General features: G+C 41.6%; 2 protein-coding genes and 1 long non-coding RNA gene across 8 annotated transcripts; 2 read left to right on the top strand and 1 right to left on the bottom strand.

The window, feature by feature from the left end:
- Window positions 1–28,662: 28,662 nt before the first annotated feature.
- Window positions 28,663–43,199, top strand: LOC110502764 (cytochrome c oxidase assembly protein COX11, mitochondrial). 5 transcript variants are annotated; one of them, XM_021581035.2, is made up of 5 exons: window positions 28,663–28,774; window positions 39,881–40,277; window positions 40,651–40,806; window positions 41,208–41,333; window positions 42,696–43,199. In XM_021581035.2, exons 2-5 carry the CDS (start codon window positions 39,945–39,947, stop codon window positions 42,894–42,896), a joined length of 816 nt encoding a protein of 271 aa, XP_021436710.2. In that variant the 5' UTR covers window positions 28,663–28,774; window positions 39,881–39,944; the 3' UTR covers window positions 42,897–43,199. The 5 variants fall into 5 exon arrangements, with proteins under 5 accessions (XP_021436710.2, XP_021436706.2, XP_021436708.2 ...); XM_021581031.2 differs by lacking the exon at window positions 28,663–28,774 and adding an exon at window positions 33,871–34,023; XM_021581033.2 differs by lacking the exon at window positions 28,663–28,774 and adding an exon at window positions 33,943–34,112.
- A 931-nt stretch (window positions 43,200–44,130) lies between these two features.
- Window positions 44,131–50,182, bottom strand: LOC110502763. Of its 2 annotated transcripts, XR_005039191.1 has the most exons (4): window positions 50,054–50,170; window positions 45,302–45,503; window positions 44,971–45,087; window positions 44,131–44,773 (listed from the first exon to the last, which is right to left on the bottom strand). It is a non-coding gene; the product is annotated as an uncharacterized LOC110502763 (long non-coding RNA). The 2 variants fall into 2 exon arrangements; XR_002470370.2 differs by lacking the exon at window positions 44,131–44,773 and having other exon boundaries at window positions 44,823–45,087; window positions 50,054–50,182.
- A 3,531-nt stretch (window positions 50,183–53,713) lies between these two features.
- On the top strand, window positions 53,714–107,882 carry rab40b (RAB40B, member RAS oncogene family). Its single transcript, XM_021581030.2, has 6 exons — window positions 53,714–54,643; window positions 90,110–90,170; window positions 93,875–93,935; window positions 104,985–105,062; window positions 105,614–105,836; window positions 105,993–107,882. The coding sequence occupies exons 1-6, from the start codon at window positions 54,502–54,504 to the stop codon at window positions 106,298–106,300; spliced, it is 873 nt and encodes a 290-aa protein (XP_021436705.1). The 5' UTR covers window positions 53,714–54,501; the 3' UTR covers window positions 106,301–107,882.
- The last annotated feature ends 3,923 nt before the right edge of the window (window positions 107,883–111,805 follow it).

Genomic DNA, 111,805 nt, shown 5'->3' with positions numbered 1-111,805 from the left:
GCAGTTGCCGTACCAGGCGGTGATACAGCCCGCCAGGATGCTCTCGATTGTGCATCTGTAGAAGTTTGTGAGTGCTTTTGGTGACAAGCCGAATTTCTTCAGCCTCCTGAGGTTGAAGAGGCGCTGCTGCGCCTTCTTCACAATGCTGTCTGTGTGAGTGGACCAATTCAGTTTGTCTGTGATGTGTATGCCGAGGAACTTAAAACTTGCTACCCTCTCCACTCCACTACTGTTCCATCGATGTGGATAGGGGGGTGTTCCCTCTGCTGTTTCCTGAAGTCCACAATCATCTCCTTAGTTTTGTTGACGTTGAGTGTGAGGTTATTTTCCTGACACCACACTCCGAGGGCCCTCACCTCCTCCCTGTAGGCCGTCTCGTCATTGTTGGTAATCAAGCCTACCACTGTTGTGTCGTCCGCAAACTTGATGATTGAGTTGGAGGCGTGCGTGGCCACGCAGTCGTGGGTGAACAGGGAGTACAGGAGAGGGCTCAGAACGCACCCTTGTGGGGCCCCAGTGTTGAGGATCAGCGGGGAGGAGATGTTGTTGCCTACCCTCACCACCTGGGGGCGGCCCGTCAGGAAGTCCAGTACCCAGTTGCACAGGGCGGGGTCGAGATCCAGGGTCTCGAGCTTGAGGACGAGCTTGGAGGGTACTATGGTGTTGAATGCCGAGCTGTAGTCAATGAACAGCATTCTCACATAGGTATTCCTCTTGTCCAGATGGGTTAGGGCAGTGTGCAGTGTGGTTGAGATTGCATCGTCTGTGGACCTATTTGGGCGGTAAGCAAATTGGAGTGGGTCTAGGGTGTCAGGTAGGGTGGAGGTGATATGGTCCTTGACTAGTCTCTCAAAGCACTTCATGATGACGGAAGTGAGTGTTACGGGGCGGTAGTCGTTTAGCTCAGTTACCTTAGCTTTCTTGGGAACAGGAACAATGGTGGCCCTCTTGAAGCATGTGGGAACAGCAGACTGGTATAGGGATTGATTGAATATGTCCGTAAACACACCGGCCAGCTGGTCTGCGCATGCTCTGAGGGCGCGGCTGGGGATGCCGTCTGGGCCTGCAGCCTTGCGAGGGTTAACACGTTTAAATGTCTTACTCACCTCGGCTGCAGTGAAGGAGAGACCGCATGTTTTTGTTGCAGGCCGTGTCAGTGGCACTGTATTGTCCTCAAAGCGGGCAAAAAAGTTATTTAGTCTGCCTGGGAGCAAGACATCCTGGTCCGTGACTGGGCTGGATTTCTTCCTGTAGTCTGTGATTGACTGTAGACCCTGCCACATGCATCTTGTGTCTGAGCCGTTGAATTGAGATTCTACTTTGTCTCTGTACTGACGCTTAGCTTGTTTGGTAGCCTTGCGGAGGGAATAGCTGCACTGTTTGTATTCGGTCATGTTACCAGACACCTTGCCCTGATTAAAAGCAGTGGTTCGCGCTTTCAGTTTCACGCTAATGCTGCCATCAATCCACGGTTTCTGGTTAGGGAATGTTTTAATCGTTGCTACGGGAACGACATCTTCAACTCACGTTCTAATGAACTCGCACACCGAATCAGCATATTCGTCAATGTTGTTATCTGACGCAATACGAAACATATCCCAGTCCACGTGATGGAAGCAGTCTTGGAGTGTGGAGTCAGCTTGGTCGGACCAGCGTTGGACAGACCTCAGCGTGGGAGCCTCTTGTTTTAGTTTCTGTCTGTAGGCAGGGATCAACAAAATGGAGTCGTGGTCAGCTTTTCCGAAAGGGGGGCGGGGCAGGGCCTTATATGCGTCGCGGAAGTTAGAGTAACAATGATCCAAGGTCTTTCCACCCCTGGTGGACTTTAGCATGCTGTAAAATGATGGCGCATTGTGAGAATATTGCTGTATTTCGAAAGGTACTGTAATTCCACCCCACAGAACACAGTACTGTACCATATTTTTAGAACATATTCTGAGGCGTGCCTTGTAAGAGGCAATATTTGTTGCACATGTGAGTGAAAATGCAGTACCAATTTTACTCCTATGTGTATACTTCTTTAAAAGTATAATACCTTTTACCTTCAATCTGACGGTATTGTACTGTATGTCATTACACAGTACATGCTGAAGTGACCGTATTTATATTACACACTGTTGTGCTATACAGGGCTCATGTGGAAAAGACACCTCCCTGTCAAAAAAGTTTAAAAAAAATGTCAGTAGGTGTACTATAATGTGAAATACAGCCACCAAGCTGCATGTAAGTTACTGTAAAAATAGTAGGGCATAGACTCCACACTTGAGGTCTCTCAGGTTCATCTCAGAGCAAAAAGGTCCAGTGATTATCATAGCGTTACTCCTTCACACAGTGACACAGCACAAATCAGACAAGGCTGTGTGTTGCATTTTTCTTTTCTGTGCTTTGAGGTCAGGATTGGAACTTTTAAGAAGAGTTTGAAATGATTGGTTAAATGCTCCAAAGTATAAATAATTTCAACCAAGACCAAGAACGGCAAAACTTTTGATGAGAAAAAAAAAATATATATATATATTAAATGTATTAAATGAAGTCAGCCTTGGTTACCTGCTTTCATCGTCCCTGGCAACCATCAGAGACATGTGATTGGAGGCTGATGCTGACCGAAGGATATCAACCGCCCTATAGGACCACAGGAGAGAGGAGAGCAGTTTAAACACAACACCCAGGTTCAGGAAAATATGCGTCTCAAATGGCACCCTATTCCCTTTATAGTGTACTGCTTTTGACCAGGGCCTATAGGGAATAGGATGCCATTTGCCATTTGGAACACACATATAGTGCATTCGGAAAGTAGCATTGAAGGCCCTCAAGAACACAGTGGCCTCCATGATTATTAAATGGAAGAAGTTTGGAAGCAGCAGACTTCCTAGAGCTGACCGCCTGGCCAAACTGAGAAATCGGGGGAGAAGGGCCTTGGTCAGGGAGGTGACCAAGAACCCAATGGTCACTCTGACAGAATTCCAGAGTTCCTCTTTGGAGATGGGAGAACCTTTCAGAAGGACAACCATCTCTGCAGCACTCCACCATTCAGGCCTTTCTGGTAAAGTGGCCAGACGGAAGCCACTCCTCAGTAAAAGGCACATGGCAGCCTGCTTGGAGTTTGCCAAAAGGCACCTAAAGGACTCAGACGATGAAAAACAAGATTCTCTGGTCTGATGAAATCAAGATTGAACTCTTAGGCCTGAATGCCAAGTGTCACATCTGGAGGAAACTTGGCACCATCCCTACGGTGAAGCATGGTGGTGGCAGCATCATGCTGTGGGGATGTTTTTCAGCGGCAGGGTTTTTTTCAGCGGTTTTTCAGACTATTCAGGATTGAGGGAAAGCTGAACGGAGCAAAGTACAGAGAGATCATTGATGACCTCAGACTGGGGTGAAGGTTCACCTTCCAACAGGACAACGACCCTAAGCACACAGCTAAGACAACACAGGAGTGGTTTCGGGACAAGTCTCTGAATGTCCTTGAGTGGCCCAGCCAGAGCCCAGACTTGAACCCTATCAAACATCTCTGGAAAGACCTGCAAATAGCTGTGCAGTGACACTCCCCATCCAACCTGACAGAACTTGAGAGGATCTGCAGAGAATGGAGAAACTCCCCAAATACAGGTGTGCCAAGCATGTAGTGTCATACCCAGGAAGACTCGAGGCTGTAATCGCTACCAAAGGTGTTTCAACAAATTTAAGGGTCTGAATACTTATGTAAACATTTTTTTTTAGACATTTGCAAAAATCTTGAAGAACCTGTTTTTGCTTTGCCATTATAGGGTATTGTGTGTAGATTGATGAGGGGAGTAAAAACGATTTAAACCATTTTAGAATAAGGCTGTAACGTAACAAAATGTGGAAAAAGTCAAGGGGTCTGAATACTTTCCCAATGCACTGTAAATACAGTAGACATACACATCATAGCCCTCTATGTACAAAATCCAGTTGTTTTTTTATGCAACGTGTGGCATTCAAGTAGATTTTTTTCCGTGCTTCTATGTCTGCATTGCTTGCTGTTTGGGGTTTCTGTATAGCACTTTGACATCTGCTGATATAAAAAGGGCTTCATATATTAATTTGATTTGATTGATTGAAAACATGTTTGAAAGACAAAAGTCAATGAAACATGCTTTAGAGACTAATAAGTTAAGGATCAGTAAGAATAAACAAGAAATCTAGTATAGCGTCATTCACATCTTAGGTTCAGAGTCTACCATTGTGCACTACTGACCTACCTCTCATTGGTTACTCGTCCTCCTAAACTCATATTATTGACTTCCAAAACGAGGTCGCCCGTTCTAAGCCGTCCTGGAGTAGAGAGAGAGAGAGCATTTTGCCATCATCAGCAACAGAGGATGTTTATCAACTAGGGCTGTCAAACGACATAAAACAGAATATTGAGTTAATCACCCGGTTGCATCACCGCTTGGTATGGCAACTGCTCTGCATCTGACCATCAGGCGCTACAGAGGGAAGTGTGTAAGGCCCAGTACGTCACCGGGTTCTATATAGGACCTATATACTAGGCGGTGTCAGAGGAAGGCCCCAAAAAATGTCAAAAGCTCCAGTCACCCAAGTCATAGACTGTTCTCTCTGCTACCGCACGGCAAGCGGTACCGTAGCGGCAAGTCTTGGAGCAAAAGGCTCCTTAACAGCTTCTACCCCCAAGCCATAAGACTGCTGAACAATTAATCAAATGGCCACCTAGACTATTTACATTGACCCACCCGTCTCGCCCTGACCTTAGTATTCTTTGTTTTCTTTATTCTTTTGGTTAGGTCAGGGTGTGACGAGGGTGATATACAGTGGGGCAAAAAAGTATTTAGTCAGCCACCAATTGTGCATGTTCTCCCACTTAAAAAGATGAGAGAGGCCTGTAATTTTCATCATAAGTACACTTCAACTATGACAAAATGAGAAAAAAAATCCATAAAATCACATTGTAGGATTTTTAATGAATTAATTTGCAAATGATGGTGGAAAATAAGTATTTGGTCAATAACAAAAGTTTCTCAATACTTTGTTATATACCCTTTGTTGGCAATGACAGAGGTCAAACGAAGTCTTCACAAGGTTTTCACACACTGTTGCTGGTATTTTGGCCCATTCCTGCAGATCTCCTCCTCTTTACAGCCAAAGCAAGACAAGCATTTGTGTAAGTTTATCGATAGCATAGCATTATGCCTAGCTAGCAGCAGGCAGCTTGGTCACGAAAAGCAGAAAAGCAATCAAATTAAATTGTTTACCTTTGATGAGCTTTGGATGTTTTTACTCACGAGACTCCCAGTTAGACAGCAAATGTTCATTTTGTCCCATAAAGATTATTTTTATAGCCGAAATACCTCCGTTTGTACTTCACGTTTGGTTGAGAAATCCACCGGAAACTACGCCGAAAAATATTCCAAATTAGATCCATAATATCGACAGAAACATGGCAAACGTTTTTTATAATCAATCCTCAAGGTGTTTTTCAAATATCTATTCGATAATATATCAACCGGGACAGGTGGCTTCTTAGTAGGAAAGAGAGAAACAATGGTCGCATTTGTCTATTATGCACAAATCACTCTGAGAGCCTTCAGCTGACCACTGACGCAATGTTGTCGTTCAGGCTCATTTTTCAAAATAAAAGCCTGAAACTATGTATTGTGACACTAGACACATTAGTGAAGCCATAGAAAAAGGAATCTGGTTGATATCCCATTCACTGCTCAATAGGGACGCATAGGAACACAGAGCGTTCTAAATAAGAGTCCCTTCCTGATTGGATTTTTCTCAGGCTTTTGCCTGCAATATCAGTTCTGTTATACTCACAGACAATATTTTTACAGTTTTGGAAACTTTAGAGTGTTTTCTATTCTAAGCTGTCAATTATATGCATATTCTAGCATCTTGTCCTGACAAAATAGCCCGTTTACTTTGGGAACGTTATTTTTCCAAAAATTATTATAGTGCCCCCTAGTTTCAACAGGTTTTTAAGAGCATGTAATTAAGCATTGCACGGTAAGGTCTACTACACCTGCGCTATTCGGCAGGTGTAATATAATACAACTATTAAATATGGCCTAAGCTAGGTTACTTATTCATGTTCCTCAACATGAACTAGTTACAAGCTGCTACTAAAAGAATTTGGATAATTTGCTTAAAGTAATTGTCCAGGGAAAATCACACTTTTAAAACTCATACCCAAATAATGCTGTCGACTCATCCTATACTCGTTTTTGTGGCCAAAGCATACATTGGAGAAAAAACTCCACCTCAAACTTGTATCTCGAACAGACTGTTTCATGATGTCATCTTCCTGAGGAAGCCACACCATTCCAACACAGAAAAGCAGATTTTTAACATACAAAATTGGAAGGAAAAGTATATCACTCTTATTTTTTATTTCCTTTGGTATTTCATAGAAATGTGGAAACACTGGATAGTTACTTTAAATGTTTTGACCTGAGAACTACAACAAAAGCAGTAGCTAAATGGAATGGATGTCCTGTTCTGATCAAATAATTGTGGGAAATTAGAGTTAAATCAAGAAGCATTCAGCCATGGCATTGTAAACATTCTCGTTTGGTTAGCTAGCTAGCTAACATTAGCATAACTAGTTAGCTACTTCTGTGCAAATTACGTTTTTGCTGTTATTCAAAGAAATGCCTGAGAATGTGTTGATGATTGAACTTTCTGTAAGTTTTCCTTCGAAATTGTTGCTCAAATGCTGCACGCATAGTGGCAGCTCTCCAGGAGCTGTTATCTGCTAAGACTAAGAGCACACAGCACAGCCAAGGAGGGCAGTGTTCTGGTCTAGAAGCACGGTTTAGACAGCTCCTACAGTTTTGCTTTGGTACTGCAGTTTAACTGACACCCGGCCCAGAAAGACAATTTCCATAGACGGCCACATAGAGAAGTCAGAAGTCAGAAAATTCCTAATAAGACACTTTAGACATCACTTTTTTGCACAAAACATCCATTGAATTATTCAAATAATTGTCGCTGAGGTCAATTTTTTTTCCATCACTCACAGCCGAAGATATTAAAATGTTATATTCATCCAATGTCTGCCATTTTTTGGGATGATGTTGCTGCTCGCGCTGCTCGCTGTGCGCACTGAGTGCTAAATTAAAATGTTTGTCTGTATAAACTGGATGCAACCTGGATATAGATGGTCCATACCTTGGACCCAGTTAATATTACACCTCAATGAGCACAGCAGAGTGTGTGTGTGTGTGCTGCGCTTAAAAGGGTCCATGAGTAAACAGACTTGGGTGAAGAAATGGAGATGCCATTAACAGCTTCAAAAAAATTACAGCATTAAAAATGTCAAAAGTTAACTGTAATTAATGCTTTAACTTTGACAGCCCTATTATCAATATAGTAGTAAATGATACAAAACAAAAAAACAACAACAACCAGACATTAACGTACCATCCTGAGCAGCCAGACCTCCCGGTAACACCCGCTTGATGAAGATCCCAAACTCTTCCCGTGTTTGATCTCTGTAGCCACCTATGATTTTCAACCCTGGATGAGAAACAAGGGACAGAAGTAAGGGTAACACTTTATACTACAGGTCAGAAGTTTTAGAACAACTACTCATTCAATGGTTTTTCTTTATTGTTACTATTTCCTACATTGTAGAATAATAGTGAAGACCTCAAAACTATGAAATAACACATATGGAACAATGTAGAAACCAAAAAGTGTTAAACAAATCAAAATATGTTTTATATTTGAGATTCTTCAAATAGGCACCTTTCCCTTGATGACAGCTTTGCACACTCTTGGCATTCTCTCAACCAGCTTCATGAGGTAGTCATCAGGAATGCATTTTAATGAACAGGTGTGCCTTAAAATAAAAGTTAATTTGTGGAATTTCTTAATGCGTTTGAGCCAATCAGTTGTGTTGTGACAAGTTAGGGGTGGTATACAGAAGATAGTCCTATTTGGTAAAAGACCATGTCCCTATTATGGCAAGAACAGCTCAAATAAGCAAAGAGAAACGACAGTCCATCATCACTTTAAGACATGAAGGTCAGTCAATAAGGAACATTTTAAGAACTTTGAAAGTTTCTTCAAGTGCAGTGGCAAAAACCATCAAGTGCTATGTTGAAACTGGCTGTCATGAGGACCGCCCCAGGAATGGAAGACCCAGAGTTACCTCTGCTGCAGAGGATACGTTCATTAGAGTAACCAGCCCCCGGAATTGCAGCACAAATAACAGACACATCTCAACATCAACTGTTCAGGGGAGACTGTGTGAATCAGGCCTTCATGGAATTGCTGCAAAGAAACCACTACTAAAGGACACCAATAATAAGAAGAGACTTGCTTGGGCCAAGAAACACAAGCAAGGGACATTACACCGGTGGAAATTTGTTCTTTGGTCCAAATTTGAGATTTCTGGTTCCAACCTCCGTGTCTTTGTGAGACGCGGTGTGGGTGAACGGATGATCAACCGCATGTGTATTTCCACCATAAAGCATGAAGGAGAAGGTGTTATGGTGTGTGCGTGCTTTTCTGGTGACACTGTCTGTGATTTATTTAGAATTCAAGGCCCACATTAAACAGCATGGCTACCACAGCATTCTGCAGCGATACGCCATCCCATCTGGTTTGGGCTTAGTGGGACTCTTTGTTTTTCAACAGGACAATGACCCAACACACCTCCAGGCTGTGTAAGGGCTATTTTACCAAGAAGGAGAGTGATTGAGTGCTGCATCCAACCTAGCCTCCACAATCCCCCGACTTCAACCCAATTGACATGGTTTGGGATGAGTCATACCGCAGAGTGAAGGAAAAGCAGCCAACAAGTGCTCAACATACAGTGCCTTGCGAAAGTATTCGGCCCCCTTGAACTTTGCGACCTTTTGCCACATTTCAGGCTTCAAACATAAAGATATAAAACTGTATTCTTTTGTGAAGAATCAACAACAAGTGGGACACAATCATGAAGTGGAACGACATTTATTGGATATTTCAAACTTTTTTAACAAATCAAAAACTGAAAAATTGGGCGTGCAAAATTATTCAGCCCCTTTACTTTCAGTGCAGCAAACTCTCTCCAGAAGTTCAGTGAGGATCTCTGAATGATCCAATGTTGACCTAAATGACTAATGATGATAAATACAATCCACCTGTGTGTAATCAAGTCTCCGTATAAATGCACCTGCACTGTGATAGTCTCAGAGGTCCGTTAAAAGCGCAGAGAGCATCATGAAGAACAAGGAACACACCAGGCAGGTCCGAGATATTGTTGTGAAGAAGTTTAAAGCCGGATTTGGATACAAAAAGATTTCCCAAGCTTTAAACATCCCAAGGAGCACTGTGCAAGCGATAATATTGAAATGGAAGGAGTATCAGACCACTGCAAATCTACCAAGACCTGTCCGTCCCTCTAAACTTTCAGCTCATACAAGGAGAAGACTGATCAGAGATGCAGCCAAGAGGCCCATGATCACTCTGGATGAACTGCAGAGATCTACAGCTGAGGTGGGAGACTCTGTCCATAGGACAACAATCAGTCGTATATTGCACAAATCTGGCCTTTATGGAAGAGTGGCAAGAAGAAAGACATTTCTTAAAGATATCCATAAAAAGTGTTGTTTAAAGTTTGCCACAAGCCACCTGGGAGACACACCAAACATGTGGAAGAAGGTGCTCTGGTCAGATGAAACCAAAATTGAACTTTTTGGCAACAATACAAAACGTTATGTTTGGCGTAAAAGTAACACAGCTGAACACACCATCCCCACTGTCAAACATGGTGGTGGCAGCATCATGGTTTGGGCCTGCTTTTCTTCAGCAGGGACAGGGAAGATGGTTAAAATTGATGGGAAGATGGATGGAGCCAAATACAGGACCATTGTGGAAGAAAACCTGATGGAGTCTGCAAAAGACCTGAGACTGGGACGGAGATTTGTCTTCCAACAAGACAATGATCCAAAACATAAAGCAAAATCTACAATGGAATGGTTAAAAAATAAACATATCCAGGTGTTAGAATGGCCAAGTCAAAGTCCAGACCTGAATCCAATCGAGAATCTGTGGAAAGAACTTAAAACTGCTGTTCACAAATGCTCTCCATCCAACCTCACTGAGCTCGAGCTGTTTTGCAAGGAGGAATGGGAAAACATTTCAGTCTCTCGATGTGCAAAACTGATAGAGACATACCCCAAGCGACTTACAGCTGTAATCGCAGCAAAAGGTGGCGCTACAAAGTATTAACTTAAGGGGGCTGAATAATTTTGCATGCCCAATTTTTCAGTTTTTGATTTGTTAAAAAAGTTTGAAATATCCAATAAATGTCCTTCCACTTCATGATTGTGTCCCACTTGTTGTTGATTCTTCACAAAAAAATACAGTTTTATATCTTTATGTTTGAAGCCTGAAATGTGGCAAAAGGTCGCAAAGTTCAAGGGGGCCGAATACTTTCGCAAGGCACTGTATGTGTGAACTCCTTCAAGACTGTTGGAAAAGCATTCCATGTGAAGCTGGTTGAGAGAATGCCAAGAGTGTGCAAAGCTGTCATCAAGCCAAAGAGTAGCTATTTGAAGAATCTCAAATCTCAAATATATCTTTATTCATTTAACACTTTTTTGGTTACTACATGATTCCATATGTGTTATTTCATAGTTTTGATGTCTTCACTATTATTCTACAATGTAGAAAATAGTAACAATAAAGAAAACCCCTTGAATGAGTAGTTGTTCTAAAACTTTTGACTGGTAGTGTATATGAACCACCAGTAGATAAAATCTATGGGGTCTTCTATCTAACTAGCAGATAGTACATTTAGGGCAATTTCGAGGTACAATATCGGAGCTACCATTATTTAGAAAGTTGCGGTGTGTTAGCTAGTTTTTGCGAGGGGGAAATGCCACTCTTAAACTTGCTATAATAAACTAGGCTAGGGCCAAGAGTTTTTCCTTCACAACCTGACCAGGGAAACCTCTGGGCCCCAGTTATAGCCTGATAAAACATTATACATGTATACACTCACTGTAGCTACATGTATTCATAATGCACATCTTATACGAGGTGAAGTTCTATACTGACCCAGTCCTTTCTTGCAGTCACAGAACTCCAATCTCTCGATGGCCCGGTTGATGCCGTGAGGTCCCATGATAGTCCTGGAACACACAAACACCTCCTCTGTCACGTCGTCCCAATGTTTACCATTTGAAAAATAAATATTAAGCCCTTCCCTTCCTCGTCGACTGAGAAAGAAGAATACTTATGACAGATAGAAGGAGAGAATGGAAGAGTTAAGGGAAGAGATAAAGCAAGAGAGAAAAAGTGGCGACCTCTCACAGTCACAGAGTTCGTTGAATGAGCTTTCGTCTTCGGTCTCGAGATGTAATTGAATCATAGTCCAAAGAATTTCGTTAGAATAGGTTCCGAGAGCAACACCAATTAGTTCCATAACCAGCTGTGGATTGGCTTTAGAGACAAGCTGGGATGAGATGTGTCAGGAGCTGCCGCAAGATTGTGCAGAGAGAGTGTGTGTAGGAAGTGTGCGGTCTGCGGAGCCACCAAAGTGTCTGGCGAGTGTGTGTGGGCGTCCAGAGTGGCTGCAAGTGTGTGTGGTGAGTTTAAGGTGAGAGTATGTGAGGCGGGTGTGCGTTGGGAGTGTATGTGGGGTCAGAAGCAGCAGCCAGACACAGACTGACAGGGTTTTAGCATCAGGGGAAAACAAAAACACACTGTCTCATCTCTTCATAGGGAATTTGACTGGCAGAATCACATCAGCTCAGGCTGTCCAGACCAATCTCCCTATGAGCCATTCTCGGCATTAAAATGCACCATATGACAGTAATAACCAAGGACTTAGCCCAATCTGAAAAGAAGATTTGTTGTTGAGAATTAATGCCATTATGCTGGTAAATTGTACAAGGTCAGAAGTTTTTCCAGGACAGCTCATGTGATCAGGGAAAAGTTTTCCTCGCCCTAATTATTTCATATAGTAAGGTACGGCTTTTTTCTGAATCCGTCAACAGGAAAAATTCCTGGCCTTATACTGTAAACAGTATGCAAGCTGTGTCACCAATAGGAGTAAATAGGTTACAGCAGCAAAGAGCTTCTAGATCTTTTAAATTATGAAAAAGTAATTACAGTCTAAACGGGTGCATTAGGTATTGGAAAACGCTGCTGCCAATCTGCAGACCTGGGAGGACAGGACAGGGCAGGCGAGGTAATCCTCTGGACAGACACACACAGGAAAAAGGCTTTGGGCTCAAACTAGGGCAATGGATGACTACAGTCAATACAATTGTTTCAAACGTAGTGTACACACAGACGTTGACATCAGGTGCACTTTAGGTGCTAAATGAACAGTGAAAATATGTATTTTCCAGACATCAAAAATATATATTTTCTGGATGTTGAAAATAAGCATTTTCTGGACTTTGAAATCAGGTGCATTTTAGGTGCTTAATGAAAAGTGAAAATACATACTTTACAGACGTCAAAAATACGTATTTTACAGATGTTGAAAATACATAATTTACAGACGTTGAAAATACGATTTTTCGGTCATTGATTCTATGGCCAAATTTCAACTGCACATACAGAGCATTTGGAAAGTATACAGAGCCCTTGACTTCTTACACATTTTGTTACGTTACCAACTTATTCAAAAATTGATTAAGTAAAAAAAATGTCCTCATCAATCTACACACAATAGCCCATAATGACAGGTTTTTAGAATAAAAACAAGAAAACATTATTTACGTAATTATTCAAACCGTTTGCTATGAGACTCGAAATTGAGCTCTAGCGCATCCTGTTTCCATTGATCATCCTTGCGATGTTTCTACAACTTTATTGGAGTCCACATGTGGTAAATTCAATTGATTGGACATGATTTGGAAAGGCACACACCTGTCTAAAGAAGGCCAGTTTTATTGCTTCTTTAATCAGAACAACAGTTTTCAGCGGTGCTAACATAATTGCATAATTTCTAATGATCAATTAGCCTTTTAAAATGATAAACTTGGATTACATAACACAACGTGCCATTGGAACACAGGAAAGATGGTTGCTGATAATGGGCCTCTGTACGCCTATGTAGATATCCCATTAAAAATCTGATATTTCCAGCTACAATAGTCATTTACAACATCAACAATGTCTAAACTGTATTTCTGATCAATATGATGTTATTTTAATGGACAAAAAGTTAGCTTTTCTTTCAGAAACAAGGACATTTCTAAGTGACCCCAAACTTTTGAATGGTAGTGTAAGTAGGAAAAATGTATGTACAGCAGTAGTTACATAGGATGAGCTATGTCAAGAATACAGCATGTATTGGGAATGGCGCCGGAGGAGATGGCTGCCGTTTTACGGGCTCCTAACCAATTGTGCTATTTTGTGTGGTTGTTTAATTTGGTTTATTTTGTACATAATTTTGTACATAATGTTTCTGCCACCGTCTCTTATGACCGAAAAGAGCTTCTGGATATCAGAACAGCTGTCAGCTGGTGTGACATGGGTGATGTATGTGTTTAGGGGTTTTGTATGTTTATGGGGCTGTTTCTTTTCTAGGTGTTTATGTAAGTCTATGGTTGCCTAGATTGGTTCTCAATTAGAGGCAGGTGCTTGTCGTTGTCTCTGATTGGGAACCATATTTAGGCAGCCATGTTCTTTGGGTATTTGGTGGGTGATTGTTTCCTATGTCAGTGTTTGTAACACACGGGACTGTTTCGTTGCCAGTTCATGTTGTTGTTTTGTATTTGTTTTCATATGAAATACCATGGACACTTACCACGCCGCATAGTGGTCCGATCCTTGTTTCACCTCTTCAGAGGAAGAGGAGGAAATCTGCCGTGACAACAGCGATTACTCACCTCGAACTGGACAACGATTTGTTATTTAACGAGTCAGACACAAAGCATTTACTCCAGATACCAGACCAGGCCCAAATCCCTGTCATTCGCATGAAGAAAAGATGACGAATACAGGGGACGCAGGTCCGGGTGCCTTGTTAGAATTCGTTGGCGAGTGGGTAACCCGCCTCCACCATCCATCCTATTGGCCAACGTGCAATCATTGGAGAATAAACTGGATGAGCTCCATTCAAGACTATTAAAAACTGTAATATATTATGTTTCAAGAGTATGAATGACGACATGGATAATATACAGTTGCCGGCAGGACAGAACAGCTGACTCCGGTAAGACAAGGGATGTCGGTCTGTGTCTATTTGTCAATAACAGCTGGTGTGCGAAATCAAATATTAAGGAAGTCTCAAGGTTTTGCTCGCCTGAGGTAGAGTATCTCATCATAAGCTGTAAGCCACACTATTTACCAAGAGAGTTTTCATCTATATTTTTTGTAGCTGTCTATATACCAGCACACACCGATGCTGGCACTAAGACCGCACTCAACGAGTTGTATAAAGCCATAAGCAAACAAGAAAATGCTCATCCAGAGGTGGCGCTCCTAGTGGCCGGGGAAGTTAATGCTGGGAAACTTAAATCCGTTTTAACCAAAAAAAATGGTGTATATTTTTTAAAACAATTTATTTATTTTTTCTCCACAATTTCATGATATCCATTTTTTTTCTTTATCTGAAGTACTTTGAAAGGCTGATCATGGCTCACATCAACACCATCATTCTGGAAACCCTAGACCCACTCCAATTTGCATACCGCCCCAACAGATCCACAATTTGCACACAGCCCTTTCCCACCTGGACAAAAGAAACACCTATGTGAGAATGCTGTTGATTGACTACAGCTCAGCATTCAACACCATAGTGCCCACAAAGCTCATCACTAAGCTAAGGACCCTGGGACTAAACACCTCCTTCTGCAACTGAAACCTGGACTTCCGGACGGGCCGCCCCCAGGTGGTACGGGTAGGGAACAACACATCTGCCACGATGATCATCAACACGGGGGCACTGCAGGGGTGGGTGCTTAGTCCCCTCTGGTACTCCCTATTCACTCATGACTGTGTGAGCAAGCATGACTCCAACATCATCATTAAGTTTGCTGATGACATGACGATGGTAGGCCTGATCACCGACAACGACGAGACAGCCTATAGGGAGAAGGTCAGAGACCTGGCAGTGTGATGCCAGGACAATAACCTCTCCCTCAACGTGAGCAAGACAAAGGAGATGATTGTGGACAGGAAAAGGAGGGCCAAACATGTCCCCATTCACATCGATGGGGCTGTAGTGGAGTGGGTTGAGAGTTTCAAGTTCTTTGTTTTCCACATCACCAACAAACTATCATGGTTCAAACACACCCAGAAAGTCAGGAAGAGGGCATGACAACGCCTTTTCCCCCTCGGGAGACTGAAAAGATTTGGCATGCTTCCCCAGATTCTCAAAATGTTCTACAGCCGCACCATTGAGAGCATCCTGACCAGTTGCATCACCGCTTGGTATGGCAACTGCTCGACATCCTACCTTAAGGCACTACAGAGGGTAGTGCATACAGCCCAGTACATTACTGGGGCCAAGCTTCCTGCCATCCAGGACCTTTTATACTAGGCGGTGTCAGAGGAAGGCCCAAAAAATTGTCAAAGACTCCAGTCACCCAAGTTAGACTGTTCTCTCTGCTACCGCACAGCAAGCTAAAACCGGAGCGCCAAGTCTAAGTCGAAAAGGCTCCTTAACAGCTTCTACCCCAAGCCATAAGACTGCTGAACACTTAATCAAATATTTGGCATGGGTCCTCAGATCCTCAAAAAGTTAATCAAATGGCTACCCGGACTATTTGCATTTTTTTACTTGGAGCTCTGCTACTCACTGTTTATTATGCTGTATATCCATAGTCACTTTACTAGCCTGTTCCACCGCACATTGATTCGGTACCGGTACCCCCTGTATATAGCCTTGTAATTGTTATTTTATTGTTGCTCTTTTATTTTTTACTTTAGTTTATTTACTCAATAATGAACTATTATTTTTCTTAAAACTGCATTGTTGGTTAAGGGCTTGTAAGTAAGCATTTCGAGTAAGGTCTACTCCACCTGTTGTATGTGACAACATTTGATTTGATGTACGTATAAAGTGAGTGTCTAAGGTGCAGGGCAGGGTACCGGGCAGAAGCTGGTGGCTATTTAACAGTCTGATAGCCTGTTTTTCATTCTCTCGGTCCCAGCTTTGATGCACCTGTACTGTCTCCACCTGCTAGATGGTAGCAGGGTGAACAGGCTGTGGCTGAGGTCCTTGATTCTGTAGTTGTACTGGTGGGCAGGCAGTGTGACCCCAGTAATGTGTTGGGCTGAGCGCACCACCCTCTAGAGAGCCCTGTGGTTGTGGGCGGTACAGTTGCCGTACCAGTGATATACCGTCACAAAATGCTCTCAGTGGTGGATCTGTAGAAATTCATGTTGAGGACAAGACACATTTCTTCACCACAGTGTCAGTATAGAGGGACCATTTCAGGTTCTCAGTAAAGTGCATACCAAGGAACATGCCACTCTCAACTCTACACTGGTGTGATTTTTCTGCTGTCTCCCTAGAGTCCATCATCAGTTCCTTTATTTTATTGACTACAATAACGTTCTCAATAATGGTTACAGATGTTCTCCTTGCTATGAAAGTGATATGTTGTTGTTTATCTACCTTAGTGGAATGCACTGATTGTAAGTAAGTTACTCTGGATAAGAGCGTCTGCTGAATGACAAAATGATAAATATAAAAACAAACAGATGCAAAGCATGCTGGGTATTATTCTATTGAGCTCCTCCCCTAAACACATATCCAAATGGACCAAAATCAAAATCTGAAAAGAATCATAGACATTTAGGCTGTTTCACAAGTTGGAACATCACGGTACAGTATGGCATGGTACAGGACAGTAGAGTTTTATTCAGTAGAGTACAGTACAGTAGAGTGTAATTGAGTAGAGTATAGTACAGTTTAGTTCAGTAGAGCAGAGTACATTAGAGTAAAGTAGGGTACAGTACACTATACTTTACTGTACTCTACTGTATTGTACTGTACTCTACTTTTCTTTACTGTACTGTGTACTGAACTGTAATATGCTGTGCTCTACTGTACTGTATTGTGCTGTACTGTGCTGTTCAAACTTGTGAAACATAGATGTCTATGATTGGTTCAAATTTGATCCGGTCCGGACCATATCTGAACCAATTATAGACGTCTGTGTTTGTCTACGTCTATGTTTGTCTGTGGACGTTGAAATCAAGTCCAGACCGGACCAAATCTGAACCAAACGTATATATTTGCCGATCTTTCACTCATTTGTGCTTTACTTGGATGACAAGAAACCACCTTTTTCCGTATGTCTACGGCCTATGTTGGCCCTGCTCAGGACTCTGTATTGAACTGACCCTGTAAGTAGCAGTGGAAAAGGGTTCGACATTCCAGATTTAGGAAGAGCTGACCTGGTTTTCTTCTTCCTTTCCTCTTCTTTCAATTCCTATTGATTCCCTTCCCCTCCTCTCATTTCATCTCATCAATACCACCTCCTTTTCCTGTCTTTTATTTTCCTCTCCTGTCTTCTCTCCTCTCTCCTTTTATCCTCTTCTCTCCACCCCTACACATCTATCCTTTCCTCTCCTGTCATTTCTGTGATCTCCTCCAGCCCCCGCCCCCTTTCCCCTCCCATCTTGTCCTCTCCTCCCTCTTCTGCTCTTCCCCTTCCCCTTCACAACAAAAGCCCACATTTCTAAATTTAGCCCAGGAGATTACACTGACCAATAGACATTGACCAAGACGGACAGTTACTGTCTTCAAAGTCTCATAGCAAGATATCTAAACAGCTATTGTTCATGAAACCTACAAAAGACTATTATAAAAATACCCTATAGCCTACATTACCACATAGAACCCTTTATCAATAAACAGCGAGTGAGTCATTTATAGTGCGTTATTGGCGGAGTAGCGACGAAACAGCTCTGTTCTTCCTCCTGCTGCAACAGTAATATGGTAATACGGGATAGGCCAGCACCGGTCACAGGGCTCTAGCTGCTATAGGCTACTGGTTTGGGCAACTGGTGGCCCTCCCCCTTTTGTAGGCCCGCGGACAAATTTCCAACCAAAATAATAATAATAATATATATAAAGTACCAATAAAAAGTTTGGACACACCTACTCATTCCAGGGTTTTTCTTTATTTTTACTATTTTCTACAATGTAGAATAATAGTGAACACATCAAAACTATGAAATAACACATATGGAATCATGTAGTAACCAAAAAAGTGTTAAACAAATGAAAATATATTTTATATTTGAGATTCTTCAAAGTAGCCACCCTTTGCCTTGATGGCAGCTTTGCATACTCTTGCCATACTCTCAACCAGCTTCACGAGGTAGTCACCTGGAATGCATTACAATTAACAGGTGTGCCTTGTTAAAAGTTTATTTATTTCCTTCTTAATGCATTTGAGCCAATCAGTTGTGTTGTGACAAGGTAGGGTTGGTATACAGAAGATAACCCTATTTGGTAAAAGACCAAGTCCATATTATGGCAAGAACAGCACAAATAAGCTAAGAGAAACGACAGTCCATCATTACTTTAACTCTTTTGGGATAGGGGGCAGTATTTTCACTTTTGGATGAATAGTGTGCCCAGAGTGAACTGCCTCCTACTCTGTCCCAGATGCCTCCTACTCTGTCCCTAATATATGCATAGTATCAATAGTATTGGATAGAAAACACTCTGAAGTTTCTAGAACTGTTTGAATGATGTCTGTGAGTATAACATAACTCATATGGCAGGCGAAAACCTGAGAAAAATCCAACCAGGAAGTGGGACATCTGAGGTTTGTAGTTTTTCAAAGCTTGGCCTACCGAATACACAGTGGGATATGGATAAAGTTGCACTTCCTACGGCTTCCACTAGATGTCAACCGTCTTTAGAAACTTGAATGAGCATCCTACTATAAAGGAGGGGCTCATGAGACCTGTTTGAGTCAGTGGTCTGGCATAGTGCCTTGGTCTCATGACGCGCGCTCCCGACAGAGTTACCTCTCGTTCCAGTGCTTTTCTTCAGACATAGGAATTCTCCGGTTGGAACATTATTGATGTTTTATGTTAAAAACATCCTAAAGATTAATGCCATACATCGTTTGACATGTTTCTAAAGGACTGTAATGGAACTTTTTGAGTTTTTGTCTGGACGAAGTGCCTGCGCCTCATGAAGATGGATTACTGGGCTGAACACGCTAACAACAAGTGGCTATTTGGACATCAATGAAGGACTTTATGGAACAAAATCAGTCATTTATTGTCGAACTGGGATTCCTGGGAGTGCCTTCTGATGAAGATCATCAAAAGGTAAGTGAATATTTATGGTGTATTTCTAACTTCTGTTGAATCCAAAATGGCGGATATTTCTCTGGCTGGATTGGGCTCTGAGCGCCGTTCTCAGATTATGCTTTTTCCGTAAAGTTTTTTTGAAATCTGACACAGTGGTTGCATTAAGGAGAAGTCTATCTTTAATTATGTGAATAACAGTTGTATCTTTTATCAATGTTTATTATGAGTATTTCTGCAAAATCACTGGATGTTTTGGAATCAAAACATTACTGCACGTAACGCGCCAATGTAAACTGCGATTTTTGGATATAAATATGCAGATTATCGAACAAAACATACATGTATTGTGTAACATGATGTCCTATGAGTGTCATCTGATGAAGATCATCAAAGGTTAGTGATTCATTTTATCTATATTTCTGCTTTTTGTGACTCCTATCTTTGGCTGGAAAAATGGCTGTGTGTTTTTTTTTTACTTGGCTAGGACCTAACATATGTTGTGCTTTCGCTGTATTTTTTAAATCGGACACGATGTGTCGATTAACAATATGTTTATCTTTCATTTGCTGTATTGGACTTGTTAATGTGTGAAAGTTACATATTTCAAAAAAATATTTTTGAATTTCGCACGCTGCCTTTTCAGCAGAATGTTGTCGAGGGGATCCGGCGGAACGCCTGCCCTAGAAAGGTTTTAAGACACCATCAAGCGCTATGATGAAACTGGCTCTCATGAGGAGCGCCACAGGAAAGGAAAAGCCAGAGATACCTCTGCTGCAGAGGATAAGTTCATTAGAGTTACCAGCGTCAGAAATCGCCAAATTAACTGCACCTCAGATTGCACCTCACAGTTCAAGTAACAGACATATCTCAACATCAACTGTTTAGAGGAGACTGCGTGAATCAGAACTTCATGGTTGAATTGCTGCAAAGAAACTACTACTGAAGGACAGGAAAAAGAAGAAGAGACTTGCTTGGGACAAGAAACACGAGCAATGGACATTAAACCAGTGGAAATCTGTCCTTTGGTCTGATGAGTCCAAATTTGAGCTTTTTGGTTCCAACCTCCATCTTTGTGAGACGCAGAGTAGGTGAATGGATGATCTCTGCATTTGTGGTTCCCACTGTGGAGCATGGACGAGGAGGTGTGATGGTGTGGAGGTGCTTTGCTGGTGACACTGTCAGGGATTTATTTAGAATTCAAGGCACACTTAACCAGCATGGCTACCACAGAATTCTGCAGCGATACGCCATCCCATCTAGTTTGGGCTTAGTAGGACTATAATTTGTTTTTCCAACAGGACAATGACCCAACACCTCTAGGCTGTGTAAGGGCTATTTGACCAAGAAGGAGAGTGATGGAGTGCTGCATCAGATGACCTGGCCTCCACAATCACCCGACCTCAACCCATTTGCGATGGTTTGGGATGAGTTGGACCGCAGAGTGAAGGAAAAGCAGCCAACAAGTGCTCAGCATATGTGGGAAGTCCTTCAAGACTGTTGGAAAAGCATTCCAGGTGAAGCTGGTTGATAGAATGCCAAGAGTGTGCAAAGCTGTCATCAAGGCAAAGAGTGGCTACTTTGAAGAATCTCAAATATAAAATATATTTTGATTTGTTTAACACTTTTTTTTTATACTAAATTATTTCATATTTGTTATTTCATAGTTTTGATGTCTTCATTATTATTCTACAATGTAGAAAACAGTACAAATCAAGAAAAACCCTGGAATGAGTAGGTGTGTCCAAACTTTAGACTGGTACTGTATATTATCTTATTAGGACATTAATTCTCTGGACGCAGTGCTAGTGACGATGGATTCAGTGGATTAAACCACAATGGCCTAGTAGTATTGTGCCGTGGTGATCAACTCAGCTAAACAGAGATCAGGCAGACCAGACGTTTACCTTCTTCTTGGTGGTGAGGATGTGTCTCAGGGCAGTCCTCAACTTGCAGCTTCATTAAGTAGTACCCGCAAAACACCAGTCTCAATGTCAACAGTGAAGAGGTGACTCCAGGATGCTGGCCTTCTAGGCAGAGTTCCTCTGTCCAGTGTCTGTGTTCTTTTGCCCATCTTAAACTTTTATTTCTATTGGCCAGTCTGAGATATGGCTTTTTCTTTGCAACTCTGTCTAGAAGGCCAGCATCCCAGAGTCGCCTCTTCACTGTTGATGTTGAGACTGGTGTTTTGCTGGTACTATTTAATGAAGCTGCCAGTTGAGGACTTGTCAGTTTCTCAAACTAGACACTCTAATGTACTTGTCCTCTTGCTCAGTTGTGCACCTGGGCCTCTCACTCCTCTTTCTATTCTGGTTAGAGCCAGTTTGCGCTGTTCTGTGAAGGGTGTACAACACAGCCCTGTACGAGATCTTCAGTTTATTGGCAATTTCTCGCATGGAATAGCCTTCATTTCTCAGAACAAGAATAGACTAACAAGTTTCAGAAGAAAGGTCTTTGTTTCTGGCCATTTTGAGCCTGTAATCAAACCCACAAATGCTAATGCTCCAGATACTTAACTAGTCTAAAGAAGGCCAGTGTTATTGCTTCTTTAATCAGAAAAAGAGTTTTCAGCTGTGCTAACGTAATTGCAAAAGGGCTTTCTAATGATCAATTAGACTTTTAAAATTATAAAATTGGATTACCTAACACAGTGTGCCATTGGAAAACAGGAGTGATAATTGCTGATAATGGGCCTCTGTATGCCTATGTAGATATTCCAAATTCTGCCGTTTCCAGCTACAATAGTCATTTACAACATTAACAATGTCTTCATTATATTTCTGATCAATTTGATGTTATTTTAATGGACAAAAAATAGCTTTTCTTTCAAAAACAATGACATTTCTAAGTGACCCCAAACTGTTAGTGTAAATATAAACTCAGCAAAAAAAGAAACATACCCTTTTCAGGTCTTTCAAAGATAATTCGTAAAAATCATTGTAAAGGGTTTATACACTGTTTCCCATGCTTGTTCAATGAACCATACGGGCTTGTAGGCCTGTTGTAAGGCAGGTCCTGACCAGACATCACCGGCAACAATGTCGCCTATGCGCCTATGACCCTCCAGCATGACAATGCCACCAGCCATACCCATACTGCTCGTTCTGTGGGTGACTTCCTGCAAGACAGGCATGTCAGTGTTCGGCCATTGAGCACGTCTGGAACCTGTTGGATCGTAGGATGAGGGCTAGGGCCATTCCCCCCAGAAATGTCCAGAAACTTGCAGGTGCCTTGGAGGAAGAGTGGGGTAACATCTCACAGCAAGAACTGGCAAATTTGGTGCAGTCCATGAGGAGGAGGTACACTGCAGTACTTAATGCAGCTGGTGGCCACACCAGATACTGACTGTTACTTTGATTTTGACCCCCCTTTGTTCAGTTTATGTCTCAGTTGTTGAATCTTGTTATGTTCATTCAAATATTTACACATGTTAAGTTTGCTGAAAATAAACACAGTTGATATGAGAGGACGTTTCTTTTTTTGCAGAGTTTATATATATATATATATGAATAATAAAATGCTTTCAGTGTTAAATGACTAAAACCAGATATAAAGTATGTAGAAAAAAGATAATGGAGCTATGTATTTTTATAAATAATATAATCTTTGAGAACTAACAACCAGTTGAAAAAATTAAAAAGATTGAAAAATTCCAAAAATGTCATGGTATATTTTAGATTTTGTTATACATTTTAAGTCACTCAGATAGCAAAAGAACAAGGCAAAAGCCATGGCAAAATATGTGGAATTGCAGAAAACTAGCTTTAAACTGTAAAATGTTCTCTCCGCCCCATGACAAAATGTGCAGAATTGCAGGAAATTAGCTTTATAACAGAAAAATGTTGTCTATGCAATTTCTCAAGCAATAATTTTGCTAGGGCTGTCTGGGAGTGGTCTGAGTGGGGAGGAGAAAACTGAAAACTAGCTGTTATTGGCAGAGAGGTTTTCAACTCTTTCTTATTGGTTAATTAGCTAATTTGCCACTGGTGATGTCACCAGGAAGGCCAAAACTCCCTCCCACCAAAACAGGCTGAAATTGCAGGTGGTCTTTTCAAACCGTTTTTAAGCTGAAAGGGCATTATGATCATTTTCACAATTTCACAGTATTATTCCAACCTCATAGTGTAGAAATGTATATCTATAAAAAACTGGGAAATCACGTTTTTGACTGCACTGGGACTTTAAAAGAGTGAGGAAGAGGATGATTAATTAAGCAACAGAGGATGAAAATGAGAAAGATGGACATACCAATAAAGTAGAGATAGCCCATCGAATCGTTCTGCCTCCTTAGGCAGCAGTGGCATCGCAGGGAAAGAGAAACTGAATCACTTTCTCTCACAGACAAACACACACACACGGACAGAGGGCGATAAACTGACACCCACACAGACACACACACACACAAATATTACAGAGCCATGGAAGATGACAGCAGTCAGTTGTTTGGAGGGAGATGAGATGAGGCACTAGCAGTTCAAACAGGGTCGGTGCTGTGTAACTGCAGAGAGAGAAAGAGACAGATTGAAATCCGCCTAGACAGAGAGAGAACACGCCTGCCTACCTTTACCACTAATCCCTCCTGATACCCGTCCATCACTGGCTGCCTCCCCTCACCTCTCCTTCCACTGTCACTGGGCGTCAGGGGCGTCAGCGTTACACACACAATCTAAGAAACACACACACACAGCCACACACAACACACCCACATACTCACCTGAGCTGTACCTCTGTCCAATAAGCTATCATGGAGAGACAGATGGACTGAAAGGAGGGAGAACAGAAAAACAAATAGGTAAAACTACGCAACCATGCAATTAGGGAAAGAGAGATGGAATAAAAATGTATGAAAAACAGAAAGGAAAAGAAAGACAACAATGTTAAGTTGAGGTCCCTGTGGAGAGAGAGCCTAATGGGTAATACTAAACTACTCTAATTCCATGCGTCTCTGTCTACTACAGCTAGTCATTTACTAGGATTGACATCATAAAAAAATCCCCTTCAAAATCTGTCTATTTAAGCCTATGGTTTAAACTCGAGATGTATCTGGTGTTTTGTATGGGATGCGTCTCAATCCACCACATTTCGGCCTTCTGCATTGGTGGTGGAAAGTGGCAGAGCTACAGGGCTGTTTGTCAGACCAGCAGACATCACGAAAATAGGTCTTCTCACAAAAACATCTGTTTGGGATGAGACTCTCATAGACATGATGGTGTTCTCAGTTTTGCTCTACGACCACCACAAGCGTCACAGGACTCTCTGAAGGTAACCCAGTACCAGTTTAACTGATGGAAGTATGGAAGTAGTTTTGTGCCAACAAAAAAAGGGGTTAAAAATGTGTCCAAAAAAAATATATTTCCTGAGCTTTGTTATATCTCCTATATAGGACAGAACTTATTCCTCATTATTTATTTTTTGATTGTCTTTTTTGCCATTTATGAATGTGTTATTCAATGTATTTCTATGGGCTATAGTAGAAAAGGCCAAATTCAATATTGTATCCCATTTTTTTTTTATTTTTTTCTACTTACTGGCGTCCTAACATTCCATATCAAATAACTAAATGATCCATGGTACGACCATCTTAAAACAATTCCATAAGTTATCTTAGCAGAACCCCCCCCCCAATCAGATAAGTAGATACTACAAAGCCAAAAGAGTTTTGTCATGTTATTTTGTTAGTAGATGATCAAAAATGAAGATAGACAGTTATCTAAGTGCACCGGGCCATGCAAAACGAAGTTCACTTGGATTTAGGCTAGATCAACAATGTTTTGCAGAAATTAATGATCAAATACCCATCGGATTAATGTCATTGTTTAGTTCAAAGTATGGCTTTATTTTGCTGAACCTCCTGATCTTTATTGGCCAATACAACTTGCAGGATATCATGGTAACCAATGTTTGTGTCAGACATTATACCTGTATTTACTGTTACTGCTGCTTGTAATGTTAGTACTCAGGTTAGCATGTGGCGAGCTAAAGCTACCATCGGCCAACAACAGAGTTTTAGCCAGTTTGGTTATAGACGTTCAATGTCTACTATGATGGTAAAGGTTTATCTTGATTTTGTGTAACAGTATGAGAATATGTTGAACTGCTAATAAGTGATGTTTCAAGGCTGCTAGTGGGTAGCTAGTAGGGGTTAAGCCCAAATCACAGTCAGACGCCGTCAAAATGTGCATGCGAGACTAGAGAGCGTCAATTCGCATATGGCAATTTAATTGTCTCGAGAATCCATAATAAACAGTTGTATTTGCTATGTAGCCCTTGTGAATTATTGATTGTTGTTGTTACTTTTGACTCACCATATATGTCCTACAGGAGCCACTGTACCTGCCTATTAGACTGTTATGTTAGCTCACGAACGTGAGAACAGTAGTAGCTAATATACCCGAGCAGTTTATAAATAATTTAGCTAGTCTCGTTCATTCTACATAACAGTATTCTTTCGTGAAATTCGAGTTCCTTCGAGTTTCCCAGCCATAGCCTGCCAAGGCTACATGCCTGTGATTGAAATCAACACAGGTAGGCATAATGTTATTGTTTTCAAATATGTATTGGCACTGGCAGTATTATTATTATCAAAACTAAATAGACACTATAACTTAGACACTGTACATCACAGGATATGGTCAGATGATAAGTTGACTTTATTCAGAGTGTGAAAATATTTATTCAAAAACAATGAGGACTCGGTATGATGTGGTTCTTTACCGTCTTATGTGGACAGTGGCTTCACTCTTGTCGTATATTCACTCATGTGATCTTCTCTTGTCACTTTTCCGAACGATTTTCCAACATTACTTCAGTCAAATTCTGATCAAATAAAATAAAATATCCCAAAATATAAATGTACATTTTTACCTGTCGTATTGGGACTTTTAGTTGGAAGGTTGAAACCAAACATAATGTTTATTAACAGCAACCTAATTCTGCAATCTTCTTTTAAACAGTGATTAAACATAGGCAGTGTCAACCCGGTCTCAGAGCATTTTGTATTATTCTGTACGTAAATCCGTCATACTCAATTTAGTATGACATGTTACATTTCGTATGGTATGTATTCATTTGTGTATGTCCATTATCCATTTGTATATGTGACAAATTGCAATTCGTATAATATGTTACAAATTATGTGGCTAACGTTAGCTAGGCTAGAAGTTAGGGTTAAGAGTTAAGGTTAGGAGTTAGGCAAGGGTTAGCTAATATGCTAAGTAGTTGCAATGGAGCTAAAAAGTAGTAAGTAGTCAGCAAATTAGCTAAAATGCTAAAGTTGTCCATGATGAGATTTAAACACAAAACCTTTGAGTTGCTATACATTTGCGTTATACACCAACCCGACCAAAAGTAAAAACCCAACCCGACCAAAAGTAATGGTGATGGACTGCGCTATTAGTATGCATAGGAGGCCTACAATATTGAAGTGCTATTCTGAACAGTTTTAAATCAATGTACAGGTAACTGCCAAAATAATGAATACACCTGAGTAAATGAAGTGTTTGCTTCCACACAGGTGTGGTTCCTGAGTTAATTAGGAAATGAACTTCCAATCATGCTTAGGGTCATGTATAAAAATGCTGGGCAGGCCATTATTTTGGCTACCATGGCTATGCTCCCATCCAAAGGGCACGAGTGGTCACAATGTAAACCTTATGCCATGGCCATCACAGTCACCAGATCTCAACCCAAATGAACACACATGGGAGATTTTGGAGCAGCACCTGAGACAGCATTTTCCACGACCATCAACAAAACACCAAATTATGGAATTTCTTATAAAGAATGGTGTTGCATCCCTCCAATAGAGTTCCAGACTCTTGTAGACTATGCCATGGTGCATTGAAGCTGATGTGGCTCATGGTGGTCCAACGTCCTATTAAGACGCTTTATGTTGATGTTTCCTTTATTTTGGCAGTTACCTGTAGCTATACTGTTTGTCATTGTTAAAGTGTGTAAAATCTATGTAGCCTAACAATGGTTCTTAGGATAGGCCTAAGGCAGGGTCAAGACCTAACCTTGGCACTTCCGGTCACGGATGTCACAAGAATTAGGTTGTGTTGCATGCATCAACCAATGGTTGCGTACCACATCATCGACTGCGCCGTCGGGCACCAGATTGCTATGACATACGATTTGGTAATGTTGCGTTTGTGACAAGTTGGAAGGTGGTATTTACCACATACGACTGTGAAGCATCCACTTGAACGCCCCTCTAACTCGTAATTACTGATGGGAAACTCGTCTATCATCCTTGCGCGCCAACCTCTCCCACATGCTGAACTCTGATGTAACGTACTAAGGAAATGGCCTCTAAAAGCATTTTCAGCAGTTAAATGTAACAAAACATTCTTTATAAAAAACGATGTATTAATATGGTTTTTGAACACGTATTTGTTTACTAGCATGATAGCTGTAATTTTAGTTTATGGTTGCAGCAGCTTGTTGAAAATAAAGGAGAGACGCACACTAGGAGCTCAGATGCAAAAATGTAATATCCAACGTTTCGACAGGCAAGCTGTCTTCATCAGGGTATAATCACAAACACCGAAGGGTGACTCGTTGATATAGTGTCAAAAGACACACAGGTGTCTGTAATCATGGCCAAGTGTGGCCTAATATCATTAGTTAATTCTCAAATATTAAAATGGCCTACAAAGAACAGCATACAAAAAACAGATGGATAGCATACGATCATAGATTCATTTTACACAAGCTTACAATTACAATGGCAAAAGTCACAATAATCACAAGAATGGATTCAGATCAAAGTTTACGTTGAGACCGAAGGGAGCAAGGGTTTTTAAATTAAAGATCCAGGCAGCCTCTCGTCATAAACCCATACAAGATTACTTTGAATATAGCCAAAGGGAGCGTGATAAGATCATTGTTTCGGAGTCCCTTTTTTGACATGCCGGAAGGTAATTCTGACCTCGAAATAACTGTTACATTTATCTAAGCGCCAGATGAGAACGCATCTACACATAGTCACTCTTAGTGATTATGTGCGTCAAGGCACTATTCCACGGGGACTCGTGGCAAAAATAACGATAATTGGGACAGCCCGCAGATGATTTATGTGAGCGCTGGTGTGCCATCCTGAACAAATGCTCTATTGATTTAATTACATTAATTGTTGACCAGTTGAAAAATGATTTTATTGAAATGGTTAACACGATTAAAGACAAGCGCACAGCTCTACAAATAGCTGTTAATGATGATGGCATATTCAATGAACTGATAAACTAACCAAGCACTCCGAGACAAGTGGTCTACAGAAATAAAGGAACATAAAATCAATTCAACCAAGACAAAAAAGACAAGGCCGAGGATAAAGTAAACTTCTGGAGAAACCCTGACAAAGGAGGTTCCTCCTCTCCATGGCAGACGCAGGAGGAATGACGCTTACTTCGATCCACCCCCGTCTGACCAACACTCTACAACCAGCGCCTCATCGGCTTCCAGTGGCAGTTTTTTATTCAACGAGAGACTGGGCCGACCGAAGGGCGGAGGTGGCCGCAGGCACGCTCATCGACGAGATGCCGCACCCGACGGGGTAAGAAGAAACGACTTTCAGAGGCATAGGGGACCATTCACACGGTCCCAGAACACACAGGACTGAGTGTCTTTAATGTATCAAGCAAGATATTGAGCCTTGCCCATGTCTCCTTGCTTCGTAAAGGACACCAGCAGTATGATCTCTATCATTGAATCTCTTGATCCTCTCCCTGAGAATACCTTGTTAGTTACTTTTGATGTTGAGTCGTTATACACAAATATATTCCACACGAGGGTGGTATTGAAGCTATGGAACATTTTCTTCTGCAACGTGACCCTAATTAACTACCTTCCAGTGCCTGCATTATAACATTGGCTGAAATAGTACTCACACACAACTACTATGTTTCTAAATGGTTTATTTATTCAGACGAAGGGTACTGCTATGGGATCCCCCATGGCTCATAACTATGCTAATTTGTATGTGGGTCACATGGAGAAAGTCTATTTTCAATCCTCTCAAATGTTTTCTTGCCTAACATCATTATTTGGAATCGTTATATTGATATTTTTTTTCTATGGAGGGGTGGTGCAAAACAGCTCCAGGCATTTTATGCTTTTCTTAACTCCTGTTCTGATCATTTGAGATTTACTATGCAAACTGATTTAATGTGTATCAGATTTCTTGATCTTGTGTGAAAAATAATGTTCTATACACTGATCTTTACAGGAAACCTACTGATCGTAACTGTTTGTTGAGAGCTGACAGTTGACACCCACTTCCCTTGAAAAATAGTTTGCCCTACAGCCAATTCTGTCTAATCAAAAGAATTTGCAAAAATCATTCAGGTTTCGACAGAAATATGGCTGAGACGCAAAGAAGATTCAAGGAGAGGGGGTACAAAAATGATCAGATTAATATTGCCATTGAAAACAAAACGAGACATGACCTTTTTCAAGGTCAGTCTCTCAAAAAGACACATTCTTGTGTTCTAACTACCAGCTATTCAAAGTGCTCTGAAAAAATTAAGGGAATTGTTCACAAACATTGGCACATTCTAAAATCCGATGATAATCTCTAATGTGTTTTCGGACCTTCCCTTGGTCGTATTTTCATGGGGCAGAGATCAATTGATACACTCGGATTTACCACCCCAATATATTCCTGAACGGATTTACCTTTTTTTGTATGCTGTTCTTTATATGCCATTTTAATATTTGAGAATTAACCAATGATATTAGGCCACACTTGGCCATGATTACATACACCTGTGTGTCTTGACACTATATAAACGAGTCATACCGCAGTGTTTGTGATTATACCCTGATGAAGACAGCTTGCCTGTCGAAACGTTGGATATTACATTTTTGCATCTGAGCTCCTAGTGTGCGGCTCTCCTTTATTTTCCTCATCTAAATAGGTGTGCGTTTCTTTTTCTTCTAGATTGCAGCAGCTTGTTTGCCATGAGCCAATCTGCGTTTCTCAACGTGCATCCAACTGGTATTTACCGCTTCACACACTGATAATTACTACCTTCCCACATGGTTATCAATGCAGCATTAGCTGATACGTAAAATACCTATCCAGGCGTTGTAAGATCTGGCATGCATCAGCAACGTCTGATCAGGGGAACACGACCACCTGGCTGGCTTTCGCTAAATCCACAGCCAGCTGTGAATACTTACAGATTAACACCTGCGCCATCATTTTGGAGGAAACAGGTGGCGGTCATAGCCTTAATATATAGACAACTCTAGTGCCCAAAAGCCTGTTTTAGCATGGGCAGTGCTATTGAGGACTTTCACAATTTTGAAGTAGTCAACTGGTTGGGACTTCCTTTGAGTTAAGGCATGATCACATAATTCCATCCAGGTCATCAGGAGGAATCAGGCAATGAATTATACTTGTGAGGAAACATTCTATAACTGTAGGTGGCAGTACATTTTCAACCTTGGCTTTATACCTGTTCAAACAACACACTCCAGGTGGCAGTATGCACCCTTTCAGTCTGCTTACCAACTCATAGAAGTAGTAGAAGAATAAACTGTACTACTTCAAAATTAAGATGGCCTCAATGGCGCTGCCCATGTGCTCACAGAGGGCATAATGGGACAGATACAAAGAAGAGTCCTTGGAGGTTAGTGCTATCCAGGGTCCGTGTGATGTCCCTACCTTAATCCTTACCATAACCATTTTAAATGTCAACTTCAATGGGTAGGGAAGTCCTAAGGATCCCAGGTTGCAAGGACCTTGACTATCTCTATGGTGGTGGCGCAGTCTCCTTCATACATGCACCTAATCAGAGCACACAAGCAATTATTTCAAATGGAACAATATGCTCACAGTACAAAATCACATTATTACCCACTATTTTCTGCAATTCATGGAGCCACCACCATGTTACAGTTTAATAGCTGATTAATTATATCAAAGATCATGTATATACTGACAAGACACATGTCGCTCCGCACTAACAATGGGAGTAGTCCACAAAGCTCACGGCGGACTGTCTAGCTCCTGCCTATTCTTTCTTTCTTTCTTTGGATTGATAAATACATCTAATTTTTCACATCCTTTTTTGAATATTCGATGAGGGTTATTGACGTCAACTGCCTGTATTTAATGGAGAGAGATGTGGTGGTGTAAAGTACTACTTAATCACCCTGTCGTCTCAGATTTTGAAATGACGCTTTACAGCCAAAGCAATCTTTTTTTGGTATCTGTACTTTACTATTTATATTTTTGACAACTTTTACTTCACTACATTCCTAAAGAAAATAATGTACTTTTTACTTCATACATTTTCACTGACACCCAAAAGTACTCGTTACATTTTGAATGCTTAGCAGGACAGGAAAATTGTCCAATTCACGCACTTATCAAGACAACACATGGTCATCCCTTCTGCCTCTGATCTGGCGGACTAACTAAACACAAATGCATCTTTTGTAAATTATGTCTGAGTGTTGGAGTTTTCCTCTGGCTATTCATTTTAAAAACAAGAAAAATGGTGCCAACTGCTTTGCAGAAGAAGGAATTTGAAATTATTCATACTTTTACTTTTGATACTTCTTTAATTTATTTTCGGCAACAGACATATACAGCAAAATGTGGACCCAGAGGATATCACTTGAAAGTATTAATTAAAACCATTATTTCCAAAGTGATCCTCTGGGGAAAAACAATAACACATAATGATTAAAAGACCATACAAAATTACACAACCATACATTCATTTATATTGACATCCTAAAAAGTGACACTATGCACTGCACTTATCCCTAACCTTAAAAATCAAACATATTAATTTCACAATAAAACAATTTATTAATTGCACATCATTCCGATCCTTCAAATACGCCTGACCAGCAGTAGGGGGCACAAGGAGCATTGGAGTGGTTTCCCTGACAACAACCTTATCCAAATGGCAAACTTAAGTATATTATAACGACCCTGAGTTTATAAGACACTGCCGCACGAGCATGCTTTTGCGGCACAGTCGATAGCACGCTGGACCTCGGGCTAGAAGGTTGAGGGTTCGAGACCTGCTCCCTGCTGTTTCATTACAATATCTAGAACCAAATACTTTAAAACTTTTACTCAAGTAGTATTTTACTGGGTAACTTTTACTTGTAACTTTCTATTGAGATATCTATACTTTTACTCTAGTATGACAATTGGGTACTTTTTTCACCACTGGAGAGATGCTACTAGCGTCATCCCATGAATATGCATAGCCATCTCGAGATCAATATAAACTCCAATATAAAGTGTTTTTTCCCCCAAAAGTTGCCCGGGATGTCACGTCAACTACTTAAATCAGTACAACATAAGCATTACAAAACGTATATTCAATCAAATAAACCTCACGTAGCAAATAAGCCATTAATTTTTTTAAATGACGAAATTCGGTCGACACATTGACCCGCATAGAAAAAAATCCTTGCTTGGTGGGCGAAACAACTAAAAAACGCCACCTGCTGAAATGAGTCCGAATTTCAGACGAATTGGGCTTCTCTCTTCAGCTCTCATTGCATTCAAGTCAACAGTCAACTTCCCACAGGTTTTCTCTGAATACATTTTCTGCAAGCAAAGGCTATATACAGACTTAGCATTTCAGGGCTATTCCAATAATTATAATTCTGAATGTGTGTTAACAAGTTGTGAATGCGGGTTTAAGTAGCCTACTACAGTAGCTGGCGAAGGAGAAATACAGACCATCTAATGTAGCTTTTGGTACTATTTCCTGTGTTGAATGCATTTCCTCTATGTATAATCATATTTGGAATTTGGATGTACTAATTTTCTAAGTGATTGTGTGTTAAATAGCTAATTATTGTCAAGAAAGGTTGAGGGAAGAGGAATGGCTGTCGGTGTGGTCATGAGGTGGGAGTAAGATGGAGGACATGGATAAAAAGGAGACAAGTGGAACATGTTTTGAGTGAATATGGAGTGGTGGATCACACAGATCTTTTGGAAGAGCTACAGAAGGAACTTGAACATGACGAGAGTGAGGGTGAATTAACTGCGGTGGCAGCTTCGGTGAAGACCGCTGAGTTTGAGCCTCATCTTGATGATGACAAAGATATTCCTGGCCCAGTGGGAGTGGGATTTTTTTACCTTATGGATCTGATTCCTAGATGTGAGGTACCCATGGTGATGGCAATCAGAGGTGTCCAATGAGAGAAAGGCAGGTTGAGGTTGCCAGGATCAGAGTAGTCCACAAAGGTGTCCTATGCTGAGGTAGTGAAGAGAGTAGTAGAGGAAGATGGGTCCAGGGTGAGGGCTCTTAAGAGGATCCCTATGAGTAGGCCGAGGCCAATAGAGTGATCGGAATAACCTGTGCTTCGTTAAGGTTGTTTTTGTTTGGTGCTCTTGGCCATGGTTGTCAAGTACTGCAGGAATGACATGTAAATCAGAGAGGATAGATGTGGTGGCAGCTGCAGAGAAGTACTTGGGTGTACAAGATGTTTTGAACAGGATCAGATGGGGCCAAAGTAATGGAATAGTTTTGAGGTTTTAATGGGTGCAGGGTTAGTTGGTCATTTGTATTTGTATTTTTTTCACAAAGTGTAATGAATTCATACTGTACTACAGATTAGTAGGCTGATACACTGCCAATACAGTAGGTGGCGGTAGGCACCTAAAACATTTGAAGAAAAAGAAGAGCTGGCGGAACAATAGCACTGCCCGGAACCTATGATTATGGTCCTCGTATCAAGGGGGAGACGATAAACCGCCGGACCATGCTTTTCTTATGTTTTGTAATGTACAATCCAAGGTTGTGTGGGAGCTGAATTTACTTGGTGAGTTATTAACACTATCATCTAACGTTACCTATCGTATTGACTTTGGGCAGTATCAACACTAAACGAGACCTTGGCGGCATGAGCAGGTACGATTTATATGTAGTTTGTAGCTACCAAAGCAACTTACCCGTAGCTAGCTACATTAGCCTGCGCATGTTTACTAATGAATAATTGTTTCCTATGGATTTTTTTTTAGAAACGAACAGTAGTTAGCTATAGTAGTTATATGTTATATTGTGTAGCTAAATTAGCGAGATTATAATATTAAGGGGTTTCTCAATGCTCTTTCACATCGGCTGTGTTGAGAATATTCTGGCCAACCATGTCTGTCTTTATTTTCACAGCTCAAGAGGTAACGTTACTCTACTGTTATGTCTTGTTAGCTAGCAGATTGTAACTGCTAATGATGCTCCATTAGCCTTACATGATAAGTACCGTTTGGCGTAGCACTGAATTTTCGACCAACCTTAACTTTGTGATAACTTCGTTCTCGATTCGGTCAAACACGTATCTTCTAACATGTATGTCCCTCTCCAGTTGCAGGTTTTTCGTTTGAATTCAGAAAATGCTCCGTTATTAAATACGTACTATACAGAAATCGCTCCTCCTTTTCCTGGTTGTTAAAATTCGAATAATTCCCATAATTTCAGTTTGTGACAGCAAGCAAGTAGTGTATAGTGTAGGGAATCATTTTACCATCTAAACCACTGTGAAATGTATTTTCCATAACCAAAAATGCAGTGGTGTAAAGTACTAAAGTAAAAAATACTTTAAAGTACTACTTAAGTCGGGGGGGGGGGGGGGGGGGGGGGTGTGTGTGTGTGTGTGTGTGTATATCTGTACTTTATATTACTATTTATATTTTTGACAGCTTTTACTTTACTACATTCCTAAAGAAAATTATGTACGTTTTACTCCATATATTTTCCCTGACACCCACAAGTACTTGTCTAATTAGTCTTTCACTATTGTCTAATTCGCGCATTTATAAAGAGAACATTCCTGGTCATCCCTACTGCCTCTGATCTGGCAGACTCACTAAACACATGCTTCGTTTGTAAATGATGTCTGAGTGTTGAACTGCGCTCCTGGCTACCCGTAAATATATATATAAAAAAACAAGAATCGTGTCGTCTAGTTTGCTTAATGTAACACATTTTAAATGATTTATACTTTTGATACTTAAGTACATTTTAAACCAAATACTTTTAGACTTTTACACAAGTAGTATTTTACTAGGTTACTTTTACTTTAGTTATTTTCTTTTTCAAGGTATCTTTACTTTTACTGCAATTTTTTTTATTTTCAGCTTTTTGAAGCTGGTGTACCAAACTGAAAGTAAAACATGCAAAAACGAAAGTTATGAACGGGAAGTATAGAAGTAATGCACATAGAACATATACCGCTTCTTAGACTTGCTTTCAATATGAGTGACAGATCTATAATGCACATTTGTATGTGAATATGGCTGGGTCCCCCAAAAAGTAACATATTGCAGCTTTTAAAGAAATCAATGTTTTGTTCCATGAACTAATCCAACCTTGTACTCCATCTTGTCTATTTTAACTCTTCCCTCATTAATTGAGACAGTTGTGTCATGGCATTCAGCACTTTGGTGTGGACACACCTGTCTCAGTCATTGGGCTAGTTTTAGTGGTGAATGCAACAGACTGTTGATGACACAGGATGTTGTTAGTACCTTAATTGGGGAGAACGGGCTTGTGGTAATGACTGGAAATACCTCAAACACAGCTATTCCATTTGCTCCATTCCAGCCGTTATAGAGCTATTCTCTCCTCAGCAGCCTCCTGTGGTTGATGAAAGTCTAAGAGTGAAGTCGGGGGAGGTGCATCTGTAACAGCCGAAAGTCGGACACTGATGTGGATTTCCACCCGCAAGGTTCAGTGCAACATGACAGTGTTTATAAAAGTTGTCTCCAACCCCCATATCACACACTCACAAACTGAAAATGTGTGTCTGTTGAACATAAATTGGTGAGAGACCATTATATTACATTCATTTCTACATATCCACTGAATACATGAATTGCGGCAGAGTTGGTTCCTGTTTGTCATGTCTTTGGTCATGTTCGCATCAAAAACACCTTAATGATTGATTGACAATAGAGCCTCCCACAATGCAGGCGATGAATGTTTATCCCCATAATGCAACACACTTTAAAAGGCCGACTTGACAACTGAAAAGCTTGAACGCCCAATGAAAGAAGATATATAAATAGTTTAAATATACATTTATAAATAGGCAAGATGGCAGCATACACATTGTTGGATTACTTCATGGAGCAAAAAAACAAACCATTTATTTTAATAACTGAGCTTTTTCTAAATTCAAACAAACCACCTGCAACTGAACACTGATATTTTAGAAGATATGTTTGGGCGAATCGAGAACGAAGATCGTATCGCCAACTTAAGCCTGTGGAGAATTCTGTGCTACGCAAAACAGTACTTATCCTGTAAGGGCTAATGGAGCATCACATTAGCTAACAGACTGTCTTACTAGCTAGCGAAGGGTTTTGCTTCCTTGCTTTACCAAATATGTTTTATAAATTCTGTTTTTATCTGTATTTTTACCAGTGACAGGTTATTGTAGTGCAGTGAACCGGCATTAGCTACAGTTGAAGTCAGAAGTTTACATACACCTTAGCCAAATACATTTAAACTCAGTTTTTCACAATTCCTGACATTTAATCCTTGTAAAAATTTCCTGTTTTAGGTAATTTAGGGTCACCACTTTATTTTAAGAATGTGAAATGTCAGAATAATAGTAGAGAAATATTTCAGCTTTCATCACATTCACAGTGGGTCAGAGGTTTACATACATACTCAATTAGTATTTGGTAACATTGCCTTTTAAGTTGTTTAACTTGGGTCAAACGTTTCGGTGACTTTTGGCCCATTCCTCCTTACAGAGCTAGTGTAGGTTTGTAGGCCTCCTTGCTCACACGCTTTTTCAGTTGAGGTCAGGGCTTTGTGATGGCCACTCCCATACCTTGACTTTGTTGTCCTTAAGTCTTTTTTTTTGACAACTTTGGAAGTATGCTTGGAGTCATTGTCCATTTGGAAGACCCATTTGTGACCAAGCTTTAATTTCCTGACTGATGTCTTGATGTTGCTTCAAAATATCCACATAATTTTCCTCCCTCATGATGTCATCTATTTTGTGAAGTGCACCAGTCCCTCCTGCAGCAAAGCACCCCCACAACAGGATGCTGCCACCCCCGTGCTTCGCGGTTGGGATGGTGTTCTTCGGCTTGCAAGCTTCCCCTTTTTCCTACAAACATAATGATGGTCGTTATGGCCAAACAGATCTATTTGTGTTTCAACAGACCAGAGGACATTTCTCCATGTGCAGTTGCAAACCGTAGTCTGGCTTTTTTGGAGCAGTGGCTTCCTTGTTGAGCGGCCTATCAGGTTATGACGATATAGGACTCGTTTTACTGTGGATATACAGTGCCTTGCGAAAGTATTCGGCCTCCTTGAACTTTGCGACCTTTTGCCACATTTCAGGCTTCAAACATAAAGATATAAAACTGTATTTTTTTGTGAGGAATCAACAAGTGGGACACAATCATGAAGTGGAACGACATTTATTGGATATTTCAAACTTTTTTAACAAATCAAAAACTGAAAAATTGGGCGTGCAAAATTATTCAGCCCCCTCAAGTTAATACTTTGTAGCGCCACCTTTTTCTGCGATTACAGCTGTAAGTCGCTTGGGGTATGTCTATCAGTTTTGCACATCGAGAGACTGAAATTTTTTCCCATTCCTCCTTGCAAAACAGCTCGAGCTCAGTGAGGTTGGATGGAGAGCATTTGTGAACAGCAGTTTTCAGTTCTTTCCACAGATTCTCGATTGGATTCAGGTCTGGACTTTGACTTGGCCATTCTAACACCTGGATATGTTTATTTTTGAACCATTCCATTGTAGATTTTGCTTTATGTTTTGGATCATTGTCTTGTTGGAAGACAAATCTCCGTCCCAGTCTCAGGTCTTTTGCAGACTCCATCAGGTTTTCTTCCAGAATGGTCCTGTATTTGGCTCCATCCATCTTCCCATCAATTTTAACCATCTTCCCTGTCCCTGCTGAAGAAAAGCAGGCCCAAACCATGATGCTGCCACCACCATGTTTGACAGTGGGGATGGTGTGTTCATCTGTGTTGCTTTTACGCCAAACATAACGTTTTGCATTGTTGCCAAAAAGTTCAATTTTGGTTTCATCTGACCAGAGCACCTTCTTCCACATGTTTGGTGTGTCTCCCAGGTGGCTTGTGGCAAACTTTAAACGACACTTTTTATGGATATCTTTAAGAAATGGCTTTCTTCTTGCCACTCTTCCATAAAGGCCAGATTTGTGCAATATACGACTGATTGTTGTCCTATGGACAGAGTCTCCCACCTCAGCTGTAGATCTCTGCAGTTCATCCAGAGTGATCATGGGCCTCTTGGCTGCATCTCTGATCAGTCTTCTCCTTGTATGAGCTGAAAGTTGAGGGACAGCCAGGTCTTGGTAGATTTGCAGTGGTCTGATACTCCTTCCATTTCAATATTATCGCTTGCACAGTGCTCCTTGGGATGTTTAAAGCTTGGGAAATCTTTTTGTATCCAAATCCGGCTTTAAACTTCTTCACAACAGTATCTCGGACCTGCCTGGTGTGTTCCTTGTTCTTCATGATGCTCTCTGCGCTTTTAACGGACCTCTGAGACTATCACAGTGCAGGTGCATTTATACGGAGACTTGATTACACACAGGTGGATTGTATTTATCATCATTAGTCATTTAGGTCAACATTGGATCATTCAGAGATCCTCACTGAACTTCTGGAGAGAGTTTGCTGCACTGAAAGTAAAGGGGCTGAATAATTTTGCACGCCCAATTTTTCAGTTTTTTATTTGTTAAAAAAGTTTGAAATATCCAATAAATGTCGTTCCACTTCATGATTGTGTCCCACTTGTTGTTGATTCTTCACAAAAAAATACAGTTTTATATCTTTATGTTTGAAGCCTGAAATGTGGCAAAAGGTCGCAAAGTTCAAGGGGGCCGAATACTTTTGCAAGGCACTGTAGATACTTTTGTACCTGTTTCCTCCAGCATCTTCACAAGGTCCATTGCTGTTGTTCTGGGATTGATTTACAATTTTCACACCAAAGCACGTACATTTCTAGGAGACAGAATGTGTCTCCTTCCTGAGCGTTATGATGGCTGCATGGTCCCATGGTGTTTATACTTTCATGCTATTGTTTGTGGAGATTAACGTGGTACCGTCAGGCATTTGGAAATTGCTCCCAAGGATGAACCAGACTTAAAACCAGAGGTTGGTTTCTTTTGACTTTCACATGTCAAGCAGAGGCACTGAGTTTGAAGGTACACCTCCAATTGACTCAAATGATGTCAATTAGCCTATCATAAGCTTCTAAAGCCATTACATAATTTTCTTGAATTGTCCAAGCTGTTTAAAGGCAGTCAACTTAGTGTATGTAAACCTCTGACTCACTGGAATTGTGATACTGTGAAGTTAAATAATCTGTCTATAAACAGTTTTTGGATAAATTACTTGTGTCATGCAAAATGTGATGTCCTAACCGACTTGCCAAAACTATAGTTAACAAGAAATTTGTGGAGTGGTTGAAAAATGTGTTTTAATGACTCCAACCTGAGTGTATGTAAACTTCCGACTTCAACTGTAGCTAGACTTGTTGTTATGCCTTAACACTGCTGAAGTGGTGCTGTCAGTTTAGCCCAATCGATCCCTGAACCTATCAGTTATCAACATGAAAGTTTAGTTAGTTCAGAAACATTCACGTTAACACATTTCAATGTTTTCACACCCAGGTGAACCCAGATAGGAGCAGCATCTGACTCGACTGAAGCTTGAACTTATAAACCCACTGCAGTCATGCTACTCCCCATCCTTGTCCGTGAGTCCCTATGCTGCTCAAAGAACTCTGTCTTACGGACATCCTCAAACATACAGACCTGTATCAGGGGTCTTCAGGGCAAGGGAGCCAGGGGCCTCCACAGCTACGCCCAGTGGTTCCTCTGTAGGAGGCTTCCCTCACGCCTCAACACCCAAATACGGGGGGCCAAGAGTTGGAAGAGCCAGACCAAGCAGCAGGAGGATGAGTGGAGGAAGAGGAACAAGACGGTGCTGACGTATATCGCTGCTGCGGGGGTGGGGATGATCGGCATGTCCTACGCTGCTGTACCCCTCTACAGACTCTACTGCCAGGTAGGAGCAGAATCATATATTTAGAGAGTATGGACATTAAAGTTTCTGCATTATGTATTTACATGACACTGTAATTCAAAATGTCGTCCATGTTAAACTATATGGCTCTGGGACGGGTAGGAGAGCAGAGATGGACCCAGAGAGACATACAATGTTTGATACAGTAGTACTGCCACTTGAAGATTTTTAATGTTTTATTTGTGGAGGTAGATATAGTAGCACATCTCAAATTGCTGGTTTGCTTACAAGTCATTATAGAAGCTTTCATTAAATCTGGAACTAAGTATTACAAGAAGACCTGAAAATAGTGGGTGAAAGATGGATGGATTTATTAGATAGCTGAGTGTCTCATCTGTTGTGTGTCTGTCTCTAGGCGTCCGGTCTGGGTGGGACGGCGGTGGCAGGTCACGATGCAGAGCAGGTGGAGACGATGACGCCGGTGATGGACCGCATCATTAAGATCACCTTCAACGCTGACACACACGCCAGCATGCAGTGGAACTTCCGCCCGCAGCAGTCTGAGATATACGTAAGACATGCTTAATATAGTGCTCACTCGCTCTCCCTCCACACACACCCAGTAAGGAGGATACATTAGAAGACTGACAATTAAACCATTACTTTTAGCAGAAAACAAATCCTTATTGTGTGTTTTAGTTATCTTATTATTATTATGTTTTTTTGAACAGGGACAATGAACAACAAAACATAACTTTCAGTACACTTGAGAAAAGATACGTTGTACCAGATTTAGCCAACAGCTAATATCCATCGGCAGTCCCCAGGCAGGTGAACAAGAAAAACATATGGACATATAGATGCGTTTCCACAATTAAGTCAAGACATTGGTCACAAGTATGTTTGTGTTGTTACAATAGGTATTTTATGTGTGTTACAATATAGGTATTTATTGCGTATGTTGTGTTCCAGGTGGTTCCAGGAGAGACTGCCCTGGCCTTCTACAGAGCCAAGAACCCTACAGACAAACCTGTTATTGGGATCTCCACCTACAACGTTGTGCCCTTTGAGGCTGGACAGTACTTCAACAAGATACAGGTACTGATGAACATGTAGTCCATGTCATTTATTTTATTTAAAAAAATATATATATATATTTCACCTTTATTTAACCAGGTAGGCTAGTTGAGAACAAGTTCTCATTTACAACTGCGACCTGGCCAAGATAAAGCAAAGCAGTTCGACACATACAACAACACAGTTACACATGGGATAAACAAACATACGATCAATAATACAGTAGAAAATATATATACAGTGTGTGCAGATGAGGTAAGATAAGGGAGGTAAGGCAATAAATAGGCCATGGTAGCGAAGTAATTACAATATACCAATTAAACACTGGAGTGAATAGATGTGCAGAAGATGAATGTGCGAGTAACGATACTGGGGTGCAAAGCAGCAAGATAAATAAATACAGTATTGGGATGAGGTAGTTGGATGGGCTATGTACAGGTGCAGTGATCTATGAGCTGCTCTGATAGCTGGTGCTTAAAGCTAGTGAGGGAGATATGAGTCTCCAGCTTCAGTGATTTTTGCAGTTCGTTCCAGTCATTGGCAGAGAACTGGAAGGAAAGGCGGCCAAAAGAGGAATTTGCTTTGGGGGTGACCAGTGCGATATACCTGCTGGAGCGCGTGCTGCTATGGTGACCGGTGAGCTGAGATAAGGCGGGGCTTTACCTAGCAAAGACTTGTAGATGACCTGGAGCCAGTGGGTCTGGCGACGAATATGTAGCGTGGGCCAGCGGACTAGAGCATAAAGGTCGCAGTGGTATAAGGTGCTTTAGTAACAAAATGGATGGCACTGTGATAAACTGCATCCAGTTTGCTGAGTAGAGTATTGTCATCTACAAAATAGCTTCCATCGCCAAAGTCGAGGGTCGGTAGGATAGTCAGTTTTACTAGGTTAAGTTTGGCGGCGTGAGTGAAGGAGGCTTTGTTGCGGAATAGAAAGCCGACTCTAGATTTTATTTTAGATTGGAGATGTTTGATATGAGTCTGGAAGGAGAGTTTACAGTCTAGCCAGACACCTAGGTACTTATAGATGTCCACATATTCTAGGTCGGAACCATCCAGGGTGGTGATGCTAGTCAGGCGTGCGGGTGCAGGCAGCGAACGGTTGAAAAGCATGCATTTGGTTTTACTGGTGTTTAAGAGCAGTTTGAGGCCACGGAAGGAGTGTTGTATGCACCTCTTCATTGATTGTCAGTCTGCAATACTTTTTTGGGTAAGCACTGCAGCTCACATCAGTGTTGAGACAGGTCTCGCTTTAGGTGGTCTTGAACACAACACTGACTCACACACAGCTTCATATACATTATTTAGTTTGTTGTGGGGACTCCTGACCTAAATTGAACCTCTGATATTTACCTCGATATCGAATCTCTTCTCCCCTCCCAGTGTTTCTGTTTTGAGGAGCAGCGGTTGAACCCTAAAGAGGAAGTGGACATGCCCGTGTTCTTTTACATCGACCCTGAGTTTGACGAGGACCCACGTATGGCCCGTGTCGACACCATCACACTCTCATACACCTTCTTCGAGGCCAAGGAGGGACAGAAACTACCCCTCCCCGGATATAGTCCGATTTCCCTACACAGCTGAAGATTGGCCTCATACTATTTATTGTTCTCCTCAGAGATGCTGAGTTAGTCCAATATATACAGGCATTCAATCCATATCGTGGATCTACAGGATGTTACACAAAATGTTAAGGTGTGTGTATTAGACACAGATGATTGCTGTAATAGTCATTCATCCCTGAATCTGATAATGCAAAGATAATATACGAAAATGATAATGTACAGAGAAGGGGTTATGTAAAAATGTTGTCCATGTGATGACACTTATCAAGTGTCTTTAAGACTGTACAGTGTTCTTCAATCAAATAAATTATGATTTGAGCTATGAGGACTAATCAGACTGTTCTACCCCCCCCCCCATTTAAAAACTTCTTGTGACTCTCAAACTCGGATCCGGGAGCGTAATCATAGCCTCAAACTAATTAGCATAATGCCGTGGACATAAATCTTCCTATTCATGAAAATCACAAATTAAATATATTGAGACACAGCTTAGCCTTTTGTTAATCACACTGTCATCTCAGATTTTCAAAATATGCTTTACAGCCAACGCTAGACAAGCATTTGTGTAAGTTTATCATGGCATATTGCTATGCTAGGCTCTGCTAACAGCAGGCAACATTTTCACGAAAATAAGAAAAGCAATGAAATTAAATCATTTACCTTTGAAGAACTTCGGATGTTTTCACTCAGGAGACTCCCAGTTAGATAGCAGATGTTCCTTTTTTCCAAAAATATTATTTTTGTAGGCGAAATAGCTCTGTTTGTTCTTCACGTTTGGCTGAGAAATCGACCGGAAAATGCAGTCACTACAACGCTGAACTTTTTTCCAAATTAGCTCCATAATATCGACAGAAACATGGCAAACGTTGTTAAGAATCAATCCAAGGTGTTTTTCACATATCTATTCGATAAAATATCCACCGGGACAATTGGTTTCTCATAAGAAGCGATTGGAAAAATGGCTACTTGTGTACTTTATGCAAGATTTTCTGCGGGAGCCATCATGTGACCACTTGATCAATGTAGTCCCTTACGGCTATTCTTCAACATAAATGCGTAAAAAGATGTCACAATGCTGTAGACACCTTGGGGAATACGTAGAAAGCGTAAGCTCATTCGTAGCCCAGTCACAGCCATATAAGGAGTCATTGGCATGAAGTGGTTTCAAAAAATGCGGCACTTCCTGATTGGATTTTTATCTGGGTTTCGCCTGTAACATCAGTTCTGTTGCACTCACAGACAATATCTTTGCAGTTTTGGAAACGTCAGAGTGTTTTCTATCCAAAGCTGTCAATTATATGCATAGTCGAGCATCTTTTCGTGACAAAATATCTTGTTTAAAACGGGAACTTTTTTTATCCAAAAATGAAAATACTGCCCCTAGAGTCGCAACAGGATTTATTAAGGGTCAATTTATCCCTCAACCTTGTAAATGCCTTTTGTGTTTGTATTGCTGCAATTTCACCACTAGAGGTTATCACTAATCATTATGGATGCGTATATCTGCCGAATGATACATCAATATGTTTGCCATTTTCCCATTTACCTGCTCATAATCTGACAATTCAAAGACAAATGTGTTGTTCTCTGAGAACTTTCATTTGAGAATTTCCCCACAATCTCTTAAAGTTTTCCTTTTCAATTGCTACCATGTTTGTGCTTATTCTTTCTTTTAGAAACATTTCATTTTGGGCCTGTCGATATAACAATTTACATTTGTAAAGTGCTTTTCATCATACAGGAATAATCTGTGTGTTTTTTAAAAAAGAAAAAAAAAACCTATAGGGTACCAGTCAAGTTTGGACAACTCTTGAATGAGTAGTTTTTTTTCTTACACCAGCTTGATTAAGATCCCAAACTCCTCCTGTGTTCTCTGGCCACCTATGATTTTCAACCCTGGATGAGAAACAAGAGACCGAAGTAAGGGTAACACTTTACACTACCGGTCAAAAATTTTAGAACACCTCATTCAAAGGTTTTTATTTTTACTATTTTCTACATTGTAGAATAATAGAGGACATCAAAACTATGTAATAACACACATGGAATCTTGTAGTGAACACTTTTTTGGTTATCTCAATTTAAAACAGCACCTCCAGCCTCTCACTGATCTCTTCATGTTCCCTGGAGAGATCGACCATCTGCTTCTGAACCTTAGCCCTGGCATCACGCTCAGCCTCAATTTCCTCCTCCAGCTCCTCAATATGGGCCTAGAACAGGGGCAGGAGCAGGGGGGGGATGAATACTACAATAGTCAAAAACACCATCTTTTACAATGTTAAGCAGCATAAGCAAGAAGCATCATCTTTCAAGCAACTGAGCCACCAGGAAAAATGTGTGCTACCTGATGAAATGTTCGTTTTTTTTTTCAGGAAATTATTCAGGTGTGCTTTCCTGTACTTGAGTTTAGATCCCATACTGTACCTGGAGTTCCTAGATCTCTTTCTGGAGCTGAGCTCCCAGAGACTGCTCATCCTCAATATTGCTGTGGCCTTGGTCAGAATGTTGACTTTGTCCTTCTCTCCTTGCCAGTCATCCAGTGTCTGCTTGTGGGACTCTTGGAAGGCTTTCTTCTCCTTGGACAGCTTGGCAGCACTCCTCTGTCAGGTGTCTGGAACAATATACACTGCTCAAAAAAATAAAGGGAACACTTAAACAACACAATGTAACTCCAAGTCAATCACACTTCTGTGAAATCAAACTGTCCACTTAGGAAGCAACACTGACTGACAAATTTCACATGCTGTTGTGCAAATGGAATAGACAACAGGTGGAAATTATAGGCAATTAGCAAGACACCCCCAATAAAGGAGTGGTTCTGCAGGTGGTGACCACAAACCACTTCTCAGTTCCTATGCTTCCTGGCTGATGTTTTGGTCACTTTTGAATGCTGGCGGTGCTTTCACTCTAGTGGTAGCATGAGACGGAGTCTACAACCCACACAAGTGGCTCAGGTAGTGCAGCTCATCCAGGATGGCACATCAATGCGAGCTGTGGCAAGAAGGTTTGCTGTGTCTGTCAGCGTAGTGTCCAGAGCATGGAGGCGCTACCAGGAGACAGGCCAGTACATCAGGAGATGGAGGAGCTGGAGGAGGCCAACAACCCAGCAGCAGGACTGCTACCTCCGCCTTTGTGCAAGGAGGAGCACTGCCAGAGCCCTGCAAAATGACCTCCAGCAGGCCACAAATGTGCATGTGTCTGCTCAAACGGTCAGAAACAGACTCCATGAGGGTGGTATTAGGGCCCGACGTCCACAGGTGGGGGTTGTACTTACAGCCCAACACCGTGCAGGACGTTTGGCATTTGCCAGAGAACACCAAGATTGGCAAATTCACCACTGGCGCCCAGTGCTCTTCACAGATGAAAGCAGGTTCACACTGAGCACATGTGACGAGTCTGGAGATGCCGTGGAGAACGTTCTGCTGCCTGCAACATCCTCCAGCATGACCGGTTTGGCGGTGGGTCAGTCATGGTGTGGGGTGGCATTTATTTTGGTGACTGCACCATGTGCTCGCCAGAGGTAGCCTGACTGCCATTAGGTACCGAGATGAGATCCTCAGACCCCTTGTGAGACCATATGCTGGTGCAGTTGGCCCTGGGTTCCTCCTAATGCAAGACAATGCTAGACCTCATGTGGCTGGAGTGTGTCCTGGAGTGTGTCAGCAGTTCGTGCAAGAGGAAGGCATTGATGCTATGGACTGGCCCGCCCGTTCCTCAGACCTGAATCCAATTGAGCACATCTGGGACATCATGTCTCGCTCCATCTACCAACGCCTCGTTGCACCACAGACTGTCCAGGAGTTGGCGGATGCTTTAGAACAGGTCTGGGAGGAGATCCCTCAGGAGACCATCCGCCACCTCATCAGGAGCATGCCCAGGCGTTGTAGGGAGGACATACAGGCACGTGGAGGCCACACACACTACTGAGCCTCATTTTGACTTGTTTTAAGGAAATTACATCAAAGTTGGATCAGCCTGTAGTGTGGTTTTCCACTTTAATTTTGAGTGTGACTCCAAATCCAGACCTCCATGGGTTGATAAATTTGATTTCCATTGATAATTTGTGTGATTTTGTGGTCAGCACATTCAACTATGTAAAGAAACAAGTATTTAATAAAAATAGTTCAATTATTCAGATCTAGGATGTATTATTTTAGTGTTCCCTTTATTTTTTTGAGCAGTGTACTTTTCAAACACAACCAATTTCCAGAGTTGGCTCTTTGGTACTTTTGTAGATTTGACCCATTTTATACATATAAATTGACAATGTAGATCTTTAACCAAACACAGACCTCCTTTGGGATTGCACATTAGAAAATCACCAGCAGACGGAGTCAAATAAATTGTGGTGGTGCTAATAACATTTATCATAACTTTGATTTACTGGTAGAGTAAATTGTTCCAAACAACAGCTGAATCAAAAAGGGTACTATTGAGATAACATTTGTAATGTTTAATAAATTACTGTGAATTTTTTCATTTCACAATGTTGACACTCCATATTTGAGCACAAACTATAAGAAGTATAATGACAGCAAGAAGTTGTCTGTATCATGTATGGTTTACGGATCATAAAATCTTACATGGGGGTGTGGAAAGGGGTCTAAAATGTCCAATTTCATCAGGATTAAAAATGGTTTGTGATTCAAATGTAAAAAGCATGTCAAACATCCTTCCTCCCAATTAAGTTACTATGTCAGAATTGCCAGAACAATCTGACATACCAAAAATATTTTCGGCCTGTGCTGGCGTGGAATTGCTCAATAATAAGGCGGGCAGATCTGGTTCCACCTTAGAGTATGGTTGTGGATAGCTGGAGGAGACCTGCTGAAAGGATTTGCAAATCACATTTTATTGGCCACATACACATGGTTAGCAGATGTTAATGCGAGTGTAGCGAAATGCTTGTGCATCTAGTTCTGACCGTGCAGTAATATCTAACAAGTAATCTAACAATTTCACAACAACTACCTTATACACACAAGTGTAAAGGAATTAATTAGAATGTGTACATATAAATATATGGCCGAACGGCATAGGCAAGATGCAGTAGATGGTATAGAGTACAGTATATACATATGAGATGAGTAATGTAGGGTATGTAAACAATATATAAAGTGGCATAGTTTAAAGTGACTAGTGATACATTTATTACATCCAATTTTTTTATTATTAAAGTGGCTAGAGATTTTAGTCAGTATGTTGGCAGCAGCCACTCAATATTAGTGATGGCTGTTTAACAGTCTGATGGCCTTGAGATATAAGTTGTTTTTCAGTCTCTCTGTCCCAGTTTTGATGCAGCTGTACTGACCTCGCCTTCTGGATGACAGCGGGGTGAACAGGCAATGGCTTGGGTGGTTGTTGTCCTTGATGATCTTTTTGGCCTTCCTGTGACATCGGGTGGTGTAGGTGTCTGGAGGGCAGGTAGTTTGCCCCCGGTGATGCGTTGTGCAGACCTCACTACCCTCTGGAGAGCCTTACGGTTGTGGGCGGAGCAGTTGCCGTACCAGGTGGTGATACAGCCCGACAGAATGCTCTCGATTGTGCATCTGTAAAAGTTGGTGAGTGTTTTTGGTGACAAGTCAAATTTCTTCAGCCTCCTGAGGTTGAAGAGGCACTGTTGTGCCTTCTTCACCACGCTATCTGTGTGGGTGGCCAATTTCAGTTTGTCCGTGATGTGTACACCGAGGAACTTACATTTTTCAATCTTCTCCACTACTGTCCCGTCGATGTGGATAGGGGGGTGCTCCCTCTGCTGTTTCCTGAAGTCCACGATTATCTCCTTTGTTTTGTTGACGTTGAGTGTGGTTATTTTCCTGACACCACACACTATTTGTGCAACCTCTGACTAACTATTGCATGGGGCATATCTCTAGTCTAGCAATAGATACTGTTGTTTTGGCTGTATGGCATCATTGAATGAGATTGCCAATAGTTAGCTAAGATATCAGTTAGCTAACAATTTACAGTAACAGCAGTTCATTTTTTAAGTCAATACACTATCATTGTTGTGCTTAAAAGGTGACAGACAATGGTTTTCTTTATACAACAGCTAATAACATCATAAAATTATCTGCAATAATATTTTGGTCAGAGTAGATTTTGTATTCTATATATAACACTAAGAGAGGCATAGCCATCTAATTACTAGGCATTGTGAAAATTCCATAATCTGAAAAGGTTCAAAATGATCTGATTTAGTGTCCAATAAAGAACGCATATTTTGGCCAATGGGTAAAATAATATGTTAATTGTGTAGATACTCCTTTAATAAAACAAATGGTCCAAATGGTATGTTTCTATCATCATGCATTCAAACATTATTTGAGTTATTTGCCCTTGTGGGGATGGCCAAGATTAGGGTGACGAAATCAATGGATCACCGTTGGACTCGTCATCTTTCTTCTTGAATCCGGAGGACATACAACAATATAGGGGTAAAATAGTTTTGATAACATAAAATGTGATCAGATGTTTCATCGTTGAGAAATGAGCAGAATGTAAACCAAGTTTCACCTAGTTCCATCTTCTCTCACTACCCGCGACTTGACTTCCTTTCACTACCATATTTTGTGGTGAGAAAACGTTCTAAAGGGATGCTTCAGCTTTATATCCCCTGTTATGTGTCTGAGTTACCCCTTCCAAGCACATTAGGGCTAGTTAACATTCGCTAGCTAGCTAACCAGTACATTTAGCAGAAAGGGTCTAGTTATATGGTAGCATTTAGCTAACCAGGATTACCATAGCTGTATAATTTTAATGTTGTAGTTAGCCACGTTTTGGTTAGTTAGTTTTGCAGCATCAATGGCTGTCTAGCTAGCTAGCAAGCTAACTATTGTTTACTTATTGGAAAACAATAGCTAGATATTTCTGTTAAGTTTATTAGCTAGCCAACTAACTAGCTAACATAATTGTTTACATGTGTATCATCCAATATTTTCTTAACTCAAAATTTAAGCTAGCTAGTTTTGGCTGTTTTGAACTGCAACCTAATCACATTGGGAATTCATTGGCTATAACTAGTATTTTTGCCTAATAATGATGTCATTCTTGCGTTCTACGGTCAGAAAATGACATCTTCACCAAAAAGTAGAAAATACTAAATTAGCATTATTATTAAGTGTACATTTTTTTATAGAGACATTTGCCTGTTACCTAGAAATGGAGAAATCTTACCTTGGCACTGTATAAGCGTTTAACCCCACCTACATGTTAACATTGACATGTCAAGTTGTTTTTTGGTTTACATGCAACAACAAAAAACGAGATTAAAAAAACTTCATTTTCCCCCTATCTTGTTTTTGCATATTAACCAAAAAACAACTTTATATTTCAATTTTCACATGTGGGTGGGGTTAAATGTGGATGCCTGTCATTGGCCAAATGCACAGCCAACACTTCTGGTCCCTCCAAAATAGCAGTTCACCTTTTTAATTCTATTAATCTACTATCTATTAATTAATCTATTATTGCCAAGATCAGGTGATATTTCTCCATTTCTATTTTATATTTAAGCAAACATCTGGAGAAATTAATGCATTTTATTAATCAATCACAGACCAATATTTTGGAGAGATTGGCTACAGATGGGAGTTTGGACCATGTCTGGTTTGTTTAAAGATTGTTAAATGATGGAGCTGAGTAAATTGAAGAATAAGACCGGCTCGACCAACCATTTTAGAATCATTCCGATTGTTTAGGCAGTCACGTCGGAGATAGAACCATTACATTTAAACAGGATTTGAACAATTTATAAAACCATAGAGTTACACCTGGTAGTGAGGGTGTATAAATTCTTAAACAAAAAAAACAAGGGGACTTCTATAATTTTAGCCAGTAGTTTGGAAAATAGCCCTCATGAGCCAAAACTGGACCCCGAAAATGGTGTACAATTGTGTACTACGTCATCCAGTTCGTATGACATGTAACACCCTGCAAAAAAAAATGTAAATCCTGAAATTCTTATGTTACAAATTCGAATTAGTACAATAAGTTACGAATGTGTAAGTGCTTAAGATCCCGTTCAATTTTCTTAAGGGGAAAATGGGGTAAAGATTTGAAGATTAATATACAAGAAATTGAATGGGATTTTTTTTTTTAGAAAGGGCAGAGTCCAAAACACAAATTGTTTAGTATAATATAATGAATAGATCTTACTGGTCTCCCTCTAAAATGCACAAGGCAAAAATGACAACCGACAGCAAATGTTGGAGATGTAAATCAGATGACGCTGGCCTTGTTCATATCGCCATTGTCCTCATGGTGAAATCCCTGAGCCATGTTTGGACTCACCTTGTTGTGCTGTTCTCACTTGAACAGGAAGGTGGCGCGGCGGTCCATCGTGGGCAAATTTTGCCATCAAACTTTGTCATCAGTCTGGCATTCTCTGGATTTATGAACAGTGAAAAAAACAAGGTCAAATGACAACTTTAGTGATCTTTAGGTCGGAGCTCTAGAAAGAGGCCCGAGTTCCCAACTTGGAATTCCGAGTTGGAAGACCGTTAAAAACATATTTTCCCCGTCAGAGCTAGTTTTTTCAGCGTTCCTTGTCTGGAACTCACTGAAGTCTGAGATTTTCCAGTTCCAAGTTTCCAGTTGTTTTGAAAGCGGCAGAAGTCATGCTGGGTTGACAGCATGGCCAATGTTGAATGTTTATCCTTTTAAGCTTGGAAAAGAGACCCTTATACCCAGACTTTTACCGCACATCCACTCCATTGAATAACAGGCTAGTGATTGTTTTGCAATGCTTCAGTTAGCCAAACCACACATTGTTGAATTTGTGATTTCCAACTTGTGTAATGTTTATATCCAATGGCCAATTAGCACCGATACGTTTTATCTATAATTTCTCTTCATTATTAATCGTCAAATGACAAGGATTGAAAAGGATTTGCCAGTAGATTGTTGACTTGATTCATGATGATGACTGCTAGCTAAGATTTTGAAAGTATGATGTCCAATCAAAGCTACTGTAGATATCACGTGATTTGACATAATTTTATCTGTGGCCAATGACCTTGAGCCTTCTTGGATGGGCACTTCTAATGTAACTATGGCAGCACCCAAGGGGCTTGAATTTTTGAGCGCTCCCCGTAGATTTTGCGGTGACGTAGTGTCCCCATGAGTGACAGAACACTGAGCCAATCACGGCGCAACTAGAGAACATTACCAACCCCCTACACTCTGCTGACTGCCCCACCACCACAGAAAACACTGAGTTAGGCTGAAACACCTCTATTTTGGAGCTGCCTTACTCAAGAAAGCAAAAAAGAGACCATGTTTGTATGCAGCTTCATTAAGTCAATTATATACATATTTTTTTACATTGTTTACAAACTGATATGGGACACGTATTAATGCCAAAATAACATGCAAAACAGGGCCCCCCAAAAATGAAGGGTCGCCACAGGACTTACCATAACTTTAATACTTATTGACTCAAGATATTTCAGCTTTAAATGTTGTATTAATGTAGAAAATGTTCTACAAACAAAATTCCACTTTGACATTATGGGGTATTGTGTGTAGATCAGTGACACAAAATCTCAAAGTTATAAATTCAGGCTGTAACACAACAAAATGTGGAAAAAGTAATGGGGTGTGAATACATTCTGAAGGCACTGTATATGAAAAAAACCCGTACACGTATCCATCTGAACTTTGCATCTAGAATGTTGCAAATGTATTATGTGTACTACCGACAATACACCACCCGAGGGCAGTAGATTAAGCGTAATCATTGCTGGTAGACGCACTCAAAAACTGTGGCGCACTAATGAACTCGGGTAGTGGACGATATTATCTGATGTAATATGAGCAAATAAAAAAATTACCACTCAAATAAAAGCGATGAACAGAACATTTAAGAAATTCTGTCAAATTTAAGTCGCATCTTATTTTCTTTAAATTATCTCAATTTCACAATATAAATTCAGTAAAATAGGCTACCAGCAATGTTTTATTATCTTGTACATTATGTCCCATACCATTGATGTTGTAGGCTAATAACGAATTTGTAATTAGGGTACAAAATATGTCCATGTCTGTATTCATTCCTCGAATCCATCCATAGTCTGGTGCCTGGTGTGCAATTACGCAATGGCCACAGTGGAGTTGGAACTGGCGCCAGAAGGCAGCTCCTCTCTTATTGTTACATAACCCATCTGATCAACAGACCCGCGGCATCCATCCACTACACTGTGTAAACAATATTGTACTGCTGCGCAATGCAATGTTTACTCACTGATGAATGTAGGCTACACTGTCTCGTTTGGTATTAGAATACCTCCATTATTGTATGATAGCCTATTTACAGGACAAGAGCAGCCTAATATGTTATGTTCCTATTGAGCAGTAAATCACATGTAAACAGCCCTTCATTAATAATGGTGCAGTTGTATTTTTCTTGAATCATGTACTGTATAGGCTATGTAGCCTATTGTCTCATACTGTTTTTCTTAGGGAAAACGTAATCCATTAAATTAGGTAATACTATTATTGATCAAGTTTTAATCCGGTTTTTCATTATAATTCCCTTGTCAAAATGATTGTAACTGTTTTTCTCTGTTATGTGCTGTTGTTTTGGAGCGTGGCTGACTGCGCCATTGTTGTCTGAATAGAATAGCCTAATGTCCCTAAATCCTCCGAGGTGTTCTGCGCTACGTCAGAAATCAGAAATCGTGCCCAGCCAAAACAACAACAAACACAAACCGAGCCATGCTGGCTGTTGCTAAACCAGCGGCTGCTGCGTACATCTGCAAACACTGACCCGGAATCAGTTCAACCAGCCGTCATCCTATCCCTTCCTACGGGATTAAAATCACGAACACTGACCTCAAATCAGTGATAGGGTGGATTCCAGCTCAAACCGCACAAAACTTGGCTACCAATGGTAACCACACCCCCTATGGAATCAAATGGGTAGGCCTATATGGGGATTTTGACAGACGTTTGCAGCGACTAGCCTACTACCGACTCAAGACTGCCCTAGCAACCCGGTGGATGAGCCAACCATAACCGTGTAAAACTCGAGACTCTGCCGCTACTGGGGACAGGAAACGACAGAGATCAGAGAGAGCTGCGGAACAGTGTGGCTGGCTGGCGGTACAATACAGCGTTATAACAAGTATGGTACTTGGTATGGTACGTATAGTACTTTCAAGGCACGGTAGCGGGAATGGAGGATTTGTGGAATGACGATTTGAACACTGGGACAGGTTCGGCGTGAGCGGCAAGCTTTAATGTTACAGTGGAACACACTGTAGATGTAGGCTAATTTGTATAATTGTTTATGTTACATTGTGTTGTCACTTTCGTTGGCAAAGTTGACATTTGTAGCTTTCATTCAAATTCCTATTTTAGGAGACTTCAAATCTGTGTTTGATGCATTTATTCTAAATGGATATAAATGGATAGAGTTCCCAGATATGAATTATGACTGATAATATAAGGCCATCCACTGGATGAACTGTCAAAGAACACCAGATTCAACTTGACTCGCTTCTTTGCTACTTTAATTCGTGCGTCACACAGCTCAAATCTTGAGTTGGAAGAGAAATAAAAGTGATTGAACAGTCTTGTACAAGTTGTTCCATGATGGAACATAATCATTCTTCACCGCGAGGATGAACCACAGAACCAGCCCCGTCAAGGCTTACGATTTTCTGCTTAAGTTTCTCCTGGTGGGAGACAGCGATGTGGGAAAGGGGGAGATACTGGCGAGCCTCCAGGACGGAGCCAGCGAGTCTCCGTATGGCTACAACATGGGTGAGTGTCCAGTATACAACGGCAGCCAGAAATATAAACAAACAAATGACATATTTTCATTTCAAACATGTATTTATAGAAAATATTGAAGATTACCAGGACTCGATAATATAGAACTTTTTTTCAATGTTTTTATTGCACAACAAACAAGTGGTCACACACAGTACGTTTTATGCACAGCTTGTTCTGGATGGTCCGTGTCATTAGAGCCCCGAAAAGCACTGTGGTCGTCACGCTTTAGCTAGCCAGTGCACATTCTTTAGGTTTAAAGGGTTATATTTAGGATTAGTGGACCAATACCAAGACTGGACATGTCATCTTGGACATCTGAGAGTAAGTGTGCATCCCAATTGGCACCCGATAGTGCACTACTTCAGACCAGTGCCCTATTTAGGGTATATGGTGCCTTTAGGGTACATGGATGATCATCATGAGTGACAGGACATATGGACTTAGATGTCACCCACCTCTTCTCACCTCTTCTCTAGGAAAAAAAATCATAGGTGTTTTATTACTGGGGATATTAACGTAATGGCATGTCTCAGGGTGGACACATTGGCAGTCAGGATCTCTAGTCTCCATCAAGTGTTAACACCCCATCGTTCCCCTTATCCAACTGTCGGTGGAGAAACAAGTTTTTGAGTGTTCAGAAATAATGACCGGCATGGAAGAGGTTAGAGTCTTCAGAGGTGTAAGGATACTTATGCGTTTGATTTTTTTTTTTTTTTGGTGCAGTTCCACATAAAAGGAGTGTAATAAAAGCTTGGGCATATGTACCACAACATATACAAAAGCATGTGGACACCCCTTCAAATTAGTGGATTCGCCTATTTCAGCCACACCCGTTGTTGACAGGTGTATAAAATTGAGCACACAGCCATGCAATCTCCACAGACAAACATTGGCAGTAGAATGGCCCATACTGAAGAGCTCAGAAACGTTCAATGTGGCAACGTTATAGGACGCCACCTTTCCAACAAGTCAGTTTGTCAAATTTCTGCCCTGCTAGAGCTGCCCCGGTCAACTGTAAGTGCTGTTATTTTGAAGTAGAAACGTCTAGGAGCAACAACGGCTCAGCCGCAAAGTGGTAGGCCACACAAGCTCACAGAACGGGACCGCCGAGTGCTGAAGCGCATAGCGCGTAAATTTGTCCTCGATTGCAACATTTACTACAGAGTTCCAAACTGCCTCTGGAAGCAACATCAGCACAATAACTGTTCATCGGGAGTTTCATGAAATAGGTTTCCATTGCCGCGCTACCGCACACAGGCTGGAGCGGTGTAAAGCTCGCCACCATTGGATTTTGGAGCAGTTCTCTGGAGTGATGAATCACTCTTCACCATCTGGCAATCTGACGGACTAATCTAGGTTTGGCGGATGCCAGGAGAACGCTACCTGCCCCAATGCATAGTGCCAACTGTAAAGTTTGGTGGATGAGGAATAGGCCCCGTAATCTTAATGCTACAACATACAATGGCATTCTAGATGATTCTGTGCTTCCAACTGGGGAAAGCCTTTTCCTGTTTTAGCATGACAATGCTCCCGTGCACAAAGCGAGGTCCATACATAAATGGTTTGTCGAGATCGGTGTGAACTTGACTGGCCTGCACAGAGCCTTTACCTCAACCCCATCGAACACCTTTGGGATGAATTGGAACGCTGACTGCGAGCCAGGCCTAATCTGCTAACATCAGTGCCCGACCTCACTAATGCTCTTGTGGCTGATTGAAAGCAAGTCCCCGCAGCAATGTTCCAACATCTAGTGGAAAACCTTCCAAGAAGAGTGGAGGCTGTTTTAGCAACAAAGGGGGGGACCAACTCCATATTAATGCCCATGAATTTGGAATGAGATGTTCGACGAGTAGGTGTCCACATACTTTTGGTCATGTAGCCGTATGTCTCACCACCAGTTGCTTTTCACCACAATGCGTAACTTGAGTATAACACCCTAAAGGTGGTAGGTACAGTGCCTTCAGAAGGTATTCATACCCTTTGACTTATTCCACATTTTGTTGTGTTACAGCCTGAATTCAAAATTGATTAAATCTTTTTTTTAATCTCACAAATCTACACACAAACCCCATAATGACAAATGGAAAACATGTTTTTAGAACTGTTTGCAAATGTATTGAAAATGAAATGCAAAAATATCTCATTTACATTCACACTCCTGAGTCAATGCTTTGTAGAAGCACCTTTGGCAGCGAATACAGCTTTCAGTATGCTGTGTATGTTATCATGTGTGTGTATGCATGTGTCTGTGCCTATGTTTGTGTTACTTCACAGTCCCCACTGTTCCATAAGGTGTATTTTTACCTGCTTTTTAAATCTGATTCTACTGCTTGATTCAGTTGCCTGATGTGGAATAGAGCTCCATGTAGTCATGGCTCTAGTATTGCACACAGAGTTAGGCCATGCAACTTAGTATGTGACTTTGATTTTGTGATTTGTAAAAATATATATATTTTTAAATTTACCTTATTTAGGCTTGCCATATAACAAAGGGGTTGGATACTTATTGACTCCAGACATTTCAAAATTATAAAAATATAATTCCACTTTGACATTATGGGGTAATGTGTGTAGGCCAGTAACAAAAAAACAACCTTTTATACATTTGAAATTCAGGCTGTAACACAAGAAAATGTGGAAAAAGTCTAGGGGTGTGAATACTTTCTGAAGGCACTGTAGATGCGATTTCAGAGGCATGTCCAAGCTTGTTTCTGCAACCTAGAGAAAACTCTCTCCAGCGTTGGTTGAAGACAGCTCAGGCATCAGACAGCTAATCATGCAAAGCCCACACCAATGTGTTCTGATAAGTCAATACCTCAGTTACTGCATCTCCACAACATCCAGCACACAAATTGACAGAAGAATTCGGAGGGGAAAAATAACAGCTGCTGCAGGGCATGAACCAATTATTGTGTTGTGGGCATAAAGACACATTGTTAATACACAATAAAGTACATCTTATCTTATCCAAAACTCTACCATAACCATTAGGGGAAACACAAAACTGAACTTGAATCAACGTCTAGGGGAAACGCCATCCTACTCTGTTAGTTGTTTAAGGGAGAGCTTACCTCAGGGACTGACTGTTATAGTTCCAGGCCTGGGGAGAGCACTACAAAGTGAAGTCCTCTCTGTGTACTCTGGTAACCTCTGTGTGGTCCTTTGGTCTGGTTGATATACAGTGTTCCCATACAACTGGCCTATTAGATATAGTCACACAGGTACGTTTATGAAGTGGCGGCTGTTATGGTAGGCCTATTTGTGGCTTATTTATTAGTGGACATGTATTGTGCACTTTTATTGTAAATAAGAATATAATATGTTTCTGAACACTTCTACATTAATGTTGCTGTTACCAGGATTATGGATAATGACGAATGAATCGTGAATAATGATAAGTGAGAAAGTTGCAAAATGACACACTCATTTATTTACCATTCATTTCTATTGGGCGCATCATAATCCGAAACAACCAAAACAAATGGCAAATGCAGCCAACAAGTTTGTAGTCACAAGTTTGATGTCGTCATGGTGTGTTAGGACCAAATACTAAACTTTACTGCTTTAATACACCTTCAAATGGGGGGACGAGATACATAAAGTAAAATGGTAAAATAGATATGTATGAAAATACCCTCAAATAAAAGGTGACATTCTGTACTATCACCTCATATGAAACATTTGATCTCAAATCTAAAATACTGGAGTATGGAGCCACATTAAAATATGTAGCTTCAGTCACATGTATTCATGGATGCCAAGGGAAGCTAGGCTTCCCCAAAAAGCGGACCAAGAAAAAAACATAACAAGATTATTTATCTTTCGTCTCTGTGTTTCATAATGTGCCTTCTATTCGCAAGAGGCTGAATGTATCTCCCAGGAGAAAGTATCCAGGCAAGTGAAACAGCGCCCCTCTGTCTTTGTATGTGTAGCCCATCTACGTGATGCTGTTTGGTCAAAAAGAGTACGATTTTGCTGCCGCCTGGAGCATTGAATGCAAGGGAAGCCAGCCTCCCTTGATCATTTTTTAAATACAATAACAGCCCATCAGCGTTGAGCTAAACAGAGTGAGTTCAACTGTGAATGGTCCCGTTGCACCAAAAAAAGTGTCAAGAGAAGCCAGTTTGGACTTGCCTTCACACCAATCACATCACATCAATAGCCAAATGTCATTGACAGAAAAATTGTCCTCCAGTGGCTAGCTAGATAGCTAAAATTCGCCCTTTCCTAATTTAGCCATGGACGGAGATAGGGATTTGGACTTGTGGTTTTACTTAATTCTCTGTACTGGCCAATGATTATAACGGCGTTTCTGATCCAACCATAAATTCATAGGATGGAAGTTCAATATGTAGCTAGATGTAGTAGGCTAATGTTAACTAGCTGGCTAATCATTGCCCATGAAAGGAAGTTAGGCTAGAGAGCAAGCATTTTATCCAGGTAGCTTAGGACAACAAAAACTGTGTACTGTATGACGGAGTCATAGACCGTTTTGGCAACATGAAAAAGTGGAGGATAGCGTTGGCGTTTCTCAACAAGTAGGGTGAGTAAACCTGTTTTTCTACTTATTTAGCCTACGTTGACTGGACTAAATGGTTTTTGGAATCTTTTAGTTGTCACTGTATTAGACTAAGCAGAGGTGATTTGATGATGTTGAAGTTGAAATGGTGCTGGAATAGTGGAGTCAACTCCTGTTTTCTTTGCGATGTGCAGTAAATCTCCGGTGTTCTAAATCAATAGTTGTTTGTAGTCCGAAAACTTGCTTGACGATGTTGTAGGTCATGTAACTGTTTGTTACATGCAATATGTTTTGTGGACTTCACCGAACAGAGGTTGCTCTCCGGTTTTGTGATGAAACAAAGGTGTGATTGAATTTATTCTGCCACTGTCTTCTTATTGTCTTGACCTCTAGGCCTATATATCACGGGGGCAAGGCATATGAACGAACAGGTTATAGAGCAAACAATGCAATTATCACAAAATATACAGTAGGTTGTAATATGGCTTTTTCCCTGGCTTGTCTTCCCCAGTGATTTTACCCACGCACCTCTACAGTTTAGCTTCACTGTTCAAATAAATACGTAGGGGAGTGTAGTGCACTATTTTTGACCAGAGCCCTATGGGCTCCGTTTTGACCAGCTCCCTATGGGCCCCGTTTTGACCAGGGCCCTATGTGCCCCGTTTTGACCAGAGCCCTATGGGCCCCGTTTTGACCAGAGCCCTATGGGCCCCGTTTTGACCAGAGCCCTATGGGCCCCGTTTTAACCAGAGCCCTATGGGCCCCGTTTTGACCAGAGCCCTATGGGCCCCGTTTTGACCAGGGCCCTATGTGCCCCGTTTTGACCAGGGCCCTATGGGCCCCGTTTTGACCAGAGCCCTATGGGCCCTATAGTGGCCATTGTCTTGATATCAGGGCCTATTCACTGACTTAAGACAGTCTGGGCCAGTGTCTGTAAATAAATGTTTGGACTTCGGGTTTAGTGTCTCATCCAATGGAATGAGAGTAGGTAAGTGAGTGTTGAAATATGTTGATATGACGACTGCTCAGTGTTCAGTAATAAATGGTGTCATTCTCGTCAACTGTTTGATCCAGCACCGACTCCAGTTAAGGTGTCTGAGTGAGAGAGAGACATTGAAAGAGAGGCAGAGGAATGGGGAGATGGTGAGAGAGAGATGGGAGTCTAGATATTAGGAGAGAGGAGTTCTGTCTCTGCTTAAACTCTGGTACATAGCAACAATTGCTAAAGCAACAATGTAGCTGCCTCTGCTCCCCTGCCTGGATGATGGGTCTTGCACTATGGAAAGACTTGCTGCTCCTCAATGAATACTGGCTTTATTAACAGTTAGCTCAGTCCCTCTCTCTCTGTGTGTGTGTGTGAGAGATTTGTCCGTTTGACAGCCAGATGGATGAAGCGTGATTCACCACTCCAGCCGACGCTTGTGGCATTGCGCATGGTGATCTTAGGCTTGTGTGCAGCGCTCGGCCATGGAAACCCATTTCATGAAGCTCCTACTGCCAATGTTTGTCTATGGAGATTGCATGGATGTGTGCTCGATTCTATACACCTATCAGCAATGGGTGTGGCTGAAATAGCCGAATCCACTCATTTCAAGGGGTGTCAACATACCTTTGTATTTTTATATGGTGGCATGTGAGTCTGACTGGCTGGCTAGTTGCAAGTGGAGAGCAGCACAGCCCAGCAGGGGAGCATTCAGTCTGCTTACTTTCAGAGTCCCCGCCAGTAGCAATGGAATGTTATCGAGCTGACATGAGTCTATTATTGCATGTAGCACAGAACATTGTTATGCAGTGTTTTACAGTGTTTGTATCCCAAAATGGCACTCTATTCCCTATACAGTGCACTCCTTTGGGCTCAGCCCAAACGTAGCGCACTGTGTTGGGAATAAGGTGCCATTTGGAACACAGGCAGTCTTTTTTTCTATGTAGTGTTTTTTCTGCTCTGCAACTGTCAGAAAGTGTAACACCTGGGTTCAAATACAGGTGTATTTGAGTATGTTTTATTTTAAATACTTTTTTCTGTGTATTTGAGTATTTTCAAATTCACAACCCAAAACAAGTAGTTTTATTTGAGTATTTGAATTTAAAAAAATTGTCTTCCTAATTGTATGTCTTCCAAATTGTATTTGAAAGTCTTTTCAAATACATATTTCAAATACTATTTCCAAATACTGTGTTTGAGTATTGTGTTTGAGTATTTTCAAATACTTTCCAAGTGTATTACTATAGTATTTCCAAATACATTTTCAAATGTAGGTTATCTGAATACTTACTTCGGAATGTATGGGAAAATAATTCATTCATTTTAAATAGTATTTGAACCCAGGTCTGGAAAGTTTCACCCTATTAACACGCCTCTGAGAGGGAGTTCCCAACATTCAATGTGAAGTACTTTTGTGATTCAGGGAAAGTGTTATAGGCTATAAATGCAAGACATCATTATAATCATCATCAGTGTTTGTTTATCTAACTGATGTTTGTTTGACTGATTCCTAGAGGGAGCTGTATGAAAGGCAGTCAGACTTGAGTCCCAAATGGCACCCTATTCCTTATGGGTCCTGGTCAAAAGTAGTGCACTATATTGGGGATAGGGTGCTATTTGGGATGCAACCCCGTTTTCCTCAGAGGATCTTAGTTAACTGTTAATTACCTTATTTTCTCTGTTAGTGTTTTTTCCTAATGTTCTAGTTAGAACAATGCCAAGCGTCATCATCTAGAGCAGTGGTTCCCAAACTTTTTATAGTCAAGTACCCCTTCAAACATTCAACCTCCAGCTGCGTACCCTCTCTAGCACCAGGGTCAGCACACTCTCAAATGTAGTTTTTTGCCATATTGTAAGCCTGCCACACACACACACTATACAATACATTTGTTAAACATAAGAATGAGTGTGTGTTTTTGTCACAACCCGGCTCGTGGGAAGTGACAAAGAGCTCTTATAGGACCAGGGCACAAATAATAATATAACAATAATCAATAATTATTTAGCCATCTTACATATAAAACCTTATATGTTCATAAACAAATAGTGAATAACTCACCAGAGGTTTGACTTTTTCTTCCAATTTGAACCTTTATTTACAGTTGAAGTCAGAAGTTTACATACAGAATCCACTCTCACATAGGTAGGTGGTTGCAAAGGGCATCAGTTTCTTAACAGCGCAATATGCCAAGGCAAACAAAGTCTGAGCGCAGCCCTATCCAGAAATGTTCAGATATCAGTAAGTGAACTGGAGGCAGGGCATGAAAGGGATAACGAATCCAGTTGTTTGTGTCATCTGTTTCGGGAAAGTACCTGTGTAATTACGCACCCAGCTCACTCAGGTGCTTCACTATATCACATTTGACATTGTCTGTAAGCTTGAGTTCATTTGCACACAAAAAAATAATACAATGATGGAAAGACCTGTGTGTTGTCCTTGTTAATGCAGACAGAAAAGAGCTCCAACTTCTTAATCATAGCCTCAATTTTGTCCCGCACATTGAATATAGTTGTGGAGAGTCCCTGCAATCCTAGATTCAGATCAAGCAGATAGGCCAGTTGTGTGAGAAACTCGTCATCATGCAAGCTGTCAGTGTAAGGGTTTTCCTGTGGTGAAGTAGAGGCGGACCAAAACGCAGCGTGGTTATATTGATTCATGTTTAATAAAAACGATAAACACAAACACTACAAAAACAATAAACGTGGAAAACCAAAAACAGCCCTATCTGGTGCAAAACACAGAGACAGGAACAATCCCCCACAAACACACAGTGAAACCCAGGCTACCTAAGTATGATTCTCAATCAGAGACAACTAATGACACCTGCCTCTGATTGAGAACCATACTAGGCCGAAACATAGAAGTACCCAAAACCTAGAAAAACAAACATAGACTGCCCACCCAACTCACGCCCTGACCATACTAAATAAATACAAAACAAAGGAAATAAAGGTCAGAACGTGACAGTCAGACAAGTGAAAATTATGGTCAGTAAAGAAAACTTTAAGCTCGTCTCTCAATTTAAAAAAACGTGTCAATACTTTGCCCCTTGATAACCAGCGCACTTCTATATGTTGTAAAAGTGTTACATGGTCACTGCCCAAATCATTGCATAATGCAGAAAATACACGAGAGTTCGGGGCCTTGCTTTAACAAAGTTAAGCATTTTCACTGTAGTGTCCAAAACGTATTTCAAGCTGTCAGGCATTTCCTTGGCAGCAAGAGCCTCTCGATGTTGCAGTGTACCCAAGTGGCGTCGGGAGCAACTGCTTGCATGCGCATTACTACTCCACAATGTCTCCCTGTCATGGCTTTTGCACCATCAGTACAGATACCAACAGATCCATCAGTACAGATACCAACACATCTTGACCACCAAAGTCCATTTGATGTCACAAAGCTGTCCAGTACTTCAAAAATATCCTCTCCTGTTGTCCTGGTTTTCAGTGGTTTACAGAAGAGGATGTCTTCCTTAATTGACCCTCCATAAATGTAACGGACATATACCAGGAGCTGTGCCTGGCCCGCCACGTCTGTTGACTCATCCAGCTGTAACGCATAGAATTCACTGGCTTGTATGCGAAGCAGTAATTGTTTCAAAACATCTCCTGCCATGTCACTGAAGTATTGTGAAACAGTGTTGTTTGATGAAGACATTGTCTGTATAGTTTTTTGGCCTTTTTCCCCAGCATTGTCCCAGACATATCCTCTGCAGCAGGAAGAATTAAGAACCTCCACAATAGAATGGGACTTGACTGTCCAAGCCACCCGGCAACTCACCATATAAGATGCTTCTAGCCCCTTCTTATTAATGATATCTGTTGCTTTTATACATGTCTTACAACTCAAATGTCGGCTTTATTCTTGCTCGAAAAACTCCCATGGCTTATGATTTATTTAATGATTTATTTCAGATTTGATTTCTTTCCATTCCCAGTGGGTCAGAAGTTTACATAGACTCAATTAGTATTTGGTAGCAATGCCTTTAAATTGTTTCACTTGGGTCAAACTTTTCAGGTAGCCTTCAACAAGCTTCCTACAATAAGTTGGGTGAATTTTGGCCCATTCCTCCTGACAGAGCTGGTGTAACTGAGTCCGGTTTGTAGGCCTCCTTGATCGCACTCGCTTTTTCAGTTCTGCCCACAAATTTTCTATGGGATTGAGGTCATGGGCTTCATGATGGCCACTCCAATACCTTGACTTTGTTGTCATTAAACCATTTTGCCACAACTTTGGAAGTATACTTGGGGTCATTATCCATTTTGAAGACCCATTTGCGACCAAGCTTTAACTTTCTGACTGATGTCTTGAGATGTTGCTTCAATATATCCACATAATTTTCCTCTCTTCATGATACCATCTATTTTGTGAAGTGCACCAGTCCCTCCTTCAGCAAAGCACCCCCACAACATGATGCTGCTACCGCCGTGCTTCCCGGTTGGGATGGTGTTCTTCGGCTTGCAAGCCTCCCCCTTTTTCCTCCAAACATAACGATGGTCATTATGGCCAAACAGTTCTATTTTGTTTCATCAGACCAGAGGACATTTCTCCAAAAAGTAAGTTCTTTGTCCCCATGTGCAGTTGCAAACCGTAGTCTGGCTTTTTTATGGCTGTTTTGGAGCAGTGGCTTCTTCCTTGCTGAGTGGCCTTTCAGGTTATGTCGATATAGGACTCGTTTTACTGTGGATATAGATACTTTTGTTTCCTGCAGCATCTTCACAAGGTCCTTTGCTGTTGTTCTGGAATTGATTTGCACTTTTCGCACCAAAGTACGTTCATCTCTAGGAGACAGAACGTGTCTCCTTCCTGAGCGGTATGACGGCTGCGTGGTCCCATAGTGTTTATACTTGCGTACTATTGTTTGTACAGATGAACATACCTTCAGGCGTTTGGAAATTGCTCCCAAGGATGAACCAGACTTGTGGAAGTCTGTGGCTGATTTCTTTTGACTTTCACATGATGTCAAGCAAAGAGGCACTGAGTTTGAAGGTAGGCCTTGAAATACATCCACAGGTACACCTCCAATTGACTCAAATTATGTCAATTAGCCTATCAGAAGCTTCTAAAGCCATTACATACTTTTTGGGAATTTTCCAATCTGTTTAAAGGCACAGTCAACTTAGTGTATGCAAACCTCTGACCCACTGGAATTGTGGTACAGTGAATTATAAGTGAAATAATGACTTGTGTCATGCACAAAGTAGATGTCCTAACCGACTTGCCAAAACTATAGTTTCTTAACAAGAAATTGTGGAATGGTTGAAAAATTAGTTTTAATGACTTCAACCTAAGTGTATGTAAACTTCCGACTTAAACTGTATGTGTGGTAGTATGCATGTGTTCATACTCTGACTGTTATTGCACTCCTTTATAAAACCCCTCATTGAGAATGTGTAATAGAAACCAAAATGTAACTGATTATACAGTGGAAGTAATCTAATTAATGATCTTCTGGATAATACAATTAGGGAGGCATGGTAAGCTCTCTCTGAGGAATTTCATTTTCTATATTTTACCAATTAAGAAATGTTTTCCATAATTATTTTGAGATCTCTACATTGCTACTTTAGGATTGTAAACAAAAAGTTCTGTCTGACTTTTCCTGGGTTGTAGCTTGAATTTTATACATAGAGGACCATATCCACAAGCTGAAGGGTGTGTGGGTATTCTCTTGCTCGACCAGTGATATCTGTTGGATGTTTGTACACTATAATTTATCCTGGTTGCCCTGACATGGTTTGTTCTCTGTGGCCCTGCTGTGTTTTTCTTTAGTATCACAGGACATGATGAATCTGATGTGTGTTTATATAAGAGCCACAGTTTCCTCCACCTCCAGGCTGGTTTGGCTTGTTTTCAGCAACATGAAACAAAGCTGCTTCCCAAATGGCACCCTTTTCCCTTAATAGTGCACTACTTTTGACTGGCCTCTGGACAAAATAGTGCACTGTATAGGGAATAGGGTGCCATTTGGGATGCTGACAGTGTTTCCCCTTCTGTACTCTGGCCAATAATTGCTGTTGATGTTAGGCTACTAAATGTGGAATCAACAGGATCCAAGGCGCATCTCAGTTTTCTGGGTCAGCTCTACTAATAGGAGGAAATAGAAGGAGAGAGTGGAAGCCCGTCTGTGATCAGCCCGTCTCCGTAGCCAGTGATCAGCCCGTCTCCGTGGCCAGAGATCAGCCAGTCTCCTTAGCCAGAGATCAGCCAGTCTCCTTAGCCAGAGATCAGCCAGTCTCCTTAGCCAGAGATCAGCCAGTCTCTGTAGCCAGAGATCAGCCAGTCTCTGTAGCCAGAGATCAGCCAGTCTCCATGGCCAAAGGTCAGCCTGTCTCCGTGGCCAGAGATCAGCCCGTCTTCGTGGCCAGAGATCAGCCAGTCTCCGTGGCCAGAGATCAGCCCGTCTTCGTGGCCAGAGATCCCCTACATACAATCACCTCCAAAATTACTGGCACCCTTGATGAAGATAGAGCCAAAAAGACTGTATTAAATCATTATAAATACTTAACTACAGTATATTGTATGCTCAAAAATGTGTTTATGTATATTTTTTTATACTAATACAATTGCCCAGAGAAAAATGTTGTTTGTAACAAGTAATAAGTGTTAAAATTATTGGTACCCCTGTTTTCAATACTTTGTGCACCCTCCCCTTCCAAGGATAACAGCACATGGCTTTAAAAAAAAAATGTTTTATGAGGTTGGAGAACACATTAAGAGGAATCTTTCCTTCATACAGATTCCAGATCCTTGATATCCTTGGGTCTGTGCTTATGGACTGCCCTCTTCAATTAAAACCACAGGTTTTCAAAGGGGATTCAAGTCGAGAGACTGAGATCAATTAACCAATTCTTAGTGGATTTCCATGTGTGCTTGGGGTTATTGTCTTGCTGGAAGATCCCCTTGCGGCCAAGTTTCAGCCTCATGGCAGAGGCAACCAGGTCGTTGTCTAAAATATCATAGTACTTGGTAAAGTTCATGGTGCTGTTGACCTTAAAGGGAGACTTCGGGTTTTTGGCAGTAAGGCCATTTATAAACTTCTCCAGAGTCAGGTGAACTTGTGGCTACTACCTCTAACTTCCTTCATACTGGACACAGAGACATATTTATGGTATCCACAAATTAATCTCTGGGGATACCAAATCCAAAATGCCAAAATCCCTTTAACAAGAGCCCAAGGCCCAGTGGAAGCAAAACAGACCCATAACATCAAAGATCCACAACCATATTTGACAGTAGGTATGAGGTTATTTTCTGCGTATGCATCCTTCTTTCAAGGCCAAACTCACCACTGGAGTGCGTCGCCAAAGAGCTATATTTTCATCTTATATGACCATACCACCCCGTTCCGGTCCAAGTGCCAATGCCGTTTAGCAAACTCCAGGAGTTTACATGTGTTGGTTGTTCTTAATAAAGACTTTTATGGCAACCATTCCAAATAGCCTCTTGGCATGGAGGTGGCAACTAATTGTAGATTTGGAGACTTGCTGACCTCAAGATGCAACCAAGTTCTGGAATTCTCCAACTGTGGTTGGACTTTTCTTTACATCCCAAATCATCTTCCACACAACATTTGGGAACAAGACACACTTGTATCCTCCACCAGGCAAGTTTACCACTGTTCAGTGATTTTAAACTTCTTAATTGTTGCCTTAATAGTGGTAAGTGGTATATTTGTTTTTCAGTTGTTTTTTTGTTCCCATTGCCTGATTTATGAAATTCAACCACCATTTGTCTCTTTTCATTTGTGAGTTCTTTGCCATGGATGACAAAGGGATTTTACATGCATGTTACCAGGGGTGAAAGTAGATTTAATTTCTTCTGGAACCTTCTATGTGTGCATGCACTTTAATTACAATTTTAATGGACCTAATCATAGAAATACATATAGAATTCCTATTAATTTAATAGGACTTCTTTGGGCTTAATAGTAAAGATTTGTCATTTAAGCCTACCTTTTAATGTGATATAAACACAACCAGTCATGATGTTTTCATCTGATTGTCAAACAATTATTTTTTGCTCATCTCATCTTTTGCTCACCCATCTGTAAATAGCCCACCCAATTTACCTACCTCATCCCCATACTGTTTTTATTTATTTACTTTTCTGCTCTTTTGCGCACCAGTATCTCTACTTGCACATGATCATCTGATAAATTATCACTCCAGTGTTAATCTGCTAAATTGTAATTATTCGCCTACCTCCTCATGCCTTTTGCACACAATGTATATAGACTCTTTTTTTTCTACTGTGTTATTGACTTGTTTATTGTTTACTCCATGTGTAATTCTGTGTTGTTGTCTGTTCACACTACTTTGCTTAATCTTGGCCAGGTCGCAGTTGTAAATGAGAACTTGTTCTCAACTAGCCTACCTGGTTAAATAAAGGTTGGCAATAATGTTGGTCTGTAGTGCACTACTTTTATCCAGGGCCCATGGGGCTTTCGACAAAAGTAGTGAACTATGTAGGGAATAGGGTGCCATTTGCCGGGCAGTCGGGGAGAGATGATGGCTGAGGGTGCGTTAGTAAATTCACTCTGGCTATCTAATCCGATTTCAGAGGACTCATCTGAGTGCCAGAGCAGCAGAATAACTGATGAATTTACAAACACCCAACACCCATGAATATGGCCGGTGTCAGTAAACATTGGCAATAAAAGTGTAATTAAATTGTGCCTGTAGCGCAGTTACAGTCACCAACGCTCTGGATAACATAAAAACAGCCTAACGAGCTCTGCTAGGGCGAGTAAAATGGTCAGATTGAGGTGTTCTCTCTTTTGTCTGGAAGTAGCTAGCAAGCTAGCCTACGTTAACCAGTTAGCTTGGGTGCTTGACTGCCGTTGTGAGGTCAGAACGGTCGGATCAACCCTACTCCTCGGCCAGAGTGTCCAGTGCATGCTCTGAATTTACGAACGCCCAGTGGGTACTCTGAGCGCACTCTGGCACTCCAGATTGAATTTTCAAACGCACCCTGAGTTGGAGCGCTCACAGGTGAATGACCACAGACTCCAGAAGCAGTGGAACAGTTGGAACACAGACAGTGGAGTGACCACAGACATTCTGGAATCCTTCCATAAACTGTTATTCCAGTCCCAAGCCACGGAACAGTTCCAAACCAAAATGAATCACTTGATAATAGTTCAGAACACACACCACACACACACACACACCACACACACACACACACACACAGGGAAAGAGGCACGTATGCACACAGACAGACAGGCATAGGCGTACACACACACACACACACATTTGAATAATTATTTTTGAAGAACAGTGTCTGGAACACAGTTCTCCATTTTGACTTTAATTTGCTCTTTTAACTGAATGTATAGTAAGATGAGGTGTTCATGTTTTAAATGGCCCTCTGTTTTTATTCTTGCTACATCTGTATAGCACTTCTTACAATTGAGTCCATGTTTTCAAAAACAACCACTGAAGGTTCTATTAATGGTCAAAAGAACAGAATGTTTGAAAAGCCAATGAGTCGAAGAGAGTGTATTTGAACTGTATGAGTTTATAAATGTTTGACAAACTGTGTGTGTGTGTGTGTGTGTGTGTGTGTGTGTGTGTGTGTGTGTGTGTGTGTGTGTGTGTAGCAGTTCTGTGGGGGCTGCTGATGCCAGGAGAGGATGACTCATCTTTGTATCTGATCCCACTCAGACAGAGCGAAAGAACGAGAGAGAGAGAAATGAAAGCGAGAGAGAGAGATTGACCTTGGCAAACGTATTAAAAACGCTTGTATGAAGCATCTGATCTAAACACACAGTAGACTTAACCCTAAAAGCACCAACAGGGATCAAAAATGTAATAAAGCCTTTTTTTATCCTTCTGAAATGTTGTAAAAACATTGGAGATTGGAAAGCATGGTGGGAGAGATCTTAGACCTTTCCTCCATACAGAATCTTTCCAGATCCTTGATATCTATCTAGATTGTCATTGAACATTTTAGATTTTGTGGTCAATGAACCATTTCTTTGTGGATTTTGATTAGTGCTTGGGGTTAAAGTCTTGCTGGAAGATCCAATTGCAGCCAAGTGTCAGCCTCCTTGGCAGAGTCAAACAGGGATAGTAATTGCTTAATTAACTCAGGAACCACACCTGTGTGGAAGCACCTACTTTCAATATACTTTTAATCCTTCATTTACTGAAGAGTTCCCTTTATTTTGGTAGTTACCTGTACCTCACAACTACAGTAAAATATGGTGGTGGGTTTTTTATATTATGGGGCTTTGTTAAGGTCAACGGCATCATGACATTCTAGCCAAAAACCTGGTTGCCTCTGCCAGGAGGCTGACACTTAGCCGCAAGTGGATCATCCAGGAAGACATTAACCCCAAGCACTAATCAAAATCCACAAATAAATGATTAAAGGAGAAGTTATTTTTTTACAACCAAATCTCTATTTTTGATATACATTGCATGTTTTAGAAGGGTCCAGATAACTTTTTTGCAATTTCACAAGGTTTTGAGAAACTTACCCCAAACAGAAAATTGCTTCCTCATCCTCGTTGTGTAGTATGGGTTTTAGATGTTGTACACATGAAGTTGTCATTTAGAACTTTATCTGCAATGTTATATTCCCTTTTGCGCAACTCAAGTCTCGAGCGGTTCTGTTTTCCGTGTAGTCTGCTGCTACAAGTAACTGACAAAATAAAGGAAACACCAACATATATAGTGTCTTAATAGGGCGTTGGGCCACCACGAGCTGCCAGAACAGCTTCAATGCATCTTGGCATAGATTCAACAAGTGTCTGGACCTTCCTGTGTGGAAGCAGCCCCTGCTTTGTATCCCTCATTTACTCAAGTGTTTCCTTTATTTTTGCAGTTACCTGTAAAATGGACGGAGAGATATCGCTCAAGTGGCAACAAAATGGAATAAAACCCAGCAGATAAAGTTCGGAATAACATAATTTAATGTCAACAGCATTTAAAGACCTGACTTACAATACGGAGAGCTTTGCTGTTTATAAAAGGGTGTATTTGGGTTTTTGGATCCTTTGTTCATGTTTTTCAGGTCCCCCATACTACACAATGAGGATGAGGAAGTGATTTGCTGTTTGGCTTAAGTTTCTCTAAAACATGTGAAATCACAAAAAAGGCATCTGGACCCTCCTATACTGAACAAAAAAATAAATGTAACATGCAACAATTTTAAAGAGTTACAGTTCATATAAGGAAATCATTCAATATAAATAAATATCTGAGGCCTAATCTATAGATTTATTTGACTGGGAATACAGATCAGCATCTGTTGGTCACAGATACTTTAACAAAAAGGTTGGGGAGTGGATCAGAAAACCACCATTTGCCTCATGCAGCGTGTCACATCTCCTTCGCAAAGATTGATCAGGCTGTTGATTATGGCCTGTGGAATGTTGTCCCACTCGTCTTCAATGGCTGTGCGAAGTTGCTGGATATTGGCGGGAACTGGAACACAGTGTCGATCCAGAGCATCCCAAATATGCTTAATGGGTGGCATGTCTGGTGAGTATGCAGGCCATGGAAGAACTGGGACATTTTCAGCTTCCAGAAATTGTGTACAGATCCTTGCAACATGGGGCCGTGCATTATCATGCTGAAACACGAGGTGATGGCGGCATATAAATGGCACGACAATGGGCCTCAGGATCTTGTCACGGTATCTCTGTGAATTCAAATTGCCATCGATAAAATGTTTTTTGTTCGTAGTTTATGCCTGCCCATTCAATAAGCCCACCGCCACCATAGGACACTATAGGACACACACACAAGTTCCCCAAATCCTTTTCCCATCAAGTCTTTAAAGGTACCAAAGAAGGGTTCTGTAAGTCATGAATGATTCCATATATATCTGAAATTGCGCCCCTATGAAGCTTGTTCAGCTCAGATGCTCTCTATAGCTGTATTTGCAGCCATATGGGGAAATTCAGGTGTGTTAGCTCTGACAAAGTTCCTAGTCTGGAGATGGAGGAAAAAGTGGGATTGGGGGAGATTGAACTGTAGCTGAGCAAAAGAGGCAAATGCATCAAAGGATAATTGGGCTAGTGAGGAGAGGCCTAGTGAGTGCCAGATGGCAAAAGCCCCATCATTCAAATATGGAGGAAATAAAATGTTCTGATTGATTGGGCCTGATAGAGAAAAGCCTCAGAGGCTAAAGGCTAAATGGAACTGATTCCACATTTTAAGAGACTGCTTAACAATTGGGTTGACACACCTTTTTCCTAGGGACACTGGGAGAGACGAGCACAACACAGAAGAAAGTGCAGCAGGTTTACACGATTCAGACTCCCATCTGGACCCAGAGTGGTCTAGGGCCAGTAGGATCAGTCTGCAGCCAGTACAAAAGGGCTCTGAAATTTGCAGCCCAATAGTATGTCTGAAAATTTGATAGAGCTAAACCCCCCAATGCCTTAGGCTTCTGTAAATGTTTTCTACCAATCCGTGGTACCTTGCCATCCCAAACAGTGAATTAATAAAAATATTTTGGAATAAAAATGGATAAACATTGAAATAAATATAAACATTTGGTCAACACATTCCTTTTAATTACATTAATTATTCCAATAAGAGAAAGAGGTAGCAAATTCCAAAAAGTAAAAGCAGCCTTATTTACAGGAAAAGCCCACTCTTGCCTAGATTCAGCTTGTACCCTGAGATTGATCCAAACTTTTTAAAAACAGATAAGGCATGTGTCAATGAGGTATCAGGGTTGGAGATAAACAGAAGGAGGTCGTCAGCATATAGCGAGATTTTCTGCTCTAAGCCCGTCCTGATTATTCCTTGAATGGCATCATTAGAGCTTAGTGCAAAAAGCAAACAAAGCAAACAACAAGGGGGAGAGTGGACAACCCTGTCTGGATCCGCGGTGCAAGGGGAAAAGTTAGAGGACAAGTTGTTAGTCCGTACCGAAGCCATGGGGGAAAAATAAAGACTCTTTATCCACGCAATGAATTTGGGGCCAAAGCCAAATCTATAAAGGTAATCCTACTCAACGCGGTCAAAAGCTTTTTCCGCATCAAGTGAGACCACCACCTCTGGGTCCTCCGACGCTGGGGAGTACAGTATATTCATAAGGCGCCTAATATTGAAAAAAAATGCCTATTTCTCACAAAGCCAGTCTGGTCAGAGTGTATTACTTGGTGCAGCGAGCCTTCCATACGGATGGCTAAAAACTTGGCTAGGATTTTGTAATCACAGTTTAAAAGCGAGATTGGGCGATAGGATCCACATTCCAGGGGGTCTTTGTTTTTCTTTAATAGTAATGACATTTAAGCCTGATGAAGACTAGGCAGTAGCTTTGAGATATTAAGGCACTCTACAAATAATCGAGACAAGAATGGGCAAAGCAGACCAGAAAACGTCCTGTAAAATTTGGTTGGAAAACCGTTCGGACCCGGTTATTTACCACTTTTCATTGCGGACACTGCTGTTACAATCTACTCAGGTGTAAATTCTTCCTCTAGACAGTAATGGCAGTCTGTATCAATTGAAGGCTTATTCAAGCCATTTTGCTGCACTGAAAGTAAAGGGGCTGAAAAATTTTGCACGCCCAATTTTTCAGTTTTTGATTTGTTAAAAAAGTTTGAAATATCCAATAAATGTCATTCCACTTCATGATTGTGTCCCACTTGTTGTTGATTCTTCACAAAAAAATAAAGTTTTATATCTTTATGTTTGAAGCCTGAAATGTGGCAAAAGGACGCAAAGTTCAAGGGGGCCGAATACTTTCGCAAGGCACTGTACTTCTCATCCAATGTGGCTATGGATTCGCTCAGGTCCCGAAGTTGCTGAGAGCAAACTTTGTTTTGGTTAGCTGTATAAGAAATTATTTGGCCACGTAGGTATGCTTTGAGAGACTCCCATATGGTAGAGCAGGACATACCTGGTGTTGAATTAGTTTCTAGGAATAAGGTGGTTTCAGAAGAAATTAAATTGACAAACTCCTTATCTGAGAGTAAAATGGGGTTAAGGCACCACTGATAACACATAGGAGGTCGCTGGGGAAACTCTAGTTCAAGCACTAATGGTGAATGGTCAGAAATAACAATACTCTCGTAAGTACACCGCCGAAAGTTAGGCAGAAGTTTTTTCTCCAAAAATAAGTAATCAATCCAGGAGCATGTTTGATGAACATGAGAATAAAAGGAATACTGTCTATCTGTAGGATGTAGGAAATGCCAGGCCTCAAACATAGCATATTTATGAAGAAAAGATTGAATAAGTAGGGCACATTTAGATGGCCTGTAGTTCTTTGTGAGGACTTGTCAAGAACTGGGGACATTTTACAGTTGAAATCCCCCCCTAAAATCAACAAATGAGAATCTAAATTGGGTATATCAGATAAAAAGGAAGAAATTAAACTTGTGTCATCCCAATTGGGAGCATAAACACTAGCCAAAACAAGAGGGATAGAAAACAGTTTACCGGTTACTATAAGGTATCGTCCCTTAGGATCAGCAATAACCTCAGGATCTACAAAGGGAGTAGATTTATCAACCAAAATGGCAGCATATCTTGATTTACTATGAAGTTAGAGAGGAACACTTGACCAACCGAGTTCCTACGCATCCTAAAATGCTCACCAGTCCTCAAGTGAGTCTCTTGTAGAAATGCAACATTTGCATTCAAACCCTTTAAGTGTGTCAACACCCTCTTACGATTCACAGGGTTGTTAACCCCTTTGATGTTCCACGAAACGTACTTGATCGCATTATTTCGGACACCCTGTGCACTCACGTTATACAACCCTGTCATAAGAGCATAGAGTGCCCAAAAACACAAAATAACTTGTCTCAGAGTAATAATGTACAGTGCAAGTTGTTTGGAAAAAGTACAAAAAAAAACTAAAAAGACAGAATGACAACATTAGAACTGAACAATTCAACCTTCCTCCCCCCCTCCCCCCATCCCAGACAGTACCTCCACGAAATAGAACATGTTCTCTTCGCACAGTATGTCTGTGACAGTGCGGTCTTAAACCTAAACCCACAGTCCCGCTCTTTAAAGTCGCGTTTTGTGTTAGTGGATCAAACAGCAAAAAGAGAGAAAAATAAAAGTGAATCCCTTGTGCAAATGAAATTACAAAAGCACCACTTGTAGATGTATATAATTATATTCCCAGTCTTATACAGGCATTGAGAGAAAAAATCAATAAAATGTATAAAGGCTGTAAGCCAAAAACCTAATTTGAAGTAAGGAAATCGTAGTAAGACAATACATTTTTTTTTTTACAAATTATTGTCTAGTTTGACGCTGAGACAACTTACAACCAAGACCAAAAAACTACGTGTGCGCAACATTGAACGTATGCTGGGCATAAATGACGCTTAAAACTTTTAAAATTGAAGTGAAGACCCCCAAAAACATGTAGCCTCGGAACATTTACTGTTTACTGGGTCGGTGCAAATGGATGCAGTAATCAAATAACCAAAAATATTTTGAGTCACTGAGACACTATGTAAACAAACTGAATAGGTGAACGAGACAGCCTAGAAACAAATGAGTTAATAAAACCTTAAAACCTTAATTTAATTAAATTAAAATGACTGAATGCTTGTAAGGCAAGCACACTAGAAGCACACAAAACATTAGACCACATCAAATAAGCCTGAATGGGTTCGCCAACTCCCCAACTATACAAGACTAGTATGTTATAACTAAACATAATTGTACCACAGGTGGGCTACTTACTATCCACAATTTGCAAGCAACAGTTGCTGATCTATGGACAAGTTCAAGACTTCTTGATGTGACGTTGAATGTGAGCCATAGCCTCATCCGGAGACTCAAATGTGTAGTCTTTACCATCATGAGATAGCCATAAACGGGCCTGGAATCACAGTCCATACTTCACACCTGGTTGGTCCCGTAGTAATCGTTTGGCCTGTCCGAAAGCTGCGCGCTGCCTGAAAACCATGGGCGAGTAGTCCTGGTAGATGGAGAAGCTATGTCCTTGAAAGCTCAGAGTGCTATTTCGGGCTTGTCAGAGAATCTCCATATTCTCATGGAGAGAGTGCACTCGAAGAATTATGTCACTGGGCTTCTCACCATCCCGGGGCTTTGGGCGTAGTGACCGGTGGGCACAGTCAATCAGGGGCTTCTCATCTAAGGCAAGAACATCCTTCAGCAGCCCAGAAACTAAATCTGTGGCGCGAGGCATTTCCGCTGACTCTGGGACCGATACAAGTCTCAGGTTATTGTGGCGAGAGAATCCCTCTAAACTCACACAGCTCTCCTTCACCTTTTTCAAATCCGCAGCCAGGCGTTTCACGTCAGCCTCCAGGGATGTAGTTAAGTCAGAGACATTGGTAGCGGAGGTCTCCAGTGCTGCAATCGTTGTAGTGTGCGACACTGTTGTTGTTTTGAGTGACGTGATTGCTGGCACCGTCTCGTTCCGCAGGATGGTTAGATCTGCTTTTAATGTATCAGAAAACTCCTGTAGTCGGGCCTCAATCGTAGCAACAACCTCCGTTTTCATTTCAACTATCTCAGAGTGTAGTAGTTTCATGGCCTCGAGAATGTTCATTTCAGGGCCGCTAGGCCAAGCCGCACCCCCGGGTAAAGTGTGAGTCCCCGGGCCCTCAGACTCAGGAGAGGGCGGTGATGAGTGGGTCTTGTAGTCCGGGTTCTTTCAAAGTCATGTTTTTGGCCTTAAGTTTCGTCGACATGCTGACATTCGAAAGCAAAATAGTCTTGGTTTTTACAGAAAGGGATCACCAAATTAATATTTGAAAATAAATAAATACGGTTCTGCTGCAAAATTCACATAAACTTTAAGAATACCGCGGGAGCAAACAGAAAACACGTCAGTCGCACATGGCCAACCCCCCAGACCAGAGGCCATTTCACCAAAAAGTACGATCTTTGTCCCCATGTGCAGTTGCAAACCGTAGTCTGGCTTTTTTATGGCGGTTTTGGAGCAGTGGCTTCTTCCTTGCTAAGCGGCCTTTCAGGTTATGTCGATATAGGACTTGTTTATTGTGGATATATAAATACTTTTATACTTGTATCCTCCAGCATCTTCACAAGGCCCTTTGCTGTTGTTCTGGGATTGATTTGCACTTTTCACACCAAAATACGTTCATCTCTAGGAGACAGAACACATCTCCTTCCTGAGCTGTATGACGGCTGTGTGGTCCCATGGTGTTTATACTTGCGTACTATTGTTTGTACAGATGAACGTGGTATCTTCAGGCGTTTGGAAATTGCTCCAAGAATTAACCAGACTTGTGGAGGTCTACAATTGTTTTTCTGAGGTCTTGGCTGATTTCTTTTGATTTTCCCATGATGTCAAGCAAAGAGGCACTGAGTTTGAAGGTAGGCCTTGAAATACATCCACAGATACACCTCCAATTGACTCAAATTATGTCAATTAGCCTATCAGAAGCTTCTAAAGCCATGACATAATTTTCTGGAATTTTCCAAGCTGTTTAAAGGCACAGTCAATTTAGTGTATGTAAACTTCTGACCCACTGGAATTGTGATACAGTGAATTAAAAGTGAAATAATCTGTAAAGAATTGTTGGAAAAATTACTTGTCATGCACAAAGTAGATGTCCTAACCGACTTGCCAAACTATAGTTTGTTAAGAAATTTGTGGAGTGGTTGAAAAATGAGTTTTAATAACTCCAACCTAAGTGTATGTAAGTAACAAATATAAACTATAAAATAAAAGTAACAAATAATTTAACATCAGCAGTAAAATAACAAGCAAGGCTATATACAGGGGGTACCGGTACAGAGTCAATGTGCGGGGACACCGGTTAGTCAAAGTAATTGAGGTAATATGTACATATAGGTAGATTTAAAGTGACTATGCATAGATTATAAACAGAGAGTAGCAGCAGCCTAAAAGAGGGGTCTGGGTGGGAAAGGGCAGTGTGGAGTGCAATAGAAATAGCATCATCTGTGGATCTGTTGGGGCAGTATGCAAATTGGAGTGAGTCTAGGGTTTCTGTGATAATGGTGTTGATGGTGTAGATGTGAGCCATAAGCTTCCGGGTTAGAGTCCCGCTCCTTGAAAGCGGCAGCTCTACCCTCTAGCTCAGTGCGGATGTTGCCTGTAATCCTTGGCTTCTGGTTGGGGTATGTGCGTACAGTCACTGCGGGGACAACATCATCGATGCACTTATTGATGAAGCCAGTGACTGATGTGGTGTACTTCTCAATGCCATCGGAAGAATCCCGGAACATATTCCAGTCTGTGCTAGCAAAGCAGTCCTGTAGCTTAGCATCTGCTTCATTTGACTACTGTTCATTGACTACAGCTCAGCGTTCAACACCATAGTACCCTCAAAGCTCATCACTAAGCTAAGGATCCTGGGACTAAACACCTCACTCTGCAACTGGATCCTGGACTTCCTGACGGGCCGCCCCCAGGTGGTGAGAGTGTGCCACGCTGATCCTCAACACTGGAGTCCCCCAGGGGTGCGTGCTCAGTCCCCTACTGTACTCCCTGTTCACCCACGACTGCATGGCCAGGCACGACTCCAACACCATCATTAAGTTTGCAGACGACACAACAGTGGTAGGCCTGATCACTGACAACGATGAGACAGCCTATAGGGAGGAGGTCAGAGACCTGGCCGGGTGGTACCAGAATAACAACCTATCCCTCAACGTAACCAAGACTAAGAAGATGATTGTGGACTACAGGAAAAGGAGGACCGAGCACGCCCCCATTTTCATCGACAGGTAGCAAAGTGGAGCAGATTGAGAGCTTCAAGTTCCTTGGTGTCCACATCACCAACAAACTAGAATGGTCCAAACACACCAAGACAGTCGTGAAGAGGGCACGACAAAGCCTATTCCCCCTCAGGAAACTAAAAAGATTTGGCATGGGTCCTCAGATCCTCAAAAGGTTCTACAGCTGCAACATCACTGCCTGGTACGGCAATTGCTCGGCCTCTGACCGCAAGGCACTACTGAGGGTAGTGAGTATGGCCCAGTACATCACTGGGACTAAGCTGCCTGCCATCCAGGATCTCTACACCAGTCGGTGTCAGAGGAAGGCCCTAGAAAATTTTCAAAGACCCCAGCCACCCCAGTCATAGACTGTTCTCTCTATTACCGCATGTCAAGCGGTACCGGAGTGCCAAGTCTAGGACAAAAAGCTACTCAACAGTTTACCCCCAAGCCATTAGACTCCTGAACAGGTAATTAAATGGCTACCCGGACTATTTGCATTGTGTTCCCCCCCCCAACCCCTCTTTTATGCTGCTGCTACTCTCTGTTTATCATATGTGCATAGTCACTTTAACTATACATTCATGTACATACTACCTCAATTGCCCCGACCAACCAGTGCCCCCGTGCATTGGCTAACCTTGCTATCTGCATTGTGTCCCGCCACCCACCACCCGCCAACCCCTCTTTTACGCTACTGCTACTCTCTGTTCATGATATATATGCATAGTCACTTTCACCATATCTACATGTACATACTACCTCAATCAGCCAGACTAACCGGTGCCTGTATGTAGCCTCGTTACTGTATATAGCCTCGCTACTGTTATAGCCTCGCTACTGTATATAGTCTCGCTACTGTTATAGCCTCGCTACTGTTATAGCCTCGCTACTGTTATAGCCTCGCTACTGTTATAGCCTTGCTATTGTTATTTTTCACTGTCTTTTTTACTGTTGTTTTTATTTCTTTACTTACCTATTGTTCACCTAATACCTTTTATGCACTGTTGGTTAGAGGCTGTAAGTAAGCATTTCAATGTGAGGTCTACACCTGTTGTATTCGGCGCACGTGATTTCACATGTGAAAGGTTATGTGATCATGTGAAAAGCCGAATTCAATATAATTTCAATGTAAGAATCCTCCAAATTGTGACACTCACCGATTTCAACGCCCCCCTTAGTCACTTTATCCCGGCACAGGGTCTGGCATGCCATCAGTGTCTGTAACAGATGGCAGAGAGGTGAGATGGAGGGATGAAGGTTGGCAGATGGACATAAAGGGAGGAGTGACTTGAAGCATTCAGCCTTACTGTACTAGGCTACTGGATGCAACCCAAATGGAACCATATTCCCTTTATATGGCACTTCTTTTTACCAGGGCCCATGGTCAAAAAGAGTGAACTTTAATAAGGAATAGGGTGTCATTTGGGGCGTACCCACTGTAGATGGTTCAGGGATGTAAAAACTCAGAACCATAACGTCTGCATGAGAGAAAGGGCTGAACTATACCTTCACCAAGTTAATGCAGCTGTTTCTTATTGTCTGGATGAGTAGCCTCATTTGCACTAATGACACCACAATTACCCTTAAACATTATAACCTAGATAAAGCATTTATTTACTGTGAGTGTGTGTGTGTGCGCCAACAGTGAACTGTTGTTATGATGTACATTGAGTTTTTTTAAAACATTAAGAACGCCTGCTCTTTCCATGACAGACTGACCAGGTGAATCCAGGTGAAAGTTATGATCCCTTATTGATGGCCCTTGTTGAATCCACTTCAATCAGTGTAGATCAGGGATATCAAAGTAAATCAGAGCATGGACTATATTGAGCACGGGACAGACATAGACTATTATGTTTAGTTTTTGTACGTGCATACAACTGGCCATTGTTTTATTAGAACAAATATGGCTCTTTATAATGTCCACTAAGGTACATAGGATACTGTTAATCAAAAAGTATTTAATAACTACAAATAACAAAAACGTAGCTAGGTTGTTGTAACATTTCAACTTAAAACATGTTGAAAATGTTTTTTGCGCCGCATGGATCACCGGTGTGGTTGAATGCAGCATTACTTTATGCTGCATTCAAAATGTATTGTGGTTGAGTAGCCAGCCTAGGCTACTGCTCAAATGTTGCTGTAATAGGCATTCATGTTTCTCCTTTGAATTGTGTTTTGTTGCAGGTTTTCGTTTTTGATTATTAATTTTCAAAATCCAAGCCAGACTGCAACATTTTAGTAGCCTAGCTAGGACAGTGGCATGTGTCAGTAGCCTACACTTTCCATCTGATGCGCTGTACGGGACACGAAAGTAGCGCAATTGATGTTGAATTCACCGATGCAAGCGCATCAGACTGTAATTTCATAAAGTAAATGGTTCAACTGTTAACTAATTTATACTCCCTTGTGTGTCATGTTGCCCATTAGTAGTAATTCATACCCGCGTGTGAATCCTTTATCTTATAACATTTTGACAACCAAGATGACATTTTCTGCAGGCTAGGCACCAAAACGTGGCATGGACATTTAGCCAACAACAGTTTTAAACTTTCGGTCTGGTAGAAGATACGATCAGTGCCATTAGTTATGATATGATCCAGCCTTACCGTGGCTGGCTTGTGTGTACAGTGGGGCAAAAAAGTATTTAGTCAGCCACCAATTGTGCAAGTTCTCCCACTTAAAAAGATAAGAGAGGCCTGTAATTTTCATCATAGGTACAAAATTAGAAAAAAAATCCAGAAAATCACATTGTAGGATTTTTAATGAATTTATTTGCAAATTATGGTGGAAAATAAGTATTTGGTCACCTACAAACAAGCAAGATTTCTGGCTCTCATAGACCTGTAACTTCTTCTTTAAGAGGCTCCTCTGTCCTCCACTCGTTAACGGTATTAATGGCACCTGTTTGAACTTGTTATCAGTATAAAAGACACCTGTCCACAACCTCAAACAGTCACACTCCAAACTCCACTATGGCCAAGACCAAAGAGCTGTCAAAGGACACCAGAAACAAAATTGTAGACCTGCACCAGGCTGGGAAGACTGAATCTGCAATAGGTAAGCAGCTTGGTTTGAAGAAATCAACTGTGGGAGCAATTATTAGGAAATGGAAGACATACAAGACCACTGATAATCTCCCTCAATCTGGGGCTCCACGCAAAATCTCACCCCGTGGGGTCAAAATGATCACAAGAACGGTGAGCAAAAATCCCAGAACCACACGGGGGGACCTAGTGAATGACCTGCAGAGAGCTGGGACCAAAGTAACAAAGCCTACCATCAGTAACACACTACGCCGCCAGGGACTCAAATCCTGCAGTGCCAGACGTGTCCCCCTGCTTAAGCCAGTACATGTCCAGGCCCGTCTGAAGTTTGCTAGAGAGCATTTGGATGATCCAGAAGAAGATTGGGAGAATGTCATATGGTCAGATGAAACCAAAATATAACTTTTTGGTAAAAACTCAACTCGTCGTGTTTGGAGGACAAAGAATGCTGAGTTGCATCCAAAGAACACCATACCTACTGTGAAGTATGGGGGTGGAAACATCATGCTTTGGTGCTGTTTTTCTGCAAAGGGACCAGGACGACTGATCCGTGTAAAGGAAAGAATGAATGGGGCCATGTATCGTGAGATTTTAAGTGAAAACCTCCTTCCATCGGCAAGGGCATTGAAGAAGAAATGTGGCTGGGTCTTTCAGCATGACAATGATCCCAAACACACCGCCCAGGCAACGAAGGAGTGGCTTCGTAAGAAGCATTTCAAGGTCCTGGAGTGGCCTAGCCAGTCTCCAGATCTCAACCCCATAGAAAATCTTTGGAGGGAGTTGAAAGTCTGTGTTGCACAGCAACAGCCCCAAAACATCACTGCTCTAGAGGAGATCTGCATGGAGGAATGGGCCAAAATACCAGCAACAGTGTGTGAAAACCTTGTGAAGACTTACAGAAAACGTTTGACCTCTGTCATTGCCAACAAAGGGTATATAACAAAGTATTGAGATAAACTTTTGTTATTGACCAAATACTTATTTTCCACCATAATTTGCAAATAAATTCATAAAAAATCCTACAATGTGATTTCTCAATCTCATTTTGTCTGTCATAGTTGAAGTGTACCTATGATGAAAATTACAGGCCTCTCTCATCTTTTTAAGTGGGAGAACTTGCACAATTGGTGACTGACAAAATATTTTTTTGCCCCACTGTATGTGGGTCTGGGAGGAGGTAGGTGTGTGTGCGTGTGTGTGTGGTGTGTGTGTGGCATTGCGCTGGCATTTGGTGTGCAGCACGTTGGCAGTGCTTGGTGTGACTTCGCGGGCGGTGTTGAAGCGGGCCAAAATGAATTGACAACCCAAATCAGTACGCGGGCCAGATAGAAATGTGTCACGGGCCAGATTCGGTCGCGGGGTCGCCTTTGACACCTGGTGTAGATAAGGGGAGGAGACGGGTTAAATTAGGATTTTTTTGCCTTGAGACAATTTAGACATGGATTGTGTATGTTTGCCGTTCAGAGGTTGAATGGGCAAGACAACATTTTTTAAGTGCCTTTGAACGGGGTGTGGTAGTAGGTTTATGTCAAGACCTGCAATGCTGGGGGGGTTCTATTGATTTTTATACTCAGTGTATATTAACAGATATTAGAAGGATTACCTTAACCTCTTATGTATCATCACCTCTCCACAGTGTACAATGTGTGTGTGTGTGTGTGTGTGTGTGTGTGTGTGTGTGTGTGTGTGTGTGTGCGCGCGCACCTGCATGCATTTATGCACACATACTGTACCCATGTTTTGCGTGAATCTTCCTCAAGGTGTCAGCACAAACTATGTCCAATCCAATACTACAATGTCACGTCCGCATGTAAACAACGTCTCGGAACAAGACCGCTCCAAACCCAACCAGACAGTTGGGCCAGGACAGACATACAGTGTTAAGACCTACCATTCTTGACCCCCCTTAAAGGCAGGAGTAACACCTAGATGGATGCATTAGGGGTGCAGGTCATGAGGAGGGTGTTTGCCAGGGGTGACAGTTGGACTGGGGAACCAACACTTCATGTGGAGGAAAAGCATTAAATGTGATTTGTCAGCTGCCATTGGCATCTGTGAGCGCACATACATAGGCTCGCACGCACACATATGAACATGTTAAAATTGTGCTGCTGTCAGAAACACTTCTCAGTGAACAAAAGTAGAGAATGGCTTTTCTGCCCTGATTACTGTAATTACCAGGACTTGTCTGATCTCACTGGAATTAAAAACACAGTACATTCTGCTGCTTCCAGACGTGGTAAGGCTCCAAGTACATACTGAAGCTTCATCTTAATGCTCACAGATACCCAGTGTGTGTCTGTGCACGCGCGCATGTGTGTCTGTGCATGCGTGCTTGCATCTGTGTGTGCACGCGCGCGTGTGTGTCTGCGTGTGTGTTTGTTTGCGTCTACAGTGCCTTGCGAAAGTATTCGGCCCCCTTGATCTTTGCGACCTTTTGCCACATTTCAGGCTTCAAACATAAAGATATAAAACTTTATTTTTTTGTGAAGGATCAACAACAAGTGGGACACAATCATGAAGTGGAACGACATTTATTGGATATTTCAAACTTTTTTAACAAATCAAAAACTGAAAAATTGGGCGTGCAAAATTATTCAGCCCCTTTACTTTCAGTGCAGCAAACTCTCTCCAGAAGTTCAGTGAGGATCTCTGAATGATCCAATGTTGACCTAAATGACTAATGATGATAAATACAATCCACCTGTGTGTAATCAAGTCTCCGTATAAATACACCTGCACTGTGATAGTCTCAGAGGTCCGTTAAAAGCGCAGAGAGCATCATGAAGAACAAGGAACACACCAGGCAGGTCTGAGATACTGTTGTGAAGAAGTTTAAAGCCGGATTTGGATACAAAAAGATTTCCCAAGCTTTAAACATCCCAAGGAGCACTGTGCAAGCGATAATATTGAAATGGAAGGAGTATCAGACCACTGCAAATCTACCAAGACCTGGCCGTCCCTCTAAACTTTCAGCTCATACAAGGAGAAGACTGATCAGAGATGCAGCCAAGAGGCCCATGATCACTCTGGATGAACTGCAGAGATCTACAGCTGAGGTGGGAGACTCTGTCCATAGGACAACAATCAGTCGTATATTGCACAAATCTGGCCTTTATGGAAGAGTGGCAAGAAGAAAACCATTTCTTAAAGATATCCATAAAAAGTGTCGTTTAAAGTTTGCCACAAGCCACCTGGGAGACACACCAAACATGTGGAAGAAGGTGCTCTGGTCAGATGAAACCAAAATTGAACTTTTTGGCAACAATGCAAGACGTTATGTTTGGCGTAAAAGCAACACAGCTCATCACCCTGAACACACCATCCCCACTGTCAAACATGGTGGTGGCAGCATCATGGTTTGGGCCTGCTTTTCTTCAACAGGGACAGGGAAGATGGTTAAAATTGATGGGAAGATGGATGGAGCCAAATACAGGACCATTCTGGAAGAAAACCTGATGGAGTCTGCAAAAGACCTGAGACTGGGACGGAGATTTGTCTTTCAACAAGACAATGATCCAAAACATAAAGCAAAATCTACAATGGAATGGTTCAAAAATAAACATATAAACACAGACCTGAATCCAATCGAGAATCTGTGGAAAGAACTGAAAACTGCTGTTCACAAATGCTCTCCATCCAACTTCACTGAGCTCGAGCTGTTTTGCAAGGAGGAATGGGAAAAAATGTCAGTCTCTCGATGTGCAAAACTGATAGAGACATACCCCAAGCGACTTACAGCTGTAATCGCAGCAAAAGGTGGCGCTACAAAGTATTAACTTGAGGGGGCTGAATAATTTTGCACGCCCAATTTTTCAGTTTTTGATTTGTTAAAAAAGTTTGAAATATCCAATAAATGTCGTTCCACTTCATGATTGTGTCCCACTTGTTGTTGATTCTTCACAAAAAAATACAGTTTTATATCTTTATGTTTGAAGCCTGAAATGTGGCAAAAGGTCGCAAAGTTCAAGGGGGCCGAATACTTTCGCAAGGCACTGTATGTGTGTGTATCAGGGTTTCTGTTAGGAAAATGTTGCTCCGGACATTTGACCTGCAGCATTTTAATTTACTGGTCATTTGAGAAATATACCGGACCCATATGCATTGGGTGCGCAACCTGATAAGGGCGCCCACCCATGGGGCTCAGAATGACAGAAATCACATTTCGATTATGGTAATTCATGTTAACAGAACATGCAAATTGAGGATGCAACGATGTGCGGTCCTTCTTACGGAATTCTGATGGACACTTTGAAGATGCTAGAATAACTTTCCACACAGACTTTTCCTCAGCCAACAAGACGAGTAACGAACAGCCAAATCACTGGCCTATGTCAATCTACTATCCCCATAGTAGAAAACTTTACCTATTCTGTTGGCTAGCTTGTCGAGAAAGAAATAGCCTATTCCAAACAGACTCTGGGACAGTTGTGGAACGATAGATCCCAAATTCATACAACCAGTAGGCCTAGGCTACATCATTTTTTTAAAGCAATGAGTCTAAAACCACAGTTTAGAACGTTTAGCTTAAAATGTTGATGGATTATTATTTCTTTACATTTAAGTGCAGCAAGGCAGCAGACTATGAGCAAATGTTCGATCCATAATGCAATTATTGGGAAAACACCGTTGTCACACATGCGAGCGGTTTCATGTGACAGAGATTCAAATATTCTTTGGAAATGTTGAAAGAGGGGAGATCTACTATGTGCCTTTGGCTACTGGACAATGAAAGAAAGTTGATATAAAATAATTCCCTCCATGGATATGGTCTGATTTTGGCTAGGCTACTTTGAAGCAAAGTAAGACATGTCTCATAATATGTTGTAAAACGTCCAGGTTCAAACATATGTTACCAAAATGCCTACTGGTGTGACGGGCTGATGAAGCCTGTCTTCCGTTGCCTGTGCGTTTGCTGTTTGAGATGCTGTAGCAGCAGCTCTCGCGCTGTCTGACATATTTAATGCTCACAGGCTCTGTATCTGTATGTTGTAAGCGTGTAATAACTAAGATACATGACGAATATACTGTACACACGCCACTTTAATTACACTAAATGATGAAACCTAACCTATAGACCGATAAGCATGACCAGTCAAATATGTTTACATCAACTGGCATTACCGTCTGTGAGTAGGCTAAGAAGTATGAAATGTATGCACTCACAACTGTAAGTCACTCTGGATAAGAGCGTCTGCTAAATGACTGGCATTTTAATGTAAAATGTGTGCATGCTGCTGCTGTCACTATGTAGCTTCAGTATTTGTGCTGTGCTGTATGAGTCATGCCCTCTGGGTGAGATCCTGTGTGGGATTTCATCATCCAGTACTGTACGACTTAACCCTTACATGGTCATGGTTTTAGCTTGATTTCAATGAACACATGTTATTGTCATCTTCACACACGTCATTCCATGGTGATAAGGTAATGTCTATGGGGTGATGGGTTAATAATGGATCTGGTATGCAGAGAAAACCAGGATTCCTGAGCTTTGACACACATGCACGAACACACGAGCACACACACACACTAGGAATCCTGTGGAGAGAGAATGTGAGAAGAATGTGGGAATTATGTGAATCTTTCTAGGGATAGTTGTTCTTTTCACTGCCTTATAGAGACAGAGAGAGAGAGACAGAGACAGAGACAGAGAGAGAGAAAGGGGTGTAGACAGCTGGAGAGAGGGAGGTAGTGAGTAAGGGGGAGGTAGGGGGTAGAGAGGGGGGGGTAGGTAGATAACGTAGAGAGAAAAGAGGGCATAGAGACAGAGAATGTGAGAATATGTAGATTTCAACAGGATCAGAGAATCAGATTTCCATCCCAGCTTTCTATGATTAGTCTGAGTGACCTGTGCGTGCTTGTGAATGTAATCTGTGCATGTGTTCATCCGTGTATGTGCTGGATAGAAATTACAGTTTGTGTATGTGCTGGATAGAGATTACAGTGTGTAATGTGCTGGATAGAAATTACAGTTTGTGTATGTGCTGGATAGAGATTACAGTTTGTGTATGTGCTGGATAGAGTTTACAGTTTGTGTATGTGCTGAATAGAGATTACAGTGTGTAATGTGCTGGATAGAGATTACAGTGTGTAATGTGCTGGATAGAGATTACAGTGTGTAATGTGCTGGATAGAGATTACAGTGTGTAATGTGCTGGATAGAAATTACAGTTTGTGTATGTGCTGGATAGAGATTACAGTGTGTAATGTGCTGGATAGAAATTACAGTTTGTGTATGTGCTGGATAGAAATGACAGTTTGTGTATGTGCTGGATAGAAATTACAGTTTGTGTATGTGCTGGATAGAGATTACAGTGTGTAATGTGCTGGATAGAGATTACAGTGTGTGTATGTGCTGGATAGAGATTACAGTGTGTAATGAGCTGGATAGAGATTACAGTTTGTGTATGTGCTGGATAGAGATTACAGTTTGTGTATGTGCTGGATAGAGATTACAGTTTGTGTATGTGCTGGATAGAGTTTACAGTTTGTGTATGTGCTGGATAGAAATTACAGTTTGTGTATGTGCTGGATAGAGATTACAGTTTGTGTATGTGCTGGATAGAGATTACAGTGTGTAATGTGCTGGATAGAGATTACAGTGTGTAATGTGCTGGATAGAAATTACAGTTTGTGTATGTGCTGGATAGAGATTACAGTGTGTAATGTGCTGGATAGAGATTACAGTGTGTAATGAGCTGGATAGAGATTACAGTTTGTGTATGTGCTGGATAGAGATTACAGTTTGTGTATGTGCTGGATAGAAATTACAGTTTGTGTATGTGCTGGATAGAGATTACAGTTTGTGTATGTGCTGGATAGAGATTACAGTGTGTAATGTGCTGGATAGAGATTACAGTGTGTAATGTGCTGGATAGAAATTACAGTTTGTGTATGTGCTGGATAGAGATTACAGTGTGTGTATGTGCTGGATAGAAATTACAGTTTGTGTATGTGCTGGATAGAAATGACAGTTTGTGTATGTGCTGGATAGAAATTACAGTTTGTGTATGTGCTGGATAGAGATTACAGTGTGTAATGTGCTGGATAGAGATTACAGTGTGTGTATGTGCTGGATAGAGATTACAGTGTGTAATGAGCTGGATAGAAATTACAGTTTGTGTATGTGCTGGATAGAGATTACAGTGTGTAATGTGCTGGATAGAGATTACAGTGTGTGTATGTGCTGGATAGAGATTACAGTGTGTAATGTGCTGGATAGAAATTACAGTTTGTGTATGTGCTGGATAGAGATTACAGTGTGTAATGTGCTGGATAGAAATTACAGTTTGTGTATGTGCTGGATAGAGATTACAGTGTGTAATGTGCTGGATAGAAATTACAGTTTGTGTATGTGCTGGATAGAGATTACAGTGTGTAATGTGCTGGATAGAGATTACAGTGTGTAATGTGCTGGATAGAGGTTACAGTTTGTGTATGTGCTGGATAGAGATTACAGCATGTGTATGTGCTGGATAGAGTTTACAGTTTGTGTATGTGCTGGATAGAGATTACAGTGTGTGTATGTGCTGGATAGAGATTACAGTTTGTGTATGTGCTAGATAGAGATTACAGTGTGTGTATGTGCTAGATAGAGATTACAGCATGTGTATGTGCTGGATAGAGTTTACAGTTTGTGTATGTGCTGGATAGAGATTACAGTGTGTGTATGTGCTGGATAGAGATTACAGTTTGTGTATGTGCTAGATAGAGATTACAGTTTGTGTATGTGCTGGAGAGAGATTACAGCGTGTGTATGTGCTGAATAGAGATTACAGCATGTGTATGTGCTGGATGGAGATTACAGCGTGTGTATGTGCTGGATAGAGATGACAGTTTGTGTATGTGCTGGACAGAGATTACAGCATTGCCTCAGTGCTTACTTTACACATCTACCCACCTCCCTCTCACATGGTCTACTTCCCAAATGGCACCCTATTCCCTATTTAGTGCACTATTTTTGACCAGGTCCCATATGGCTGCAGACATGTTAATTTACCCAGTTTAATCTCCATCCTGCTTCTTCCACATGTTACCTCCTGAAACATACACAGCCTTATTAATACCCTCTTATTCATCTCTCTCCCCCCTCTCTCGCTCTCTCCCCCTCTCTGTCTGTCATGTAGAATAATCATGACAGCTCAGACATACTGTCAGGGCCTAGATACATCCAGAGTAGGCTAACAGAGATGTTATTAGCATCTGTTTCTCTTGTTTCGTGTTGTTGGCAGGAATCGACTACAAGACGACAACGATACTCCTAGACGGAAGAAGAGTCAAGCTGCAGCTCTGGTGAGTGAAGTCACTGAACACAACACACACTCGCACGCATGCACAAACACACCCACCCGGCCGTTGCCATGCTAAACTAATCCCAATTCCACATCAGGGTTATTGGAACATATTGAAACTGTAAATGGGACTCTATGGCCTCCTAGTTCCTGTCCCAAATGGCACCCTGTTTCCTATGTAGTGCACTACTTTCGACCAGGTCCCATATGGCTCTATATACTGTAGGTGATAAAGTGCAATTTGACTGTATCATGTTGATCAGATTAGGAGAAGAATAGAGTATTGTCAGCGAGAGAGAGAGAGACATTCCTGAGAGTTGTTGTAAGGAGAAGAGCAATGGGGGAGAGAGCTCTGTACATAGGCTCAATAAGAAACATGTGAGTCTGATTACACTAAGAGGAATTGTAGCCAGATTTGTCAAAGCAGCAGAATAGGGATGAGGGAAAGACAGACAGACACACACACACACACACACACACACACACACACACACACACACACACACACACACACACACACACACACACACAGTGCCTTCAGAAAGTATTCGCACCCTTTGATTTTTTTTGTTTTTTTGTTACATTTTGTTACAGACGGAATTTAAAATGGGTTAAATTCTGAGCTTTTATCGTCACTGGCCTAAACACAATACCCCATAATGCCAAAGTGGAATTATGTTTTAAGAAATGTTTTGAAATTGATTAAACATAAAAAGCTGAAATGCCTTAAGTCAAAACCCCTTTGTTATGTCAAACTTAAATAAGTTCAGGAGTAAAAATTTGCATAAAGTCATATAATAAGTTGCATGGACTCATCACTCTGTGTGTAATAATAGTGTTTAACATGATTTTTTGAATGACTACCTCATCTCTGTACCCCACCCACACAATTATCTGTAAGGTGCCAGAGTTGAGCAGTGCATTTCAAACACAGATTTAGCCATAAAGACCAGGGAGTTTTTCCAATACCTCACAAAGAAGGGCACCTATTGGTAGATGGGTAAAAAGAAAAAGCAGACATTGAATATCGCTTTGAGCTTGGTGAAGTGTGTATCAATGCACCCAGTCACTACAAAGATACCAGGCGTCCTTCCTAACTCAGTTGCTGGAGAGGAAGGAAACCGCTCAGGGATTTCACCATGAGGCCAATGATGACTATAAAACAGTTACAGAATTTAATGGCTGTGCTAAGAGAGAACTGAGGATGGATCAACAACATTGTAGTTACTCCACAATACTAACCTAACTGACAGAGGGAAAAGAAGGAAGCCTGTACAGAATAAAAAATATTCCAAAACATGCATCTTGTTTGAAACAAGGCACTAAAGTAATACTGCAAAAAAATGTGGCAAAGCAACTAACTTTTTGTCCTGAATACAAAGTGTTATGTTTGGGGAAAATCCAATACAACACATCCATATTTCCAAGCATAGTGGTGGCTGCATCATGTCATGGGTATGCTTATAATTGATAAGGACTGGGGAGGTTTTCAGGATAAAAAAGAAACGGAATCAAGCTAAGCACAGACAAAATCCTATGGTTCAGTCTGCTTTCCACCACACTGGGAGATTAATTCACCTCTCAGCAGAGGCCAAATCTATACTGGAGTTGCTTACCAAGTAGACAGTGACTGTTCTGAGTGACATTTTTTGTTGTTGTTTTTTTTGTTGTTGAATTTTACCCCGTTTTTGTCCCCTATTTCATGGTATCCAATTGTTTAATAGCTACTATCTTGTCTCGTTGCTACAACTCCCGTACGGGCTCGGGAGAGACGAAGGTTGAAAGTCATGCGTCCTCCGATACACAACTCAACCAAGCATCCAACCCGGAAGCCAGCCGTACCAATGTGTCGGAGGAAACACAGTGCACCTGGCAACCTTAGTTAGTGCGCACTGTGCCCGCCACAAGAGTCGCTGGTGCACGATGAGACAAGGATATCCCTACCGGCCAACCCCTCCCTAACCCGGACGACGCTAGGCCAATTGTGCGTCGCCTCACGGACAGAGCCTGGGCGAGAACCCAGAGTCTCTGGTGGTACAGCTGGCGCTGCAGTACAGCGCCCTTAACCACTGCACCACCCGGGAGGCCCTGAGTTACAGTTTTGACTTAAATCTGCTTGAAAATCTATGGCAAGACTTGAAAATGGTTGTCTAGCAATGATCAACAATCAACTTGACAGAGCTTGAAGAATAAAAAAATGTTAATGGTCAAATGTTGCACAATCGAGGTGCTCAAAGCTCTTAGAGACTTTTACCCAGAAAGACTCACAGCTGCAATCTCTGCCAAAGGTGATCTGACATGTATTGACTAAGGGGTGTGAATCCTAATGTAAATGAGATATTTCTGTATTTCATTTTCAATAGATTTGCCGAAATATCTATAAACACGTTTTTACTTTGTTATTATGGGGTATTGTGTGTAGATGGGTGAAATGTATATTTTTGTAATCCATTCAGGCTGTAACACAACAAAATGTGGAATAAGTCAGGAGGTGGGAATTGTTTCTGAAGGCACTGTACACACATATGCACAGATGCACACCAACCCACATCACACACACACTCCGTGGTTCCCATCGTGTGTCCTTTGCCCTCCTCTTCTTTACTCCTAACCCTTACCATGAGAGTGCTACTTTTATTTTTAGAGGGTTTTGCTTTTAGTCAAGTCAATATTAAATGATTCATCCGGAAACTTCGTTTGATGTCTAAAAGGATGAGACACGTTATTACTTTAACTGGAGGGCTGTTAGTAATGCTCTCTATCCTCCTCACCATGGCTACATGCTAATCACAGCTAGCAAGTGTGGCATTGGGGGAAGGGGAACATTGGTAAAATGCTAGCGTGGCATGGTGGAACATTGGTCAATTATAGAGTGGCTAACATATTAACAAAGAGATAACAAGCATTAGCGTGCAGAATTGGCCAGTTGTGAAAATTGTGAACTTGGCAAGGATATCCAATCTGCAGGTGGAGTAGGCCTACGGATACACACAATAAGATGATTGCAAATCTGCAGCTTGTGAGAAGAAAGGAGAATATGAGTATCTAAACGACGTGGGGTTATTCTGTTATTAATATATTGACATTTCTATACTCTATAAAACTAAAGCTTCTCCCTTCATAGTAGGCTAGTGTGTGAAATATGGTATGGGGTGTCAGTATATGAAATTATATCAAGAAACAAGTGTTCAATGTTTTATATGTGCATGACTCTCATCGAGACTGTGTGGGCGGGCGGGCGGGCGGGCGACGGGCGGGCGGGCGTGCATGCGTACGTGTGTGTGTGTGCGCGAACCCAAACACTGCTGTGCCATCCAGGTCTGGAGAATGCAATCTGGAAACATGTTATTGTTTTAGCTCTGTACTCTCACTACCTTACCCAATTGCATTCTCTTAAATGCAGGCTTAATCTTAGTGTTTTGGTGTTTATTACACCACAGTAGGTTTTTGAATATATGTAGTTAATCCCCTCTTTGTAAGGGATGTATGAATTGTCTGAATTTCACAGCCAAATATACTATACATTTGAGAAGTTATCAGTGTTGCTAAACATAGATCATTGGTGATTGTCTGACAAATGATAGCAATAGATGCCTTGCCTTTATAAAGTCATTATAATAGGGGTGGAATGTTGTTGGAATACTGTGTGTTTTGATTGACATATGGTTGGCATTCTTAACCCCTGACCTCTGTGTGTTGTTTCAGGGACACCTCTGGCCAGGGGCGATTCTGCACCATCTTCCGCTCTTACTCCAGAGGAGCGCAGGTATGTGTGTTTGTGTGTGTGATTGAGTTAGATTCTTTCTTCAGTACACTGTTTGATAATGGGTTACACATTATTGTTTCACAATTCCAAAACAAATAACATGTTTACAGCAGGGGAATGTTTCTCTTGGCTGCTGCTGCACACTCTATAGTAAACCCTAATGTCCCTAACACCTTACATGGTTCTGTGGAAACCTCACCCCAAAAAAAACAGATTTCATCTCTGAGGAAAGGAATAGCCTTGAGCATTTCAACATAAAGAACACAGTAGCCCATTTGAGAATGTTTTAGAATCAGCACATACAACCTGTAAATACTATGCTGTCGACCTCCACATGCACAAGTCTTACTGGCTGTGCTAATATTATAGAATGGGTGCGTGCAAGTACATGTTTTCACATCCATCTGTATATCAGCACCATCACTACTGACCCCAGCACCCTTTCCTGTGGAAACAGTACAGTATGGGTGGATGGGGGTGCACCTATCTAAACAGGGACAGTGGATGGGCTTGTGCACTGTTCAAAATAAAAACTTTAATGGTACATCAATGTTAGTGGATCCAGTATGTAGGAAATCTATTTAGTTCAACCACAATGGCGCCGGAAGAAATGGCAGCAGTTTTACGGGTGCCCAACCAATTGTGCTATTATGTGTTTTTTTCGCTATATTTGTAAATTATTTTGTACATAATGTTCCTGCAACCGTATCTTATGGCAGAAAAGAGCTTCTGGATTTCAGGACAGCGATCACTCACCTCGGATTAGACAAAGATTTTTTCAACAACAAGCAAGACTCACATGATATTCTCCAAACACCCTGCAGGGCCGACATCCCAGTTATTCGCAAGAGGAAGCGACGCAGGTACAGAGGACAACGAGCCGGATGCCTCATCAGGACCCGCAGAAGGCGAGTAGGAAAGATGCCGTTACCGTCAATATTACTCGCCAACGTGCAATCATTGGACAATGAATTAGACGAGGTACGATCACAAATATCCTACCAACGGGACATCAAAAACTGTAATATGCTATGTTTCACAGAATCGTGGCTGAATGACGACATGGATATTCAGCTAGCGGGATATACGCTGCACCGGCAGGATAGAACAGCACACTCTGGTAAGACGAGGGGGGACGGTCTGTGCATATTTGTAAACAACAGCTGGTGCACGATGTCTAAGGAAGTGTCTAGATTTTGCTCGTCTGAAGTAGAGTATATTGTGATAAATTGCAGGCCACACTACTTGCCTAGAGAGTTCTCAGCTATACTTTTATTTACCACCACAGACAGATGCTGGCACTAAGACCGCAATCAGTCAGCTGTATAAAGAAATAAGCAAACAGGAAACCACTCACCCAGAGGTGGTGCTCCTAGTGGCCAGAGACTTTAATGCAGGGAAACTTAAATCAGTTCTACCAAATCTATATCAACATGTTAAATGTGCAACCAGAGGGGGAAAAATTCTAGATCACGTGTACTCCACACACAGAGACGCGTACAAATGAAGCAGATGCTAAACTACAGGACTGTTTTGCTATCACAGACTGGAACATGTTCCGGGATTCTTCCGATGACATTGAGGAATACACCACATCAGTCACTGGCTTTATCAATAAGTGCATCGAGGACGTCGTCCACACAGTGACTGTACGTACATACCCCAACCAGAAGCCATGGATTACAGGCAACATTCGCACTGAGCTAAAGGGTAGAGCTGCTGCTTTCAAGGTGCGGGACTCTAACCCGGAAGCTTACAAGAAATCCCGCTATGCCCTGTGACGAACCATCAAACAGGCAAAGCGTCAATACAGGGCTAAGATTGAATCATACTACACCCACTCCGACGCTCGTCGGATGTGGCAGGGCTTGCAAACTATTACAGACTACAAAGGGAAGCACAGCCGCGAGCTGCCCAGTGACACGACACTAGCAGACGAGCTAAATCGCTTCTATGCTCGCTTCGAGGCAAGCAACCCTGACGCATGCATGAGAGCATCAGCTGTTCAGGATCGACTGTGTGATCACGCTCTCCGTAGCCGACGTGAGTAAGACCTTTAAACGGGTCAACATACAGAAGGCTACGGGGCCAGACGGATTACCAAGTGTGCTCCGGGCATGTGCTGACCAACTGGCAGGTGTCTTCACTGACATTTTCGACATGTCCCTGATTGAGGCTGTAATACCAACATGTTTCAAGCAGACCACCATAGTCCCTGTGCCCAAGAATACGAAGGCAACCTGCCTAAATGACTACAGACCCGTAGCACTCAGGTCCGTAGCCATGAAGTGCTTTGAAAGGCTGGTCATGGCTCACATCAACACCATTATCCCAGAAACCCTAGACCCACTCCAATATGCATACCGCCCAAACAGATCCACAGATGATGCAATCTCTATTGCACTCCACACTGCCCTTTCACACCTGGACAAAAGGAACACCTATGTGAGAATGCTATTCATTGACTACAGCTCAGCGTTCAACACCATAGTACCCTCAAAGCTCATCACTAAGCTAAGGAACCTGGGACTAAACACCTCACTCTGCAACTGGATCCTGGACTTCCTGATGGGCCGCCCCCAGGTGGTGAGGGTAGGTAGCAACACATCTGCCACGCTGATCCTCAACACTGGAGCTCCCCAGGAGTGCGTGCTCAGTCCCCTCCTGTACTCCCTGTTCAACCACGACTGCATGGCCAGGCACGACTCCAACACCATCATTAAGTTTGCAGAGGACACAACAGTGGTAGGCCTGATCACCGACAATGACGAGACAGCCTATAGGGAGGAGGTCAGAGACCTGGTCGAGTGGTGCCAGAATAACAACCTATCCCTCAATGTAACCAAGACTAATGAGATGATTGTGGCCTACAGGAAAAGGAGGACCGAGCACGCCCCCATTCTCATCGACGGGGCTGTAGTGGAGCAGGTTGAGAGCTTCAAGTTCCTTGGTGTCCACATCAACAACAAACTAGAATGGTCCAAACACACCAAGACAGTCGTGAAGAGGGCACGACAAAGCCTATTCCCCCTCTGGAAACTAAAAAGATTTGGCATGGGTCCTCAGAAGGTTCTACAGCTGCAACATTGAGAGCATCCTGACCGGTTGCATCACTGCCTGGTACGGCAATTGCTCGGCCTCCGACTGCAAGGCACTTCAGAGGGTAGTGCGTATGGCCCAGTACATCACTGAGGCAAAGCTGCCTGCCATTCAGGACCTCTAAACCAGGCGGTGTCAGAGGAAGGCACAAAAAATTGTCAAAGACCCCAGCCACCCCAGTCATAGACTGTTCTCTCTACTACCACATAGCAAGCGGTACAGGAGTGCCAAATCTCAACAGTTTTTACCTCCAAGCCATTAGACTCCTGAACAGGTAACTAAATGGTTACCCAGACTATTTGCATTGTGTGCCCCCCCATCCCCTCTTTTACGCTGCTGCTACTCTCTGTTTATCTTATATGCATAGTCACTTTAACTATACATTCATGTACATACTATCTCAATTGTCCCGACCAACCAATGCTCCCGCACATTGGCTAACTGGGCTATCTGCATTCTGTCCCACCACCTGCCAACCCTGCTTTTTACACTGCTGCTTATATGCATAGTCACTTTAACCATACCTACATGTACATACTAAATAAGCCTGACTAACCGGCGTCTGTATGTAGCCTTGCTACGGTTATTTTCAAATGTCGTTTTACTGTTGTTTTATTTCTTTACACACACACACACACACACACACACACACACATACCTTTTTTTGTACTATTGGTTAGAGCCTGTAAGTAAGCATTTCACTGTAAGGTCTACACTTGTTGTATTCGGCGCACGTGACAAATAAACTATGATTTGATTTGATTTATCCCTGATAGGGTGCTACTCAACCCTACTTGCTTTACCGAATCCCAAACCACAGCTGATCAGCTACTGAGAATTCTCTCCTACTAGGCAATGAATAAAAATGACTTGGTGAATAAAGTTCTTATTTTTATGATTGTTACTCATCGGCACATTACTGAGCGCAGACTGGGTGTGACCATTGTGACAATGACACCACCACCATAGCGAGGCAGCAGGCTGTGCTTCTTGAACACTGTCCAGTTCAACTGTGTGTGTGTGTGTGTGTGTGTGTGTGTGTGTGTGTGTGTGTGTGTGTGTGTGTGTGTGTGTGTGTGTGTGTGTGTGTGTGTGTGTGTGTGTGTGTGTGTGTGTGTGTGTGTGTATGTGTGGAGTCAGGTCAGGATAAAACATCTCCTCATTGGTTTTTATGAGCATATACCTACGTGGTTGATTGAAAGATGAACTGAGGTCCACACTCCAGTCCAGTTGGTGGTGATAATGCACCTTAAAGTTGGTTGCCAACCGCCATATAAAGTTTTATCTGTGGATTAATTGTCGGAGTAGATGACCTTGTACATTTCAGGTAAAATAACAACCCAATGTTTATATCCCAGGACAAATTAGCTAGCAACAACAAGCTAGCTAGCTAAATTGCCATAAATGTTTAATGCTTTTCAACCTGTCTCCAAATTAATATAATTGGTTCAGAGATTGTTTTGATATTTCAACTTGGGTGTCTGGTCTGGGTGGACAAAATCAACTTGGGTGTCTGGTCTGGGTGGACAAAATCAACTTGGGTGTCTGGTCTGGGTGGACAAAATCAACTTGGGTGTCTGGTCTGGGTGGACAAAATCAACTTGGGTGTCTGGTCTGGGTGGACAAAATCAACTTGGGTGTCTGGTCTGGGTGGACAAAATCAACTTACGGGCAATGACGTATGCGGACACATGCACGGTCTGGTAAACATGTAACAGTTCTATGGAATGCAAACTGATGGAGAGTTAGCTTGAATCCTCAGTGTTAGCAACTGGCGCCACCAGTGACAGTAAAACTTAATAGTAGTTGGCAGTTGGACAGACTACTCCAGCTAATTGTATTTATACAGGAATGTGCTATTCCCATGAGACTTTCTATAGTTTACACTGTACCCAATTAACTGAACAGTCTGCTTCATTGTCTCTGGTCTCCTGTACAGTAGCCTACTGTACACAATATCACATATTTTACTGTGCATCTCCACTTAGAGAGTGTGTGTTTGTGTTTAAAGGCCCACTTTTTTTCAACTGAAAGATGATGCCCAGAGCTTACCAATGATGTTGCACAATTCAAGTCAATAAGTCATACTTTTAGGCAAAGTATTATATATTTGTGGGAAATCTAAAATTGGGACATTTTTTTCTGTGGCAATGCCGTGCGTTTCCCATATGATATGACATGCTAATACTTTTCAGTCTACGTTCATTTTCAGAGCTGGGTTTTATTTAATTGTTACCACCCACCAGCATGGCATTGTTAATAATCAGAAACACCTGCAAAGCAATTTATGTCTGTAATAAAGCCTTTTTGTGGGGAAAAACTCAATCTGATTTTCTGGGCCAGGCTCCCAGTGGGTGGGCCTTGCTCCCAAGTGGGTGGGCTATGCCACCATTGGCTGCGCCACTGCCCAGTCATGGGAAATCCATAGATTAGAGCCTAATGTACCTTGTAGCCTTACTTGCTTACTTACAAGTAAGGCTTACTTGTAGCCTTACTTGCTCAAAAAATAAAGGGAACACTAAAATAACACATCCTAGATCTGAATGAATGAAATATTCTTATTAAATACTTTTTTCTTTACATAGTTGAATGTGCTGACAACAAAATCACACAAAAAATTATCAATGGAAATCAAATTTATCAACCCATGGAGGTCTGGATTTGGAGTCACACTCAAAATGAAAGTGGAAAACCACACTACAGGCTGATCCAACTTTGATGTAATGTCCTTAAAACAAGTCAAAATTAGGCTCAGTAGTGTGTGTGGCCTCCACGTGCCTGTATGACCTCCCTACAACGCCTGGTTGAGGTGGAGGATGGTCTCCTGAGGGATCTCCTCCCAGACCTGGACTAAAGCATCCACCAACTCCTGGACAGTCTGTGGTGCAACGTGGCATTGGTGGATGGAGCAAGACATGATGTCCCAGATGTGCTCAATTGGATTCAGGTCTGGGGAATGGGCGGGCCAGTCCATAGCATCAATGCCTTCCTCTTGCAGGAACTGCTGACACACTCCAGCCACATAAGGTCTAGCATTGTCTTTCATTAGGAGGAACCCAGGGCCAACCGCACCAGCAGATGGTCTCACAAGGGGTCTGAGGATCTTATCTCGGTACCTAATGGCAGTCAGGCTACTTCTGGCGAGCACATGGAGGGCTGTGCGGCCCCCCAAAGAAATGCCACCCCACACCATGACTGACCCACTGCCAAACCGGTCATGCTGGAGGATGTTGCAGGCAGCAGAACGTTCTCCACGGCGTCTCCAGACTGTCACGTCTGTCACATGTGCTCAGTGTGAACCTGCTTTCATCTGTGAAGAGCACAGGGCGCCAATGGCGAATTTGCCAATCTTGGTGTTCTCTGGCAAATGCCAAACACCCTGCACGGTGTTGGGCTGTAAGAACAACCCCCACCTGTGAACGTCGGGCCCTCATACCATCCTCAAGGAGTCTGTTTCTGACCATTTGAGCAGACACATGCACATTTGTGGCCTGCTGGAGGTCATTTTGCAGGGCTCTGGCAGTGCTCCTCCTGCTCCTCCTTGCACAAAGGCGGAGGTAGCGGTCCTGCTGCTGGGCTGTTGCCCTCCTACGGCCTCCTCCACGTCTCCTGATGTACTGGCCTGTCTCCTGGTAGCGCCTCCATGCTCTGGACACTACGCTGATAGACACAGCAAACCTTCTTGCCACAGCTCGCAGTGATGTGCCATCCTGGATGAGCTGCACTACCCAAGCCACTTGTGTGGGTTGTAGACTCTGTCTCATGCTACCACTAGAGTGAAAGCACCGCCAGCATTCAAAAGTGACCAAAACATCAGCCAGGAAGTATAGTAACTGAGAAGTGGTCTGGTCACCACCTGCAGAACCACTCCTTTATTGGGGGTGTCTTGCTAATTGCCTATAATTTCCACCTGTTGTCTATTCCATTTGCACAACAGCATGTGACATTTATTGTCAATCAGTGTTGCTTCCTAAGTAGACAGTTTGATTTCACAGAAGTGTGATTGACTTGGAGTTACATTGTGTTGTTTAAGTGTTCCCTTAATTTTTTTGAGCAGTGTATTTATCTCAATTGACTGATTTCCTCCTATGAACTATAGTTCAGTAAAATCGTAAATTGCTGCATGTTGCGTTTATATTTTTGTCCAGTATGAATAGTATACTTGCGGGATATGATTGCATTTTGTAACCCTGCTACCCCCGTCGTCCCAAGAAGAATGATTTTGACCACTAAAGTCTTGCTTCACTGCTTTGGTTGGTGCTAAACCACAAGTGTCTATCCTATAATGAACAGGCACCCCTCAAAATAAAATTTAAGGAACTTGTTTATTTATTTTGTTGTTCTGTTGTTACTTTTGTATTGTTGTTTCGTGTCCGTAGCGCTCAGGGTGTTGTTACATGTCATTTGCGACATGAGTCATTGTAGCTTATCATTTCACTTCCCTTGTGAGAACGATGAGCACGGGTTGACTTGGCTTTGCTGTACTGCAGCCAAAGCCTGCCACCAGCCTACCTACCAAAGGTTGCATCATGTCCATTACACAATGTAGAAAAATACATCTCTTATGGAAGATGCCAAAACTTTGGAGATAACAAAAATGCAGAAGTCAAAAATACTGGTTTCCATCTGTGGTAAAGTTTTCCCTATTATGCTTATGACAAATCCAGCTCCTGGCTAATCTTTGGAATACGGTGTAGTAAAAAAAACGTACATATCCCAACTGGAAGCCATGCAACATCCGCACTGAGCTTAAAGACTAGAGCTGCCACTTTCAAGGAGCGGAACACCAACCCGGACGCTTATAAGAAATCATGCTATGCCCTCCAACAAAACAAGCAAAGCGTCAAGACTAAGATCGAATCCTACTACAAGGCAAGCAACACTGAACCATGTGTAAGAACACTAGCTGTTCCGAACGTCTGTGTAATCACATTCTTTGTAGCCGACATGAGTAAGACCTTTAAACAGGTTAACATTCACAAGGCCGCAGGGCCAGACGGATTACCAGGACGCGTACTCAGAGAATGCACTGACCGGCTGGCAATCGTCTTCACTGACATTTTCAACCTCTACCTGACCCAATTTGTAATACCTACACGCAGACCACCTTAGTCTCTGTGCCCAAGAACGCCAAGGTAACCTGTCTAAATGACTATGACCCCATAGCACTCACATCTGTAGCCATGAAATGCTTTGAAAGGCTGGTCATGGCTCACATCAACACCGTCATCCCAGACATCCTGGACCCACTCCAATTCGCATACTGTCCCAACAGATACACAGATGACACAATCTTTATTGCACTCAACACTGCCTTTTCCCACTTGGATAAAAGGAACACCTACGTGAAAATGCTGTTCATTGACTACAGCTCAGCGTTCAACACCATAATGTCCTCCAAGCTCATCACCAAGCTAAGGACCCTGGGACAAAATACCTCTCGCAACTGGATCTTGGACTTCCTGGTGGTACGCCTCCAGGTGGTACGCCTCCAGGTGGTACGCCTCCAGGTGGTACGCCTCCAGGTGGTACGCCTCCAGGTGGTACGCCTCCAGGTGGTACGGGTAGGTAGCAACACATCTGCCACGCTGATACTCAACACCGGGGCCCCTCGGGTGTGTACTTAGTCCCCTCCTGTACTCCCTGTTCACCCACGACTCTGTGGCTGCACAAGACGCCAACACCATCATTAAGTTTACCAAAGACATGACAATGGTAGGCCTGATCACCGACGACGAGGAGACAGCCTATAGGGAGGAGATCAGAGGCCTGGCAGTGTGGTGCCAGGACAACAACCTCTCCCTCAAAGTCAGCAAGACAAAGGAGCTGGTCGTGGACTACAGGAAATGGAGGACCGAGCATCTCCACATTCACATCGACGGAGTTGTAGTAGAGCAGACCGAGAGCTTCAAGTTCCTCAGTTTTCCCACCCCTCGACTTTTTCCACATTTTGTTGTGTTACAAAGTGGGATTGAAATGGATTTAATTGTCTTTTTTTTCAACAATCTACACACAATACTCTGTCAAAAATGATTGAAAATAAAACACTAATATCTTGATTAGATAAGTATTATTCAACCCCCTGAGTCAATACATGTTAGAATCACCTTTGGCAGCGATTACAGCTGTGAGTCTTTCTGGGTAAATCTCTAAGAGCTTTGCACACCTGGATTATACAATATTTGCCCATTATTATTTTTAATTCTTTCAGCTCAGCCTTTATCAAGTTTTGCCACAGATTTTCAAGCTGATTTAAGTCAAAACTGTAACTAGGCCACTCAGGAATATTCAATGTTGTCTTGGTAAGCAACTCCAGTTTATATTTGACCTTGTGTTTTAGGTTATCATCCTGCTGAAAGGTGAATTTGTCTCCCAGTGTCTGTTGGAAAGCAGACTGAACCAAGTTATCCTCTAGAATTTTGCTTGTGCTTAGCTCTATTCCGTTTCTTTTTATCCTAAAAAAACTCCCTTGCCTATGGTTGAAAATATGAAGCGTGTGTTGTGTTGTGTTGTGTTGGATTTTCCCCCAAACACTGTATTCAGGACATAAAGTTAATTTCTTAGCAATGTTTTAGCAGTTTTACTTTAGTGCCTTTTTGCAAACAGGATGCGTGTTTTGGAATATGTTTATTCTGTACAGGCTTCCTTATTTTTACTCTGTCATTTAGGTTAGTATTGTGGGTTAACTACAATATTATTGATCCATCCTCAGCTTCCTCCTATCACAGCCATTAAACTCAGTGACTGTTTTAAAGTCACCATTGGCTTCAAATAAAATCTAATTTATTTATATAGGCCTTTGTACATCAGCTGATATCTCAAAGTGCTGTACAGAAACCCAGCCTAAAACCCCAAACAGCAAGCAATGCAGGTGTAGAAGCTTCATGGTGAAATCCCTGAGCAGTTTCCTTCCTCTACGGCAACTGAGTTAGGAAGGACACCTGTATCTTTGTAGTGACTGGGTGTATTGAAACACCATCAAAAGTGTAATTAATAACTTCACAATGCTTAATGGGATAGTCAATGTCTGTTTTTTTTTGTTTTTTTTTACGCATCTACCAATAGGTGCCCTTCTTTACGAGGCATTGGAAAACCTCCCTGGTCTTTCTGGTTGAATCTGTGTTTGAAATTCACTGCTCGACCGAGGGGCCTTACAGATAATTGAATGTGTGGGGTACAGAGATGATGTAGACATTCAAAAATCATGTTAAACACTATTATTGCAACTTATTATTTGACTTGTTAAGCACATTTTTAGTTGTGAACTTATTAGGTTTGCCATAACAAAGGGGCTGAATACTTATTGACTCAGCGTTTCATTTTTAATGAATTTGCCGGCATTTATAAAAGTATAATTCCACTTTGACATTATGGGGTATTGTGTGTAGGCCAGTGACACACACTCTCAATGTAATCCATTCTAATTTCAGGCTGTAACACAACAAAATGTGGAAAAAGTCAAGGGGTGTGAATACTTTCTGAAGGCACTGTATCATGGTCCGGCAAGTGGTACCGAGGTATCAAGTCTGGAACCAACAGGACCCTGAACAGCTTCTACCCCCAAGCCATAAGACTGATAAATAGTTAGTCAAATAATTAACCAAATAGCTACCCTGCATTGACCCTTTTTGCACTAACTTTGACTCTTCACATACACTGCTGCTACTGTTCATTATCTGTCACTTTATTCCTAGTTATATCTTCCTCAATTACCTCATACCACTGCACATCGACTCAGTACTGGTACCCCTTGAATATAGCCAAGTTATTGTTACTCATTGTGTATCTATTGTTATTTTTATTATTATGTGTTTTACTATTCTATTATTTCTCTATTTTCTTTCTACTCTGTATTTTTGGGGAGGGCCAATAAGTAAGTATTTCACTGTTAGTCTACACCTGTTGTTTATGAAGCATGTGATGAATAACATTTTTGATTTGATCTCTCAGGGTGTGATCTTGGTCTATGACATCACCAACCGATGGTCGTTTGATGGTATTGACAGATGGATTAAGGAGATAGATGAGGTAAGAGACATCGATCATTCACTCTCTCTCAGAAACAGTAAATCTCAAATGTGTCCCAAATTGCACCCTATTCCATATTCCCCAAAGGGCTCTGGTCAAAAGTAGTGCACTATAAAGGGAATAGGGTGCCATTTGGGATGGCACCACATGGTAAATTGCAGTCTACATCACTGAATCGCTCCTATTGCTCTATGATGTAAGACACGTTGCTCAATTTCTGCTTGTGATAATGACTAAACCTTCTCCAACCCACATCTCTGGCCTTTGCTCCAAAACAACTCACACACTCATTAACTAGCCACACAGAGTTAGACTTTCAAGATAGCCCATGTTATGGGAATAATATTATTCACCTTCAATTAAAAATAAAATATGCTCAACGATTGATTCTTGACATCCTTTTTGCCACCTTGGGACCTTCTATTACCACTCCATTATTTGACTTATTACAGGGAAGAACACAATGTAACACATACGCATATACACACCCTTATTATGTACTAACAGAATCTGTACCTCACTACTTTCTGTTTCCCTTCCTGTCTACCCAGCATGCACCGGGAGTGCCTAAGATCCTGGTGGGGAACCGGTTACACCTGGCCTACAAACGCCAGGTGACCACAGAGCAGGCCCAGGTGTACGCCGAGAGGTTAGGGGTCACCTTCTTTGAGGTCAGCCCGCTGTGCAACTTTAATATCACAGAGTCCTTCACAGAGCTGGCCAGGATAGTCTTAATGAGGCATGGCATGGAGAGACTCTGGAGGCCTATCAAAGGTGAGGCAGCGTAAACTGAGCCTAGAGCAGCTAGTTCTTACTCTCTCTCATTGTTTTACACAATGGTGCCCTCTCGTGGTGTAATATTTATATTTGTGAAATATTAAATATTCTGTCTCTCTCACCCCCCACCACCACCTTCTCTCTCTCTCTTAGTTTTGAGTCTTCAGGACCTGTGCTGTCGTTCCATCGTGTCCTGCACCCCTGTCCACCTTGTTGACAAGCTTCCTCTCCCCCTTGCTCTCAAGTCCCACCTCAAGTCTTTCTCCATGGCCAACGGCCTCAATGCCCGCATGATGCACGGACGGTCCTACTCCGTCACCACCACTGCTGCCAACACCACCCACATCGCCACCAAGAGGACCGGATGCCAGCTGCTGAAAAAGAAAAAACTCTTCCGTCCTCCACCGCTCAGCCCGGCGGCCGAACAGAGCTGCACTGGCAAGAGCTGCAAGATCTCCTAGCAACCAGTTGAAACAGGAAGAGGAAGTCCTTGGGGAAGAAGGTTGTTATCACATGAACAGGAAGTTGTTGTTGATCACTAGTGCAGCCAAAGATGGTGGATAAATGAAGATGAACACCGAGGCTGTTTACCATTTTAAAAAATGGTCACAGTTCCGGTCTGCTTAAGGGGTGGCTCTCCCATAGGCACCAATGTATTAGCAGCTGGGTCTGGTCTACTTAGTTCATTGACTGTATATGAGCGAGTGAGATGTCTTCCTTCCTCTTCCGTCTCTGGTGCAGCCATAGACTTAGATAGACATTGCGTCATTATTTCTGTCCCATTATAATAATTTGGTAGGTGCTTACAAGTGTGTATTAATACACATGTGAATTACAAATGTTATTTTTTGCATATCCCAATGCTCCCCGAGACACCCACAGATAGTAGGGTCATGGCCAGGGTCTGCCGTTATCAACAAGAACCCTGGAGCAATTAGGCTTATGTGCTTTGCTCAAGGGCACATTGACAGATTTTTCACGTTGTCGGTTTATGGATTAGAACTAGCAACCTTTCAGTTACTGGACCAATGCACTAACCGCTAAGCCACCTGCCCTATAGGAAGTCCCACCTAGTTGAATACTTCCAAATACTGAAAGTCCTCAATGGCGCTGCCCATGCTAAAACAAGCTTTTGGGCACTAGAGTCTTCTATCTACGTCTATGGGTGCAGCTCGTCTAGGTTCACCAAGAGCCAGCCACATGAGCTTAGAGGGAGTATTCAACGAGAGGTGAATTTAGCATTCAGTGCATTCAACTAAGGTAGATAAACAACCACATATCACATCAATGGAAAAAGTTTTTTTTTTGTTACAGTTACTGAGAATGTTGTTGTAGTGAAGGCGTATACTTGCAAATATATTTTGTATTTTAGTTTGATACATTGGTCTTTAGAGTATCTTGTATTTAGAACAATAAACATTTGATGTATCTTTTGCCCATCTCTGATTGTGCATAATATGTTTCCAGAAAAACGATGAACATATGTACTGTGTAAAAATATAGTACTAAATAGTACTATTGTGTACAATATTTGTGGATGATCTGTGGTCCTCTTTGCACTGTTTTCTCACCCACTGCGATCAATGACACAAAGCATTCAAATTAGTTTTAATCCTGTAGTCTAATTTCACAATGAAAGAAATGTTACTGGACTGGTCTTATAAATGGTATACTACACACCTCTGCCTTTAAAAACATACTGGACAAAGCCTTTTTAAGATCTAGCTACTTGTTTTACACATACTTTTTACAGCAAAATACTATTTCTGCCGAAGTCATCTGGAACTTCAAGTCTGCAATTCTATGGAGAAACCATTTGTGTAGTGAATTTGTATGATATGTACAGTTATGACAATGTTGTTTGATACAATGTATTTTTTCTGTTATTTGGGTTTGTATTCATTTCCAAATGTACAGTGACAGAGATTATACTATTTCAGATAGTGACACCAACACCAAAGACTGAGGACGTTACTGAACGAACAAGGGTTTTGTACAGTAAATATCACCACACGGATTTACAATAAACTTCACGAACAGGAACTGTCTTCTTTGCTCAGATAGTAATAATAAAAATACAAATAATTGATAGCATTTATATTACACTTTTCCACATGCTCAATGTGCTGTAAGGAGGGAAACTTACCTCATCTCACTTGATCATGTTTTTACCCACATGTCCCTGATGAAAACCTGAAAACAATGGGTGCATTCCATGTCACCCACTAGCTTTACTAGAGAGCGCTTTACAAAGGAGGAGGTATGAGTATTTTTACATACTGTATCCAATGAAGACATTTATGGTCTCATGGCTGTTTGCAAATGAGGTGTGACAGGCTCAGCCATAGAGCAAGAACAGGTGCTTTTAAAATCTATCAGAAATGCTGAGAAATTGACCCATGGAAAGCTTTCCTGATTATTTTGGTCTTGTCTGTACTCTGGTCTCTTTGGTTATGTGTTGTTCTTCAATGAGAGTGTCAACAAGAGGATCAGCATTCGGTAAGTCCTCATCATAGCAAAGACTCCATAGATCCAGAGTTTCAGAAGACCTTTATTACCGACATACTGTCTACCTGGACAGAGACCAGCTCAGTAGTGTTAGTGAATGGAACCGATTGGCCCATTTCAACAACCCCTTTAGTTTCATGGGTTACAACTACATAGGTCATCTCTCTCGCTCTCTCTCTTTGATTGAGTGTGTGTACACATAATAAATGTTATGACAATTTGCTTCGGAAAAATATATACGATTTCTAAGTAGCCAATGTCACTGGGCGAGTGGATGGCAGCAATTAGACTTGTTCTTTACGCGCCTCAAACTTGGCAATAGTGGTTACCTTGAATAAATGCATGTTTATCCGTAATGTTGACGAGCAATCTTCTGTATCTTGTTTGACGTTTCTTTCGTTTTCTTGCATTTGTTTGCAATAGTTTGATTGTGGTAAGAACCATGAGCTCTCCCACCATCCACATCCACACCATACGTTCAAACACCTGTTTCTGTGAATATATCCAGTACCGTGTGTTATACTGTGTTTACAATGTATACCTCTGTATTTATGTGTCGTTTTAAAGGCAGCAGTGGATTTGATCCCTACGCCAGCGAGTCACCAGCTCCTGCCTGACCCTGTACCCATGGCAGCAGGAGGTGGACAGGGTGTGTATACAGTTCCTTCAGAAAGTATTCACATCCCTTGACATTTTCCATATTTTGTTGTGTTACAGCCTGAATTGAACATTTATTAAATTTTGATTTTGTGTCACTGGCCTTACACACAATACTCCATAATTATGTTTTTAGAAACTATTACAAATGAATTAAAAATGAAAAGAGTTAATAAGTATTCAACCTCCTTGTTATGGCAAGCCTAAATACGTTCAGGAGTAAATAAATAAGTAACTGCCATATAGCAGTTCTGCAACATACTGCCAAAATAAAGGAAATACTTGAGTAAATGAGGGATACAAAGAATATTGAAAGTAGATGCTTCTACACAGGTGTGTTTCCTGAGTTAATTAAGCAATTAACATACCATCATGCTTAGGGTCATGTATAAAAATGCTGGGCAGGTCATTATTTTGTCTACCATAGCTATGCCCCAATAGAATGACGATGCTCCCATCCACAGGAGACGCGAGTGGTCACTGAATGGTTTGATGAGCATGAAAACGATGTAAACCATATGCCATGGCCGTCTCAGTCACCAGATCTCAACCCAATTGAACACTTATGGAAGATTCTGGAGCGGCGCCTGAGATAGTGATTTCAACCACTATCAACAAAACAACAAATTATGGAATTTCTCATGGAAGAATGGTGTCACATCCCTCCAATAGAGTTCCAGACACTTGTAGAATATATGCCAAGCTGCATTAACACACTTTATGTTGGTGTTTCCTTTATTTTGGCAGTTATCTGTATCATATTTAGTGGTGGACAAAGTACTCAATTGTCATACTTGAGTAGAAGTTAAGATACCTTAATAGAAAATGACTCAAGTAAAAGTAGAGTCACCCAGTAAAATACTACTTGAGTAAAAGTCCAAACGTATCTGGTTTTAAATGTACAGTGGTGGAAAAAGTATAAAATTGTCATACTTGAGTAAAAGTACAAAGTAAAAGTAAATGCTATACATCAAATTCCTTTTATTAAGCAAACTAGACAGCACATTATTTTTTGGGGGACAGACAGGGGCAGACTCCTACACTCAGACATCATTTACAAATTGCGTTTTTGTGAGTCTGACAGATCCAGTAGAGATGCCAAAGTGTTATATTGACAGGTTTATGAATAATTCTGTCTTGCCTGAGCATTAGAAATGTAACAAGTACTTTTTGGTGTACGGGAGTAAAAAGTACATATTTTATTTAGGAATGTAGTAGAGTAAAAGTAAAAGTTGTCAAAAATATAAATAGTAAAGTCCAGATATCCCCCAAAAATACTTAAGTGGTATTTAAAAGTATTTCTTACTTAAGTACTTCACATCACTGATCATACTATTCTCTGTATATGAGAATATATTATTACCTGAGAATACATTATCATATTTTGTTGTTCTCTCGAGCTAAGATTGGATCCTATAATACTAAAAGATATTCCTGTCTTTTCGCTCAACCGGGTGCAGCACCTTGGACTACAAGAAGTACCCAAACTTCTACAACTACAACAAACACCACTCACCAATGGTATTCTTCACCAATCACGATTATATACAGGAGATGAAAATATGGACGAATTTCCATGACAACAAATTAATCAAACTGTACATCTGAAGATGTGATCTCATGTGATTGTCACGCCCTGACCTTAGAGAGCCTTTTTATTTCTCTATTTGGTTAGGTCAGGGTGTGATTTGGGTGGGCATTCTAGTTTTCTATTTCTTTGTTTGTATGGTTCCCAATCAGAGGCAGCTGTCTATCGTTGTCTCTGATTTGGAATCATACTTAGACAGCCTGTTTTCCACCCTAGTTTGTGGGATCTTGTTTTTGCACAGTTGCTGTATAGCCCTGCAGAACTTTACGTTTGTTTATATTTTGTTGTTTTGTCTGTGTTTCAGTATAAAATTATCATGAACACTTTCCACGCTGCGCTTTGGTCTCATTCATTCAACGACGAGCGTAACAGTGATCACGTGATTTAATGTGAAGTTAATGTAATAACATTTGACAACATGTGAAGCAACATGTGACATGTGATGACAACATATGAAACGTGACATGTGGGCACACAAATGAATTAATGTGAAATAAATGCAATTTAGAATATTTTACTTTGAAAAGCACAATTTACATTAATTCAATTTAAACAGTTGTGGTTCCCTGCAGGTTTTATTTAGTTCCCGGTTTGATCCATCGATTTCCCCCAGTACGTTTTAGGACATTCTTAGAACATTGTGTCAAGGTCCCCTTGATGAACCAGGCTATGAGGGGTGGCCAGTCCTCTTCTGGCTGTGCCGGGTGGAGATTATGACAGAACATGGCCAAGATGTTCAAATGTTCATAAATGACCAGCATGGTCAAATAATAATAATCACATTAGTTGTCGAGGGTGCAACAATTCAGCACCTCAGAATATCAGTTGAATATCCAACCTGAAAATATATTTACCTTGGAAGCTATCCTCACCATAAGGCAATCGTTCTCCTGTATATTATGAGTACAGCGACTGCAATTAGAAGGCATAATGTTAATGTTACTAACGTTACTGGAGGTTAGTTAGCACAGTGTCCAAGGAAGGGCCAGAGATATATAAAATGGTGTCGTCTGCGTAGAGACTGCCAGAGGTCTGGACAACATGCCCTCCGATTTCACACACTGAACTCTGTCTGCAAAGTAGTTGGCGAACCAGGTGAGGCAGTCATTAGAAAAACCAAGGCTATTGAGTCTGCTGATAAGAATAGTCGAAAGCCTTGGCCAGGTCGATGAAGATGGCTGCATAGTACTGTCTTTTATCGATGGCGGTTATG

The sequence above is a fragment of the Oncorhynchus mykiss genome, chromosome 23, assembly GCF_013265735.2.
Source record: "Oncorhynchus mykiss isolate Arlee chromosome 23, USDA_OmykA_1.1, whole genome shotgun sequence".
NCBI lineage: Eukaryota > Metazoa > Chordata > Actinopteri > Salmoniformes > Salmonidae > Oncorhynchus > Oncorhynchus mykiss.
The sequence above is the reverse complement of the archived record's forward strand: the minus strand, read 5'-3'. Positions and strand labels throughout refer to the sequence as shown.

Excerpts from the sequence above, each read along its gene's own strand:
- LOC110502764 (XM_021581035.2), top strand. The coding sequence starts at position 39,945 with ATGCTACTCCCCATCCTTGTCCGTGAGTCCCTATGCTGCTCAAAGAAC. Across the intron at positions 40,807-41,207 it reads CGCAGCAGTCTGAGATATAC|GTGGTTCCAGGAGAGACTGC; the intron begins GTAAGACATGCT and ends GTTGTGTTCCAG. Across the intron at positions 41,334-42,695 it reads AGTACTTCAACAAGATACAG|TGTTTCTGTTTTGAGGAGCA; the intron begins GTACTGATGAAC and ends CTCCCCTCCCAG.
- rab40b (XM_021581030.2), top strand. The coding sequence starts at position 54,502 with ATGAACCACAGAACCAGCCCCGTCAAGGCTTACGATTTTCTGCTTAAG. Across the intron at positions 54,644-90,109 it reads TCCGTATGGCTACAACATGG|GAATCGACTACAAGACGACA; the intron begins GTGAGTGTCCAG and ends TGTTGTTGGCAG. Across the intron at positions 90,171-93,874 it reads AGAGTCAAGCTGCAGCTCTG|GGACACCTCTGGCCAGGGGC; the intron begins GTGAGTGAAGTC and ends GTGTTGTTTCAG.